General features: G+C 42.3%; 1 protein-coding gene across 1 annotated transcript; it reads right to left on the bottom strand.

The window, feature by feature from the left end:
* Positions 1-58247: 58247 nt before the first annotated feature.
* Positions 58248-143002, bottom strand: LOC143280560 (uncharacterized). The gene is made up of 8 exons (XM_076585253.1): positions 142923-143002; positions 123997-124164; positions 122895-123450; positions 121515-121677; positions 108647-108724; positions 96022-96165; positions 87496-87583; positions 58248-60961 (listed from the first exon to the last, which is right to left on the bottom strand). Exons 2-8 carry the CDS (start codon positions 124058-124060, stop codon positions 60870-60872), a joined length of 1185 nt encoding a protein of 394 aa, XP_076441368.1. The 5' UTR covers positions 124061-124164; positions 142923-143002; the 3' UTR covers positions 58248-60869.
* Between the last annotated feature and the right edge of the window lie 1177 nt (positions 143003-144179).

The raw sequence follows: 144179 nt of genomic DNA, 5'->3' as shown, positions 1-144179 counted from the left end.
TGTCTGACTCAAGTAACGAAGACAGCTTTTTGAGCATGTTCATAACTCATTTTTTTTGCTTTGTAAAAAGTTCCGTTTCTACTAAATTCGATACCAAGATATTTAAAAGAATCGACAACATCCAAACATGCATAACCAAACTTAAAAATAGGCATTAGCTTGTTTGTAGAATTAAATATCATCACTTTAGTTTTCTTTACATTTACCACTAGTTTCCATTTTAAACAATATTTGTGAAAAACACTGAGGGACTGTTATAATCCTTCTTTCGTCTCCGAAAGTAAAATTGTGTCATCTGCATACAATGGTACAAATAATCGCATGTAACTATCTAAGTCTGAAATGTTAACATTCAATTAAAGATCAACAGATAGACTATTATGCTCAGTCAGTTATGACTCTAAATCATTGAGATACAGAGAAAAAAGCAAAGGCGAGAGATTTTCTCCTTGTCGTACACCCTTCCAAATGTTAAAGAAGCAAATCCAAGCAGCTCTCCAAGAAATTCCTGCATCGACTGATGTAGAAGAGGTATGGAGCACCTTTAGAGATGCTGTGAACACAGCAGCAGCTGACACACTCGGCTTTGTACAGAGGAGCCACAAAGACTGGTTTGACGAGAACAACTCTGGAATCTCCAAGCTCCTGAACACACTGCATATACGGCATCATTATCACATTTCCGATAAAGATTGCCAGAGGAATGAAAACCAGTTCTTGCAAACCAAGCAACACCTACAGAAGAGGCTGCGTGAGATGAAAAACACCTGGTGGGAGAGAAAGTCCGAAAAGCTTCAGTCCGCTGCAGATGCTCACGACATGAAGACCTTCCATGATGGTCTCCGAGCTGTGTATGGGCCGAGAGTCACAGGATCAACCCCTGTCCGAGCCTTGGACCAGACCACCCTCCTGACAGACAAGAAAGACATCCCTGCCCGCTGGGGAGAGCACTTCAACACCCTCCTCAACAGGGGCTCGTCCGTATCCGACGAGGTAATTGCAGCACTCCCACAGCTACCAGTCAATGACTCGCTAGCTGCCCCTCCCACCAGGCGAGACCCAGAAGGCCTGAAGCTGACAAACGTCAGAAAAAGCACCAGGAGCGGATGGAATCCAGACTGACCATCTACAAGTATGGAAGGCGAGGTGCTGACAGACAAGCTGACCGCCTGTTCCAGTCTATCTGGGAGAGAGGGGAGGTCCCCCAGGATTTCAAGGATGCTTCAATTGTCCACATTTACAAACGGAAGGGAGACAAAACATCCTGCGATAACCACTGTGGAATCTCTCTCCTCTGCATCGCAAGCAAGATCTTCGCCCGCATCATATTGAACAGACTGGTTGACCATGTCTCCAACACAGTCATCCCTGAAGCACAGTGCGGCTTCCGCTCAGGCAGGGGAACATGTGACATGGTGTTTGCCGTACGCCAGATGCAAGAGAAGTGCCGTGAGCAGAACAAGGGGCTCCACACGGTCTTTGTAGACCTGACTAAGGCCTTCGACACGGTGAACCGCCGTGGTCTGTGGAAGATCCTCCTAAAGTTCGGCTATGCAGAGAGCCTAATCCAGCTGATTGCGTCTTTCCACGATGATATGCAGGCGAGAGTACAGGAAAATACTGACATGTCGGATCTGTTCCCTGTGGTAAATGGAGTGAAGCAGGGCTGCGTCCTGGCACCCACACTGTTTTCCATTCTCTTCTCTGCCATGCTCATTGACGCCTTCCAAGACTGTGACCGGACATCTACATTCAGTTTCGCCACAGATGCAAACTTTTTCAACTTGCGGCATGCCAGGTCCAGGGTGTTTGAGGACTGTTTAGAGAGTTCCCCTTCGCTGATGACGGGGCAAGTGAACACCCAGGGAATGCGTTTTTATGGAAGGTTGTACCCCCTGCGGCGCTTTGGAACCCCCATCAGCCTCGAAGACGAGTCTGTACAAACCCGTAGTCAAGAAAGCCCCTGCTCCCCCCCCCCCCCCCCCCCCCCCCCCCCCCCCCAAATGCATCAGATCATGTAAGGATTTAAGTTGTACTTTTGTACCCGGGCAGCACCGGCTTGATGCAGAAGTGACGCTGGCATGCCAAGGCCAGCCCCGCCCTTTGGGAGATTTAGCAAAAGGTTGGAACAACAAAAAGGATAGGCCCGACCAAAAACAAAATAAGGTGTTGTGCTGCCACCCTTTTTTGTATGGTGAAAAAAGGACGAGTTCGCCAGCAATTCACCCTTGGAGTTTCACCCGGATGCGCGAAAGATCTCGCCTAAAGTGGAAGACAAGGTTCCCTCCGTTAGAGAGGGCGGCTGCAACCCTGAAAGCCTGCTGATCCAGTGCCAGCTACGCTGGACAGGACACGTTGTCCGCATGACAGACAGCAGGATCCGAAGATGCTTTTATATGGCCAACTGAAGGAAGGCCACCGTGAACTTGGGAAGACCCCTGCAAGCGCTTCAAGGACACCTTGAAGACAAACCTCAAAGCCTGTGACATAGACATCGCTTCCTGGGAAACTGATGCCCTTGACCGCTGTCGCTGGAGGATGCTGAGCTCTAGTGGCATAAAGACGTTTGAAAAAAGAGAACGCTGGCCATTAAGGAGAAGCGTGAGCGAAGGAAGCAGGGCTCAACTTCTGGAGACGTTTTCCCTTGCAACACCTGTGGGAAGTGCTGCGCATCCAGAATCGACCTCTTCTCCCATATGAGGACACACACCGACAGATAAGCCTGCCTGCCTACTCATCCGTCGGATCGACGGGAGACTCCATCTAAGTAGTGTATCATGTCATATACTAGTAAATCGAATGTTATCTCCAATATACCTCCCTGAAATAAACCAGTCTGATCTTAGTTTTGGTAACACTGTTTAAATTCTATTTGCGATGCAAGCTGGACTGATTTTAAATGTGACATTCAGTAGTGAGACAGGTCTCCAGTTTTTAAGGTATTCCCTTGGTTTATCTCCCTTGGGTATACAGATTATCAGTCTTCTCTTTGTGTGACTGACATTTCACCTTTAACAAACCCTTCATTTACAGACCGAACCACAAAATTCCCTAGTTGTCTAAAAAAAAAAATTCTTTAAGTTTATTGTCATCCCATCTGTACCGGGGCTTTTGTCATTCTGCATATTTTTTAACACTTCTGATGCTTCTTTTGTTACTAATCCTTCCAGTTTGTCGGATTCAACTTTGCTTAATTTGGGTAAATTTGTTACGTAATTACTAAGCTCTATATTTTGTGATTTTATTTCTTTATATAAATCATTGAAGAATGTCTTCGTTTCCTCTAGCATTTCATCACTTTCAGTTAACACTTTGCCATCATCTGATACTAATTTTAACATTTGTTTGCTAACAAAATGTCTTTTCTCTAATGTACAGAAGTATTTGTTTATTTTCTCCCCCTGAGATGCCCATCTTGCTTTTGATCTTAAGATTATGCCTTCCATTTTTGATTTCCTAATTTCTGTTAGTTAATAATATATATATATATATATATATATATATATATATATATATATATATATATATATATATATAGCGCTATAATACAAGCATAAGCCAGCTCTAAGCGCTTTACAATCCAGTACCTAAAGTGAAACAAGAAAGCATATAAAAAGTAGTAGAAACATAAAACAGAATCATTAATATTATAAAAACACAATGCATAAAACTCACAAAGTAACATACTATCAATACTACAACTGTTACATTCCAACACTCACACTAACACACACGCACACACACACACATGATTAAACGGCTGAGATGACAGCAATTTTCACTTAAGATACATACATGTAAAAAAGAACATAATTGTAATCTGCATGCCATAGATTTTGTAAAATAAAATTTTGGATAGAAAAGGTAAAAAGGGGTAAAAATCGGGTCATTCTCCCTGGTTGTGTCTTACGTTCTGTTATGAGAAGTGTATCAAGTTCAGTAAGGGGTGATTTTCTTTCTAATGCTTGTATTTCCTCTTCTAAGTGTTGCTCAGTTTGTCTTAATTCTCGTGGGTTTTTTTTTCTTCTTTATACTGTATGAAATGGATTTTTCTGTAATTTCCATTAGAAGTGTATCTAAGAACAACTGGTCCGAAATTACAAACTGTATCTGGTCATTGCTTATTTGTTTGAGATTTTCTCTCACATAAGGAAGCACTACATACTGTTGTTTTATTTCTTTAATAGTGTCATTAATCGATTTTTCATATTCATGGTCTTTGAGTAATGATGAATTAAATTTCCAAAGGCTTTTGCTTCTTTCTTCAACTTTGAATACTATTTCTATACATATTAGAGTGATCACTTCGATAACCAAAAAGATTATCTGCATTCTTTACATTAGTGATTAAGGATTCAGAAACTAAAAAGAAGTCAAGACGACTCTGTTGAAATGGGGGGGTTCTTCTCCAACTATATCTTAAAACTTCAGGATTCAGTTCTCTCCATATGTCAGTTAGTTCTAATGTGGATGTCATTTCAAAAACTACATCTCTTGCTTTTACATTATTTATATGCTTGTAGTTATAGTAGTCAAGATTAGGATTCATTACTAGGTTCCAATCACCTGCAATAAGGATATTTGGAATACTCAATTCCTCAATTTTTGCTTGAATTTCTTTGAAAAACTCTGGTTCATCCCTGTTCGGACCATAATTTCCCTCCATGTCCCTAATTATTGTTTTTATTTTAAAGTCAAAATTATTGTTAAATAAAACTGCCACACCCCTTGATCCACTATTGTTAGAGGAAAACACATGATCATAACCACATTCGGTTAAAATCTGACGCTCTAATTTCTTTGTGAAATGGGTACCCTGAAGGAAATACACTGAATATTTCTTTTGTCTTAAATACTGAAAGACATCCCATCTTGACAATTAAGGGAAGATATGGTAAGGCTAGCCATTTATTATTTAGACTTTTTGAAAACAACTGATGTTCCCTACCCTCATTTTACACTTTACTGACATGTCATGTTCATCATCAAGCTCAAAGTGTACAGTGTCATTCAGACAATCAAAACGAATAACATACTGTGCAATATGGATTAGACAAACAAAACATAACAAACTTAAAAAAATAACACTTGTAATGTTGGTGAGCTTCGCTGGGTTCCCAGCGCATGAAAACAATAGAAAAAGGTGAGTGACAAATTACTTCAGCACTATCCTCAAGCATGTGCTCACATAAGTGTGATGATGGTGTCGGCTGTGAGTGTATTGTGGGGTGGGGATGGGGTGGAGGGTGGGGGTGATGTGTGTGTGGGGGGAGATATCATACACTAACTCTACATTACAGTTTAAATGTACAGCATGTGTGCGCGCGTGCACGCATGTGTGTGTGCGCGCATGCGCGCGCGCAGTGTGGGCGCACGCGCTTTTACGCAGACACTCTCCAGAACCCTCAGTTCAAAACTGAACATTCACAATCACAGAAAACAATTCAAAAGTAAGATACTCATCAGTATAACAATATATACACCCCTAATAAAAGAACGAACTATTGGGTTAATGTTTCTCTTGTATCAGTTTTGTTTTGTGCAAACTCTAGTCTTAACAATCCTGGTCAGATTTTTTTACAGGAAAAAGCGAGATTAGGTGTATAGACTGCTGAAGAGTGCCATGGAGCACAGTTCTACAATGTCTGCCTGGACGTCCGCTGGCGGAATCCTGGCCAAAGTGAAAAACGGGGTCATTATCAGACTAACTATACATACCGACCTGGACGAGGCCTTCAAACGCGCAATGTCACCGAATAACATCAGTGAGCAGGAGAAGACTTAAATAGCGAATTCACTGCTGTGAATAGACTGTTTCACTGGTAGGAATGAACTGTTTCACTGTTGTGAATGGACTCTCTCTGTACGGATGGACTGTTTCACCGATATAGATGGATTTTCACTGTTGTGATTGGACTGTTTCACTGTTGTGGGTGGGTTTTCATAGAAGTGGTTGGACAGTTTCACTGATAATGATGAGGGAGGACTGTTTTACTGATGTGCATGGACTCTTTCTCTGTTCTGGATGGACAGTTTCACTGATGTAGATGGATCTACACCCAAAAGTATGGACAGTTTCACATTATGGATGGACTGTTTCATTGATGTGGAAGGACTATTTCACTTGTGATTAGACTGTTTCACTGATAAAAGTGTGGAAGGACTGTTTCACTTATGTGGATGTTTTATTTTACTGATAATGATGTGGAGGGACTGTTTCACTAATGTGGATGTTTTATTTTACTGATAATGATGTGGAGGGACTGTTTCACTAATGTGGATGTTTTATTTTACTGATAATGATGTGGAGGGACTGTTTCATTGATATTTTAATTCTGTAACCAATTATAACCATGGTTGGAATGCAGGATAGTTGCTCATGGACATAACGAGAGATCAAATCACCTCAGTGGGGCAAGTTAACCATGTATGGTCAACATTAATAGATTATAACAAATAGTTAATAATTATGTGTAATAATATAGTAATGATTGCCCTGTGGGTTGGGCACTGATAGAATAGACCCACTGCCCTGCCATGCATGTCGTAAGAGGCGACTAAGGCAGGACCACCTCGCCCGGAGAATAAAGGGGTTTGCGTAGGGTTAACTAACCTACCTGTAAAAAAGACCAGTTACAGAAGCATCGACGACAAAGAACCAAAACATTCACCTGCGCAAGGAAGGGTCTCCGTCCCGGAGAGTTATGACGCGGTGCAGTGAAAGCCGAAAGGAAGCTGCAAGGCTGACTCCCCTTCTGACACCCAGGACAACAACGCGAGTAGCGACATGAAACATCAGGACGATGTATGAAGCAGGAAGAACCATCCAAGTAGCGAGAGGGATGAAAAACTACAAGACTGGAGTGCCAGGATTGAGTGAGACAAGGTGGCTACAGTCAGGACAGATGAGACTTTCATCAGGAGAGCAACTGCTGTATTCAAGACACAGAGGATGAAGCCCCCCACACTGAGGGTGTGGCCCTGATGCTGGCACCGGAGGCACAGGGGGCACTCATCGGCTGGGAACCTGTCAACTCCCGCATCATCACAGCTAAGTTTACCACCAAGAAGAATGACATCAGGCTGAACATCATCCAGTGCTATGCTCCCACCAATGATGCAGAAGAAGAGAAGAAAGATGACTCCTACCAAAAACTACAGACAGTGATAGACAGAAGAGGAGCCAAAGACATAACCATACTGATGGGAGATTTCAACGCCAAGATCGGAAGGGACAACACCGGCTACGAGGACACCATGGGGACACACGGACTGGGACAGATGAATAATAATGGTGAGCGCTTTGCAGACCTGTGCGCCCTGAACCAGCTGGTGATAGGAGGAAGTATCTTCCCACACAAGCGCATCCACAAGGCCACATGGAGATCCCCAAACCACGTCACGGAAAACCAGATCGACCACATCTGCATTAACCGCAAGTTCAGGAGATCATGGCAGGATGTACGAGTGATAAGAGGAGCCGATGTGTCATCAGACCATCACCTTCTTACGACGACAGTGAGACTTCGCCTCAAGAGATTTACCAACGCCAACAACACATGGACAAGGTACAGTGTTGGACTGCTCAGAAACAAGGACACACAAGCAGCATTCCAGATCAGCCTTTCCAACAAGTTCCAGCCACTACAAGAGCTGATAGAAGACGGTGAGATGGACATCGAGACACAGTGGGAACACAGCAAGAAGCTCTGGCACGACACGTGTGAAGAGGTCCTTGTCAAGAGAAGACTCAGCACAAGGAATGGATCTCTGCCGACACCATCCACAAGCTGGAAACAAGGAAAGAGAAGAAAACTTCGCTGAACACAAGCCGAACAAGAGCAACTAGCGCAAAAGCACAGGAAGAGTACACAGCAGCGGACAGAGATGTAAAGAGGAGCATCAAGAAGGACAAGAGGGACTACATCGACGACCTGGCCAGTCAAGCAGAGGCAGCAGCCGGACAGGGGAACCTGAAGGACCTGTACCTGGTGACCAAGAAGCTGACGGGCAAATTCCAGCAGACAGACAAGCCAGTGAAGGATAAGAACGGGAACCCACTGACAACAACCGAGGAACAGCTGCAACAATGGGCAGAACACTTCAGGGAGCTGCTGAACCGCCCCAGCCCTGACGCACCACCAGACATCCCACCCACAGAGACAGAACTGGCCATCAGCTGCGACAAACCCTCAAAGGCAGAGATCAAGAAGGCCATCATGACTCTGAGAAATGGGGAGGCTGCAGGGCCGGAAGAGGTACCAGCAGAAGCCATCAAAGCAGACACGGAAATAGCTGTCAACATGCTATACATCCTCTTCAGCAAGATCTGGGAGAAGGAGGAGGTACCAGCCCAGTGGAAAGAAGGAATCATCATCAGGCTGCCAAAGAAAGGAGACCTCAGGGACTGCAGCAACTACCGAGGGATCATGCTCCTGTCAACACCAGGCAAGGTTCTCAACAGGGTTCTACTGGAAAGGATGAAAGAGGCTGTCGACCCCAAGCTCCGAGACCAGCAGGCAGGCTTCCAGCGGAACAAGTCCTGTGCCGACCAGATCGCAAACCTGCGCATCATCGTGGAGCAGTCGCTGGAGTGGAACTCCCCCCTCTACATCAACTTCATAGATTATGAGAAGGCCTTCGACAGTGTGGACAGAGAGACGCTGTGGAAGCTGCTGAGTCCCAGAGAAGATCATCTCCCTCATCCGGTGCACCTACCAGGACATGAGCTGCAGGACTGCCCATGCAGGCCAGCTGTCCGAAAGTTTCGAGGTGAAGACCGAAGTTCGTCAGGGGTGCCTGCTGTCACCTTTCCTCTTCCTCCTGGTCATCAACTGGATCATGAAGACCACTACAATAGGCAGGAAAAACGGTATATAGTGGACACTCTGGACACAGTTGGACGACCTCGACTTCGCTGACGACCTGGCGCTCCTGTCACACAACCACAGCCAGATGCAGGACAAGACCACTTGTCTGGTGGAGACCATGTCAGCCAGGACAGGGCTCAAGATCAACAAGAAGAAGACCGAGCTGATGAAGATCAACACCACTGCCAACACACCAGTCACAGTCGGTAGAGAGCCCATCATGGAGGTGGAGTCTTTCGTCTACTTGGGAAGCGTGGCTGACCGACAGGGAGGCACGGACCGAGACGTCACAGCCAGAATCAGCAAGGCAAGATCAGCTTTCATCATGCTCAAGAACATCTGGGCATCTGGAGCAATCAGTATGAAAACCAAACTCCGCAATGTGAAGTCAATTCTGCTCTACGGATGCGAGACATGGCGGACAACACAGACGATGCAGCACAAGATTAAGACATTCTTCAACACCTGTCTGAGGCGCATCCACAAAATCCGATGGCAGGAGAAGATCCGAAACGAATATCTGTGGGAGCGAGCGGGATAGGAACCAGTGGCCAAGCAGATACTGCGGAGGAAGTGGGGCTGGATCGGACACACCCTCAGGAAGCCAACGTCCAGCATCACACGCCAAGCCCTGACCTGGAACCTGCAGGGAAAGAGGAAGAGAGGCGGGCCTCGCAACAGCTGGAGGCAAGACACCGAGGCAGAGCTGAAGCAGCAAGGGACCAACTGGACTGGAATGGCCAGAACAGCCCAGAATAGAGTGCGAAGGTGAGGGGTCGTCGATGGCCTATGCTCCACAGGGAGCGATGGGCATAAGTAAGTGAGTAAGTAATATAGTAACGACTGTATTTTGACAGGTAAATATCATTAATTCTGTTGAAAATCAGTCATGAGACGAAAATAAGTGATGGTTGACTTGTGATTATAAGAAGTGCCTGCACTATCAAAATTTAAGAAAAATGAGAATAATATCACAGGTCGAGATTGATTGATTAAGTTTGTTTGGAGGTGGTGGATGGATGGGACTGTAAGAAAATGGAACAATACAGAATGCTACTAATATGATACTGGAACTTCATGCCAGTGCAGTTCAGGCCAGTGCAATTCCAGGTGTGTGACAGCAGTTCATTTGAGCTATTGAATTTTTAATAAAATCATATAAATGATTTTTGTTTGCTTGTTTGTTCCATGTATCATTCATGAATTCCTCTGTGTACAAGCTATGGACTGTAATGCATTTTGAAATGTCTCACACATAAGCACCCGTATTTACGAGCACACACGCCCGCGTGCGCGCACACATACACACACACAGTACGTCAATTTTTTACAAATAAAACTGATACATCAGTGGCACTTAATCACGATATTTTTCTTTGATATGTATTAACTTTTAAAGTCGGTTTATATCAGATACATATACTTATGAAAGTTTCTATTTTTGTGTAGCCGTGCTCCGAGTGGTTCTAATAGGGTACGGCACAAAAGACTTAACTAAATGATTGATTGAATGAAAGGATAGACAAGATCCCACACACAGGCCAAGAACATATAGAGGCCAGTCACAAATGGGTTTTTCTATTGTTTTATTTACAATAGTTATAAACTAAAGGAGAAGACTAAGAAGAAGTAATGAGAAGAACTAAAAGAAGAAGAGAAGATAAAAAGAGAAGACAAAAAGAGAAGAAGACAACTAGGAGAAGACAATGAGAAGAAGACAGTGCCTGGAATGACACAAACAAATGTCATTAGCACAACATGTCAGCACAAGTGAATAATAAAGCACATGTATACATATCACATGGAAAGACTATTCACTTGGGTTTGGGATACGCAACAACATAATGCAAATGTGTGAAGACCAAACGCTGACATCAAATGACATTCCTAATACATTTGAATAGTGCAGTTAAAGTGATTGAAGCGATGCTGACTTGGTGAAAGTACACTGACAGTATAGATTAGATAAAGCTTATACTGTGTCAAAGTGACTCAAATGAATCAGTTTATCTTGTTGCACTATACTGGAGTAAGCCATATAGGAGAGAGCATGATAACTAAATTACAATTAACAGACTGATACATATCAGGTGGTTTTAACCAATAACTGATATTAACCCAACACTATCTTGTAATCACAACAGCAGAATACTACACACATCTTAGAGTACTGAGCACACTGTAGCAGCACAATTGATATCAGCATGTAAAACAATACATGGATAATAAACAAGATAATAGAATCAGTGGCTTTGATATCATACTGGCAAACTGATAGACCAGATAGTAAGTGAAGAACCATCATGGCTTAACCATGATGTGGTGAATGAACTTTATGCACTCACTAGAACAGTCTGGAACAAACTATTAGTGTCCAGAGACGTCACTGACTGTGACGTTAAGAAGAGTCAAATGGAACACTGCTCTAGATCAATCATATCCGAGCTGTGACTAACATGTCAAAGCAATAACTGAACATATTCATATGAACGCAAGTACTGTGTTGAACAATACAATTTACAAATCAACACATTCTACACACTAGTACTTACAGCAATATGTAGTGAGGTGTCAGTCGTTGTGGGGACACACTCGACACAACACACTGCTCGACGCAGCAAGAGAGAGAGAGAGAGCAGGCTCTGGTCAGATGACTGACCAGGTATGAAATGACCACTCATCACTCACTGTGCCAATTTATGCAAGTTTAGCGGACCGCAAAGTCCGTCACGTGTGCTGCAAGCAGATCGTCACTAATCACGGAAAATCCAATGACAACTGTGTTTGTTTAAAGGTGTTCAGTGACAGATTTCTAAATGATTCCTGAACCGATTTACGTCGGATAAGTTGCAAAAGAAAGAGCTCAACACCTACTTTATAATGAGTATAAAATGAAGTGTTGGTTATTTAAGATGAATTTATAATCTTAATTTAAGTCACCTGAACAGGGTCAGTTTTAACGAGCTCGTCGCTGAAAATTACAAACTGCGTTAAATCAGTGTAACGTAGGCAAACATAAATGGAACAGACTTAAAGATGGAATTGCGACGATTCTGCCAGTATATAATACTTGTAGTTTACTGATCTGTCAAAAGAGTTATTAATTAATTACGGTGGAACAGAAACACAAGTTTGCTCTCAGCCAATGAGGTACCGCGACGCGACACTGGTCGAGCCGTCAGCAGGTGGTCTGGTGAGGACAAAATGATGTAAGCAGAGTGACGTCACACATTCTGTGCACGGGTCAGGATGGAAAACTGTCGTCTGCTAATACAGCTTGTGCGTGAGGCAAGCTAATACAGCTTGTGCGTGAGGCAAGCTAATACAGCTTGTGCGTGAGGCAAATATTGGAGCAAGCATAGCACTTGGTCACATTTGAATACACATGTTTGCAGAAAAGCATTTTTAGCTTTCTTGCTTTCCAAATTATGGATCTGAAAGGGGTGTGTGATATCATTTGACACTGATATTAGATTTCACACACACACGCACACACATGTATACTAATGCTTACAAGTTACATGAAACAAAATGTCAATATATCATGTTCTTACGTATCGATGTTTGTGAGTAATGAAGGCTGCTTCTATTGTCAAAAGTGATTAAAAAAACCCCAATTTGTTTCTTTATTTATTCTTTTTTTTTTTCTTCTTCAAATTTTGCACACTTGCATAGTCTCAAAATAAAACTGACAAAGTAAACAAACAATCCCTAATTTTCATGTGGGTTTCTGCAGATTATTGAATACTTACACTCCTTCTATTCCCTGTGTGTCTGAGTGTCTGAGACATCAAGTAAAATATCATGGCCTTGATAAATACACACACACACACACTGTCAGGACTGAGACAGCGCTAAGCGCCAAATGTAGTGCGGTTGTTGCCAAGTTAGGCAGCGAGTGCAAGAGTCTAGATCTGTAAATAGACTTGTATATAACCAATCAGCTGTAGTGTATTTTAACCAATCAGAATGTAAAGTGGATGAACGGTCATCCAATCAGCTGTAGTGTATTTTAACCAATCAGCTGTAGTATATGTTAACCAATCAGAGAGTTCTACGTGGGGGTAGTTAGGAGAGATACCTATGTGTGTGCTCCCTGCGGAAGGCAGGCGTTTTTTTTGCTCCATGTTTTTTGGATGTGACTGAGTGCATGGTGGTACTGTGTGCTAGGGACTTCAGTCCAGAGGTGATGGACTATTCCTTGTTTTCCTTGTGCCTGAAGCACTTGTTAGAAGTGTGCTGAAGGATTGTATTGTTTGTTTTGGGACTGGGGTACTAGCATTGCTATGGGTGAGCTACATCTTGCGTTACTAAGCTTAGTACAACGTTGCTGTGCGGCGAAGAACGGTGTTATTCCTTTGTCACCAGTGACTGTGAAGTACGGGGTGTGAGCCAGTTCCCTTTTGTGTTCGTCGTCCTGGGAAAGCGTGGCCAGCGGGCGTCGGAGGACGTTGGATACGTGAAATTCCCATTGTGCATCTCCGTTCCTGTACATAGCCCCATAACCTTTTCTTCTGGCCTAATATTTTGTTTTACCGTTTAGATCTATCCCACCCCTGTACATTCTCCCTGTGTGAGTGGTCCGACGTGTGGTAGGGGAAGCTGAGTGTAGGTTCTCGGACAGAGGGAGAGCGGAACGTTGGTTATCCACGTGTGGGGGAGCTGCGGTTGCCGGAGGAGGCAGACTTCGGACTTCACCCCGAGGTCGACGAGGCAGGAGCCCGGAACGCTCGCGGTGAAGTGTCCCAGCACGAGCGTGCTCTTCGACGAGAGGAGGGAAAAGGTGGTGGCCGTCAGCGCGACGCGTCGATTTGTTGCTGCTGAAGATGTGGAGGCATTGTTTGTGTAGTGCGTGTGTCAAGTGATAACAGAGACGTGAGATTCCAGCGTGTGTGGTGTTGTGCACAATGAGGAGTTCGTGACGTCAGAGAGTTCTTCGTAAGTACTGTGAACCTCAAGAACTCCAGGGGATGATTCGTACCGATCATAAGAGACCCTAAGAATGTCTTTTGCTCTTGTTGTACTATAACCTTTGCATGCTGGATTGTGAATGTTCTTTGATTGGTGACCTATGTATGTGGTGGTCGAGAGGTTATCGACCAGGCATTGAGATTGTTGCTCGCAGGATTGCGTGGAAAGATTGTGGGTTTAGTGTGGAGTGTGCTGAAGTTACCATTACGTCGGAAGCGAACGAGAAGGCTGAGTGTTGAGTGTGTGATTAAGTGGGCTGTGCACGTGTTGTATTCAGGGAAATAAAAGGTTAAATTGCTATTTAGTGTTATATTATGTCATTTTGTGTCTGTAGCTGGCGAATGTGGTGAAAGTTCTTCGTCACAAGTGTTTATTTTGTTGTTGTGATTGTTGGTGGGAGCCAGCCTTTAATTTTATTATTTAGGCTACTGCCTGCCACTCCAGGTCGTCAGGACCTAACATATGGGGGCTCGTCCAGCATCTAACTGGTAGGGGTAAATAATAAAATTCGTGTTAGGAGTAGGGACAAGCGCTGGAGGTTGGTTGGGTCGTACCCAGAGTTGTAGGGGTACGCAGACTGGAAAAGTAGGCCAAAGCCTACATCCCAGAGACAGTCTTAGGTTTGAGTGTGTTGTGGCGTTTGTAGTGTATGTATTGTTGCCCACGAATGAATGAGTGTGAAAATGATGAGCGAGGGATGCCTTGTGTGATGTTTTCTTTATATCTAAGCTGCAGATAAAAATTATTTTTGTGACTAGTTCTTGGTGAGAAAATCACGGAACATTCTGGTGTGAGATTATTTGTAAATGTAAAGATTTGTGTATATTGGTTTTGGTGATTGTGTTTGCGCACCAAGAAGAACATTTCAGAGACGAGTTACTCAAATTTTCGTGTGTGGGTGAAATATTTTTGTGTGTGTGTGTGTTAGATCGAGTTCAAGTGGACTATACAGGTAGACCTACCCTACACATGAAAGTGTGATGTGAACGTTTTGTGTGACGAATTAGCATTGCAGCTTGCGTCATAGCACTTGATGGTGTAATGCCAATGTAGTGATGATCACCCGTGTGTATAGGGCCTGAGTGTTGATAATAACCCTGCAGGGTACGTGTGCATGAATCCAAAATACCTTTTGCACTGACTGTTTGTTGTTTGATCTATACCTGCTAACATAAGGGTAACGCTGTGAATAGTAGAAAGGTCGATGCTTCAACCAGCGAGTATAACAAAACCGGTTAGATCTAATAGGCTAGCCTCACAGGGGAAGTAAAACGGTTTAACTCTGGTTAGATCTATATGGTTGCTACGGGACAAAGATTGTGTTCGGCGATTTTGTCATTGTTATAAAGCTGGGTGCGATACAGGAGAATGGTGATAGTGGTATTATTAGCCAACTGTATGGGCTATTAGTGCCAGCAGCGTACCCAGTGATTCTGATCAATCTGGTGTTAGTTGATTAATGGGGTATTTGATTTGTGGGCAGATTGATGTGTAGCTGAATTTACGTAATTCGGTAAGGGAACTGAAAGTGACGTTGTGCTTTAGGTTGTGGTCACCAGGGGTAGTAGCTTCTATAAATAGAGCTTGAAGTGGTGGATTGTTTCAGAGGTTGGTTGTGAGTTAGCCTATTATTTATTTATTTATTTTATTTTATATACATACCCAGAGGGTCTGGTGGGTCAGGCGGGTAGTTGGTTGATGACGGAAAGGACTCGAGAGCAGTGGTTGAAGGAGAGTTTGAGGAAGCAGCCAGGTCGGGAACGAGTAGCGACCACAGAAGAAATGGCAGAGTCACACGATCAAAATGCGGTGAAGAAGAGTGTAGAGCAAAAGCCCACAATAGAGTCCAGGAGTATGGAAGTAGGCTCTGAGACAATGTCCCAAGCCAGGAAACAAGTGCTGCAAGAAGAAATGGAACAGGCAGAGTTCAGGAAGGTGAAAGAGAAAGCAGAGATGGAGATAGCGCTCCTTGCTTTACAGGAAGCTAAGAATAGGGTGGCAAGGGAAAAGGAGGAGGCAAGGAAAGAACAGGAGAGGAAAGATGAGCAGTTGGCGTTAGAAAGGGAGAGGGTGGAGTTAGAAAGGGAGAGGAAAGATGAGCAGTTGGCGTTAGAAAGGGAGAAAGTAGAACTTGAAAGAGAACGTCAGAGGAATCAGGAGGACAGAGAAAGGGAAAAGCTGGAGTTGAAAAGAGGCAAATATCAGGCAGAGATGGAAGCCATAGATAGGAAGAATAAAAGAGGGGATAGGAAGGATGTATCAATGTCACCGCTGACTGATGACTGTGACGTGGATGAGTACCTTAGGCATTTTGAGAGTGTAGCTACACTATTCCAGTGGGAGAAGTCTGCGTGGGCATGTGGGTTGGTAGCCGTTCTACGTGGGAAGGCTAGAGAGGCTGTGCTGCAGATGACGCCGGATGAGATGGCAATCTATGAGAAGGTCAAACAGACCTTACTCAAATATTTCAGGCTGGACGCTCATTCGTACCGCAAGAAATTCAGGGACATGAAGGTTAGGGCCGAGGAAAGCGTTACTCAACTGCTGGAGAGGTTGAAGGCATGCTTCCGTCAATGGTGTACGTCAGCCAACAAGGATCTAAATAACGCTACAGACGTCTTGGATCTGTTCCTGCAAGAGAGGATATATGAGCAACTACCAGGAGATGTCTGCCAGTGGGTTATCGAAACAGAACCCGGATGAGCCTCGGAAGTGGCTAATAGAGCCACGGTCATCATGGATGCTAAGGTCGCCACCAAAGGGATTCTTGCCGAAAGGAAAGAGAGATCAGGAGTGAAGGGGAAGGATAATGATACGGATAAGACCAAGGAGACTACCGTAACTGTAGCGGAACAGGAAGTAGGTAGTGAGGATGGGAAAAAGAAAAGTGACGGGAAGGATCGAAAGACATCATATGGCAGGAGTGGAAGAGACCTTGAATGCTACACCTGTGGAAAGAAAGGACACATTGCAAGAGTGTGTCCTGAGAGGGACAAGAAGGGAACGAGGACAGACGCGATGGGGGGAGTAAGAAGGGTGAAAGCAACTGTACCGGAGGTCGAGGAATCCAGTCTGAGAGGACCACCTGTACTCTGCATCCAGTGTGCAAAGAAGCCTTACACGCCAAGATGTACTGTGACCGTCAACGGCACAGCTGTGAAGGCTATCAGGGATACAGGAGCTACGCACACAGTTGTGGCCAGAGATTTGGTTTCACCCGACCAATACACGGGCCAGACCTGTGTGGTGACTTTAGCTGAAAAGGGAGCGAAGCATGTAGTGCAGAGGTAGAGTTCGACTCACCTTTTATCAAGGGTAGAATGGCCGTGCTAGTTTTCTGCGACCCTGGAATTGCAGTTCTTGTGGGAAACTGGGCTGCCAAACATTGGGGCGATGAGCCTATCAAGGTTCCCGTCTACGCGAACCCAGAGTACGTCATGGCTGTGCAGACCCGTGCCCAGGCGAAAATTGAGCAACAGGAAGCCAAACCATTGCCGGTCAGATTGGGCATTGAGGATATGACACAGCAGCAATTAGTGGAAAGCCAACAAGAAGACGCATCACTTGATGCAGCATGGAAAGCAGCGGAACAGGAAGTGGAAGTTCGCGTAGGGGATGGTCATGCGTCGTTTCGAGTTGGCAAGAGAGGAGTGTTGGAAAGAGTCTACCGTTCGAAACACCAGGAGACTACGCAAGTTGTGGTACCCAAGCACTTATGACAACAGATCATGCAGTTGGGACATGATGCGCCTATGGCAGGACACATGGGAGTGAGGAGGACGAAGCAGAGAGTCGCCTGAGACTTTTATTGGCCGGGTATGTGTGGGGACATAGCAAGATACGTCAGGTCATGTCCACAGTGTCAAAAAACTGTGGATAAGGGGCGAATACCACCAGTACCCGTGATGAGAACGCCCATTCCTGAAAACCCGTTCGACAAGGTGGGAGTGGACATTGTGGGACCCATACGCCCAGCATCGTCACGTGGGAATAGATACGTGCTGGTGCAGGTTGACCATACCACCAGGTATCCTGACGCAGTGCCACTCAAGAACATGGACACTGTGACTGTGGCGGAGGAGCTGTGGGGACTGTGGTGTCGCACCGGAGTACCTAAGACGGTGCTTACAGACAAGGGGACCCAGTTCACCAGCAACATGATGGGAGAAGTCCATAGGTTGTTGGGGATCAAAGGAGAGACTACTACACCTTACCATGCTCAATGCAATGGAGTCGTGGAACGATTTAATGGAACACTCAAGAAAATGATCCGGAAGCTGGCCATGGACAAGCCTACTGAGTGGGACCGATGGATTCCAGCTGCGCTCTTTGCGTACCGTGAGACACCGCAAGAGAGCACGGGGTTTGCCCCGTTTGATTTGCTCTATGGCAGGCAGGTGCGAGGACCTCTATCCATTTTGAAAGAAGGATGGACTGAGCCAGGAGAAGAGGAGGAAAACCGTACTGTAGCGGAGTATGTGGTTGACCTCAGGAATCGCATCGCACAGACCTGTGAGATTGCACGACAAGCAGTGAAGAAGGCTGCAGGAACTAACAAGCGGTACTTCGATCGCAAGGCCAGGCAGAGGACTTTCGACCCAGATGACCGAGTGTATGTGCCCCGCCCCACCAAGCATAACAAGCTTGAGCTGACGTGGCAAGGACCATACCGGGTCATTGAGAGGCTAGGGGAGGTGGACTACAAAATCCAAATGCCCCAAGGCACGACAGTGTGGCATGCTAATATGCTCAAGAAGCATGTGCCACGTGAAGAATCCAGACAAGAAGAACCAGCCGTGCAAGCAATTGTACTGGAACCAGACCCAGAAGGGGAGGAGTGCTCGGTGAGGAGTGATGACATACCTCTTATTCCACTGGAGGCAGCGGAGGGTGTCGAGGATGTGGTCATCGAGACTGAGGATCCTGAGTTTGCGGAACAACTTCGCGTGCTTGTGGAGGAGTTTGACGATGTGTTCACCAACTTACCGACGTGCACCACGCTCGAGGAGTGTAGGATCAATCTACGGACAGACGTGCCATTGCGTTGCAAGCCTTACCCAGTGCCGTTCTCACAACGAGAGGTGGTGGAAAAGGAGATAGATGCGATGCTGAAACTGGGGGTGATTGAGCCATCGACTTCTTCATATGCATCACCCATTGTGCTCGTCAAAAAGAAGGATGGCAAGGTCAGGTTCTGTGTCGACTACCGGAAGCTCAATAAGGTAGTGGAGTTTGACACAGAGCCCATTCCTGACATCGACTATCTGTTTGCAAAACTCGGAGACAAGGTGGTACTGAGTAAGATCGACCTGGCGAAAGGGTATTGGCAGATCCCGGTCACGGAGGAGGATCGACCCAAAACGGCGTTTGTGACACATTAAGGGTGCTACCAATGGCGAGTCATGCCGTTTGGATTGTGCACCTCAGGAGCAGTCTTCATGCGCATGATGCGGAGGCTTATCCTTCCTCTCCAGACGCCAGACATCGACAATTTCATTGACGATGTGTTGGTTGCCACAGAAACCAAGGAGGAGCATCTTCAGACGTTGAGGAAATTGTTTCTGCGTCTGAGGGAATGTCATGTCTCGGCAAGACGATCCAAGTGTGAGCTGGGATGCCAGGAGGTGGAGTACCTGGGACATTGCGTTGGGGATGGCAAGATCCAACCCACGCTTGAAAAGATGCAGAAGATCAGGGAGGCGCCCCAACCAGAGATGAAGAAGGAGGTCAGAAGCTTCTTGGGATTGGTAGGCTACTACCGGAAGTTCATTCCCAGATTCGCTGACATAGCTTTGCCCCTCACCAACTTGACGAAGGGCGGAGAACCCAGGAAGGTGAGATGGACGGACGAATGCCAGGAAGCATTTGATGCGCTGAAGGACAAGTTATGCTCTGCGCCAGTGTGTAGGTTACCAGTGGCCAACAAGCCATTTGTCCTACAGACAGATGCGTCGGAAACTGGTGTAGGGGCCATCCTTCTGCAGGTTCATGACGGAGAGATGCATCCAGTGGCGTGTGCAAGCAAGAAGTTACTCCCGGCCGAAAAGAACTACCCCATCATTGAAAAGGAGTGTTTGGCACTGGTATGGGGAGTCAACAAGTTTGCCCGCTACCTGTATGGGACAGAGTTTGTGGTCCAGACAGACCACTCACCACTCCAACACCTGGAGAGAGTCAAGTCGGCAAGTGGGAGAGTGATGCGCTGGGCCTTGCAGCTCCAACCCTTTCAATTCAGGGTTGAAGCGATCCCAGGAAGCCAGAACGCAGTAGCAGACTATCTCAGCCGATATGGGTTGTGATTGTGCTGTTGCAAAGGAGTGCTGATGGATGGATACTATTGTGATTGTAGCTGTCCATTTTGTGGTACCAGTAGAAGGGTTGGTGCCGTAGGAGGGGGGTGAGTTATATCAGTACGTAGTGACAGCGCTGTCTACTTGCTGTACGTCTGGTACGATGTCAAAGGTGTTGATATCGTAGGAGGGGGGTATGTCAGGACTGAGACAGCGCTAAGCGCCAAATGTAGTGTGGTTGTTGCCAAGTTAGGCAGCGAGTGCAAGAGTCTAGATCTGTAAATAGACTTGTATATAACCAATCAGCTGTAGTGTATTTCAACCAATCAGAATGTAAGGTGGATGAACGGTCATCCAATCAGCTGTAGTGTATTTTAACCAATCAGCTGTAGTATATGTTAACCAATCAGAGAGTTCTACGTGGGGGTAGTTAGGAGAGATACCTATGTGTGTGCTCCCTGCGGAAGGCAGGCGTTTTTTTGCTCCATGTTTTTTGGATGTGACTGAGTGCATGGTGGTACTGTATGCTAGGGACTTCAGTCCAGAGGTGATGGACTATTCCTTGTTTTCCTTGTGCCTGAAGCACTTGTTAGAAGTGTGCTGAAGGATTGTATTGTTTGTTTTGGGACTGGGGTACTAGCATTGCTGTGGGTGAGCTACATCTTGCGTTACTAAGCTTAGTACAACGTTGCTGTGCGGCGAAGAACGGTGTTATTCCTTTGTCACCAATGACTGTGAAGTACGGGGTGTGAGCCAGTTCCCTTTTGTGTTCGTCGTCCTGGGAAAGCGTGGCCAGCGGGCGTCGGAGGACGTTGGATACGTGAAATTCCCATTGTGCATCTCCGTTCCTGTACATAGCCCCATAACCTTTTCTTCTGGCTGGATCTGCCTAATCATATTTTGTTTTACCGTTTAGATCTATCCCACCCCTGTACATTCTCCCTGTGTGAGTGGTCCGACGTGTGGTAGGGGAAGCTGAGTGTAGGTTCTCGGACAGAGGGAGAGCGGAACGTTGGTTATCCACGTGTGGGGGAGCTGCGGTTGCCGGAGGAGGCGGACTTTGGACTTCACCCCGAGGTCGACGAGGCAGGAGCCCAGAATGCTCGCGGTGAAGTGTCCCAGCACGAGCGTGCTCTTCGACGAGAGGAGGGAAAAGGTGGTGGCCGTCAGCGCGACGCGTCGATTTGTTGCTGCTGAAGGTGTGGAGGCATTGTTTGTGTAGTGCGTGTGTCAAGTCATAACAGAGACGTGAGATTCCAGCGTGTGTGGTGTAGTGCACAATGAGGAGTTCGTGACGTCAGAGAGTTCTTCGTAAGTACTGTGTTAAATAACTAGGCCTGAACGTGCCTTGAGGTTGTCGGGAACTCCAGGGGATAATTCGTACCGATCATAAGAGACCCTAAGAATGTCTTTTGCTCTTGTTGTACTATAACCTTTGCATGCTGGATTGTGAATGTTCTTTGATTGGTGACCTATGTATGTGGTGGTCGAGAGGTTATCGACCAGGCATTGAGATTGTTGCTCGCAGGATTGCGTGGAAAGATTGTGGGTTTAGTGTGGAGTGTGCTGAAGTTACCATTACGTCGGAAGCGAACGAGAAGGCTGAGTGTTGAGTGTGTGATTAAGTGGGCTGTGCACGTGTTGTATTCAGGGAAATAAAAGGTTAAATTGCTATTTAGTGTTATATTGTGTCATTTTGTGTCTGTAGCTGGCGAATGTGGTGAAAGTTCTTCGTCACAAGTGTTTATTTTGTTGTTGTGATTGTTGGTGGGAGCCAGCCTTTAATATTATTATTTACTGCCTGCCACTCCAGGTCGTCAAGACCTGACACACACACATACACACGCACACACACGCTCACACACACTCACACACACGCGCGCGCGCGCACTAACACACACATGAACACACAAATACCAGTAAATATAACTTACCCACGGTGAGAAATATTAAACTGTCTTATTTATCTTATTTCATTATATTTCTGTAAAATCACTTTGTATTTTTATAACATCTTTATAGTGTTATACTGATGTGCGGATGCCTTTGAAATAGGTAAAATTTGGGAAGGATCACCTTTGCAGCAAGTGTTTGGAAAATGTAAAATCTGAAATGACACTGGCAGTATGGTTGAAACACATATTGTATATATATTTATTATCTGTTAGTCTATTATCTACCTTTATTTATCTATTATTGTTATCATGACTACTATCATAATTATTTACTTCATCCAATGATTTATTATCCTTTTTATTTTAATTGTACGAGGGTCATTCAATAAATAAGGTGAATTTTTCGGTATAAGGACTTCTAATACAGATAGAAGCTTACTTTTTTTAATTTTTTGTTTTTGTTTTACTTCTTTTTCACATGGATTTAATTTGTTTTGCAGATTAAAAAAAACTTTGAGAGTTTTGGCGATTAACAAAGATGGCCGACCAAGAAGCATGCTCCAGGATTGAACAGCTGTCAGTTATCAAGTTTTTGGTTGCTGAAGGGTGCAAACCAGTTGAAATTCACAGGAGAATGTCAACTGTGTATGGTGCCACATGTTTCAGCCGAAAAAATGTCTACAAGTGGGCTAAATTGTTTAAAGAAGGACGGATCAGTGTTGAGGATGAAGACAGGCCTGGAAGGCCTACAGAAGTGAGGTCTCCTGAGGTGATCGAATCAGTCAATGACCTCATTCAGTCTGACAGAAGGGTGACAGTAGATGACATTGCAAGGACTTTGAGCTTATCTGTTGGGACAGCACACAAAATTGTCCATGATGACCTTGGCTACTCGAAGGTCAGCTGCTGGTGGGTGCCAAAGATGCAAGGCCTCACACAGCAGCCCGAACGGTGCAGACCATCAACGAGCTCGGCTGGGAACTGCTCCCTCATCCCCCTTACAGCCCAGACCTTGCCCCTTCAGACTTTCACCTGTTTGGTCCCTTGAAAGCGTTCACGAGAGGCACGAAGTTTGAAAGTGACGATGAAGTCAAAAGTGTTGTGAGCGACTGGCTGAGACATCAGTCCAAAGATTTTTACGCTGAGGGAATACGGAAGCTTGTGCACAGATGGGAAAAGTGTGTGACAGTGCTGGGAGACTACGTTGAAAAAAAAAAGAAAAAAGTAAGCTTCTATCTGTATTAGAAGTCCTTATACCGAAAAATTCACCTTATTTATTGAATGACCCTCGTATCTTGGTTTGTTACAAACCAATATACTTCAAAGATATCTTCTATTATTTCTAAATGTCTTTTCACTTTAAACAATGCCAACATATATCAGAATCAATAGCTGAAAAGTATTCAAACCCTCCTGAATGAAATTGGTTTGATTAGGTTCTGGTTAAACCAATAGTTCTGATGTACATCCCACATTGTTTTAAGAGAAAGTCAAGCGTTGTTTAAAAGATACGTTTTTGCAAGATTAGTATAGACATGTAGATAAAGATACTATGTATAATAATTAGAGGATGTGTAAATCCAATTTTGGTTAAGATGCTTATTTCATGGTGTCACCAAATAACTGTGTGATTGAATTAGTAAAGTTTAGAACAACCAATAATGCATTGCCTATTTATAAACAGCGTTTTGACAATTTACCCAGAAAGGAAAGAATTTGTGAAAAATTGTTCTACAAACGAAATTGCTGATGAATTTCATCATTTGTTTCGGTGCCCCTTTTTGAAAACATCAGACAAAACAAATTGTCTACATGATATAGAACCTACCCAAATTTAATAAAATTTTATTATTATTTTTTTGAGAAAAAAGAAAAGAAAAAAAAGATTACTGTTAAAATTGAAATCTTTTGTCTCGTTCATACGTACTTCTTTTCGATAGAACTTTGTTGATAGGGAAGAACAGTCAAGTGCTATGGGAAATTTGCATGTTCTAACGCTGATTTGTACATGGTTGTTTGCGTTATTACTCGATTACAAAAAAGCTGATTTGCTCTGTATTATTTTGTTTGCTATAGTTAGCTTTCATGTTTCTTTTTGACATCACATCTTATTTATATGGTGTGTGTAAAAGGTTTATGTGTGTACTGTTTCAATGCCCTTAGTGTGCACGTGAAATAAACTTCTTGCCTTGCCTTGCATTGCCTTGCCTTGAAACACAAAACTTTCCTACGAGTTTCCCTGTTTTAATCTGATTTTATGGAAGTAGAAGTTTTCTGTTCTGAACTCGTTTCAAAGCCATGGTTTGAAGTGACTCAAATCAAGCTTACAAGTGTATTTTTCAGGATTTGACTTCCGCTCAGCCAAGAGGACGGACGTGTTGGCCGCTCCGCGAAAATCGTGCATTGTAACGTTGTGAGCAGATAGGCAGCAAGACGGGAGAGAGTGGGTGACAAGGCTTTCATCCAAGTATGCCAGCAACGTTCAGTTATACGTGCCACGTTTTCTGTTTAAAAAGGTCAGGGTTTTTGTGCACAAAAAGAGGGGAAAAGAAAACAGAAAAAGAGAGAGAAGAAAAATTGACATTGGACCGATAAAATGAAAAACGATTAGTTGTTAAAAAAAAAGAAGAAAAAAAAGAGTATGACAACGCCAGTGACCAGTTTCTTCACAACAAAAAGTGGCAAAAGAACAAGAGCGGGAGCAAGGAAATCTCCGGTGAGTAATCCCAGCCCGTCAACCAGCAATACAAAATCAAAACAAAGCCAAAAAAACACACAAAAACAGATTCAAGATATCGAAGACGACGCTGATTCAGACATGGCATTGAATGACACTTTATAAGACATCAAAGACAATATGTCCACCTAAGAGGACACTGAAACACTAAAAAAAAAAATTTAAAAAAAAAGGACATGATTAAAATAACTACATTACTGACTAAAAGACTGGACATTCTTGAGACGCAGGTGTTTGATTTACAAACAAAAAACGATACACTCAATATCGAAGTCAACAAACTAAAGGAGGGGAAGAAAAAAAAGAACTAGAAAGTGAACTGAAGCAAAAAGATAAAGAAAACAAGAGAGGCAAGGCCTTCAAGACTCACTTGTGATACACTATAAAAATTTAAAAAAATCCAAGCTTTTTATGTATTGAGTATAATGCATTTACTGTTATATTTATATCTTTTGTATTCTCTAAACTTGGCACTTTGATCTGATATTCGACGCAACAAAAGATCTGTCATTATTATCATTTTTTGTTCAAACAGGGACTTCTTTTGCTAAGCATGGAAGTTTTGTTTATTGCAAACGTTTTGGTGCAGACAGTAAAATAAGGGAAATTACTCTGTAATTAATGCTTGGGGACTTAGTTTGCTTTAAACTGATCTATCTCATCATAAACATTACATTTTGAAATTATACTAAATACATAAAAAGCTTGGAATTAATAAAAAAAAAAAAGTGCATCACAAGTGAGTCTTGAAGGCCTTGCATCTCGTTTCAAAATGTAATGTTTAAGATGAGAAAGATCAGTTTAAAGCAAATTAAGTCCCCTAGCATTAATTAGACTAATTTCCCTTTTTTACTATCTGCACCAAAACGTTTGCAAAATAAATAAAATTTCCATGCTTAGCAAAAGAAGTTCCTGTTTGAACAAAAAATGATAATAATGACTGCTCTTGTTGTTCGGTCGAATATCAGATCAAAGTGCCAAGTTTAGAGAATACAAAAAATATAAATATAACAGTAAGTGCAGTTTGCATATAATTAGGCTTCATTTTTTATTTTTTTTGTGCCCATCCCAGAGGTGCAATATTGTTTTAATCAAGATGACTAAAAAGAACTGAATTTTTCCTATTTTTATGCCTAATTTGGTGTCAGCTGACAAAATATTTGCAGAGAAAATGTCAATGTTAAAGTTTACCACGGACACACAGACACACACACACACACACACAGACAACCGAACACCGGGTTAAAACATAGACTCACTTTGTTTACACAAGTGAGTCAAAAAATACACAAAGAAGAAACATAAATGATCAAGAACAACACAGCAGAAATTGGAATGTGCATGTGTTTGGACTGAAAGGGCTTAGGGGGTGCACGGGAGGGGTAGTACCTCTAGAGGGGGGGGGCTTGTCAAGCTTTCCGGGAGTGGCTCGTCCTATATTGGTCCCCACCGGCACCCAGCTCTCACCTATGGGTCCTAGAAGCTGCTAGCATGCGGCAGCGCCCAACCCCCGGGCAACGGCTTTGACAGGCTGGCTAAACTTGGTGAGAGTAGCCGACGGGTCTCAAACCCTCGGTGAGTTAGGGCTTGTCTACCCAAGCATGTGAAGACTGGATCCGGCGGACACTGCGGAAGAAACCTTCATGGTTCAATGGAGAGGAAGACGGTTGCAGCAGAGCACTGTGCAGTGCTGAGGGCAGGATGAGGCACATAGGATATCCTGGTCATCCACTGCATCCGTTTCCTTCTCCAGTCGTCTTGCCACTGGATACAGATGGTCTCGGACAAGAGAGTGAGGTTGACGGTGCGCAACTCCTCACTATAAACAAAGTCATCGCGCAAGTCATCAGTCATCCTTCGTCCCATACCATCATTTTCCCCAAGCCCTGTGGCAACAGGCGAGCGAAGAAGCGACAGACTGGCAGAAGAAGGCGAAATCTGTGAGCGAGGCACAGGCTACACCTTCTTTTGGAGTGGTCGCGGACCTGAAGAGAGACGTGAGGCTGGAGTTGGCTTTGCAGTGAAGACGACCCTCGTTGGCAAGCTGGCTGGCCCCCCCAAAGGAGTGAACGATCGCCTGATGACGATGGAAGTCCCTTTATGCAACGGGAAGTAGTTTACCACCATTGTCAGCGCCTACGCGCCCACCATGACCAACCCGGATGAGATCAAGGACAAGTTCTACGAGGACCTGAAAGCTGTCATCACCACTGTTCCCAACGCAGACAAACTCATCATTCTTGGTGACTTTAACGCGAGAGTTGGCTGTGACAGCACCTCCTGGGAAGGCGTGATTGGGAAGCATGGGGTTGGCAACTGTAACAGCAATGGTCAACTACTTCTCCAGACATGTGCCGAGCACGACCTTCTTATCACAAACACCGTCTTCTGCCTCCCTACGGGACGTCATGGATGCATCCTCGCTCTGGGCATTGGCATCTCATCGACTTTGTCATCGTGAGGAAGAGAAACAGGCAGGACGTACGAGTCACGAGGGCCATGTGCGGCGCCGAGTGCTGGACAGACCACCGCCTTATCGTCTCCAAACTCAACATCCGCATCCAGCCCAAGAGACGGCCTCAGGGCATGAAAGCACCCAAACGCCTGAATGTCAACAAGCTGGAGCCAGGCAACATCAAGCAGAGCTTTGCTGACACCCTGGAGGAACCTTCAGTCCACCGTGCTGGACAACCAGAATGCGGAGGCAGCATGGGGCACACTGCATGAGACGGTGAACAACACTGCCATGGAGTGCCTGGGGCCTTCTGCCAGGAAGCACAAAGACTGGTTTGATGAGAACTGGACTGAGATCAAGCAGCTGCTGGAAGACAAACGCCAAGCCTACAGAGCCCACATTGAAGATCCCAAGTCACAGTCAAAGAAAGACATACTGAAGAGTGCATGCAGCACCATCCAGCTGAAGCTGCGGCAATTGCAGGATTCCTGGTTGAGCAACAAAGCTGATGAGATCCAGGGCTTTGCAGACAGGAACGACATGAAGAACTTCTATAACGGCCTGAAAGAAGCCTACGGTCCCACCACCTCCGGATCCGCTCCACTCCTCAGTGCTGATGGTTCTACCCTAATCACTGACAAAGACGGGATCCTTGCGAGATGGGCTGAACACTTTAACAGCGTACTGAACCGCCCTTCCACCATCAATGATGAAGCCATTGACCGACTCCCCCAGGTGCCAGTCAGTGAGTTGTTGGATGCCATTCCAACTTTGGAGGAGACCCAGAAAGCTATCCGTCTGCTATCCAGTGGCAAAGCCCCTGGTTCAGACTCCATTCCAGCTGAGGTCTACAAAAAAGGTAGTATGGCACTGACTGAGAAGCTTCATCAGATGTTCCAGCTCATCTGGCAGCATGAGGCAGTTCCAAAGGACTTCAAAGACGCTTCCATCATACACCTGTACAAGCGCAAAGGAAATCGTCAGGCCTGTGACAACCATCGTGGAATATCCCTGCTGTCCGTCGCAGGCAAGACTCTGGCCAGAGTGCTACTCAACCGTCTCATAGCGCACCTTGAGCAAGGTCTCCTACCAGAGAGCCAGTGTGGCTTCTGGAAAGAACGCGGGACTATCGACATGGTGTTTGCTGCCAGGCAGCTCCAGGAGAAGTGTCAGGAACAGAACGCCAACCTCTACTCCACCTATGTCGATCTGATCAAGGCCTTCGATACTGTTAGCAGAGATGGCCTTTGGAGAATCATGGCGAAGTACGGATGTCCCAGAAAGTTCATCACCATCATACGGCAACTACACGATGGGATGCTGGCCCGAGTCCAAGACAACGGAGAGACATCAGTAGTGATGAAATGCTTTGAAAAAATTATTCTCCGACATCTTCTTTTTTTCACTAAACAGCAGCTTGACTCTCTTCAGTTTGTTTATAAAGCACACAGAAGTACTGACGATGCTATCTTAACTCTCCTTCATAATGCTTTCCTTCATTTGAATAACACGGGATCTTTCGTTCGTATCCTTTTTGTTGACTTCTCTTCTGCTTTTAACACAATACAACCTCATCTCCTTGCCCTCAAACTGCTAGGCATGGATGTTGATCCGAAGCTTACTCTTTGGATAGTAAGTTTTCTTCTCAATAGAACTCAGTCCGTCCGCTTTCATTCTGCCCACTCTTCTCTAAAATGTACTTTTACTGGTGCACCCCAAGGTACAGTGCTGTCCCCTGTTCTTTTTACACTGTACACAAATGACTGCAGAGGCACGGAGGAAACTCCTGTCATAAAATATTCTGATGATTCAGCAATTGAAGATCTGTCCAACTCTGATGCTATTTATTTCAGTGAAATTAAAAAGTTCTGTTCCTGGTGTGAGAAAAACTATCTGGATCTCAACGTATTGAAAACAAAAGAAATGTTAATAGATTTTCGGAAAGACCCCTTGCCTGTAGCTGACCTTGTTATTGATGGTCAAACAGTGGAGAGGGTCAATGAATATAGATATTTAGGGACCATCTTAGACAATAAGCTGACTTTTGACAGAAATGTTGATTCCATTCATAAGAAATGTCAATCTAGAATTTTTTGTTTACAGAAGCTTAGAAATGTTGGTATAAATTCAAATATTCTTCAAAGTTATTATCGATGTTGTATCGAGTCCGTGCTTACAGTTTCATTTATGTGCTGGTATGGAAGTTTGGGAGTGAGGAGTAAGCGTGTTTTGAACGATGTCTTGAGTGTATGCAGTAAAATTGTGGGAGTGAAACAAGCTAGTATGCAAGAGCTGTATGAAAGTCGAGTGGTTAAAAAAAGCAGGCAGATAGCAACTGACGACACCCATATTTTAGCAAAGTATTATGAGCTGTTGCCATCAGGACGACGCTACAGAACTTTTAAGTTGAAATCCAGAGCTCTGAAGACTTTTATTCCACGTTCAATCCACCTTTTAAATTCTTGAGAACTGTGTGTGTGTGTGTGTGAGCGCGCGCGCACTCTCATGTGAGACGTGTAAAAGTCCGTGCATGATAGGCTGTACCTTGTTCTAGTTGTGGTGTGTGTGTGTGTGTGTGTTTACTGAGCTTAAAACGTGACAATTGGTTATAATGAATGTGCAATATGTAGGAAGAATAATGTGCAATATGCAGGATGAATGTACAATGAATATGTCTAATGCTAACGTCCATATTCTAAATATATCTCTGTTTAATAATTACGATGTAATAATTAATTGCAATGTTTTTAAAAGCGAATATGTGAAATGCTTTTATTTCAGAACATGTGTTTATTACTCTTGTTTAATCAAGTTATGCGCGTGTGTGGGGTGGGGTGCGGTGCGGGTATGTGCTGATTATCTGGTTGTGGTTTTCCGCAATTCATCTTTATTCTTATCTTATCTGTCTATTATAATCAATGTGCAGTATAGTAGGCTATGTTTATAATTATATTCAAATAATGTTTCTTAATTCTTTCTGTTTTTACATTAAGAATACTAGTTATTACCTGCAGTGTGTGGATGTATGTATGAAACGATGTATGTGATATTTTTTTTTACATTTGTATCTTCGTAATATTTGTAGGGGCTGTTGTTGGCTTTTACAGTTATGGTCCCCATGTTGTTTACATGTCTATGTTGTGATAATGCACCTGACCAAATTTCTCCAGTTGGAGATAATAAAGTTATTCTTATCTTATCTTATCTTCAGAACCATTTCCTGTCTCCAACGGAGTCACGCAAGGGTGTGTTCTTGCCCCCATTCTGTTCAGTCTCATGTTTTCAGCCATGCTGACAGATGCCTTCAGAGACGCTGACGTAGGCATTGGCATCAGGTACCGCACAGATGGCTCACTCTTCAACCTCAGGAGGCTTCAAGCAAAAACCAAGGTGAGGACAGACAACGTCAACGACTTCCTGTTTGCTGATGACTGCGCTCTCAACACTGCCTCCGAAGCTGACATGCAACACAGCGTCGACAAGTTCTCTGCTGCCTGTGACAATTCTGGCCTCACAATCAGCACAAAGAAGACTGAGGTGATGCACCAGCCAGCTCCAGGAAAGCCTTACGTTGAACCAAACATCTTCATCAACGGGCAACGACTGAACGCGGTGAACAAGTTCACATACCCGGGCTGTACACTCTCTCGCACAGTTGTCAACGACGACGAGGTGAATGCCAGACTCGCCAAAGCCAGCGCTGCCTTCGGCAGACTCCATAAGAACGTTTGGAACAGGAGAGGCATCACCCTGGAGACGAAGCTCAAAGTATACAAGGCCATAGTTCTCACCACACTGCTCTATGGATGTGAATCATGGACGGTCTACAAACGCCACGCCAAAAAGCTGAACCACTTCCACACCACCAGCCTCAGAAAACTTCTCGGCATAAAGTGGCAAGAGAAGATCCCTGACACAGAGGTGCTCACTCGTGCAAACTTGCCCAGCATTTACACCATCCTGATGCAGGTCCAGCTGCGCTGGGCAGGCCATGTAGTTCGCATGCCAGACCACAAGCTCTCCAAGAAACTGCTGTACGGCGAACTCCAACATGGCAAGCGCTCCCATGGAGGCCAAAAGAAGCGCTTCAAAGACACTCTGAAAGCTTCTCTGAAGGCCTTCAACATCAGCCACGACACATGGGAGCTGAATGCAATGGACAGACCAAAGTGGCATTCAGCTGTCCACAAAGGCGCCAAATCCTGTGAGGCCAACAGAATCGCTGCAGCAGAGCAACGCAGACAGGCCAGGAAAAGCAGTGCCAGCAAGTCCCTGACAGCCGCCACCATCCCCTGTGCACACTGCGTCAAACCTTCCGGGCGCGGATTGGCCTGACCAGTTATCTGCGCACCCACAGAGCCCAACCCACCTACCCCCAGGATGACTAGATGGTCCTCGTCGATTCCGACGAACGAACGACACTTCATATAAGTAAAAAGGCCGGAATATAAAAACAATAATAATGTTCGAAACAAAGACCAGACACTCAGTGAATAGCAGATTTATATGAAAAGGTGCTGCTTGTTCCATAAGGGTAGAGGAAAAACAGGTTTATGAAATAATGTTTGAGTGTTCCCTTTCGTATAGGCCTAATTATATGTATAACGTGGCTTGTGCCATCTCCTTGCTCTTTGTTCACTGGTGTGTTGCATGGTATATGTGAACAAGTACTTCATTTTTATTTTGTTGAACAACAGTCTGATTTATAGGGGGTCAATATGGAAGTTTGGGTATTTCGCTCAGTGAGCACAAAAGTATATTCAACCACAAATACACGCACTCACGCGCACGCACATAAACACATCGCATATACTGTTTTTTCTGATTGCTTTTTTTATATGCTTTTCAAACGCATCTTGTTTGAAGAGATTTTGGGGCTGTTGGAGACTGATGGATTTGATAGATATTTTGCGTTGTATGTTATCACTGTTGGTGTGCATGAGGCATGTGTTTGATTGGGCATCAGTGCCGCTTCCCTATATACGTGTTCATGTAAACTTTGGGCCGCGGTTTTGCTCTGGGCTGCTGTGATGTAGGTCAGGTGTGCAAGGTTGTGTGGTTATGACTTGCGTTGGGGAGGTCACTTCAAGTTGTTGTTTTTTTTCCCCCAATGTGCGTTTCGTATGTGTGTGTAAGGTTTGGGGCATAGTCTGGTTCTTTGTTGCTTCGTGGGTTACTATATATATGTGTACATGTATATCTATGTTCTCTATGTACAGATATGTGGTAGACTTGTAGATGCATATGTATACATGCATGTATATGTGTGGGCAAGTATTCTGCTTTTACGCTGCTGAAAATTGTGAAACAATGACCTATTGAAAGGGGCCACTGATAACTCATTTTTTCCCGTGCATTTAGTGCGACAGCTCACTCCACGCAAACACTCACGCAAACGGGTTAGAAGGTTCTTGCGCAAGAAATCACAACACATAGGGCTCCAGGCACAACCTCCAATTTGTTCCCACTTTTTTTTTTAGGGTCCTCCATCCTCTTTTCCCCCCTTTTTGACTCTGTGTGTGTGTGTGTGTGTGTGTGTGTCCATTGTAAACTTTAACATTGCCATTTTCTCTGGAAATACTACCAAACCAAAATTTGGCTTAAACATAGTAGGAAAAAAATCTTCACAGTCATACCAAAGATAGGGACCTTTCGTTGGGTATTTTTCGTTGCTTGCAGAGCGAGAAGTAGATTATATGACGTCATGGGCAGCCGACCACCCTAACTCACTTCTGAGTTTGTACTGTCTTTCTTCGGACAGCTTTTCGGCAGTGTTTGATCATACAATTTTCTTCGCACAGACTGAACCAAACAACAAAAACTATGTCGTCAAAAAGGTCTTTGGAACTCAAGATATCTACAGCATCTAAAAAGAAAGCAACATGGTAAGTTTATTACTATACAAAACAAAAATGAGAAGAAAAGCAGATCACATAATCCATGGAACCTTTCCCTTGAAAAGGAATACATATATAACAAATCATATCGACAGGTGTCAAAAACAATCATTTCCCCTTCACTCAACTTAACAAAGACGTGAAAAAATACGCGTGCTGTTGTGGATAAAATATTGCTTCAAACTGATATTCAGCGAGTCAAGTTTCTCCAACGTCATAGCCAGATCAAGTTCTGTGTTGAATCTTACATTGATCAGTTTGAATACTTAATGGCAGAGATTTGACAAGAAACACATTCAAAGTAAACTTGGAAGCTTAAAGCAAGTAACTTGTGTGATTATAAAACCAAATATCGCTTGTAAACTTGCAAAAATACTCACCGAAATTATTCAAAATACTTTCGTCGGAACAGCGATTTCTACGACGAAATTTTAGCCTTTAGGTGACCTAGAAAATCCGGCAATTGAGACATGCACGCACACGCGGCTCTCGCTAAAAATAACCGGTGAGTCCCGAGGAAAATCTGACGAAAGTGGGCCTGCACACCCTCCCTTTTAACGATTCGTTTCGTTGAGGCTCGTTCTGGAATCCGAAAACGCAACTTACCACTTCCCAGTTCCTGGAACGTAGGCTATGCTTGGTAAGAAGACGGCATAACATTGTTTTTCTTGTTCGCAATTACAAAAAAAGAAATGCAAAGTCTGGGAGAACACATACAGTGACACTAACCACACCATCGACGTGTTTACTGCATATGAATATTCTAAAGTGAATACTGAATTAACTGGAATGACCATGAAAGAAAAATTGAATCGAACGTTTCTTTGTTTTGGTCAGTCTGTTGTCGGACTGATTTGTGCAGTTCTGTGCCCGTAGTACGATTCGACAAAAATTTCAAAATTTATTTTGGTTTTGCGTGGTAAGTGCTTGCATCACATGGAATGGTAAACAGGTTTTTAAATTTCTTTGGAAGAAAAGGTTTAATAATAAAAAGGCCTTTCAAAAAAGTGAAAAGAAAAGTCTTAGATGCTGAATTTGAAATGGGTGGGTTGAATATGATTAACTTTATTGAATTAAAAAAATATATGAATTTACAATGGATAGGGAAACTTTTTGAAGCCAGGGAACAGGACAAATGGTGATACATACCAAAATGGCACTTAAATAAAGTTGCCACTGATAACAATATTTTCTTCATTAACTGTAGAACAAAACACTTACAGTGCATACATGTTATTGATAATGAATTTTGGGAAAATGTAATGTCAGCATACTTAGATTGCAAAGGTAAGTGGGAATCTTCAGATGTAAATTGCAGAAACTTTCATTCACAGCTGTTCTTCAACAACTCCTTAATGAAATATAAAAATAATATATAATTCTTTAAAAATTGGGAAGATAATGGCGTTGAGCAAATAAAAGATATGATCCATGAAAATAAAAAAACGTCTGCTATCATTAGAGGAAACAACAAATTTGACTGGTGAAAATAAAGTTAACATTTTATTTGAATACAATGCATTATTAAATGCAATTCCGAAGAACTAGAAACAGTGGATACAAAATGGAGAAAAGGAGACAGACTGCCAACCTTGTGAAGCAAAACTCTTTAACACAAAGCCAAAACAAATAAAGAAGTTGTTGGATGCAAAAAAGGAGGGCACTGTGCCCATAGCATGCAATTTCTGGCTTAGAAAGGTTGGTGTCAGATTAGACAAATCAGTTTGGTGCAGAGCCATAATTAGTACAAAAGAAACTAGATTAAGAGTTCTCCATTGGAAAATATTACATAATATTTACCCTACAAACATACTTCTTAATAAAAATGAAAGTAACAGAAAGCAACAAATGTTCATATTGTAAGGACACTGTGGATTATATTGAACACTTTTTCTATGATTGTCCAGAGGTAAACAAATTTTGGGGGTTCACTGAGAGAAAAATTCTAACAGAAACTAATGTCCACTTAAAACTGTCAGTGATCGATGTTTTTTTTTTTTTGGTTTTGTTTGTTTGTTTGTTTGTTTTTCCCGGACTTTCTTGGGTCGACCACCGTTTTATTTTGTATATGAATTCATTATAACAATTCAGAGTAGATGGAAAAGAAAGGGGAAAAAAACAAGGAAAGAAAAAAAATGAATACAGTGTACATTAACATCATCATCATAAGTCATTATACTTATAATATATTGTTTTATCAATTTGGTCAAGGTGGACACATTTTCATCATGTGTAACAGTGCAGTTTTATAACATATAATAGACATTATATCTAGCATCAGCATAGAGTTATGGAAACTTTGCTTAGCTAACGTAATGTGGAAAGAACACAACCCACACATGGGATATCTTATGTATGAACACATTTCCTCTAGTTTTCTATACGTGATTATATAAAACACCCATTACACAGTCATGTTAAACATTATTACTGCAGACACATAAGTGCACATGAATACACACATGCATATATTATTTACATACTCGCATACTTATACATTCACGTAATCTGTTCAAGTTTTAAAAAAAAATATATATATATATCATTGAGCCTCCACTATTATTGTGCATTTTGATCTTTCATAATATTTTGTTATGGGTTACTGTTTTCAAGAAGTTTTATATATGGACACCATTTTCTCATAAATACGACGCTTAACATTTCCGTGGAATGCATATATCTTTCTACTTTATAACTAGTTCTTAAGTCATTCAAAAAGTGCTCCATACATGGTTTAATCTTATTTATTCTGCATTTATAAACAAAATATTTTGCAACAAGAATAATATAGTTGAAAGTTTCATCTATTTTTGTAATTTCATCATTTCCAAATAAAACTAATTCTATGTTTTAACTTAACGTTTGAGCAAGTATCACATCTTTCTTTTAGAACGTTCTCTAATTCCTTCCAAAACAATTGAGAGAACTTGCAAAACCATAGATAATGTTGTACTGAATCTATTTCATTTTTACAGAAATTGCACTTGTCACTGTTTGTAATACCCATTTTCTTCAGAATTTTGTTTGTAACTAAAATGTTGTGACAAATTCTAATTTGAAACCACTTCAATTTTATCTCTTTTACTTTTTTTTTTATAATTTGCTTCATGGTGGTTACCCAATTAACGATATCTAATTTTTGCTCCCACTTAACAAAAGAATTTATATTGTAAATAAAGAGTGGTTCAAGAAGTATATCATAATATATTTGCGAGCCTTTCATAGTAGAGGATATTAAGTGTAGTAATTTCGATTGTTCATTAAAGGTTTTATCACTTAGATAAATATTATGTGTAATTAAGTAACTTTTTATCGAATGTATCAATCCCATATACACTAAATAATTTACATTAATATTATATTTTTCTGTAAAGCACGTGTAACTAAGGAAGCACCCATTCTCATCAACAACATCTCTAACCAGATATATATTCTTATTTGTCCAACATTTGTAGTGGATTGTGTCGTTACCAACTCTAAATTTGTCGTTATAAAAGAGGGGCTCTGCAAGTACCTCGTGTGGCTCTTTTAATTCTATTTGTTTCGTAAAATTCGTGTATGCCTGAAAAACATCTTTCCAAAATTGGTTACATTCGATAGTTAGAAACTTTCTTGAACCATACAGATGTAGTGAGTTAATTTCTTGGCATTTTATAAGTAAGATTCTCTTCCACTTTGGTGTTCCTGTGTATAATTTCCTTATCCATGTTATCTTAAGAGTATGTATAAACTTTTTTTTATGTCTGGTATACCTATTCCTCCATTTGCAACATTATGTATCGAGTATTTTCTTTTAGTTTTATCTGGCTTTTTATCCCATACGAATTCATAGCATAGTCTCTGTAATTCTTTTATTTCTTTGTCTGGAGGGTTTGGAAGAAGAATCCATAAGTATATTAGCTTTGAAAGTATGAGGGATTTGAGAATAGCAATTCTACCGAGGGGTGTGCATATACGCTTTGACCAAATCTTGAATAATTTTTTTGCTTCTGTTAATTTATCCCTTGTGTTCACTTCAGTTATTTTTGATAGATCGTTTAAAAACCATATACCTAAAATCTTGATTTTTTTTTTTTTTTTTTTGGGTGGGGGTGGGGGGGGGGGGGGTGTTCCATTTCATATTCTTTTCTGAGAGATATATCCTTTTCGAATTTCTCATACACCCTAACCAAACATTTAGCGTTTTGTCATAATTTAACTTCAGACCTGAAAATTCTTCAAATCTATTTAGTGTTTCGAATAATTTTTCATACGATTCTTTATCTCCCTCTAACGTAAATGTTGTGTCGTCAGCAAACTGACTAATTTTAAATTCGGTGTTCAATATGCTAATGCCTTTAATACCCTCATCTTCCCTTATCTTGCATGCCAGAATTTCAGAGCACAATACAAATCGGTATGGCAAAATCGGGTCTCCCTGGCGGCACCCCCTTTGTACTCTGAAACTCTGGGATACCTTACTATTTACTATGACATATGACTTTACATTTCTATAAAAAGTGCTTACCCATTTACATATATCTTCTCCAAATCCAAAAGCGTTTAAGATCTTGTTCATATATACTCAGTTTACCGAATCAAATGCCTTCTCAAAGTCTATTGAAACTAGTAAGCCTGAAATGTCTTCTTTTTCTAAGTAATGCATGATGTCATATAGTATTCTTAAGTTATCACCAATGTATCTACCTGGAATGAAACCTGTCTGATCTTCATTTATTAACTTAGGCAGGACTGACTTAATTCTACAAGCTCTACATGCTGATCCTATCTTATAAATAACGTTTAACAAGGATATAGGCCTCCAGTTTTTTAAGTATTCCCTTGGTTTATCCCCTTTTGGCAGGCATGTAATTAATCCTTTCTGTGTTGTTGACATTTCTCCACTTATAAATCCTTCATTCAGTGATCTCACAACAAAGTCACTAATGTCCTTCCAAAAAAATTTACAGTCATTCCATCTGTACCTGGACTCATGTCGTTTTGCATTCGTCTAATAGCATCTGTGGCTTCTTGTCTTGCAATTAATCCTTCTAGTTGTTTTGATTCTGTCTCATCAAGTCTGGGTAAGTTGTTTACATAATCACTAATATCTAAATCTTTTACATTCTGTTCTTTGTATAGGTCTTCATAATAATGTCTTGTCGCCTTTAGTATTTCATCTGTTTCTGTCAGTATATTACCTTGATCTGTAAATAACTTTAACATGTGTTTGCTGATAAAGTGACGTTTTTCAAGATTACAAAAATATTTACTTACTTTTTCACCCTGATCTTGCTTTAGATCTTAAAGCTATCCCTTCCATTTTCAATTTCCTTAATTGTATGAGCTCTTCCGTCTTCTCCTGCAATTCTCTAATTATATTATACGACCGAACTTCCTTTTCGAGTCGTTGTATCTCCTTTTCTAACATTTCCTCTTTTTCTATTTGTTGCTTTTTCTTTCTTATTCCAAAAGTTATAGTTTTTGCTCTTATCTCCATTATCAACATATCTAAAAAGAGCTGGCTGCTTATAGTAAACTGAATTTCATCATTCGGGATATTACATACATTTTCTCGTGCGTAAGGTAATACTGCATACTGTTCCTTTATTTTCTCTATTGTTTCTTTCACTAACTTAATATAATCACTGTCTCTAAGTAAAGATGAGTTAAATTTCCAAAAAGGTTTTCTTTTGAGTTCTGTATTAAATACTAAGTCAACTTTGACTAAAAAGTGGTCACTTCTATAACCGTACAAAATATCAGCATCTTTAACATCAGTAACCAGCTTATCTGAGATCAAGAAGAAGTCAAGACGGCTTTGTTGTAAGGGAGTTGGTCTCCTCCAAGTGTATCTTAAGACTTCAGTATTGAGTTCCCTCCATATATCTACTAACTGTAAATCATCTATCATCTTTAAAACTCTTTCTTGTGCTCCCTGATTATTCACATGCTTATAATTGTGGTAGTCTACGTTGGGATTCATTACTAAATTCCAATCCCCTCCCATTATGACGTTAGAAATGTCTTGCTCTTCAACTTTTTTCTGAATTTCTTCCAAAAATATAGGGTCATCTCTGTTAGGGCCATAAAGGTTTACCAATAGAATTTCAATATCAAATATGTTTAAGACCAAAATGATATAATTACCATGAGTATCTGTAATGGGTTTTTTTAATTTTGAACTGAAAGTTGTTATTCAGCAATATAGCTACTCCTCGTGACCTATAATTATTAGAAGAAAAAACACATTCATAACCCCATTCAGCCCTTATTTGTCTCTCCATCTTTTTTTGTAAAGTGTGTATCTTGTAAAAAATAGACTGAATATTGTTTTTGTCTTAAGTATTGTAAAACATCTTTACTTTTTTGAAAAGCACATAGCCCCTGGCAATTTAAGGATGATAGTTTTAGACTATTCATGAGTGAATTGTATATTGGACCACACATATTGCACTATTAATATTTCAAAAACAATGTTTTCCACCTGTACCATTTTTTCTAATCTAAGAAATAAAAAAAGAACAAGAACGATAATGAATTCCTTGTTCTTTACAGACTGAAGCATCAGACACTCAAATATTTGGCGAAAATCAAATGAAATATATGAAGAAGAAAGAAACAAGACAAAATATTTTCCATTCACACAAAAATACACATACATTGGCAAAGAAGAAAAACAAACAAATAAACAAAAACAAACAAACAAAAACAAACAAACAAAAAACAGACACCGGTTTTCCTCTGACCATCCTTGGCGATCAGGGAACACAACATCGCACAACTTTTCATGTTTGATTTCATAAAGCCGTATTTCACGAAACTCCTTCCCATTCTCGTGGAAAGTATTTTTTACAAGATGTGTGTCTCTGTGTGTGTGTGTGTGTGTGTGTAAGTCAACGCGCGTGTGTGTACAAAACTTGTAAAAATCGTGCGAGCGATTTTGTCTTCTCTTTTTCTCTCTCTTTTCAGATTTTTTAACAAAATTAGCAAAACTCAAAACAACTAAGACAATATTCACATAACATTCGTGCCAGTATGTTTTGATTTTTTAACTCACTCGGAGATCCCGAACCATCAAGGGAACCTGGAACACGTGCAACACAACCTTACTCACTTCGCCCGCAGTCACCTTTGTGTACAAGTTCGCGCGAACGTGTGTGTGTGTGTGTGAGTGCGTGTGTGTGTGTGTGTGTGTGTGCGCGTGTATGCGTGCGTGTAGCGGGAACGAAAACATACATAATCAGCTAAGCATGTATCTCAAGAGCATGAGCAAAGGCAGGCCACACCTGCGACCCGAACTGCTCCAAGATTCACAACACCCAAGCACAACCATCACAAATCGAATAGGTCATGCACAGTGATTCACAACACAAAAAGACTGACTCATCGCAAAATGCCAAACACAACCCCACACACAAATCGGACAGGCGAAAAAAGCACGATTTCAGTAACTTCAAAAAACAGTCTCTCAATAAGGAGAGCAAAAGAAAAAAAATAATATTCGCGAGAGACAATAATAGATAATAATAGATAATGTCTGAATACGAAACCGTGTGTATGTATGTGGAGGCGGGGGTGTGCATGTGTGTGCGCGCATGCGTGTGTGTGCGCATGTGTGTGCGTGGGTATGTGTGTGTGTATTGGTGGGAAGATGGGTGAAGTGTTTTGATATGCATTCCGTCCAAGCATGTGAACGAATAAAAAATATGATTGTTTATATATCCATTTTTCACAAACATATTTACAAACACTGTGGCATTAAGTGCTTTGTCAGTTCGGGTCGACAGAAAGGAAAAAAACAAACAAAAAAGAACAAAAACAAAACAACAACAAGTATTTACAAATAACAAATGGATCAATCAATCAAGTCACCAGTGAATTACCCTGCAAAATATGAACCAGATGATTAATGGACAAGCTAACACGCGTACTTTATTCCTCTACTCCCCCCCACACCCTTCTCTTTTCTTCATACCTCTTCCCCACCCCCTTTTATCATTTTTTAAATCTTCCATCCTTCCTTCCTATCCTCTCCCCCTGCTCCATTTTTCATAAAGCAGTGGCATGTTGTTCATCAGTGGGAACTGGGGGGCGGAGGGGGGGGGGAGGGTAGAGAGGAACGAGTAGACACATTCTTTTTGCCATTCGTGACTTCCGTTGGAACAGAATCGACCGTGTGTGTGTGTGTGTGTGTGTTTCAGACTGTCTTCGTATGCGCAAAGGATTATGTCGAGTTATTTACACAAAGCAAAAAAATATGATACTAATAATGTCAATAATAGATAACTAGAAAAAACAACGCACATTTTTAGCACTTGAACCTGTCAAAAAACAATGCACACTTTTAACACGTGAACCAGCCAATCAATCATCAATCAACCGTTCAGTGTGTAAATCGACAGGCTGATACCCATAAAGGCAAAGTAACAAGATGCATGGCATAATTCCAACCATAGGCGTACAGTTTCAAATGTATTTTAATTTCCATACATAATTAGTATGTGGTTGGGGGCGGGGGTGGGGGGAGGGGAGAAAAAAAAAGAAGAAGAAGAAGAAAAAAAAGAGAGACAATATACGTGTTCCATTTGGGAACAACAGCTGTCAAAATTTTAAAAAAAAGAAAAAAGAAAAAAGAAAAGAAATAATACTAAGGATAAGAAATGAAAAAACAAATCATAATAATAAACAACTAAAAAGTATGAATGAACTGCCGTGATCAAAACAGCGGCATACACAATGAAGATTCAAAAAGGGCTTTGATTCATGAATCGTTGAAGAACACAGTTATAACGTTTGCTAACTTTGAACGTCTGAATTTGAAAGTGTGTGTGTGTGTGTGTGTGTGTGCGCGTGTGTGTGTTCGTGTGAGCATGCGCGTGTGTGTGTTGGTGGGCTGATGGGTGAGTAGGTGTTTTGGTTTGCCTTCCGTCCAAGAATGTGTACGGGCGTATGATTGTGTGCATATCCATTTTTCACAAACACATTTTCAAGGTAGTAGATCATGGCATTAAATCCTCTATCAGTTCAAAGTGACCAAAATGGTAATGAAACAATCATTAGTAAATAACAAATAGATCAATCAATCAAGACAACAGTAAATCAACCAGCAAAATATGACCAAGTTGAACACTGGACAAGCTAACACAAGTATTTTATTCCCCCCCCCCCCCCCCCCCCCCATTTTTCATTAGGCAGTGACATGTTGCATGTCAGTGGGAAGGGGGTGAGGGCCGCGGGGAGGGGACAGAGGGGACATTTTTTTGAACAAAACAATTCATAAATTCCGTGGAATAGTATCGACCCCTCTCCCCTGTGTGTGTGTGTGTGTGTGTGTGTGTGCATGCGTGCGTGCGTGTGTGTTGTGTGTGTGTGTGTGTGTGTGCGTGCTCGCGCGCGTGCATGTGTGTTAGGGAGAGAGAGAAGAACAAGATGGATCAGAGCACGTTACTGTAATTAGAACATGTAAATCACAAAACAACCTTTTCAGACATGCTTTACATTAACTGCCAAGAGACAGAATATCAATCAAAAGAAATTATGAAAAAGCGGTGCAATATAATGTAACTGCACATCTGTGAGTTTGGTTGTTTTTTGTTTTGTTTTGTTGTTGTTGTTGTTTTATGTCATAGCTCTGGTAAGTTCATTATCAATGTTCATATCAATGTCAAGCTTCAGAGTCCTACCATTTTTCAGCATTGCTGGAATTTTTCCATTCGACGACCATGCTGCTAGGGTTGCTGAATGTCGACTGGCTTTCTGAAGCAGTCTGTAGTTGGCCTATGTCTTCTCCCACGGACACTCCGCTTTGCTTCAGTTTCCGTCGCTCTGCGAGCACCGAGCTGCGTAGTCTCCTGGAGTGGAGCCTCACAATGATGGGCCGAGGTCTGGGTCCACCCGGCTTGCCGGACCGGTGGGCAATCTCCAGGTCGTCTTTGGTGACTGGTACCCCTATTTCGTTTGTGAATATGCTCATGCAATGAGCGACACAGTCTTCTACAGTCACCACCCCCCCCCCCCCCCCCCCGCCGAGCTTCTGGGACCCCGTACACCCAAACGTTGAACTGGCGACCATGTTGTTCGTTGTCATTTAAGTCTCTTTTTATGTTACTGTTCTCTTTCACACACTGGTCCAGTTTGGTTTTCAGTTCTTTGTTTTCATTTTTCAGCGTCTGTAATTCGGTCGACAGAATGTCTTTTTCATTTCTTAAATCAAATACAGTGGACTCAAGCTGTTCAATGCGGATATCTAACCTCGCAGTTATTTTGTTCACGTCATCTCTGAGTTCTCGGATATCATCATTCAGTGTTAAGTTAATCATTTGGTTTCTAATGTCTTCTAAAGTCTCGTGTATGTCCATCTTGTCAGTTTCACTGTCCGTACTGCCTTGTCTTTGTTTTTTCTTGTCTTGCCTTTGTCTGCTCTGGTTTTGACAAGGACTAACACATGAGTCACTGACAGATGATGTTGCTGTTTTCTTTTTGTGGATTTTCCTGATGTAAACCCGGAGGTAGTGCTCGTCATATCACAATTTCATTACTTGACTGCTGTAAACAATAATTCTTTTAGCATACTCGGCATCCACATTAATTTGATTGTCTCTTAACTATACAGTACAATGACAAGGTTATACCACGAATATACCACATAAAATATGTAGTTCCATGGTATGTATTTAGAGGGACAGCCTGCTTTTATTTCGTCAGTCAGTCAATGGTAGTTATCATTCGCACGGCTTATCGTTCACTTACTGTGCCCCGGTCGCCATCTGGGAGTCTTCATTCTCATAATTCACAACGAAAAACGCCGAGTCCAAAATGTCCTCTGAACACTCAAAACATCTTCGTTGCAAATAAGAAATATATTAAATCACTTTTTTTTAAAAACACGATCAAAAGATATCTGATCGACGCCAGCCCCCGACAGAAAAAAACACAAGTCCGAAAACTTGTTTACAAAAGCACGTCTTCTGCGTAGCTCCCCAAAACACGTCCGCTCGCGACATGAGCTATGATCAGAGTCATCGATGTATATCGATACATTTTTTTTTATCGATGTATTATTTGGTATAAACTGTTCAAATTGCCCCAAAGATTACCATGTGTTCATTAATAAGGTATTGTTAATTGGGAAAATGTGCATTAGCATTAAAAAACAAAAACAAAACAGCAACAACAACAAAAACAGACTGCCTTTTGCTTGCAATCCATATTCGAATGAGAATGCATTTTAGACAATTCAGATTTTAGAGCACATCTGTTGACGCAAAAAAGCAGAGACAATTTACTAGAAAAATATTAAGCACCTATAATATTGATGACGGATAAAGAATAATTACATATTTGATGAAATATTTTACATACTCATGTATTTACTTATTTTTATATTTTGTGTACGTGGTTATCAATACAATGTATTTACGGTTATAATTCGCTAATGTATTCATTTACATATACCACTGAAAGTGCTCTAGTCAGTACGTGGTAGCGGTTACCTTATTCTTTGCTCTCCTTCATTGTGTATATCGACAACATAGTAAATAACGAGTAGGGAGTGAAAGGTGATAGAGAGGGACAAACAAGCACACCAACAGAAAATACACAAGAGCAATTAAAACACAAATGCAAACATTAATTCAATACTAAAGTCATGCATGCATAGATATTGTCCATTAATAGAGAAACAAACAGACAATTGTGAGTGAATGAGAGTATCAAAAGGTAGAGAAACGGGAGAAGGAGAGAAGTTATTTCATACAACTTTTAATACCACTTGCTGCGCTCTTTAAAAAAAAAATCCATGAAGGAAAAAGACGGGGAAAAGAGCGGAAAGAAAGAAATGTTTAACATTGCAACTCACACCAGAACAGTAACAAACCCAGACAGAAATAATCACGTGTTATACTCGCTTAGAATGCAAGCAACAACACACCAGAGCAACAATAAACCCAGACAAGTGTATACAGTCACTGAACATTCTTAGATCGCATGCCGCAAGACACCCTGGGGCAATTGTTGCGCCAGAAGATAGGAAAAAAAACAAACCCCCTCACCCCCTAACCCTCATGAAAATGAGGATTAATGGGGAAAAAATATGTGAAAAGAAAAACAGAAAGAAAAATGATTTAAAAGAGAGAGAGAGAGAGAGGGGAAAAAATTTGGGTTTTTTTCTTTTTTGGCCAATGAAGAAGGCATGCGAGGCCCTTTAAAAAAAAAAAAAGCAAAAAAAAAAAAGCAAGTGCTCCATGACCTGCATGCAACTGAGGCCACAAAAAGAAAAAAGAAAAAAAAGCCACTTTTTATCTAGAAAAACTCGGAATGCAAATAGAAGTTTTCTTTGAGGTGGGGGACGTGCGTGGGGCCATCGGATGGGCCAATCTTTGAACTCAGCATTGGAGTTAGCTCTTCAGCAAGGGTTCCTCAGCCCTTGTTGATGTGATGGCAGATCTGGAGCTGACTGCCAGCATGTTCTCAAAGGACTATGTGGAGAAGGAGGATATCAAGAGGATGAAGAACACCTCAAGAAAAATTGCAGCCAAAGAGAAGTAGTGCAGAAATATGATGTTGTACATCATTGCAGGCAGCAAGAAAGACGGGAAAGAGAGGGAGAAGTGTATGGCGCAGGACAATTTTAACCTATTGTAAATATATTTCTTAGGCATTATAAATCAGTTGTTGTTAAGTACGCACTCAATCTGCGCCTGCCATAGATTTTTTTGTGAGTAACAAACTAACACAAACGTTTGAAAGCTCTTTTCTAAAAAAGACATTTTTCAGTGCACCAGTTTTTTAACCCAATTTTTCTTACACTTCTTGTCAAGCCACAGAGAGGAAATTTGAAACCAACAAGTAATATATACGCTGCTGAACACAACAGAATCATCAAAAATTCTATCAATGCTACCGGACTTGCTGTTATCATAATATTATGTACGAAAGTACCACCTGCCTCATAAAGTAGTCTGGACATACACTGCAATTCAATATTTATGGTACTAAACAACGATAATAATAGATAGTACTTGTATGACGCAAACTCCCTATATAATGGGTTCCAAGTGCCTCACATGAAACAATACACACAATAGTGCATAATGACATACTTCAGCACATGAAAACACTTATCTATACCCATTACAGTGTGACATGTCAACTGAATCTCACCAAACCTTCCACATCCCGAAGAACACGGAGGTGCGCACAGGCATGCTCCGTCGACTCGGCGCCTGATCTCAAGTTGTCCCCCATCGCCTTGGTAACAACACAGTTGGACCAGAGCTGTTGGAGGCTAAGCTAGAGATGAGAGTTGAGAGGCACTGGTGTGCCACCAGTTTGACCGTCTTTATATATATATATATATAATTTTTTTTTTTTTTTTTTAAAGAACGAACTGGGTTTTTTTTGTTTTTGTTCTTTTTATTTTATTTTAAGGCTAGACACTACATTCAAATAACTTTTTTTCACTCCGATTATAACTCTTTTTTTTTGTCTACTAGCTGTATCATCACTTGTGGATCAGAAAAAGTGTTCTTAGATTTCTGTGAATACCCGTTGCTATGGAAACAATCAAAATGGCCGCCAAACAATGTATCAAAGAAATCGGGTTTGTGGTCCTTGTGTGCATGCAGACACTTTTTGTTATGTGGACTTGACACACAATGACATTATCTTCATTTTCACATGAGATTGTGTTGATTCTTCAATTATTGTACTTTTTATAAATTTCTGAAATTTTGGGTATTGCGAAATCCTCAAAATTTACAATGGGTAAAAAGATTGGAACTGCTATGAACTAAAACCCAGAGAATATTTTCATACATACTCGTGTCAAAACTTAAAAAACATGTCATAAAACAAGAGAGGCAAGGCCTTCAAGATTCACTTGATACACTTTAAAAAAAAATCTAATCGTTAAAATGTGTTCTGTATTTGTTATTATAAAGCTTCGGGTTAAAAGAAAAAGAAAAAAGAGGTCCTATCGGCAGATTCAAACCCCGCGCGTTCGGATGAGAAGAAACTGTCTTACCCATTACACTATCGGAGCTTCAGCAAAATATAACACTTAAACATGCTTTTTTAAAGGGTGATAAATCGATTGCGGTATTCGCAGTGAGAACGGTGTTTAAATCATATCATTCTGGTGTATCTTGCGCATTCAAAAAAATCTTTAAAAATTATTTTTAAGTCCGTGGTAAAGGAGACGTGGCTATCGCCGCAATCACACTGCAACATTTAGTCGTTTTCTCTAGATCTAGATAGATAAGGACTTCATTTTTAGAAAAGTCAAGACTGGAAATGTTTACGTTTCCGATCAATTCAAGGGTATTAACTCGCATGGTTTATTATTTTTAACTGTGAATTCCGACTGATTCTGTGGATATTTTTATGGCAGTTTGGGGCATAATCCAGTAAGTGATGAGGCGTTCACAAATTTTTCTCTGAATAAATATTTAACGGTCTCCTTCTCCAACTTTCCATCACATGTTATCGTGTATTGTCCATTGAATATAGGATTGAACGGGCAGGTCAACAACTTGAAACAAAATGGCGTCGTTCGCGAAGAATATTAGCACGCGCTTTGTGTATAAATATGTGTACGCAATTGATTTTTGCCAATCAGGGATCAGCCAATAGATCTATAAAGTCCACTCGTATTGATTTTAGTATTTTCCGAAAAAGACCACTTGGGCGAATGAACATAGTGAAACCCTGTACACTGAGAGTAAAACACACAAGCTTTTTATGTACTGAGTATAATTTCAAAATGTAATGTTTAAGATGAGAAAGATCAGTTTAAAGCAAATTAAGTCCCCTAGCATTAATTACAGATTGATTTCCCTTTTTTACTATCTGCACCAAAACGTTTGCAAAATAAATATAACTTCCATGCTCAGCAAAAGAAGTTCCTGTTTGAACAAAAAATGGCAACAATGACTGCTCTTGTTGTTGTGTCAGAATATCAGATCAAAGTGCCAAGGTTAGAGAATAAAAAATAAATAAATATAACAGTAAATGCAGTTTGCATATAATTTGGCTTCTTTTTTTTGTGTGTGCCCATCCCAGAGGTGCAATATTATTTTAAACAAGATGACTGCAAAGAACTGATTTTTTCCTATTTTTATGCCAAATTTGGTGTCAACTGACAAAGTATTTGCAGAGAAAATGGCAATGTTAAAGTTTACTTCAGACACACACACACACACACACACACACAGACAGACAACCGAACACTGGGTTAAAACATAGACTCACTTTGTTTACACAAGTGAGTCAACAATCATGCAAAGTCTCATGGTTGTAGGTTTACTCATCCAAGGTATGTTGTCAAGGCCAGAAACTTGACGACTTGCGTCAAAATTGAACAAAAAATCATTAATAAACACTTTCGTGATTCAGCAAGCAATCTTTATTGGCAATTTTTTCATTGTTAAAGACATATTTACAATGGAAAAACTTATGCATATGATAGAAGAGATGTTCAAGAATCAAAATCCATCAAAAACCGAAATCGTGAAAAATCATAATTTTGGTCTCTTTTGCACTGCCGTGTTCCCCCTTCATGAACAAATATTGAGAATACAAGACAATGCAACACATAACATCAAGAGTGCACAAGTGCCATGATCACATGGATAACATCAATTACAAAACTTACATAATCATCTACTAATATGTTTTGTAAAGCATCCTGCAGAATTTAAGTCACAAGTGAAAGTGTATGTTTTTGTTTCTAATTGTCTGAATCTTGATGTGTACTACAGCTACTACGTGTTGGACTGCACAAAGAGACCGTCTATTTTTCAGACAGCCAGGAATAGTGCAACAAACATTATTGTCAGGGCAAAGCCAATGTTCCACACTTCTAAAAGCCCTTGCATGCACCAAAGCCAAACAACTATTCAACGCTACGAACAATCTACTAGGTAAAATGAAAAATACTCCTCTCCCTGCATTATCTTCGGTGTGAGGAACTCCCTCCAAAATTTTTGGACTTCACCGGCAAAATATCATGCATTCGTGAGAAGTTTGACTTTTGTGTCTCCTTCACCCGTTAAAGAACGCCTGTACAGTGGTCCTGTCTTACATTGTTTCCAACTGGTTACTATAGATTTTGTGAAAAAAAAGTGTGAGTGCTTGGCCAAAATCCTGTGAGCTTGACCCTGTCCCGTCCTCTTGGTTGGCTTTATTGATGTTCCACTGCCACACACCACTCATGTCATCAGTTCTTCCTTACTGTCTGGTTGTTTCCATGAAAGCTTCAAATCTGCTGTTCTACGTCCACTCACCAACAAACCATCTTTCTATCATAATGGAGTGATGGCCTAGAGGTAACGCGTCCGCCTAGGAAGCGAGAGATTCCGAGCGCGCTGGTTCGAATCACGGCTCGGCCGCCGATATTTTCTTCCCCTCCACTAGACCTTGAGTGGTGGTCTGGACGCTAGTCATTCGGATGAGACGATAAACCGAGGTCCCGTGTGCAGCATGCACTTAGCGCACGTAAAAGAACCCACGGCAACAAAAGGGTTGTTCCTGGCAAAATTCTGTAGAAAAATCCACTTCAATAGGAAAAAAAGAAATCAAACTGCACGCAGGAAAAAAAAAAAAGAAAAAAAAAGGGGGTGGCGCTGTAGTGTAGCATCGCGCTCTCCCTGGGGAGAGCAGCTCGAATTTCACACAGAGAAATCTGTTGTGATAAAAAGAAATACAAATACAAATAACTCAAAAAATTATCGACCTGTCTCAAATCTGTCATTTTTATCAAAATTGCTGGAAAATATTGTATTGTTTCAGCTCTTAACTCATCTGGAACAAAATCATTTACTTAATTCTCACCGGTCAGCTTACATATGTGGTCATATCTGCAAAACGGCCCTTCTTAGAATAGTGAATGATTTGCTGTCTGGGTTTTATGATGATATCTGTTCTCGCTCTTTTAGACTTGTCAGCAGCTTTTGACACTATCGACCACTCTATCCTCTCGAACAGACATAAAACTTTGGTATTCGTGACACTGCACTAGCATGCATCATGTCTTACCTGTCAGATCGTGGACAGAAAGTGTGCGTAAATGGTAGATATTCTAGTGTATCTTCCTTAAGATATGGTGTCCCACAGGGGTTCGTCCTAGGTCCTGTTCTTTTCGTGCTGTATACAGCTCCTGTGTCGGATGTCATCAGTCATCATAGCTGAATTTGATGCACTGGTGACTCAAACATGGAAGTGCATTGCTGACCTTTAGGACTGGATGACTCTCAACAAGCTGCAACTAAATGACGATAAAAATGAATTTATGATAGCCTGCCCAAAGACGTTTTGTCAACATCCTTCCTTTTCTGACTCTGTTCTGATCAACAGCACACCTGTTTCACTTTCTCATTCTGTTCGCAGTCTTGGTGTAATCCTAGACCAGTCTCTTTCCTTCCAACAGAACATTTGGAATATCTGTAAAATTGCCTACTTGAAACTGCATAGAATCATTTCTTTTCTTTCTTTTTTTTTTTTTTGCTGCCCCATCATCTGCACCGTTTCAGTGGCATTACTCCCACGCCGCTCATTTAGATTCCCCCATACACGGCCACACCCGGGTTCGTCCTTCGCAGTTCCAGCGTCGGCAGTCCACAGGGAACCATCGATGTTAGGTCGCCAGGAGGCCACACACTAGAATGACCCTGCACTGCTGCTGAGTCACTTCGGTGGTGTTCAGTGGTGCCTTTTCTGTTTTAACGTACTTAGGACACCACCTACTAAGCCCCCTACTAACGACAATAATGGCTTAGTCGCGGAGCCAGACTGAGTGAGCGTCCCTCCCAGAGTGGAGACCGCCACCACGTCCCTCAAACAACAGCCCCCCATGAATCTGCCGACACTGACGACATTGACAGGACTCACCCCAAGCATGGAAGTGGAGGGGTATCGAAACTGAGGTCACCATGAGAACAGGGCATGAAAGGCCACAGACTTTGAGACTGTTTTGTTTATATTGATGAGAAGGAGGAGGATGACGATGATGATGACGATGTTGCTATGGAGGTCCATTTTGGTTTGGGACTGCGTGACAAGGTTGTACTCTACGCTTCCTGTCATAATGATATCCCGGCGTTAACCAGGCCCGAGAGATACAGGCACTTGCAGTGTTGGTCAGGTAATTAGAGCAACACACCCAAAGACGCATCCTTGAAGTGGATGACACTCGACTGTGTGGTCCCAGTCTCCCCATTTAAGCCCACAGCACACTCAACTCTGGGTAGGAGCCGGCCACGGGCCGAAAAACCCACCTCCGCTGGGATTCGAACCCGCGTCCTCCCAGCCGTCAGTCCGCGACGCTAACCACTTCGCCACGGCGGCTGGTTCATAGAATCATTTCTATCCGCCACTATCTCTCAACTGATGCAACCAAGACGCTTGTAAGCGTTCTGGTTCTCTCAACATTGGATTACTGCAATTCTCTAATGGCCGGCCAACCCAAATATCTCTCAGACTTCAACGGTATCAGTATCGGTATCAGTAGCTCAAGGAGGCGTCACTGCGTTTGGAAAAAATCCATATACGCTACACCACATCTGCCAAGCAGATGCCTGACCAGCAGCGTAACCCAATGCGGTTAGTCAGGCCTTGAGACAAAAAAAAAGAGAAAAAGAAAAACAAGGTAAATGAATACCTAAAAAGAATATATATATATATATAAAGAAAAAAATAAATATAAATAAAATAAAAAGACACGTGATAATAAATAAACAAATAAATGTAAAACATACAGCTCCCCCACACCCCACACGTACGTGCACAGAGCTCTCCTGACACATGTGTACACTTACACATTTGCGCACGCACACACACACACACACACAGGCTGCCACTGATTGGTCACAAGAGGGGTGGGAAAAGATCTCAGATCTCAGTGTTCCGTTTTGAAGAAATTTGCTAAATGTTGGTTTGGAAATGATGCCAATATTCGTTTGATTTGCAAAGCATCATGCTCTACCTTTCATGCTAGACTTACGGCCGCTCCCTCTCTCTACCTTTATTTCTTTGAGGCGATCGATGGTGTGATGGCCTTGTACCTGTTGTTTTTGGTATTCTTTGACTTTTCTGAGGATTTCCTAGTTTCCTAGATGTAGGCCGCTCGTTGTTGTTGCGTTACCAGCAAGTTTGTCAGCTTGCTCTTTTCCCTTAGCACCTGCATATCCCGGGCAGTATGACCATGTAAGTTATTGAATCTGAAAGTTGCGCATTGCCTCATACCACTCTGGGCTTCCCATTCCACTTTCAATTTTCTGTATGAGGTTCATTGAGTCCGTTAGAATCATGGCATGCTGGTTTCCAGGCATATGGATAGACGATAGCCACTGGAGAGCATGTGTCACAGCTTCAACTTCCATTGTTAGGCGGAGGTTGTCACTTTGTATGCAGCATTCTTTTCCCTTATTATTTTTCCATTTTGTTTCGCAGTGAATCCCAAACCGGATTGGTCTTTGGTGACTGAGCTATCTGTGTATATGATGATGTCCTCTTCTTTACTGTTTTCTTCTGTGAGTAACTTCACTTCTGCCTCAGTTTTGCCCTCTGGCCATTCCTGACAATGTCTTCCAAGAGTGGGTGCAATGACTGTGTTGAATAGATGATTGAGGTTTTCGGGGTTTTCCTCCCATTCTTTTGTTTCTTTCAGGTCTTGTAGTCGGCATACTAGCTGGATTGTGTCTTCTGCTTGCCCCATCCATGATCTTCCTCATCCTAGACGGCCGGCTGCATCATGCAGTGGGTTTTGAGGGTTTTCTAATGCTCTGAAGCAGATTTTAACCTGTTTTAACTTGTTTCTGGCCTGCATTGAAAGAAGGTCAAGCAGGTATCGCATGGTTGCCTCAACTGTGTCTTTTGTTGTTCCAAGGATCAGTCTCATAGCTTCATTTTGAACTCTTTCTAATTTTAGGAGGCTGCTTTGAGACGGTGTTGTTAGCCCAAGTCCGTAATCGATCACACTGAGAACGAGTAATTGATACAGCAGGAAGAGGTGGCGTTGTTCAATACCTTTGGTTGCCATTGCCTTTAAGATTGACAGACCCTTTTTGCATTTGAGAACAGTGTTTTCCGTATGTTTTCTGAAGGTCAGCACCCTGTCGAACTGTATTCCTAGTCAGCGTAGGCATTCGGTTTTCTCGATCTGAATTCCGTCGAATGACACGGGTGGTGGTGATTTGCTCGCGGTTTTGTTGTTGAGGGTGCACAGCAACGTTTGGGCTTTCGCTGGATTGATGGATGATCCTGTGTCCTCGCACCACTGAGTGATATTGTTCAGTTGTTTCTGGACGGCTGTATTTTCTTGAGCATCTTTCGAAGTTCTGAAGACCAGGCCATCATCGGCAAGAGTAAGCACCCGAGCTATTCCACTGTTGTTTAAGTCTGCAAGGTCTTTCGTGTAGACGTAGTAGAGGACAGTGAGAGCGGAGACCCTTGTGGCAGTCCCATGGAAAGTTTAGAAGGTGCAGACATCCAGTCTCCGAGGCGTAGGACGATGGTTCTTTCCAGACTTCAAGAAAATCAGAATAACACTGCCAGACTCATTTGCAGAGCTTCTAAATTTGACCATGTTTCTCCTCTCCTTCAGTCTCTCCACTGGTTGCCCGTTTCTGATCAAAGAGACTATAAGCTATCCACACCTTTTCTGCAGTCAATGGATCTGGCCCCAAGTATCTTTCTGAACTCCTCCATATCTATACTCCGTCTCACCAGCTCCGTTTTTCCTCTGATCCTGGACTTCTCAGGATACCTCACGTCAGAAGTAAGACCTATGGACACAGATCGTTTTCTTTTCCATCGCCAAAGACATGGAACACAGCTCCTGATAACCTCTGTCATTTTAATTCCCTTGCATCTTTTCAATCTGGTCTCAAAACTCACCTCTTCCCTCAGCAATAAGTTCATTTGTGGCAGGTACATTTCCTTTGCGTGAGCTGTGCTTGAGTATGTGTGTATACATATGTATATACATACATACATATATACATATGTAGGGGGTTAGGGCGTGCACGGGCGGGGTAGTACCTCTAGAGGGGGGGCTTGTCACGCTCTTCCGGTAGTGGTTCGTCCTCTGTTGGTCCCCACCGGCACCCAGCTCTCATCTATGGGTCCTAGAAGCTGCTAGCATGCGGCAGCGCCCAGCCCCCGGGCAACGGCTTTAACAGGCTGGCTAAACTAGGTGAGGGTAGCCGATGGGTTTCAAACCCACGGTGAGTTAGGGCTTGTCTACCCAAGCATGTGAAGACTGGATCCGGCGGACTCTGCGAAAGAAACCTTCATGGTTCAACGGAGAGGAAGGCGGTTGCAGCAGAGCACTGTGGAGTGCTGATGGCAGGATGAGGCACATAGGACATCCTGGTCATCCACTGCATCCGTTTCTATCTCCAGTCGTCTTGACCTCGTCTTGCCACTGGATACAGAGGGTCTTGGACAAGAGAGTGAGGTCGACGGTGCGCAACTCCTCCTCACTATAAACAAAGTCATCGCGCAAGTCATCAGTCATCCTTCATTCCATACCATCATTTTCCCCAAGCCCTGTGGCGACAGGCGAGCGACGAAGCGACAGGTGTGGGTACACTGGCAGTCGTAGCCGCGGACCTGCACACAGGCGGCTCAGGCCATAGGGTCGTTTTTCACCGACTGGAGCAGTGGTGGAGATCGGCAGCCCCCTGAGCGCCTGAGCAGCCCTCTTCAGGACAGCACTGCTCACCTCCATGGCATGAGGAAGGGGCTAGAAAAGGTGCCCTAAACATTGCCTGCTCCACACCACCCTAGTCAGCATACCGCGGCTGACGGGGACCCTACTCAAGCGGTCGACACACAAAGGAAACAAAGAAGAAAACAAAGAGCACCCCATTGACCATTGCCACATGGAACGTGCGTATGCTTCTGGACAGAGGCGACTCAGCCAGACCACAGAGACGCACAGCACTCATTGCGAGTGAACTAGCCAGGTACAACATTGACATCGCTGCCTTAAGTGAGACCAGACTGGCAGAAGAAGGTGAACTCTGTGAGCGAGGCGCAGGCTACACCTTCTTTTGGAGTGGTCGCGGACCTGAAGAGAGACGTGAGACTGGAGTTGGCTTTGCAGTGAAGACAACCCTCGTTGGCAAGCTGGCTGGCCCCCCGAAAGGAGTGAACGATCGCCTGATGATGATGAAACTCCCTTTATGCAACGGGAAGAAGTTTACCACCATTGTTAGCGCATACGCGCCCAACATGACCAACCCGGATGAGATCAAGGACAAGTTCTACGAGGACCTGAACGCTGTCATCACCACTGTTCCCAACGCAGACAAGCTCATCATTCTTGGTGACTTTAACGCGAGAGTTGGCTGTGACAGCACCTCCTGGGAAGGCGTGATTTGGAAGCATGGGGTTGGCAACTGTAACAGCAATGGTCAACTACTTCTCCAGACATGTGCCGAGCATAACCTTATCACAAACACCGTCTTCTGCCTCCCTACCCGTAACAGGACGTCATGGATGCATCCTCGCTCTGGGCATTGGCATCTCATCGACTTTGTCATCGTCAGGAAGAGGGACAGGCAGGACGTACGAGTCACGAGGGCCATGTGCGGCGCCGAGTGCTGGACAGACCACCGCCTTATCGTCTCCAAACTCAACATCCGCATCCAGCCCAAGAGACGGCCTCAGGGCATGAAAGCACCCAAACGCCTGAATGTCAACAAGCTGGAGCTAGGCAACATCAAGCAGAGCTTTGCTGACACCCTGGAGGAACGCCTTGAGTCCACCGTGCTGGACAACCAGAATGTGGAGGCAGCATGGGGCGCACTGCATGAGACGGTGAACAACACTGCCATGGACTGGTTTGATGAGAACTGCACTGAGATCAAGCAGCTGCTAGAAGACAAACACCAAGCCTACAGAGCCCACATTGAAGATCCCAAGTCACAGTCAAAGAAAGACATACTGAAGAGCGCACGCAGCACCATCCAGCTGAAGCTGCGGCAGATGCAGGATTCCTGGTTGAACAACAAAGCTGATGAGATCCAGGGCTTTGCAGACAGGAACGACATGAAGAACTTCTATAACGGCCTGAAAGAAGTCTACGGTCCCACCACCTCCGGATCTGCTCCACTCCTCAGTGCTGATGGTTCTACCCTAATCACTGACAAGGACGGGATCCTTGAGAGATGGGCTGAACACTTTGACAGCGTACTGAACCGCCCTTCCACCATCAATGATGAAGCCATCGACCGACTCCCCCAGGTGCCAGTCAGTGAGTCGTTGGATGCCATTCCAACTTTGGAGGAGACCCAGAAAGCTATCCGTCTGCTATCCAATGGCAAAGCCACTGCCTCAGACTCCATTCCAGCTGAGATCTACAAAGAAGGTGGTATGGCGCTGACTGAGAAGCTTCATCAGCTTTTCCAGCTCATCTGGCAGCATGAGGCAGTTCCACAGGACTTCAAAGACGCTTCCATCATACACCTGTACAAGCGCAAAGGAAATCGTAAGGCCTGTGACAACCATCGTGGAATATCCCTGCTGTCCGTCGCAGGCAAGACTCTAGCCAGAGTGCTACTCAACCGTCTCATAGCGCACCTTGAGCAAGGTCTCTTACCAGAGAGCCAGTGTGGGTTCCGGAAAGAACGTGGGACTATCGACATGCTGTTTGCTGCCAGGCAGCTCCAGGAGAAGTGTCAGGAACAGAACACCGACCTTTACTCCACCTATGTCAATCTAACCAAGGCCTTCAATACTGTTAGAAGAGATGGCCTTTGGAGAATCATGGCGAAGTACGGATGTCCCAGAAAGTTCATCACCATCATACGGCAACTACACGATGGGATGCTGGCCCGAGTCCAAGACAACGGAGAGACTTCAGAACTATTCCCGGTCTCCAACGGAGTCAAGCAAGGGTGTGTTCTTGCCCCCACCCTGTTCAGTCTCATGTTTTCAGCCATGCTGACATATGCCTTCAGAGACACTGACTTAGGCATTGGCATCAAGCACCGCACAGATAGCTCACTCTTCAACCTCAGGAGGCTTCAAGCAAAAACCAAGGTGAGGACAGACAACGTCAACGACTTCCTGTTTGCTGATGACTGCGCTCTCAACGCTGCCTCTGAAGCTGACATGCAACAGTGTCGACAAGTTCTCTGCTGCCTGTGACAACTTTGGCCTCACAATCAGCACAAAGAAGACTGAGGTGATGCACCAGCCAGCTCCAGGAAAGCCTTACATTGAACCAAACATCTTCATCAACGGGCAACGACTGAATGCAGTGGACAAGTTCACATACCTGGGCAGTACACTCTCTCGCACAGTTGTCATCGACGACGAGGTGTATGCCAGACTCGCCAAAGCCAGCGCTGCCTTTGGCAGACTCCATAAGAACGTTTGGAACAGGAGAGGCATCACCCTGGAGACGAAGCTCAAAGTACACAAGGCCATAGTTCTCACCACACTGCTCTATGGATGTGAATCATGGACGGTCTACAAACGCCACGCCAAAAAGCTGAACCACTTCCACACCACCAGCCTCAGAAAACTTCTCGGCATGAAGTGGCAAGAGAAGATCCCTGACACAGAGGTGCTCACTCATGCAAACTTGCCCAGCATCTACACCATCTTGATGCAGGCCCAGCTGCGCTGTGCAGGCCATGTAGTTCGCATGCCAGACCACCGGCTCCCCAAGAAACTGCTGTACGGCAAACTCCAACATGGCAAGCGCTCCCATGGAAGCCAAAAGAAGCGCTTCAGAGACACTCTGAAAGCTTCTCTGAAGACCTTCAACATCAGCCACGACACATGGGAGCTGAATGCAATGGACAGACCAAAGTGGCATTCAGCTGTCCACAAAGGCGCCAAATCCTGCGAGGCCAACAGAATCGCTGCAGCACAGCAACGCAGACAGGCCAGGAAAAGCAGTGCCAGCAAGTCCCCGACAGCCGCCACCATCCCCTGTCCACACTGCGTCAGAACCTTCCGGGCATGGATTGGCCTGACCAGTCATCTGCACACCCACAGAGCCCAACCCACCCACCCCCAGGATGACTAGATGGTCCTCGTCGATCCCGACAGACGAACCACACACCATACATATGTATGTGTACATAACTACATGTTTGTATATTAATGCGTATTTATGTGTGTGTGTGTGTGTGCACCCACATTTATGTATGTGTGCGTGCGTGCGTGTGTGTGTTTAGTTTTTTAGTCACATTTTGGTGTGTGTTTGTAACATTGATGTAATGTGGTATGTCAACAAAAGTGCTTTTGTAAAGCAACCTGAGCAGATTTCTGGATAGAGGGCTATTAAAGTATCCATTATTATTACACACCAAAACAATACTACAAATTACAGATATGAACAATCACACACACACACACACACACTCAATCACTCACTTAAGACACAAAATATGTCCTAAACATTCACACACACACATGCATGCTCACACACAGAATAAAACACCCACCCACATCCACATATTCACTACAACAGTATGTGATGATTTCAGTAGTGGGTAAAGTGGGGTGAGTAGGAGGAGGAAGACTGAAGACAAACAGATATGCTTCATCACACCCAAAGGCCTGTTTGAACAGGTTGGTTTTCAAATTTGTTTTGAAAGAGGACAGCATTGGTAAGTGTCAGAGATACAAAGAAAGAGAATTCCAGACAGAAGGTGCTTGATGCTGAAAGACCTTTTGGCCAAATATCTTTGAAAAGGGTTTGGGGACTGTAAGGAGTTTTTCAACAGAAGACCTGAGAGAACTGGAAGGGTTGTAAGTATAATGGAATACATCGTATCATGTAGTTTTGACTAACTCCTTTCAAATAAGTCTATTTGAGCAGTTTAAAAAAAACTCCCCTCTTCCAATTTTTCTGGGTACAAAATACTATGTATAATTTTTCATAAAAAAAAACAGTATAATATTTATCATGGCACAACCAAAAAAGGTAGGGCACCACTAATCAATGTTCACAGATATCTTAACATTAAAATCTTCTTTAAGTGTGCAACATTCCAGAACTCTACAAATGAAATGAAATTATGGTGCTTAGAAAACAAAAATAATATAATCTTCTTTTTTAACTCACTCAGTACGGCCAGTCCTCTCTTCTCCTCTACACAGACCCCTCGGATGTCCAGTGGCTGTCTGAATGACCCAACCTTTAGCTTCCGTCATCAGAATTGTGGTATTCTTTGTCAACATTCACCTCTTCAGTATAAGAGCCTTCCGCTTGCAATATTTTGATGATGGTAACTGGCGTGAAACGCTGTTAACGTCGTCTCTTTCGCCGTTCGTATGGAGAGAGTTAAGAATATAGAAATAAGAAAAAGAAAAAGCCAGAAATTGTCATCAAGTGCTACTTTAATTAGTTTAAAGAAATCAATTGTGTTTGGAAATAAATTATCAGTTCGACTGGTGAATGAAGAATTACAGATGATAGTATGACCAAAACAAAAAAGGTATATGGTAAGAATTTACAAATCTTATTATACATAACAAACCAAAAAAGTAAGAAGCATGGCTGTTATACAGTAAGAATTTCACAAATGCAACTCATCCATTTCTGCTCAGTTACAAAAAACAAAACAAAAAACACAAAAACATACATACATACAATTACATCTCTTGAATTTAATTCTGCATATTAACAGTGCATAGCTCTTTCAACTTCAGTACAAAACATCATACATACAATGCATGGAATTCAGACAAAGATAAAGAGGGGAAAATATTCAACTTGAGATTTTTCACTGTCCCTCTTTTTTTCATTTTGTGAATAGTTCAGTAATAGGCACAGGAGAAAGATAGATCCTTATTCAGGTTGTTGTATAAGTTATGTGGGTTGTTGTATAAGTTATGTGCTTTACTAAAAATACAAATGGGTGTCAGATTTCTTGCTTGTAAATGTGATATGCAGATCCTCACTCACATAACAAAGATCACTTTGGCAGTCAAAAGCTGTCTATTGGTTTCAGCATTTCTTTACCAAAATGAACCCATAATTAGATAAAATGTTAAAGGATGCATGCACGCCCAAGAACGTGTCCTCTCACAACACACAACTAAAACTTAGACATGCAAGTGACAGGCGCAATAGCCATGTGGTTGAAGCGTTGGACTTTCAATCTGAGAGTCCTGGCTTTGAATCTCGATAACAGTGCCTGGTGGGTAAAGGGTGGGGATTTTTCCGATCTCCAAGGTCAACATAAGTGCAGTCGTTCTTGTGCCCGAACCCCCTTCGTGTGTATACGCAAACACTAGATCAAAAATGCACCTTAAAGATGCTGTAATCCATGTCAGCGTTTGGTGGGTAATGGAAAGAAGAATATACCCAGCATGCACACCCCCGAAAACGGAGTATGGCTGCCAACATGGCGGGGTAAAAATGGTCATACATGTAAAAGCCTTCTCATGTACATGTGAGTGATCATGAGAGTTCCATCCCACAAATGCAGAAGAAGAAGACATGCAAGTGCATGCACGTGTGTACACAGTCTGAGTTTCACACAACCACATGTAAACAGGGCTTTTTTCCTTTTCTTTTTTTGTCAGTCTGTTTTACCCAACCACAACACACCATTCCTTGGTTCTGATACTTTTCAAAGGCATGATGTTTTCTGATATAACCTTTCTTTGTCACTGCATAAAATAACACCCCAAAAGTCAATTCACCAGTCTTAGAAGCTGTCAATTACTGCTACTGTACTCTTTCATCTACTGAATAAAATCAGTTGGGATTTCTCAGTGCAAACAAAAAGAAAGTTGTCTTGAATTAAAACTCAGGGCTGCTAGATGACTTGGCTTTGTGGTTGATGGCTAGGATGTAATCATCCATGGGCAGCAATTCCATTTGACTGATGGAATCTGAAAACCAGTCCACAACAAAACATGTTTTTGGAATGCATACAACAATGAACAATAATAATATGAATATGGAATGATATGTTTTCTGTTAAACAAGTCTTCCTCTTTGAAAATACAATGTGTCAACCACAAATGTTTATTGCCCTTTCTCTGATCAAAATGTTTTTTTTAAGGAAGTGGAAATACAAGACAATAAATTTCAACACCTAAAAACACTCTATACTTAAGTTTTGTTATGACACATTTATGAATACTTTAATAAGATAAGTACATGTTTGCTCCACTGTTTCTCAACATGCTATATTTACTCCTTGACTGTCAACACTTTCTGAGGTGACCTGCATTCCATATGCCAAGAAAAAATAGCCGTATCAGTCCTGAGTAAACTAAAACTTCTGTAGCTTCTGAATTTTGGGAAATTTATGTGTGAAATTTTTACACCCGAAGCATAAGCTCTAAATGTACATGGAAGTAAAACAAAAGGACTCACTTCGTGATTTGTTGAGAAATTTTGTAATTATTACATGTTTATAATATTTTGAGAACATTTCCAACCACTAGTACTCAACATAGAAACAAACAGATATGGAGCAATAAGCCAATGTCTCTTCTTCTTCAGAATTTTCTGAATTCTTGATATAATTTCTTCTGAATCATTGTACACAAGCTTTCTTCATTGCTGTTCGCATCATTCATAACTTCCTGAAACATTTGAAAGATTGTGATTCTAAGACTGTTGTGGCATAGCCACTTTGAAGAAGACCAGTTTCAATTCTTGGGAGAAAAATCAAATTTGCAAGAACTGTATGCTTCAATGAGATTAAAATGGGAAGAAAATAAATTTCATGAACCTTCCCTGAGCCTATCAACATCATTCAGTGGTTCTCCACCTTTAAAATTAGGCACAAACGTTCGATGAAATACCTCCAGTAATCAAACAGAGATAGGCATCACTGAAGACTCCAAATGCTCTATTCATTTAAGACAAGGCAGTCAAGGGGTCAACAGTACAAATAAGCTTCAAAAGAGCACTTGAGAAGGAAAGGAAGTATGCTGCAGTTTCATCCCTTCATAAGAAAATGATAAAGACCCACTGGATCCAAAGGTATCTTATGCCCCATCATCTGGTTGATATCGATGAGATACTTCCAGATCTGTCAGCACAGGGTTAAACTATAATTTGAGTTACCTCTGTATTTATGAATTTTCACATTTTTGTCTGCTTGTCATTGTTAATACTTAATGAGATGAGTTTTCTTGAGAATTCTGTAGCAACATTTCATTGTAACATGTAGATCTGTGCTACAAACAAGACTTCTGCAGAAGTATTGTGCATGTTCATGATCCTCAGATGTGCAATTTGTAGTTGATGGATGCTCTCTACTGCAGCAACCTCAGGCACCATGAAAGACATGGCAGCACCTTCCAGAGCATCAATGATGCCTGTGCCATTTTAGTTAACCATCACAATCCTAAAGCTATCAATGACTTTGTTGGGCACATGTCTGGTCCATCCATAAAACACATGATCACCTCGGTGTACCATGTGGTGGAAAGTATGTTGTACATTTGAAATGGCATTCCAGTCTACAGAAGATCAGTTTCTGTCCAACACAGAAAACAAGCAACATCTCATGTATGCAACTGGGGCTACTTCAAAGAACGGGGCTGATTCTGATTTGCAGATCATCAATACATGCACCAAAAACATAACAACATTGGTCAGAGAAGACACAGACCTGCTGGTTTTGTTAGTTTATCATTCTCAAATTGATTCAAATGACACCATCTTCTATTCAGACAAGCAAGAGAAATTGTTACAGACAATGGTTCTGTGTGTGTGTGTGTGTGTGTGTGCGTGTGCGTGTGTTGTGTGTACTGAATGTTTGTCATTGTTTGATCTGTCTGTCATTGTTTATTTATTTATAGTCTGTTCATCCAAGATCCTCAGCCCCAAGATGGTGGGTGGCAGTGGAATCATAAGACCAGGATTTTTGTGGATTATTTGATAGAAACTAATGCGTGGATTTTAGGCTTTGTCATTAGGGGACTTCACTCTCCCTTTGTGGTGACCCAAAGTTGTTTCACTATGTGAATGGTCCTGTTCCATCATCCTGATTGTCCTGATCGTCATTGGTGGACGTGATTCCCCAAGATCTACACCCCTGGGACAGTTGACTTACCTGGCCAACTGGAACTGTATGGTACCAACTTCCCCCTGCTCTAAGTTGAGTATTGTGGAAAAAAAAAAAATAATAATAATATTCAAGGGTGTAACGGATGGGGAAATAGTTTTTGTGCATGTGTGTTTTTTTCTGAGGAAAAGGAAAGTGAAAGACAAACATAAGAACTTTCACACCAGTCATTCACACACATGCACAACTCTGATTCTAAGAGATGAATGACAAAAGATAAATTTATGTAAATAAAAAGCTAGAGACAGTGAAGACCAGAGAGAGGGAGGAGATGGGAAGCTATTTTTGAAAGAGTTAGATTTTAAGACCAGACAAAGAGTTGAGTGTAGAGATTTGACAAAGCAAAAGAGGGAACTCATTCGAAGTGTGAGGTCCAGAGATAGAGAGCCTGATTTGCCCAAAATGTCTTTCAAGTCCTGAAGAGGACCTTGTAGACCTGCCCGTACTTTCTGATTGTATGATCTGCCTATGCACAGTAACAGAATGGTCTGCCTGTTCAATGGATTTGTGTCAAACATTAACTTCATATAACAGCAGTGCAAGCCCAAATGCATATATATCCTTTTGCACTGTTTCTCTGACATCTGGTTTCTAATCAGCTTTCTTCTACTATCCTCTACAATAATTAGTTGTAGAATGCTTCATGGTTCCAAGCAAGATGTTAACAAGGTGATTTTTACAGTACTGAGTAGAATGTAACTGTTGATAATATAATAATGCTAAAATGCGTACCTCACACTACATGTATTAATGTACATTTTCGGTATGGTGAAATCAAATCTTTTCCCTGTACATTTCAATTCTATTCATTTGATTTCTTTTGCTTTTTCTTCCCCTTTGATCATGGTTTTATTTTGTTGCTCTCCCGCACTAACAATTTCACAATCAGTAATATCAAATACTTGATATTAAGTGATTAGAAATAAAGTGGATATTGTCTTGGCTGCTTCTCCAAGTAAATTGTCACTATTTGAATAGTTCTCACCACATATCAATCCTATTTTTTTCAGTCATTAGATCAACTACCTTTTCACTAGCTTTTGGGTTGTTTATAATGATCATAATCAATGTTTGGGTTTAATACTGAATTCAGTCTCCTGTCTGTACTTGAGTGATGTGCTCTTATATATAGTCTTCAATCTAATCTTCAAGTCAAATCAAATTATAGTGCTTAGAACCTCGCCAACCACTGAGGCCATCTCAAGGCTACTGCCATGTTAACACCAACTTCAAGTCAAGGGAAAAAAACAACAACAACAAAAAACAGTAAAAACTACTCACACCTTTAAGCTTTCCACTCAAAGTAAATGAAATGAAATGAAATTATGGTGCTTAGAGCCTCGCCGACCACTAAGGCCATCTCAAGGCTATCGCCGCGTCAATAACTACTACAAGGATAAAAAAAAAAAACCCAATTAAAACGAGTCACCACTTCAAACTTTCCACTCCAAAGTTAAAAAAAACTTCCATAGTTTAAAACCTTCAAATCTGGTTAAAAATGTTCACTTCTTTTAAGAAGTCCATCAGTGCCCACGGAGGGACATCATGAAACAAAGTCTTCAAAGAAACCGCCGTGTAATGTCTGCGTCTAACGTCATGCAGATCCCAACAGTCAAGGAGTACGTGTTTCACGGTGAGAGGCTCCTCCCCCTTCAACAAGTAAGAATGAGTAAAAAAAAAGTGTGCCCCGTACGCAGTCTGCACAGCACAGACTCCTCCTTTCTGTTCTTCACCCCCGAAGGGAGGGTCTCTTTTAGGTCCGGACGGATCTGGAAGAGCTTGTTGTCCGTCTGGGTGTTCCACTCCTCTTGCCAAAGATCCTTAACGTAAGTGTTCACCTTCCGCTTCATGTCTGTATAGGGTACAAAGGATCTGGATAATTCTTTCTTTACAGCGTTCCTGGCCAGCAGGTCCGCCCTTTCGTTACCACGAATGCCAACATGTCCGGGAACCCAGGCCAACACTACCTCGTATCCTTTCTTCGTTGCGAGAGTAAAATCTTCATAAAATTCCAGCAGTTTGGGATGAGTGATATTCCTGCAGGCGATCGCCTCCAGGGCTGACAAGGAGTCGGAAAAGATCATGAATCTCTTTTGTTTCGAAGAGAGAACCATTTTTACCGCCAGAACCAGTGCGGTCAGTTCCGCAGTGTACACCGAGCTGTCAGACAGGATGTGTTCCGTTGAGGGCCGGTCAGGAAAGGCGGGACAGAACGCAGATGCAGCGACTCCGTCCTCTGACTTGGAACCGTCAGTGAAGATGCTTTGAAAAGTGGGGAATTTGTGGCACAGTTCCGAAAAGTAAGTTCTGTAGGCCAGAGAACTGGTGGTGTCTTTTCGGTATGAGGCCAGATCGAATCGGACCTCGGGTGTTGTAAAGGTCCACGGAGGGCTGTCAGGGAACTTAGAGAAATCTGAGATGCCACTGACATCCAGATCGGCCTTTTCTAAGTGCGGCTGAATGCGCAGTCCGAGAGGAGGTATGCAGTTTGGGTTGTCTGTAAATTTCTTATCGAAAGGGTTGTTGAATACAGCGTCGTAAGCAGGTTTTGTAGGTTCAGAAAACAATTTCAAATAATAATTCAGGGTCAGCTTCAGTCTGCGGTTGGAGAGAGGCGGTTCCCCTGCCTCTGCATACAGGCTGTGCACAGGGGTGGTGTGGAAAGCACCTAAGCTGAGACGGAGCCCTTGGTGGTGTACAGGGTCCAACAGTTTCAGGTAGGACGGTCTGGCCGAGCCGTATACTACACTTCCATAATCCAGTTTGGACCGGACCAGGGCTCTTTAGAGGTGCAAGAGAGTTCTCTTATCAGCACCCCAGTTAGTGTGTGCCACAACTCGGATGATGTTCAGGGCTTTTTGGCAAGATACTTTCAGCTGTTTAATATGGCTGAGGAAGTTCAGCTTCTGATCAAAGACAACCCCTAAAAATCTGGCTTCCTTGACCGCCGGGATGGTGGATTTTCCCAGACGGATTTCAGGGTCCGGATAGAACTGGCGAAAATTATGAAAATGGATGCATTCAGTTTTGGAGGACGAAAATGTGAAGCCATTCTCCTCTGCCCAACACTGGATTTTGTTGACGCAGAGCTGAAGTCGTCGCTGGATGCTGGCGTACGTGCTGCCAGTTGCATATAAGGCAAAATCGTCCACGAACAGCGAGCTGTCCGATCCCCTCTGAACGGATTGAACGATGTCATTAATTTTTATGCTGAAAAGAGCCGGCGACAGGATGCTCCCTTGCGGGACACCCAGCTCCTGCTCGTGAATGTCGGACAGGGTGGTGCCGAGTCTCACCTGGAATTGTCTGTCTTGTAAAAAATTGTGGATGAACTGAGGCAGGTGTCCTCGGAAGCCGAGCTTGTGCAAGTCCAAGAGAATTCCAAATTTCCACGTGGTATCGTAAGCTTTCTCCAAGTCAAAAAATATGGCCACCACATGTTGTTTGTTCACGAAGGCATTTCTTACAGTGGTTTCCAGACGAACCAGATGGTCAACGGTAGAGCCATGCTTGCGGAAACCACACTGTTCTTTCGCCAGAAGGCCGTCGGTCTCTAGTTTCCACATCAGTCTATCGTTGACCATCTTCTCCATCAGTTTGCAGATGCAGCTGGTCAGTGCAATTGGGCGGTAGTTGGAGGGGTTCGAGGGGTCTTTTCCCGGTTTCGGCAGCGGGATTACGAGGGCTTTCCGCCAGGAGGGTGGAAAAAAGCCTGTGACCCAGATGTGGTTATAAACTTTAAGCAGGGTGCCAGACAGGTTTGGGGAAGGTGCTTTAAGACTTTATAATGGACCTCGTCCATTCCTGGACAGGAATCCGTACAGGTCTGAAGGGCAGATTTAAGTTCATTCATTGTGAAAGGAAGGTTGTAATTCTCTGTGTTGTCGGAAAAGAAGTTACATGGTGTTTTTTCTGACAGGTTTTTGGTTTTAAGAAACCGAGCAGATTTGTTAGCAGATCTCGAGTTCTGTTCAATTGTGGAGGCAAGCAAATTGGCAACTGCTTTCTTCTCTGTGACCAGAGCGTCTGAAAGTTTCAGATGATGAAAGGTCGGGCATACGTTTTTGCCCTTAATTCTTTTTAAAACCCTCCACACTTTCTTCTTGGGTGTGTTGGAGGTTAAGGAAGAGCAGAAATCTCTCCATGACTTCCTCTGGCTCTTTTTAAAAACATACCTGGCTTTCGTCCTCAGCTGTTGATGGGTTCGAACTCTATCGGTCTCCGAAAGACGCGTCGCTGCGCTCTCTTCCGAGACTTACAGGCCTCCCGACATTCCGCGTTGAACCAGGGCGTTCTAGGGACCTGAGGCTTGGAGGTAGACGATGGGACTGCTGCTTTGGCGCAATCTAAAACGATCCGAGTCAGAGTGTCAGCAGGGTCCTTGCTATTCAATACCGTTTCTTCCTGCAGCTCCGCTCTTATCTTCTTGGTAAAAAACTCCAGTCTGCTTTGTCATAGTTCAGGCGGTCAGGCAGAGAGTCACCTTCTCCATCTGTGGGGCGGAGGACAACAGGAAAGTGGTGACACCCGTGCAGATCGTCGTGCACTTTCCACTCGTAGTCCAGGACCAACGATGGATCGCAGACCGACAGATCTAAACACGAGAGCTTTCCAGAGGGCAGATGAAGGTAAGTGGGAGACTTGTCGTTAAGACAGCACAAGTCCATGTCGGAAAGAAGGTTTTCCAAGAGAAGACCTCGGGCTGATGTCATCTCACTTCCCCAGAGCGGGGAGTGTCCATTGAAGTCGCCCAACAGTAAAAACGGACGTGGGAGCTGGTCGACCAGGTTCATGAGGTCCTGCCTCAGAACATGGACGGAAGGAGGAAGGTAGAGAGAGCAGACAGTGATGGTTTTCTCAAGTGTGACTCTCACTGCCACCGCCTGTAAAGGGGGTGCTTAAAAGAACTGTACTGTATAAAAGGGACTTGTGAATAAAAAGAGTGACACCTCCCGTCAATCCCTCTTGCTTCGGTTGAGCGGGTTTAAAAACGGAGTTAAAACCAGAGAGAGATAAAACCTTGCCATCTCTTTGCAGAGTCTCCTGCAGCGCCAGCACTGAAGGTTTCAAAGCACGACAAAGCAGCTGGAGTTCCTGAAAATTGGCGTAGAAACCCCGGATGTTCCAGTGGATCACTGCCATTAAAAAGGTTAAAAAAAATAAAGCAGCAGCCTATTCCATCGCTACCCCCTGCTCCTCTGCTTGCGGTGGCTTGAGGTCGGCCAGGATTAAGTATTTATTTTTACAAATTACTTTTTCGGATTCCGACTGAGTCGGAATATCCACCACCTCGGCCCCTCCCGATCCCGCCGAGGCCGCAACCCTCCCCTCCTTGAGTTTTGGAGGTACGGGGGGTTTCCGGCCACTTCCGCCAGCCCGAGGGCCAGGCAGACGAGAGGCGGGGCGAGGGGTTCCGGGGGGTGGGGTGGGGCGGGAGGCGGACAACGTGCCTCCGCCCGAGGTTTTCCGCTCCTGCCCAGCAGCCCCTGAGGACTGCCGCACAGGATGGGAAGGGGTGGACACGGCGCCTCCACCCAAGGCCAACGGTTCCGACGAGGTGGGTAAGTCGTCCGTCTGCGTCCCTGTGGACGTCGTCTGGACCGCGACGTCCACCGTCCTGGGTCTGACGACAGAGGCGTACGATGCCTTAGGCAACGCGGCCTCCACCTGTTTCTTTGCCTCAAAGAAGGATATCTTTTTTTCTGTCTTGACCTTCTGGATTTGTTTTTCTTTTTTTCCAAGCGGGGCAGTCTTTCGATGAGGACGGGTGGCCACCTCCGCAGTTCGCACACCGGGCTGCACTGACGCAATCGCCCTGGTGCGCCGCCTTCAAACAGGTGCCACACGCCTCTTCCTCCTTACATCGGTCTCTCACGTGTCCCAATTTCTGGCATTTAAAACATCTCAGAGGGGACGGCACATACAGGCTTACACTAACTATCAGGTATCCGACCCGAATGTCCTTGGGGACATCCGGGCAGCAGGTGAGGAAGAAAGTGTTGGTCGGGACTCTGTCCGACCCCTTCCTCACCGTCACCCTGTACACGTCGGTCACTCCCTGAGAGGACAGCTCGCTCTTGATTTCAGCCTCAGACACACCTTTCAACTCCGGGCATCTGATGACCCCCTTTGAGCAGTTGAGACCTTTGTGAGGGGAAACCTTCACCGCCCTATCCACGAAAGTGGTCGCCTTGAGAAGGAGCTGTGTCTGCCTTTTGGACTCTGTCTGAACTAAAAATGCTCCGCTCCTCAGCCTCTTGATGGATTTCAGCGATCCTGCCAGACACTGAAAGCCCTTCTGGATAGCGAAGGGGCTGAGAGCCGACAACGGCTTGTCGTCATCAGCGCCCTCCATCACAAGCCACGATGGCCAAAATCCAGAGGTCTCAACGACCTCCGAATCGGAGTCTGAGTTGTCCGTTCCCTGCCGCCGTCTTTTTCCAGAGTTAGGGGTGTGTGATTTTTTGGAAGTCATGTTGAAAAAAATGTAAATTCATCCCTCCCTTACCCACCCACCATGGGGTCCAACTTAGGGGCCAGGGTCAAGGGAACACCAGCTTGACCCCTTCCAGGTTTCGGGAGGGATATACGACCAACAGTCTAGCTCCAACATGTTCGCCCCCGATCATGCCCAGCTCCCGGGGACAGAGAACCGAGCACTACGGGGGTTATCTTCGCTAGCCACTAAACTGCCAGTCTTGACCCAGCCCCACGAAGGGGTAGCCGATTGACACACACGGGCCAATGTGTGCCGCCTGTCTTAGGAGAGGTCCGAGCCAAAGGGATGTGTTGAGAGCAGCATGCTCTCTCAATCCCCAGGATCTCATTCCCCTCCATCACAGGTCGCGCCGCACGGCAAACACGGCGGGCCTGAAGAAGGCCGCAGAGAAAAAAGAATGTGGAAAAGAAGGCTTGATGGGGAGCTGAGGACAGAAAAGAGGCGGTAAAAAGAAGAATAGAGAACAGCGAAAGGGACAGTGGGTCACGTTTAGTTTGGGCCTCACTCACGACCTGTTTGGCAGGCAAAGCCCTATCAGGGGCATCAGTACAAAACCACCACTTATTCAGCCCTAACAGCTACGATGGCTATGTAGGCTGTCAATTAAGACCTGGGACCAGAGCACCAAACCCCAAGAAGCACTGATGTTCCCGCCGACATAGCTCGCTCGATCACTGGCCACTAAGCCTCCCGACCACGACAAGGTAGTGACCCTCCCGGGACCACTCAAAGTTTAACCTTCGCCGGACGGTGCTATTGACTATACACGGAAGATGGTGTGGGTCCGTGTGGACCCATGTCCCTCAAAGAGGGAAAATCATGTCCACCCTTCCACAGACGGTGTGGGTCCATGTGGACCCATGGCCGTCATAGAAGGAAATTTTGTGTTCATCCCTCCGAAGACGGTGTGGGTCCAGGTGGACCCATGTCTATAAAGAGGGTTATTTTAATCCGATTTTGGCGAAGTTCTCATAATACTGCTCCATCCTGCAACAATGGCGGACAGTGGCGCTTATGCTTCCATCACAGCAGAATTTGTGTGTTAGTATGTGTGTGTTTGTGTGTGTGTGTGTAAACTGTATGTGTGTGTGTTGCATGTCTGTGTGTGTGACACTAAGGAATGTTCCCTGAAATGCAGACTATATTTCTACGGCAATTAGGCTTCAAGCAGCAAGAAAAAAGCAACATAAACATACAAGCAAGATCAAAACATCAAGAACACCAAGCAGTAGTAAGAAACACAAAATAAAAAAAAAAGAACTCAACAAGCAAGAATCATGTTAGGTCATGACATTGTGTAAGAGCCAAATACCATATCTTTACTGCATTTGGTATAGCTGAAGAACATGTATGCATTTTAGAATTCTCATGATCTGACAAGTTCAGCGTTTTTACTTTGAGCACGCACAGGAAGGGCAAAGAATTTGCATGTGGTCGGGACAAACATGCTGACTGCATTTCTCGCACCTCTGTCTCACTTTTCGATCAGCCTTCCATGAGCAGAAAAAGCAGCGTGCTTTCTTGCGCTGTGTGGGGGCAGCTTCACTTGATGTTCTAGGATCAGAACTGGCTTGCCTCTTGTGCAGTGTGCTGGCAGCTTCACCTGATCTTAGTGTCTCAGACTTGTCTTGCCTGACCGTTTTTGCTCTTGGCATTTTGTGCCCTTCTGACTCAAGCTCAATCCTCTTGATTGAACGTTTTCATCAGATCATGATGCATGTTTGTGTGCATGAGACGGCGCTTCATGTGTGGCAACATCAGGCTTTTACTGATGCATTGGATGAATGCACTCCGTGCATCCTTCTTTGCAAGAGAATCATCTTCAAATTTGATTGGACACAGCGTGCAGCCACTGTAGCAAGCAAGATCAATGATGTTGGCAAACATGACAAATGGAAATTCTTTTTGAGGTATAAGCATGGGCAAGCTTATCCAGAGAGTCTACGGCCCCCTTTGTCTCACTGTAAAAAAGAACAATCTCAGGCTTCTGCTTAGGGGCCCCTGGCTTCACCATCCCTTCGTCATGCATTGAGCTGAGGAGAATGGTGTTCTTCCTTCTCTTCCCCTGGTAATTAACAAGGGTGACAGTCTTATTGTAAGCAAACTCGCTGCCATGAAGTGGGAGGTTTCTGTTGCTTTTGAAAGGGTAGGGTAGAAACCTTTTGTTGGATCTGACTGTCCCTACGACTGTCAGGCCATTGTTTTGACAGCCCTCGGCCAAAGCCAAATCTGTGAAATAATTATCACATGTAATATTTCTTCCACTCTTGAAGAATGGAGTTGCCAGCTGAAGGGCAATGCTCCTTCCAAGACTCACCTGTCTGTCCTGGCCGAGGGGCCGGCAAAGGTATGGAATTCCCAAGAGAGGGAAATTATTGGCTGAGTCAGCAACCCAGAACGCCTTTATGCCATAGCGATCGAACTTGGTGGGTAGGTATTGGATGAAATTGCACCTGCCTCTAAAAGGCACAAGCTGCTCATCCACAGTTAGAAGGGGCCCAGCAATGTAATAGGTACTAAGGTTTTTGTTGAATTCGTCCCAAACGTCTCTGAAAGGGGCAAATGAATCTTTTGCTCTTCTGTTTGATCTTGTGGATTTGTCATCAAATCTCAGACAACTCATGAGGATTTTGAATCTGTCCCTACTCATGGCTGCTCTTACAAGACTGACCCCGTATTCCTGATCCCAAATTTCGCTGATGAAAAGCATGTTCTGCTTTTTGACCCCCCCAAAAAGCAACACGCCCAATCAAGGCCTCAATCTCAACATCGTCACAATCTTGCCATTTTTCCTGGTACTGATTTTGTCCATACGAATTTGTGAAACGGACAGTGTCTTTAATGATTTTGTCTGAAAAAAACAGTTTGTATGTACCATACGGATCATGCACATTTTGGGTTCCAGGGACCTGACTAGGGGGACGCTTGAAAATGTTCTTAGACGGCGTCTTTCTTTTTCCGGTCACTGGAACTTTGCTCCATCTTGTTCCGTCCTTTGCTGTATATGTGCTGGAATCTGGTGGCACTTCTTGCTCCTCACCTGACTGAGAAAAGAATTCTTCATCTTTTTCGAAATCTGGTTCATCATCACTAGGGGACTCCGCATCAGGCTCAGGTGGAAGAAATTCTTCGTCACTAGTCATCGCCACTTTCTTGTTTGTGGTCCTTGGAACTGGCAATCCGTGTTCTTTGCTCATCTGGGGTAACCAAAAAAAGAAGAGATAGGTACAATATAGTCAGATATGATTCCATAAATTTGCAGTTATGTTTTACACACACACACACACACACACACACTGTCATCGAAAAAAACCCGGGCAACATTGTAAGCATTCGCAATTAAAAATGACAAGCAACAAAAATGCAGACACATGTAAGCACTTGTAAACAATTAACCCATAAACACTAGAGCACCAAAACAGAGAGAAAGCACATACGTTAATCCCCCTATCCACTCCTCTATCGGCACCTGTGAACGCATGAACTACTGCGTGAGTACACCTCTGTGATTGTATTCTTCAAGCCTTTTTACGTTATTGATTAGTTTTGGCTAGCTTTGAGATGCAACTTGAACTGAGACAGAAACAGATACAAACCATAGATACAAGCCATTTCTGCACTCCCCAAACCCCTGACCCATCAACCTTATTTCCCCTAATAAATATCAAGTGGTTTAAATTCTAACTCAAAATGTTGATATACTCACCAAAATTACGGTCTTCCTCTGCGTCAGCGCAGGTGAAAAGGGCTTCAAAAATGTTGGGTCTGTCCATGACGGTATCAGAGTGACTGTCCAGCCTCCATGAGAGATACTCATAGCAAGGAGAGAACGTGGGAAAAACCCTCCGCTTCCTCAGAACTTGTTACTCTCAGTTTATCTTTCCAAGTTCGAGAAGTGCCAGTATCGGTTTCAGTTTCTCTCTCCAGCATGCAAAGAGGGGGTCCTACAGACCTCCCCATTGTCGCCCTTTGTAGCCAAGGGTTACAATTTTCCTTCTTTGCGAGCCATGGGTCCACACGGACCCACATCGTTTGTGGAAGGGAAAACACAGTTTTCTTTCTTTCCGAGCCATGGGTCCACACGGACCCATGCCGTCTGTGGAGGGGTAAACACAGTTTTCCCTCTTTGCGAGCCATGGGTCCACACGGACCCACACCGTTTGCGGAAGGGTAAACATAGTTTTCTTTCTTTGCGAGCCATGGGTCCACACGGACCCACACCATCATCAGTGACTAGTTAAAATGTCACCTTTAATTACTTTTTGAATTTTTGACCCATATTTTCGAAATTTTAGGACAAGGAGGGGATTTGTGTGTTTGGAGCATATCTAAAATTTCATTGAAAAACATCTATAAATATACGAGATATCAGCATTTAAAGACAATTCTCGGTCCATATGGACCCACACCGTCCGGAGAAGGTTAAAGAAGTCCATCGGCGTCCATGGAGGGACATCACGAAACAGTCTTCCGAGAGACCGCCGTGTAATGTCTGTGTCTAATGTCATGCAGATCCCAACAGTCAAGGAGCATGTGTTTCACGGTGAGAGGCTCATCACAGGGAATACATTGAGGGGCCTCCTCTCCCTTCAACAAGTAAGGAGTACAAAAAGGTGTGACCTGCGCGCAGTCTGCACAGCACAGACTCCCCCTTTCTATTCTTCACCACCGATGGGAGCGTCTGTTTTAGGTCTGGACAGATTTGGAACAGCTTGTCTGTCTGGGTGTTCCACTCCTCTTGCCAAAGATCCTCAATGCAAGTGTTCACCTTTTGCTTCATGTCTCTGTATGGCAGGAAGGATTTCGATAATTCTTCCTTTACAGAATTCTTGGCCAGCTGGTCTGCCCTTTCATTACCATGAATGCCAACATGGCCAGGAACCCAGGCCAACACAAAATCATATCCTTTCTTTGTTATGAGAGTAAAAGCATAGTAGAATTCCAGCAGTTTGGGATGAGTTAGATTCCTGCAGGCAATTGCCTCCAGGGCTGACAAGGAGTCGGAAAAGATCATGAAGTTCTTTTGTTTTGAAAAGAGAACCATTTTTACTGCCAGAACCAGTGCAGTCAGTTCTGCAGTGTACACTGAGCTGTCAGATAAGATGTGTTCCTTTGAGGGCTGGCCAGGAAAGGCGGGACAGAACACAGATGCAGCGCCTTTGTCCTCCAGCTTGGAACCATCAGTGAAGATTTTTCGAAAAGTGGGGAATCTGTGGCAGAGTTCCAGAAAATAAGTTCTGTAGGCCAGTGAACTGGTGGAGTCTTTACGGTACGAGGCCAGATCGAATTGGACCTCAGGTGTTGAGGTCCATGGTGGGCTGTCAGGGAACTTAGAGAAATCTGAGATGCCACCAACATCCAGATTGGCATTTTCTATGTGTAGCTGAATGCGGAGTCCAAGAGGAGGGATGAAGTTTGGGTTGTCTGCAAATTTCTTGTTGAAGGGGTTGTTGAAGACACTATTGTAAACAGGGTTTTTGGGTTCAGAAAACAGTTTTAAGTAGTAATTCAGGGTCAGCTTCAATCTGCGGTTGGAGAGCGGCGGTACCCCGCCTCTGCATACAAGCTGTGAACAGGGATGGTGCGGAACGCACCTAAGCTTAGACAGAGCCCTTGATGGATTTCAGGGTCCAGACAGAATTGACAAAAGTTGTGAAAATGGAAACACTGAGTTTTAGTGGACGAAAAGGTGAAACCGTTCTCCTCTGCCCGACGCTGAATTTTGTCTATGCAGAGCTGGAGCTGTTGCTGGATGCTGGCATATGTGCTGCCAGTTGCGTACAGGGCAAAATCTTCCACAAACAGCAAGCTGTCTGATCCCTTCTGAACCAACTGGACGATGTCGTTTATCTTGATGTTGAAGAGAGCTGGCGACAGAAAGCTCCTTTGCGGAACCACCAGCTCCTGCTTGTGAATGTCGGACAGGGTGGTGCCGACCCTCACCTTAAATTGTTTGTCTTGCAAGAAACTGTGGATAAACTGGGGCAGGTGTCATCGGAAGCCAAACTTGTGCAGATCTGAGAGGATTCCAGATTTCCAGGTGGTATTGTAGGCTTTCTCTAAATCAAAAAAATATGGCCACCACATGCTGTTCGTTGATGAAAGCGTTCCTGGCTGTGGTTTCCAGACAGACCAAATGGTCAACGATAGATCAATGCTTGGCGAAACTGCACTATTCTTTCGCCAGAAGGCCTTGAGAGCTTGAGATGGTGAAAACCTTGGCAGACGTTTTTGCCTTTGATTTTTTTTAAAAACATCCACACTTTCTTCTTTGGTGTGTTGGAGTTTAACTCACTCCATGCCAAGAGTTTTTGCCCTTGCCAATCCCTGAAAACCCAGGGTTTGTATAGGATGGGGAAAAAATTGTAAAAAAAAACAAATAAACACCCAGACAATTGATATTTAGTATATGTATGCAAGGAATGTTGTTCCATATGTGTGCAAAAAATCAAAGTATTTACTCACCATCTTGATGCTGATCGCGGTATCCATATTTTGTGTATTTTTTAGCATTTTTGCACCCATCAGAAAGGTACACCAACATGTTCCACATCACATTCTAACACTATTTGAGGAACTGAAGACCTAGTGCATGCAATGAAGTATGAACAGGTGGTGAAGAAAGTTGAAATTCACACATACAAAAAAAAAAATTGTCTCTACATAATGAAAATCAAAGAACAAAGAAAAAAACTCAACCGGCTGGGTGTTGACTGGCCAGTCAGCTGAGAAACCTGGTATGCCAGTGAAGGGATGTGCAAGAGGGAAAAAGGAAAAATTGTCAGTCCAATCACTGGTGAAAACACTTGCAAAATCGTCCGTTTCCTCAGTGGTTTCGTCGTCTGTGTCTGTCTCATCTGCTGGCACATATTCCTCACTTTCCTCTCCATTGTAAACACTCTCTTCAGCGGCCGAATCTATTTCTAGTTTATTGGAATCTGGTTCAAATTCACTGTCCGAAGAATCAACATGATCTCCTTCGACATCACAGCCTTCAGTTTGGATCATTTCCAAAGCATCTTCGACGCTGAGTAACATTTCACCTCTCCGACCGTGTCGAACACTTCGCCGTGACGCCATCTTGTCAAACAACTTGCAAAGCTGACAGGGGGCACGCTTTGTTATCAACTGCGGTTGAGCTTATCGCGACACACACGCAGCGTGTGTGAATGAAAAGCTGACCAGAGGTGACGTAAGATATCACATCTGCTTTTGATTTTCGCATTCGACGCGTCACTCCGACAGCACGACTTTTTAAAATCCAAGTCCGCATATGCGGACATTGGCATCCAATGCTTTCTCCGACGATGTCCGCATATGCGGACAATGGCAGCGAGTGAGTTAAGGAAGAGCAAAAATCTCTCCATGATTTTTGCTTGCTATTTTTAAAAACATATCTGGCTTTTGCCCTCAGCTGCTGATGGGTTAAAACACTGTCGGTCTCTGGTCTCCGAAAGACGCACTGTTGTGCTCTCTTCTGACTTTTGGGCATCCCGACATTCAGCATTGAACCAGGGCATTCTTGGCACCTGTGGCTTGGAGGTAGACAATGGGATTGCTGCTTTGGCGCATTCTAAAATCATCCGTGTCAGAGTGTCAACAGGATCCTTGCTTTGCCAGACAGATCGTCGTGTACTTTCTACTCGTAGTCCAGGACCAATGATGGATCCAGACCGACAGATGCAGACATGAGAGCTTCCCAGAATACAGATTAAGGTAAGTGGATGATCTGTCTTTTAGATAACACTGGTCCATATCAGAGTGGGTAGTGGCCGTTGAAGTAGCCCAACAACAAAAACAGTCATGGAAGCTGGTTGACAAGGTTCATGAGATCCTGCCTCAGAACATGGACAGAAGGAGGAAGATAGAGTGAACAGACAGTGATGGTTTTATGTAAAAATAGAGCAACGCTTCCCGTCAATCCCTCTTGCTTAGGCTGAGTGGGTTTAAAAATTGAGTTAAAATCTGAAAGTTAAAATGTTGCCATCTCTTTGCAGAGTTTCTTGCAGCGCCAGCACTGTAGATTTAAAAGAATGACAAAACAACTGGAGTTCCTGAAGGTTAGCATAAAAACCACAGATATTCCACAGAATGATTGCCATTAAAAAAGTTAAAATTGTAGCAGCAACCTAGTCCACTGCTATCTCATGCTCCTCAACTTGTGATGGTCCAAGGTCAGACAAAACAGCAAATCTGCTTCTTGTGTTAACTTCAGCCTTGTCTGATTCTGGCCGAGCCAGAATATCCACCACCTCAGCCATCCAAGGCCCTGCCGAGACTGCAAACTTTCCCTCCTTTGGTTTTGTTGGTTGGGATGCGGTGCGTGTGTGTGTGTGTGTGAGGGGGTATGGGGGTTTCTGGGCATTCCCACCAGCCAGAGGGGCCAGCTGATGAGAGGCGGAACAAGGGAGGGGGGATGAGGGGGGGTGGGGGTGGAAGGTGGACACCATACCTCCGCCCAAGGCCATCCCCCCCCCTGCCCAGCTGCCCCTGAGGACCGCCGTGCATGATGGGAAGGGGTGGATACAGCGCCTCCACCCAAAGCCGACAATTTTACTAATGCAGGTGCGTCTGTTTGCATCCCTGTAGATGCCATCTGGACCACAACGTTCACCATCTTGGGTCTGATGACAGCCGCGTATGACGGTCCTGCCTTCAGCAAAGTAACCTCCACTATCTTACGGGCTTCGAAAAAGAGAATTTTCTTCTCCGTCTTCACCTTCTGTATCTCCTCTTTTTTCCAGGTGGGGCAGTCTTCAGATGAAGATGGGTGGCTGCCTCCGCAGCTGATCGCCTTTGAATAGGTGCCACATGCCTCTTCCTCCTTGCAGCTGTCTCACACATGGCTGAAGTACTGGCACTTGAAGCAATGGAGAGGGGATGGCACGTATAAGAACACATTCACCTGCAGGTAGCCAACTCTTATTTTCTTTGGAATGTTTGGACAGCAGAAGGTGAGGAAAAAGATGTTGATCGGACTCTGTCCGACCCCTTGCATACCATCTGAGTGAGTAGGGCTACGCCTGACAGGCAGCATAGTCCTAGCTCTCATTTTTTTTGTCAGATGTGTTGGAATGTGATTGTGTGTTGACGTTAAAGTTGTGTATGTGCTTTATGATGGAGTGGAGTATACAATGGTGCTTGTTTTGTGCGATTCTGCCACCAGAACTTCAAGTTATTCGGACATATTTTCTGTGTAACCTGGCAAGTATTCTTGCTTGTCAGAGCACGCCATTTCTTCACCATCCCCTTTCGCACGCGCAGCCCGCTCCGCGTGTTCCTGAAGCTGACCTCAGGCCCTCGCTTGATGTTCATTCTCCTGGTGTGTCTTACACACTGGACCAGCTCCTGTCCGTGCCTCCTGCAGAACTTGTACCTTCTGTCATCGACGCCATCAGAGGTGTGGGTATAGGTTGTCACCTCCCCTGTGTTCGCACTCATCGTGCAGGACGTCGCAAACAGAGGAAGATAGCTGTTGTGTGTGGTACTGGACGAGTAATTTCCACTGACCATACTGTTAAATGTTGTTCGCACTCATCGTGCAGGATGTCGCAAACAGAGGAAGATAGCTGTTGTGTGTGGTACTGGACGAGTAATTTCCACTGACCATACTGTTAAATGTATCAACTTTAATAACCTTATTCGTGTACCTCTGTCCTGCTTTCCCTCCCACCGCTCAGCTCAAATTTCTCTAGGTCTGTTCAACGCCCAGTCAGTTGGTCCTCACCTCAAACGCTCAGCGATCAACGAACATCTGCTTTTGATCAGCCTTGACGTCCTGTGTATCACAGAAACTTGGCTTCGCAGTACTGGGGATGAAGCTAAGTGTCGAGATCTCGCTCCCCCTGGCTCCCCACTACCACCTCCTTCCCTCGTGTTACAACAACTTGCGAGGGAGGAATCGCCTTCGTTGTGTCAGACAGGCTGCTCCTACACACAACGTACACAACTGCCTTCCCCTTCAACCATGCCTCCTTTGAAGTGGCCCAGCTTTCACTGTCGCTGCCACATTCCCACCTCAATGTGTTCTGCCTCTACCGCCCGCCACCAAACAAGAAAAATAAACTTTCTGATACGATGTTCATAGAACAGTTTCCGGACTTCTTAGAATACGCTAACAGTTTACCAGGCTCCCTACTTATTGTCGGTGACTTTAATTTTCATTTTGATTCACCCACACAGTCTTATACCTCTAAATTACTTGAAATTGTCACTTTGTTCGATCTTAACCAGTCTGTAACCGAGCCTACACACAATCGTGGTCACATCATCGATTGGGTGTTGCACAGAAATGAGGACTGCCTCCTGAAGTCTGCCACCGTCAATCACACCCTGTCTTCTGACCATCACAGTGTGACGTGTCATCTGAACCTCACCAAACCTCCCACGCCATGTGTGTATAGGAAGGTGCGCACACTGACCTCAATTGACTTAAGACTTATTTAAAGCTGACTCGCTGAATGATATCCCTTTTGAGCCAACTGCTGACCAGCTATCCACTGTCCTACGCGCTGTACTCAACAGGCACGCCCCGTCGACTCAGCGCCTGATCTCCAATCGTCCCCCATCACCTTGGCACAGTTTCAGTTTCAGTTTCAGTAGCTCAAGGAGGCGTCACTGCGTTCGGACAAAACCATATACGCTACACCACATCTGCCAAGCCAAGCAGATGCCTGACCAGCAGCGTAACCCAACGCGCTTAGTCAGGCCTTGAGGAAAAAAAAAACCAAAAAAAAACCCCAAAAAAACAAACAAACGGGGGAATAAATAATAGATAAGCTTGCATAAATAAATAAATAAATAAATAATAATTATAATATAGAAAAAGGTAGTAGTAATAATATTAGTAATACTAATAAAACCTTGGCACAACACCATGGGACCAGAGCCATTGGAGGCCAAGCGGGAGAGAAGGAGAGCTGAGAGGCACTGGCGTGCCACTAGTTTGACCGTCAATTGGGACATTTTTCAGACAGCCAGGAATAGTTAACAAACATTGTTGACAGGGCAAAGTCAAAGTTCTACTCTTATAAATTCCTTGCATGCATCACAGCCAAACAGCTTTTCAATGCTACGAACAATCTACTAGGTAAAATGAAAAACACTCCTCTCCCTACAACATTTTTGGTGCAGGAACTCCCTCAAAAGTTTTCCGACTTCTTCACCAGCAAAATATGCATTCGTGAGATGCTTGACTCTGTTGTGTCTCCTTCACCTGTTAAAGAACGCGTTTACAGTGGTCCTGTTTTACATTGTTTCCAACCGGTTACTGAAGATTTTGTGAAGAAAGTGCGTCTGAGCGCTTGTCCGAAATCCTGTGAGCTTGACCCTGTCCCGTCTTCTTTGTTGGTTGAATGTATTGATGTTCTACTGCCACATATTACTCATGTCATCAATTCTTGCTTACTGTCTGGTTGTTTCCCTGAAAGCTTCAGATCTGCTGTTGTACGTCCACTCATCAAGAAACCATCTTTGGATCATAATTGTTTGAAAAATTATCGACCTGTCTCTAATCTGTCATTTTTTTTATCAAAACTGCTAGAAAAGATCATATTGTCTCTGCTCTTACCTCATCTGGAACAAAATAGTTTACTTAATTCCCACCAGTCTGCTTATAGACGTGGACATAGTTGCGAAACGGTCCTCCTTGGAATAGTGAACGATTTGCTTTCGGGATTTGATGAGGATAAGATATCTGTTCTCGCTCTCTTAGATTTGTCAGCAGCTTTTGACACTATCGACCACTCTATCCTCTTGAAAACACTTAAAACTTCCTTTGGTATTCGTGACACTGCACTAGCATGGATCACGTCTTACCTGTCAGACTGTACACAGAAAGTGTGTGTAAATGGTAGATACTCTAGAGTATCTGCCTTAAAATATGGTGTCCCACAGGGGTCCGTCTTAGATCCTAGATCCTGTTCTTTTCATGCTGTATGCGGCTCCTGTGTCAGATGTCATCAGTCATCATGTGATGTCGCATGAGAGCTTTGCTGATGACACACAACTTTATCAGTCGGCTTCCATAGCTGAATTTGATGCACTGGTGACTCAAACACAGGAGTGCATTGCTGGCCTAAAGGACTGGGTGACTCTCAACAAGCTGCAACTAAATGATGATAAGACTGAATTTAGGATAACCTGTCCAAAGAAGTTTCATCAACATCCTTCCTTTCCTGACTCTGTTCTGATCAATAGCACACCTGTTTCACTTTCTCCTTCTGTTCACAGAATGGTGTAATCCAAGACCAGTCTCTTTGTACAAGGAAACAAGGAAACGCTGCTGCAAGGAGAGACAGTAGCAGAGATTTTAATGTTACAATGCCCTTCAGACACGGAGGTGAGAAAGAACAAGACATACTTGTGAACTCACCACCAGAAATTTGCATGATCATTTGAATAACAAACACTGATGCAAACACATGCTTTCAATCACACAAAAATTTGTTCATACATGCTCACGCTCATATGCCACACACACACACACGCACAGAGAGAGAGAGAGAGAGAGAGAGAGAGAGAGAGAGAGTGTTTTCCATTTAGCACCGTATGAAAGTGTGTGTGAGTGTACATTTGCATTTGTGCATGTGTGTATGAGGAAAAGACAGAAAGAGAGAGAGATGGAGAGAAAGCATATGTGTGTGTGTGTGTGTGTGTGTGTGTGTGTAGGTTTTTAATTCAGTATGAAAGTACACTATCATGTGTGATGTGTGAGTGAGAGTCAGAGAGACAGGTGTGTGTGTGTGTGTGTGTGTGTGTGTGTAAAATTCAGCTCTGTGTGAGTGTTTGTGTGCACATGTGTGAAGTGTATTGCTGCCCCATCAGCTGACTAATTTCAGAAAGCCTTGACATCAAATGCTGCAAAATTTCTGTTGTAATTGCTATTAAGTTACTATTATCATAATTATGTAAAGTGATGAATGTTTGCAGTGGTTCATGGTTTTTGCTGAATGAACCCAGAGCGTCCGCCTAACGGACTCATGGCCCTGGGACAGAGATCGTACACATACATGTGTATGTGTGTGTGTGTGCATGTGGGTGTGTGTATAGAATAGAATAGAATATGTCTATCCAAGTGTACTGGGGTCACAAGGAATATATGGGGAGGGGGGGGGGGTAGTACATAACAAGGTGCAAACATAAATCGAAAATCATACATAAAGACAGATACAGTAGAAATTAGGACACATATAAGTGCATATCAATATAAAAGCAAGATAGTCTCAGCATCCTTGGAAGGCTCATTCCTGCTTTTGTGTGTGTGTGTGTTCTCTCTCTCTCTCGCTTTTTTTTTTTTTTTTTCTCCTTTTTGGTTGTTGTTTCTTTTTGTTCCTTCCATCATCATTTTTCTCCTTTCTGTTGTCTTTTCTTTCTCTTTCTTTTTTCTTCTTCTTCTCTCATCTCTTTATTCTGTCTTTTCTCTTTCTCTCTCTCTCTCTCTTTCTTCCCCCTGTAATCTGTCTTCTTACCATTGTCATGCTCAAACATTTTCAAGGCCATGCAGCATATAAAATCACATACATGGTAGTTTCATGCACAATGTCTGAAAGAGGCGAGGTAGACACGATCTCATTCTCTCTCTCTCTCTCCCTTTCTCGAGACATTAGTTTTACGGACCTTCTTTAAATGTACACATTTAAATTGACCACTTGAGTTTTTTTGTGGATCCGTACAAGTGCTCGGGTATCTTGGCTGACATAAATCACATCTTACATAATTTGAGCTCGGTTTCAAAGATAAGATACAGATTCTTACACTTACCATATTTGAATTTAGAAATGGACAGTTTTGCTATCAACAGAGTCGTGTTGATTTTTTTCTCTTTTCATGATCTGGGATATCCATTTTTGTTGTACCAAACAACGCTACTTTTTCATTCACAGGGATCAGCATATTGTAACAGGAGAGAATGAACTGTTTCACATGTTTCCAAAAGTCGGATAGTTTCGGGCAAGAGTAAAAGGTGAGTTCAATGTAATCAGTTTCTCGACACCAGTTGCATGTGTTTGTGTTTGACACCCCCATTTTTGCAAGCAGAATATTCGTTGGGTAAATGTTATGGCTAAATTTGAAAAGGAGTATTCTCAGACAGTATTCATTTGTGCATTCATAAGCTAGGTTGAAATAGTCTTTGATACTGATGTCTAGTTTGCGCTTCCAAAATTGTGTTGCACATATTTCATGGTTTTGTTTGAAGGCAGTGTTTTCAGATTTGTTTGTTAGATAACGTAGTGAGGTATCCCTCTGCTGTTGCAATGTCTTTGGGGGTATCCTGTTTGTGGGCATCGTTGGATAGATGCTGTTTCCATTGTTGTGGTATTGCATTTATGATGGCATTGTATTCGAAAAGAAGGCCCGGGTCAGTGCCCAGTTTGCGTTCTATTTCTTCCTATGTCATTACATTTCCATGCTGCCAAAGATCCTGCATGAGAAGAATGCCTTTTCTGCTCCATTTGGGAAAGTGTAACACATTACCTTTGTATTTTACATTTTTGTTGTTCCATAGTGGTTCCGTTTTTATATTTTCTATCGGTCTGTCTTTGTTATGAACAGCTACTGCTTTTATTACCTCTCTTCAGAAGAATGACTTAACATTTTCCAGCTTTTTAATGTCTTTAGGTAAAATATTACAGCTAAAACTGCAATAACTGTCCTTGAAAGGTGACATATTTTGTCTTGCAAGAATGCTCCAATGCGCTTTTGTCTCTCTGAGGAGTCTAGCTGCCCATTTGACCAGGAACATTTGTTGCTGGTGTTCGATGTTGATCATATTCAAGCCACCATCTTCTTTGTCAAGGCTGAGGACGCCTCTTTTTTATTTTTTCAAAAGCTTTTTTATTATTAAACTTTTTTTCCCACAAAAACCTGTACATAAGTGTGTTAATGGTGCTGAGGACTTTGACTGGTAAAGCCAATACCTGCAGGACGTGTGAGAACTGTGACAACAAAAACGTCTTTGCCAAGATAACCTTACTGTATAGTGATGGGTTTCTTCGTTCCCATCGTTTAATCACCATAGTTATTTTTTCGATTTTAGATTTCCAGTTTTCTTCCAGTTCCGAAATTTCTTTGTCTGTTGAGAAATATATCCCCAGAATTTCAGCCTGTCAGGTCTCATGGGAATGCTATTTATGTCACCTGTTTCATGCTTTCTTGACCCCAGCCACATGCCCTCTGATTTACTTTTATTTAATTTCAGACCTGAGTATTCTTCAAACTGTGATACAATGTCTGTATCTATCTGAATGTCTTGTTCATATTTTAGAGTTAATGTTGTATCATCTGCAAACTGTTTTATTTTAGAGGTGTTGCTTTTGTTGCACATACCTCCTAATGGGCGTCAATTCAATTCCTTGAATCTCTTTATCGTTTCTAATTCTAATCGCCAGTATTTCTACTGCTAGTACGAAAAGAAGGGGACTTAGTGGGCATCCCTGTCTGATTCTTCGTTCTGTTGGAAACCAATCAGATAGCCATCCACCACTGTGAACACAACATTGTGTGTTTTTCATTACAGTAGAAACAACATTCTTAAATATTGGGCCAAAGTTGAAAATATCTAGTGCTTCGATGATACAATCTTTTGATATTGTGTCAAAGGCTTTAGAGAAATCTAGAGCACCTGTTTGATTCGTTGTACTGAGGTGCTTAGTTAGGTCATCAAAGAATCTCAAGTGAACTGCTATATTTCTTCCATTTATGAAACCTACTTGGTCTTCATTTACAACTGTTCTGATGACATTTTGGAGTCTCGTGGCAAGCGCTTTCATGACTATCTTATAGTCTGTATTTGTGAGAGTAACAGGTCTATAATTTGTGAGGTTATTTTTGTCCAGGTCCTTGCCTTTATGGATTAATGTAACAATTCCTTTCTTATGTGTGTGTGTATATGTACGTATGTAGGTATATGTGTGTGTACATATGAGTAAATGTTTAAAAATTATATATTTATGTGTATGTATATGTGTGTATATGTATGTATGTGTGTATATATATATATGTATATGTGTATATATATATATGTATGTGTGTATGTATATGTATATATATATGTGTGTGTGTGTGTATGTATATGTATGTATGTATGTGTGTGTGTATATATATGTATATATATGTATGTATGTTTATATATATGTGTATATATATATGTATGTATATATATATATATATGTGTGTGTATATGTATATGTGTATATATATATATATAGATGTATGTATGTAGGTATGTATGTATTTGTGTATGTATATATATGTATGCATGTGTGTGTATGTGTATGTATGTGTATGTATGTGTGTGTGTGTGTGTATATATGTATGTATGTATGTGTACGTGTGTGTGCACATGGTGTGTGTGTGTGTGTGTGTGTGTGTGTGTGGGTAGATGTGCAATGCGGTTTGGCTGTCTGAAATGGAGAAGCACGTAAACTTCAGTAATCTGTATATTTGTATATAGCTATTTCCATTTAGTGCCATTTAATTTTTAATTTATCTTTATCTTTTTATTTTCTATTCATTTTATTTGTTTGTCATTTTATTTGTTTGTTGTTTTCTTCTTATGTTGGACATGTGCTGCTGCCAAAAAGAAAATCTCTGTACCAAAGTATAGACAATAAAGTTTGTGTATTGTGTATTGTATTGTATTGTCATTGTGAAAGGTAATTCTCCTTTCTTGATGGCTTCTGTAATACAGAGAAGGAATGGCATTTTTAGTTTGTCCCAGAACGTTTTATAAAATGCTGGTGTGAGGCCGTCACTACCAGGCACAGAGTCTTTGTTTAAGTTTGTGAGTGCTACTGTTAGCTCGTCCAGAGTTATTACTTTGTCACAGATGTCTTTTTCTTCTTCTGTAAGCACTTCCTAATCCTTGTTGCTCAGGAAATGGCCTCTTATGTTTCTACCTTTATCAATATAAAACTCACACACACACGCACACATTCGAACAGAAGCCGCATATTACATGTAGATGGGGCTGATGACTAGATCTTCAGGTAGATGGTTGTTGATTGCACAATTCTATTTATCATACTGGATTTGTTCGAGAGAGAGGGCATTGACTGCTTGGGGGGAAAAGCTATTGGCGAAGTGATTGGTTTTTGTCCTTATACTTCTGTACCGTCCACCAGAGGGGAGCATCTTGAAAATCCCAAAAGCTGGATGTGATTCGTCCTGTCTGATTGATTTTGCTTTTCTGAGTAGCCGCTTATATGTCTTCTAGAGAAGGTAGATCAGCCCCGGTAATCTTGGTGGCAGTTTTTACGACTGAGCACGAGCATGTGTGTGAGCCATCTGCTTTTCACAGAGGTATCAACACATCAAGGATGGATCATAATCAGCATTTTGACATCTTAGATGTCAAAATGCTGATCATGATCCATCCATCTGTGGGGCTTGACTCTGATCGCCCATTGGAAACCTGTTACTTCGAAATAGGAAACCAGTGCTCTGACAAGTCACTCTCTCTTCTCAAGCCTTCTTCAAAACAGGGTCTACAAATGAAGAACACTGGCCGACACTTTCAAGAGAGCACTGAGGGTTTTTTACAAATTTTTTTTTAATATATATCTTTGCAGGTCTTCATGGGCAACTGACATTGTCACAGAATGGCCCAACGTTGTTGTTTTTGGTGGCTTTTTTTTCTTTTTTGCTCGCTTCCTTATATGCGCGAATGTGTTTGCCATGCATACATGCTTGAGTGAACAGTACAAATTGCATTCAAGATAACTCTACTAATTATTGTCTATCAAAAACTATTTAAAATGGAAATTAGATTGTGACACACAATGGCCAACTGAAACAGTAAACATGGAACCACTCCACTGTGAGCATGAAAAAACACTTACCCAAGACCCAGACAGGCTTGACACTATTCTTCTCATCATGAGCACTGTCTCCAATGTAAAAATCAGCTCGGTGTATGGAGTCTGTCACCTGCCACATCAAGAATATTTTCCCTGTTGCTTAATTTCTATATGCAAGGTGGTCTGTATGCATTTAAATGCATATGTGTGTGTGTAAGTGACTGTACAGTACTTACAGATTTAATAATTTGGTTGTTTTTCCAGCTTAAATATTGATCATTCTGTGCCTATTATTTCAATAAATAATATTATATTACATAAATAAATAAATATTATATCAATAAATAATATTATATTACAAACATAGCTGCAGATATAATTCATATGATGCTCTCGAGAACTCTTTTCATTGAAAGTATATAACAATTACATAAACGATGTATCAGGCTAAGACACTTTACAACAAGAAAGGCAAGGCCTTCAAGACTCACTTGTGATACCAGACCTGTTTACCTTATATTTGTGTTTGGTGTAATCTTGTCAAAAAATTGTGCACTCCTCCTCAAAATAGTGCACCAAGCAAATGTATCCAAAACTGTGATTCAGTAACTTCCACAATGTAACTGATTCATTTATCTATTGCAGATTTCACATCATTATTATCACTATTAGTACCTTTGATTTCAGTTTAGCCAAGCTGACCATCCAGGGCCAATTCAAGATTATGGTCTTTTCTGAACCTCCACTGTAAACAGCAACATGCAGAGTTAAAAGGAAACCCAACATTTGCACTGTGAGTCACTGTCAGGAACTGATATATCCAAGTAAGATTCTATTAGTTGGGGTCAACAGTTACTGTTTTTCACTTGCCCGGTTGGGCAACTCTGTTGAAAAATCACTTGCCAGGATAGCCACACCAGGATGGTTATGTACTAAGAGAGAGAACACTGAACACTTTAATGCCAATAGCTTTACAGCCCTAATGACATGGGGGTTCATAATACAAATAACAACATGCATCAATAGTAATAATATTGATGAAAACCAAAGCCAAAACGAAATCAATCAACCTGTGCAACAAAGTGCAGTTCGACCATCCATTCAAAGTAATGGCATGTAGTGAGAAATAAAAAAAACAAAACATATATAAATGTATAACATAAACATTTTCCATATGAGAATGACAACACAGATTTCAATTTTCACAATGAGCAACACCTGATACTATTTTATTGTACTAAGAGAGAGAGAGAGAGAGAGAGAGAGAGAATGTGTGTGTGTGTGTGTGTGTGTGTGTGTGTGTGTGTGTGTCACTGTATGAGTGAATGTATTTCAGGAGTTCACATGCCAGGGTGTGTAGGGTGTGGGGGAGTCAAATCAAATCAAATTATAGTACTTAGAGCCTCACCAACCACTGAGGCCAGGGTGGGGGAGTGAAAGAGGATGGTGAAAAGAAACAAAAAAAAAACCAACAAAAAAAGAAGAAAAAAAAGAAAGAGGATGGTGAAGGGTCAGTCCCAGACAGGGAATGTGGTGCAGACAGCTGTTTTATCTACACCGAGGTTGCTTAGCAATCGGGCTTTCCAAAATGCCCTTTGATATGTGTGACTGTCAGTCCCCTCCACAAAACTGGACTAAAAAAATAATAAATAAAACATTTTTTTAAAAAGACAAAAAAATTAAAACAAAGGTATATTTAGTTTGAAATATTACACAAAAAACCCATGTGACAGTCATAAACCCATTCCAACTGACATGTTTTTAATTCATTCAAAGGCAAGCACAGGTAAAAAAAAAAAAAAAAGTCTATTCAACCATTTAAATGCAATCGCATATCAATTTTTGGTTCCGCTTTTCTTTGTTACTTCTGTACATGTAAACGTCCCAACAAAATATACATGTAAGCAAACTTAAAATTATTTCCACATAAATCATGCGGATTCATCGCGGGAAAGCTTAAATCGGTTTGACAAACACCCTTCAATCATGTGTTTGAATACAGATTCAGAGAATGTGGTGTTTCCAACAGTGTGTGAAATGTACATATGTTACATAGAAATCTCTTATGTGTTCATTCACACCCAATATATTGTTTGAAAATAAACTGTATATTAATTTTGTTGTTCTTATGGTTTGTTTCTGACACATGGCAAGATGTGGTGATATTTGGATGCTGGCGCAAGATTTCAAAACAAGTCAACTCATGTTGTTCGATAAGACTGCTTTCAGTTGAAGACTTGTTGCATCAAATGTTCCAAACAACAAAGTTCAAAGTAGAAAATCACCCCCTTTAACCCCTTCTCTGCTAGTATGTTTTGCTATAGCCTATGCTGAGAAAATTTTCAGAAAAACAAGAAAAACACGCCAATGATTTCAATTTGCTTATATTTAAAAAAGTACTGAAGATAAGTGCATAAAAGTATACATCAAATGAAAGGAAAATGAACCAAGATTTTGTTTTTAATACTCACATGTTCAAATAATGAGTTAATCTGACACAAAAATTCCATAAAATGCAAACAAACAAAAAATTGGGACTGTCATTCCATCATGTATGTGCTACAACATCAACCAGGTTATCAACCAGTCTTTCTTGTGACTGTTATGATCAACCACACACACTGTCAAAGGTTGTGCAACAGTGTCCAGATCCATAAGTCTCCAACATAGTCCACACAAATCACCCAGCATCTATCGCCAGTAAAAATGCTGTGTGTGGTACTTGCGGAAACAGTCTTCAAGACACAGTGTGGTTTGCTGGGGCAGTCTGGGCAGTAGAACCTCACATTCTTTCTTTGCCCTTTCTTCCAGCAGACTCTGCACCTCCTTTGTAGCCGGGTCTTCTGTGGGGTATGTGGGACGACATCAATGAAGTGTCGTCCCCACAGACGAACAGCGTGGTCATCTTTAGCAGTGTCTGGGTCTTGGTCACCGAAGATCATGGCACTAATTACATCCTTCTGAAGTCCAGGAATGTATTGCTGTTGCCTGCTTTTTTGTTGAGGATGTGTGCATTCAGCATGGCAATTTGTAGAAAATGTACACAGATATTCGTACCACTTCAGGGTTTTCCTTGTGGCATCGTAGGGCTGCAGTTGTTGGTAATGATGGTCCATGGAACCCATGTTTTTGTTGTAATCCAGAATTGCAGGAGGCTTATTTACTGCCCTTTGGTCTTGCTGCTGCTGGTCTTCAGCTGCAGGTTTGTGGCAAGTTGTCAACTCCAGATGGTCCAGGATGAACATCATGATCATCACCATGCTGCATACCTGAAACATTGCATAAAAGACTAAGTTTGTTGGGGTTTTTTTTGTTTGTTTGTTGTTTTTTTATTTTACATATAAAAAGGTTATGAAATGGTACCATTTTATTTCTGATTGTTTTCATAAGCTGAAATACAAACACACACATGTACCCCCCCCCTCCCAAACACACACACACTGAAACTGGTTCATGGTATGTCACACCCCCTTCATTCTCTTTTTCATACAAAACAAAATGACAACACACACACGCACACACTTCTACAAGTGTTACATTTACAAAGTAATTTAGGCATATAATTCTGTATATCATTCTCTGATTTCAGTTTTGTAAACATATACTTGTTTGTTTGTTGTTTTTTTTATTTTACATATAAAAAGGTTATGAAATGGTACCATTTTATTTCTGATTGTTTTCATAAGCTGAAATACAAACACACACATGTACCCCCCCCCCTCCCAAACACACACACACTGAAACTGGTTCATGGTATGTCACACCCCCTTCATTCTCTTTTTCATACAAAACAAAATGACAACACACACACGCACACACTTCTACAAGTGTTGCATTTACAAAGTAATTTAGGCATATAATTCTGTATATCATTCTCTGATTTCAGTTTTGTAAACATCTCCTCCTCCCCCCACGCCCCCCCCAACCCCCCCCCCCCCCAAAACGGCCCCTCCCCCACTCTCACACACACAACAACAACAACAAACCTCGGGAACGAATTCGCAGAAAGCTCTAGGCGAGCGACACACAATGTCATCAACAATGAGCCAGCCAGCAAACCACGCCCCCTCGTGCAGCGTTAGTCACACACAGTACACATGTGACTCTCTCTCTCACACACAGACACTGATCAGTGACTGACGAAGCTACTTACCACAGCTAACACATTCAAAACACACACAATGCAGTTATATTCATTGTTACAACAAACAGAAAGCAAATACTAAACTGACAAACCTCATAAACACCCACCTGCATCTTGAATGAGCTGAGCTTGTCTATTCATTTTCGTTAAGCAATATTGCCCACCTTCCACCCCCCTGCATGTCAAAATCAGCGTCTTCGGCATCAACTTCATGCAGTTCTATCTCATTCAGTCCATAATCTTCATCTCTACTATTTGCATTGTGAAGGATTTTTTTGAATACTCCAGCAAGTGTTGGGGTTTGTCTGCATTCAGCCATGGCTTTGCAAACACAACTTGAGCTTCATACAAACTTGCAAAACTTTTGCCATAAATATGAAAATGAGGTGAATATTTTTAGCTAATGGAACTCAGGAGATAAAGAGCTCTCAGGGGAGCTAATTTAATGGTCAGCAGACTGTTTTTTTCTGCAGTGTGGGACTCAAAACACAGAACGTTGTAACATGACGTACAGCGCAGGTCAATGCAGTGCGGGACTCAAAACACAGAACGTTGCAACATGACGTACGGCACACATCAATGCAGCATTGGTGAGCGACATTTCATGACATACGCCGTATGTCAACAGTGCAGTCAAGAGGTTAATAACCTTGATTCTGGCTTATGCTGTCTGGTGAAGTTTTATCACGAAATGATGCAGTTTGTCAGTTCATGTGACAGACGAAGTATGGAATGAAAAAAATCGTTGTATCCAAAACACGTCAATCCCTTACGTGCTTATCGTTTTGCAGACTTTGATCAGAACAGCCATGTTTTACATCATAGAAGTTCTGAAAAACCCAAGTATGCATTAATTGTGAATTAAAAAAAAAAATCAAATCTGAAGCATTTCATGTTTAGAAGTGCTTGAGATGAAGTCAAGTGTTACGTTCGGACACAGGACACATGTTCTTCCCTTCTGCTTTACGCAGATAATAAAGTTTCTTATTCTCAGTTGTTGTTATTTTGTTGTTTTTTTTTCTCATAGTTTTACTTTTATTACATTTTGTTTTTCTGTAATCCTACAGATTTGTTCACTGTGAGGATAAAGCTAATCAGTTTTCTGTTGACTGATCAAATAAAAAGATGCAAAAAATCTGGTGTTTTTATCACAATTCTTCAGATAAAGAGGATAATTTTTGTCATGTGATATAGATCATACTATTCCCATTTCATGATAAAATGAACAGTAGTACTTTAAACAGCTAAACATTCGAGAGAATCAATGTGCAAATGGAGTGCCTGCAATGTTTCTGAAAAAATAAAACCATCCAGAGTGGGGAAGTTAGTTTAGGTATTTTGGGTTCCATGTTACATATGTCATAAGGTTTTATGACATAAATTTGTTTTATGACATAAATCTGCGCAGACTTTGTTTGATTTCATTGCATGGGCTAAGAATTGCATGATAAATTCATTATTAGCATTCTCATAAATCCAGTAATTCAATCATCTATATTGGGAAAGTTAGTTTGGGTAACTTGGATTCAATGTTACACATATTACAACAAAGTTTTTTTTATAATCATTAATAAAATATATGATTTATCATCATTATTATCATCATCATTATTCCTATCCCATGCTAGATTGACATCTGCTGCGCCAGGGTTCATGAGTCACATTTGCAAATACCAGTTCATTTCCAACTAAAAATATGCACTTCATACCAATCTATTCACATCAAGACATGATGTTGGTCAATTTTGCCATCATCTGCCTTCCATACTTTCCAAATCAATTGTTTGGACAGTGCTCAGACAATGTTCATTCAAATAAACCTGGTTAACACATATTTAATTATTTATATTCTACACGTTGATAAGCAGAGCATGAAGTATTTCCAAGTTGTGCATTGCATAAAATGTCAACAAAATTGTACTTACGAACTATATGATCCTGTGCTGCCTTCGTAAATTCACCTTTGCGGTCGGTATAATATGGGTTTCATTCTTTATGAAATGTCATGACTGGTAAGAAACTGGAAAATATTCATAAAAGCAAGTTTGCGTCTTCTACCAATTCAATATAAAATAAATAAAATTCTAAATGTTTGTTTCCTTTTGACCCCAAAGAGTTCTCTTACTTTCTGTACGGTATCTTACTAGCTTTCCGTACAGTATCTGTTGTCTGCTGCAGTTTCCTGCTCACAGATCAGCATCAGTACGGCAGTAGTCAGTCACATGTACTGTACTGCGCTAAATGCTTTCCCCTCGTGACCCATATACCGCGCTTGCGTAACCTTAGCATGCGCTTGCCTTGCGACTCTTTGTAAGGCGCTCTTACGCGGGCAGAAGCAATAAAACCACAAGAATCTTGACATTAACAATCAAAATCTAATTATGTTCCTGCCCTGCGACAGTGGTAAACTTTATATCAGAGTGATCAGTATGATTTAATCTATCTTATCGTAAAAAGAACGGTTTAGTTGCTCACGTTTAGAACTTTTGCAAATTTTTTATCTAAATTTCCTATCCTCATACTAGCAGGGAGAAGCATTTCTGCATATATATATATATATATATATATATATATATATAGGAGGTGCTGTCTGGAGGAGGGCAGCAAGAGAAAGTGAGTGAAAGGGGAGCATGAGTGAGAGGGGTGAAAAAATGAGAAGGGAATTGCAGGTCATGTTTGTGGTGACATCGTTTAAGTTATGACTCTACAAAATGGCTGTTTCCCTTTTGATTGACCCATGCGAGAGAGAGAGAGAGAGTGAAAGGTGAGAGGGTGAGAGACAGAGAGAAAGAGAGTGAAACAGACAGCTACAGAGAGAGAGAGATCACGGTCAAAGTACAGGAGGGGAGGGAGGGTGGTGAGGGGATAGCACGGCAGTGATTTTGACAGCTCTGCCAGTGGAAGTGGAAGGGTGAGGTGGAACCGGGAGAAAGAGTGGGGATGGGGTTGGGGGGTCGGGGGGCGAGGGGAATGGTCACAGCCATCCATGTAGGTCACCCTCCTAGGCAAGGGAATTTAGATTAAATTTGCATTAGGTCCAAATGTGTGCAACAAAACCGTTCTTTTTACGACAAAATAGAATAAATCATATTGACCACACTGATGTAAAGTTTACCACTGTAGGGGAGCAGGAACATAATCAGATTTTGATTTTTAATGTCAAGATTTGTGTGGTTTTATTGCTTCTGCCCGTGAGAGAGTGCCTTACAAAGAGTTGCAAGGCGAGAGGATGGTTGGGAGATTACGCAAGTGCGGAGTGTGGCTCGCCAAAACGCGTTTAGCACGGTACAGTACATGTGACTGACTGCTGCTGCGCTGATGCTGACCAATACCTCTGTGAATAGGACACTACCGCAGATAACAGATACCATACAGAAAGTGAGTTCTTTTGGGTCAAAAGGAAATAAAACATTTTAAGTTTCATGTATAAATCGATGAGAACGTAAATTTGCTTTTATGAATGTTTTCCAGTTCATGACATTTCATAAAGAATGAAATTAGTATCATACCAACTGCCAAGGTGAATTTACGGCAGCATGGGATCAGTTAGTTCTTAAGTACAATTTTGTTGACATTTTACACAATGCACAAGAAATACTTCACGCTCTGCTTATTAATGTGTGGGTTTCTTTGGATGAAAATTGTCAGAGCACTATCCAGACAATTAATTTAGTAAGTATGGAAGGCAGATGATGGCAAATCAACCAGCATCATGTCTTGATGTGAAAAGAACAGTATGATATACATGTTTTTCTTATGGCATAATTATGTAACATGGAACCCAAAACATCTAAACTTCCCCACCCTAGATGATTTTATTTTTTATCAAAAACACTATATTATTTTCACAATAATTCTCTCCAACGTCTGACTGTTTTGACTTCGTTCTGGCAGCTGCAAAGGGGTACAGCGTTTTCGGACTCCAGAACCAGCATCAACAAAATAAACTGTTAAAGATTCAGAAATACAGTTTAATTCGGGAGACATACAACCTATCACTGGTATGAGTGTGAAGATTTTTTCCTACTATGTTTAGCTTTAAGCCAAATTTGGTATTGGCAGACACAGCATTTCCAGAGAAAATGGCAATGTTAAAGTTTACCACGGATACACAGACACACACAGACAACCAAACACCTGGTTACAACATAGACTCACTTTGTTCACACAAGTGAGTCAAAAATTACTCAATTAAATGCTTATTATTAATCTAAATGACTGAAAAACCGGACACTAATGGAACGCAGACATAAGACTTATCACACATTAACATGGAAAGCCACTAGATCAATGAATAAGTAAGAAAAGTACATTAAGTTAGTCTATAGAAGACCAAAACCCAGAAAATCTGCCCATTCTAACATGTCAAGTCAGTTACCAAAGTGCCAGTCTCTGAACAACAGATGTAATTACGAATTTCTTACCTTTGCACCACACAACTGCAGCAACCTTATTAGCTGGGCTCGTGGTGGAGTACAGATATTAGAAACAAATATGAAACCAACAGGCTCAAAGATCCGACACCGGTAAGCTCCTGGTTCCTCTGCTTCCCTTGCCAGACGTGCTTCCTGTTGTACATATTGTCAATCAAACACACATTGTAATCAACAAAATAACTCAGGAACCTACTTTATTCAGAAGGCATAGCCTCACCAAAAGAAAAAACAAACAAAAACCCCCCAAAAAACCAAAAAAACTTTCATTTATTTACCAAGCATACTTTCATCTAGCGAGTCATAATATATTTGGCCCTGAATCTAATTTGGTGTCTTAATTTTTGAGACAAGCATGGTGAAAAATCAAACTTTATATTTTAGTCTTTCTTTTTATACAGATTGTTTATTTACCATATGCACTGAACACAAAATACAATTCTAATGTGAGCAAACATGATGTCTACAAATGCTTTTCTTCAACACAATTTTTTTTTTTCATTTTATACTCTATTAGTAACTTTCACACAGACATGTTTCAACTATTTAATGACAATCTAAATCAAAAAGTCTACAAAACCATTTCAAGAAAGACAACCAATAAAAGTATTTGAAATATAAAAGTAAAATCTTATTCATGAATTTAGCAACATGCAGATTAAGTTAAGCCTCTCCACTGCTCAACACCTGCGACAGCAAACCCACAGAATAAGCAGCAGTCAAGTTCTCTCTGCCTGCTTAGTGTCAAATTCCAGTCTGTCAGTGGAAAAGGGGCATAGGTTGAAAGCCTCTTCAACAGCATCAAACCTGACATCCGTAAAGGAGCAGAGGTTGAAAACCTCTTCAACAGCATGAAACCCGACATCGTCTTTGGGACAGAAACCTGGCTCCGTCCAGATATTAAGGACTTAGAATTTCTGCCTTCCCTGTACAGGGCTTTTCGCAAGGACAGAGGAGGTGGCAGAGACCTTATGGCCACAAGAGAGGAGCTGCAGTGCACTTTGGTCTAGAGCTAGGGTGAAGGTGCTGACACATGGCAACAGATTGCTCTATATGCTGCGAGTATTGCCCCGACATCAGCGATAAGGCACGTCTCAACAATTTTGAAATAAGCTTAAAGAGGGCAGCTGCTATTGAGAATGCCCAGATTCTGGTTGCTGGCTATCTCAGTTTACCTGGTTTTGACTGGATTTCTGACCCAGAGACAGTTACCATTAACGCCTAGGCTGCCTATATGACGAGATAACTTGTCAGCGCAAGCATGTACGCTTCGCTGCCACAATGATGAGATAACTTGTCACTGAAATAATCTTACTTTTTCCTGGTTTGCATTGAGTTCATTGACAAAAATACTGGAAGCTTTAGCTTGGGGAATCTTTCTATATTCTATTCATAGCTTGAAACCACATTACGGCTTGAGGCAGTCCTTTATTTGAACGATTTGGCTGGGTTACTGCCGCAGTGCTTGCCTGGCTCCTCTCCTCGCTCACTCCACAAAATGTCAGACACTGTGCTCAAGACTGCTTTCTTCAGCTGATGCTCAGTAAGAATTGAAGTGTAAATTCGAAGGAGAAGACAGTGATGAAACTTTTATCGGACGATTTGATAGAAAATAAAGGAAGCAATGAAGAGACCAGCCAAGATAATACTATCAGTGAGTGATGCCGGCTATACGGATGTAGCAGACGACAGAAAGTGACTGAATTATTAGCAGGACACAGTGTGAGCGATTTTCTTGGCACTCAGCCAATGGCGTCTGATGAGAACTGGATAAAGTGACAGTGAGAGGGATGAAGAGGAGGGGGGATGGAGACTGAGGGTGCGTGGTATTACATCCATGTTATCACTTGGAGTAGTCACAATGCATTGTGTATCTCTCTTTTTGTATTGTGGTTGCTCTAGTATAATTTGTGTGTGCAGGTATTATGCATTTGTCCAGAAAATATATTTTAGTGCAAATTACCTAATGTTTGTAATGAACAAGTTGAAAATGTGACAAAAAACAAAACACTGATTTCAAAACAACAGCATTTCACTGAAAATATATATAATCGGAAAAAAATCAGGTGTTTTTTATTTTTTATTCATTTACCTTTCAGAAAATATATACTTTTTTTGGTCTTTCTCCAATAACAAAGAGCACAGAAGTTTTTGAAAAATTTTACCCGTTTTGGGGGGAAAAAAAACCTGGCAAATAGATTTCACTTAAATCTTATTTCCCTGACAGTGAAAGGGTTAAACCAAAGTCAGTGCCCTGGACACCACCAGTCTTTCCTTGATCTGCTGGATGACCTTGGTCTTGAACAGATGGTCCATGAAACTACTCGAGGGCAGAACACACTAGACCTCATCCTAACAAACAGACCAGATTTGATCCCTTGCTTGGAAATGGCCCCCCGCCGGTCTGACCATGCGATAGTCTACTGCAAGTTCCTTAATCGTGTGACCATGAAAACAACCCATAAAAGACAGATCCCCTCATACAACAAGGCTAACTGTGATTGACTGAAAGAAGAAACCCACAGCCTTCAACATGATATTGATACCATGGATGACAGAACCCACCTGGAGAAGATGTGGCAGCTTTTCAAGATCTTGCTGCATGCAAGTATGGAACACAAGACAAAAGGCTTCATGCCCCTGATTTACACCTGAACTGTGGCGTCTCTGTAGGAAAAGAGACCACAGAAAAAAAATGAAGAAACAAGGGACATTAAGACCCAGAATGCAAGAAACCCAGCCCTGCACACTAAAAGCACACTAACTTCTCCAGGTAATAAAACACCAGAGAAGACACCAGGTCCAGTATCAAGGACAAGTAAAGGCCCTGGAGAGAGAGATCCAAAAGAAACTCCGGCTTGCTTACTGGAATTACGTAGGGAGCCTCTTCTCGCAACAGAACATGGAAGAAGACACACGACCCTGTACCGAATGCTTCTAGACCCACATTAACTCTTGCCTCCCTACTTTTCTTTGACCATTATTTCCCCTTGTTCCCAGATCCCTATGATGCACATGTTCCCTTCATTCCTGGATTTAGAGAAGAGAAAAAGTACAAAACAGGGTACTTATTTCGGAGACTTACGGCAATGTGGCTCATTACAGTACACTAGGGTTGTCATATAAATATACTGTTGTGTATAGAACTGATGTGTGAAGTTGTCTGTGACCCTGTTGATACATTAAGATGATATCTCTGGTGACACTCAGGTGTAAAACAGGTGTTTGGGGTTAAACACAATGCACACAAGTATGTACCACATGCAGGACAGTATTTTGCTTGCAGAGTATGCACATCATGCAGGTATTCACTGAGTAATGCTTCACATGTATCTCAGTGCCACACTACTGGTCATTTCCATAAAAAACCCCAGTCATGTTGACAACTGTCATTGTTATTGTCCTTACCATATGAGTGATTTGAAGTTTGTTTAAGAGAATATATGCATTTCAATACAGCACTGAGCCAGATTTAGAACATTATTTACATAGTTCTTGAACATAAACTATTCACAAACAAAACTTTCTCTTTATATACATGTCTGTGTCACACTCACTGTCATTATATCATGTGTCACACAAAGGTGACACATGTGTGATATACCTTGAACTAGTTGAAGCAGTCATGCTAGTTACTGTGCAAATACACACAATTTTCACACTTGCACTTTTTTAAACTTGTCATCACCTGCTCTGTTTGTATTTCTGTAGCTGCAGTTAATTGAAATATCTACATTCAGCTGAAACAGATCGAAATTATCATCTGATAAAGTGTGGTAAACCTCATCAGAAAACTGGTCAGAATCGGAATGTTCTACACATTCCATTTTCTCTGCATGTGTGTCTACATAGCACATCAGCAAGAATGTAGCAGCAGCCATTTTCCCATGGCCCAGGGAGAAAAGAGGGGGATGTCTGGCATTCATTTCACTCAAAAACACTGCCCTGATAGTGACCCTGTCAAGGATAGATGACGTGCATTGATGACGTGACTCGCGTGAAGTTCAAAGCGCTTACCGCGAGAACCAATTTTCCATGCCTTAGGAAGGAAAGGTGGAATTATCAGCTGCAAGGTTTTCTGGGCTCCAGGAATGAAGAGTAAGATTCCTGTAAACCAGAAAACCAGGCTGCAGAGCAGTTCCTCAATAAGTGCACAATGCAGGGCAGCAGGGATGATAGCCAAATCATGGATTACATCATCACTGAAACTGATGTGCACAAGCTCCTTGCTGGACTCAATGTAAGCAAGACCACTGGCCGAGATGGCATGCCACTAAGGGTCCTCAGGGAATGCACCCTGGAAGTGGCCCCCATCCTGACACGGATCTACCAGCTATCCCTTGACTCAGGCCAGGTCCCAGATAACTGGAGAGTGGCAATTGTCAAGCCCATCTGCAAGAAAGGTGAACCCTACAATCCAGCAAACTACAGCCCAGTATCTCTGACCAGTGTACCCTGCAAGCTGCTAGAACACATCATATGAGCCAGCTCATGACTGAACTGGAAGAGAACTATATCAATACATATTCTGGGAAGGAACAACATGGATTTTGTCAACACAGCTCCTGCGAGACTCAGCTTCTTGAGAGTTTCTGGATGAGCTTACTGCCAACTCTGAGAGGATAGCCAAAATGGTATCATGGTGATGGACTTTGCCAAAGCATTTGACACACTCAATCACTATGGCATCAGAAATGCCACCATTTCCCGCCTGCCTCTTTGCAGATGATACAGTCCTTTACAGACCAATCACTGCCCTCAGTAACCATGACACCCTGCAAGCCGACCTCTAGAGACAAGAGGCCTGGGAGGAAGAAAGGGAGATGCATTTCCATCCTGAAAAGTGCAGTGTCCTGATGTGCACCACAAGATAGGACAGCAGCTCTCATCAGAACCACCTGCATGGTCACCAAATAGAACCTGTGACATCCACCAAATATCTAGGCATCACACTCCAGTCAAATCTCCGCTTCACCAAACATATTGACAGTATAGTAAGCAAAAAGGACACTTGGCTTTTCTGCAAAGAAACCTGGGGAAGTGACAAATAAAATCAAGACAGTACAAGTCTTCAATGCAACCTACCCTTAAATATGCAAACACTGCATGGGACCCCACTGCACAGAAAGAATTAAAAGTACAATGAAGGGCAGTGCAGTTTTTCCTCAATAGATATAAGAGGGCATCCAGTGCCACTGAGCTACTGCAAGCACTGCAGCAGGAAACCCCTGAATGCTGTAGGAGGAGTGCCAAATTGTCACTGAACGGGTTAAAGTTAGCTTACCAACAAGATCAAGTTCCAATCTGAGCACTTGGCTGATTTCAATGTTCAAGACCATTCAAAACATTAATGGTATATTCATATTCCACAAAAATCTAATAACAAGATTAATAAATTTTGGCCATAGAGCTAGCCATAATTACAACACATGGAGGAATGTAGTTATGCTAAGGTACTCTGTAGTTTACCTGATGCACAAAATGCTACATTACTGTGGTGCACTAAAGCATATCTCAAGTTTAAAAATTAGCAGTTCATGGGTTAAGGTCTTGTGTGAAATTAAGCAGCGAAACTCTGTTCTCAGTCATCCAAAAGTGCACCTGTACTTTCAGTGTGACTAAGAATGCCATTGTTTGAGTACAATATATGCGAGCATACAGTCACCAGCTCTGCCTTCTTGGTCGCTCGACAAGATGGCATCTTCCTTAACTTCAGCAAGTACTGACGCTCGAAACCGATTACAAACTTGGCATGTTTCCCTTCAGGAAGTGATAGAAGCTGTCACAACTGCCGGTTCCAGTGTTGATGATGATGATGATGAATCTTAAGACACTAATGAGTGGTCCCTCGATGGTATTAGCAAGGATGAAAGTGGCAAAAGTGTTGGCAGTGAGATACATAGTCTCAGAGACAGTGACTCAGCAGTAGACAAACCTGTTGGTCATGTTGCTTAAGCCAAGACTTGAATGAGGAACAGTTTCTGGAGTTTCTTATGCAAGACTGGCACCAAGACTTCTATTCTATTTTTTTTCCTATTTTCAGTACTTTATGCTAACAGCCAGTAAAGCATATGCTTGTGAGTGAGTGTGTATGTATACATTATAAGTTTGTATGTGTCCAAGAAAAATGGACATTGATTCTATAGTGGATATGCACTATGCATATATATTTGCCCATTCCATTGCAACAATTAGGAAGTGTCTATGGAACTAAAAAAGAGCACATTTGTCAAATTTCTATTATAAGATAAAAACTCACTAGCTTTATGTCAGTTGTGATTATTTTCAAAATATGACAAATCAGTCGATAATAAAGTGAGTGCTTTGAAATTTTGCCATGTGTTAGTCCATTCTATAATTTATATTACCACAAAATTTCACAGCTGTATGTGCTTGCATTCTTATTTAGATTTTTTCTTGTAACCTAGATACAAACAGCCAGTACAGAGAATATAATTAAAGAAGTCACTGGGCAGTACAGAATGAGTTAACTCACTCCACGCCAAGAGTTTTTCCCCTTGCAAATCCCAAAAAACCCAGGGTTTGTATAGGATGGGAAAAAAAATTCTCAAAAAAACAAATAAATACCCAGACAATTGAAATTTAGTATGTGTATTCAGTGAATGTTGTTACATATTTGTGCAAAAAATTAAATTATTTACTCACCATCTTGTTGTTGATCATGGTATCCATTTTTTGTGTATTTTGTAGCATTTTTGCACCCGTCAGAAAGGTATACCAAGTGTCCTTGAACAGCTTACAAATGTTCCACATCACATCCTAACACTATTTGAGGAAATGAAGACCTAGTACATGCAATGAAGTATGAACAGATGGTGGAGAAAGTTGAAATTCACGCACACACAAAAATTATTGTCTCTACATAAAAAAAGGAGTTCACTGTACACAAAAACCTGATGTATTATCACTGACAATAGTCTTGTCTGGAGTGAAAAAGCTCATGGCAGATGATGTTGAGTCCTGGGCACAGCTTCACACACAGTGGAACTCCACATTCTGGACACCAGTTGGCAGTTTGGTGTCTTGGTGTGTTGTGGCGCTTGAACAGGTCTTCACAGACCTTGCACTTGCAGTAGCTGGTCACTCATATCCACTCCAGCCATGTTGGTGATGTAGTCTTGTACTGCTGGCTTCTGTCTTTCAGGATGGTGTCGTGTTGTCACACTGACCATGGTAGTTGGCAGCATGACTGTTGTCAGCATGTGAACTGGCTTTTTGTCCTGCCACTTCAGCACAGCAACATGACCTGCAACCATACACACACACAAATGATCATGCAGGTCTGACTCTTTCTTCTTATTGTTGTTTAAATTATTTGTTTGCTTATTCCCTTGTTTATTCTAAATATTTAAGTGAATGGAAGCATAAATGTGGTAAGTTTGTTTTACATGTAGTCAAAGAAAACCACCTTAGATTTTTTTTTTTTTTACAATATTACAAACAATAATGACAGTATCATCAGTATTAGTACTATTACTGTCATTTCTATAGCACCTTGTTCTACAAATAAACTCCATGTTATTGTAAAACAGAAAATAAGTAAACATATGCATGCAATCACACACACACACACACATACACACACAGAGTTGTACATCTGAGCATGTGACACTGTTTTCTTTCTCTCTCTCACACACACACACACACACACACACGCACATATATATATATAATACATACACACTCACCATTTTCAGCCCAGTCACTGGTAAAAACACCAGCAAAGTCATCCGTTTCCTCAGTGATTTCGTTGTCAGTGTCGGTCAGCTGGCACATGTTCAGGACTCGCTTTCCTCTGCACTGTAAACACCCTCTTCAGCGGCTGAATCTATTTCTAGTTCATCAGGATATGGTTCAAAATCACTGTCTGACGAATCAACATTATCTCCTTCAACATCGGAGCCTTCAGTTTCGATCATTCCAAAGTAGCTTCAACGCTGTGTTGCGTTTGAGCTCTCCTACCGTGTCGAACACTTCGACGCGACGCCATCTTGTCAAACAACTTGCAGAGCTGACTGAGGGTATGCTTCGTTGTCGTCTGCTAACGAGCGTGTCACTTCACACACGCAGTGTGTGTGAATGAAAAGTTGGCCGGAGATAACTTAAGAATCAGTTCTGCTTTTGATTTTCGTATCCGACACGTCACTCCAACTTAAGAATCAGTTCTGCTTTTGATTTTCGTATCCGACATGTCACTCCAACAGCGCGACTTTTCAAAATCAAAATCCGCATATGCGGACATCGGCATCCAACGCTTTGTCCGACGACATCCGCATATGCGGACAATGGCAGCGAGTGAGTTAACCTGTAGAGTGCCTATAAGGCGTCAGCTGACATCCTACAAAAAGTGTTGCCATAGTGCCTATAGGACATCCACTGACGTCCTACATGTTTTTTTTGTTATTTTCCTTCATTGGAGTCTGGTTCAATTCACATAAACAGACTTTGAACAGTTAGTTTGATATGTCTGGATAAGAAAAAACACCATCTAAATGAACATTTTCCAAGTAGTAGACCCCTTTCTACTCGATAATAATTTGCTAACTGACTGATACGAGCATGGAAAAGAGGGTTGCATCATGTGCAAAAAAAAAGGCATGGAAAACTGTGTCCAGGAAAGCAAACATTCACAATCAGCAGATTTACATAATTCCAAGAGCTCTACTTGTGATTATGAACAGCTTTTGTGATGGAAAAGGATCTCTCTTGTCCAATGATTGGTTTGAAAATGAAGGTGACTGAAAACGACAGTGATGAAACTGACAGCCCATTTGATGGTAATTCAGACTGTCCATCAAATCAGACAGCGTTTTTAAGCAAGTGGCTATGACTGACAGAATTGTGCAGCGAGTGTTGGATGAAGGGGAGGAGGAGGAGAGGAGTGATTAAGATGATAGGTCGAATGCCAGCCAGAGGTTATCAAGGGGGCGTGGCTTTTGGGAAGAGTGTGCTTACATTTCAATGCAGATCGACAACCACCAATGCTCCACGATTTTCACGAAACACAGGGTTGAACCTGCACTGGATGTGAAACACGTGCTTTTTGTTTTTAATGCTTTTTTTTCGCTAATCAGATGGATGACTTGTTTGAAGAGGTGGCAAGCCAGATGCACAGCAGACTCTTTAATCGGCCTGCGTGCAACTTGAAAGTAGTGAATGTCATCAAAGAACTTCACCCTCTCACTTGCAAAGGCTCTTAGCTGTCAAAAAGCTTGCCAGCTCGGTTTCTGAGACTGTGATTGACACTTTGCGTTGACTATACCCACCGTTGTCATTGTTGGTACAGTGATTTACTTGCATGTCTGCACGAGCTGTGATTTGGTTTTATAAACTTAAAGCCTGTTTTAATTTCTTCTACAGGTATAATCTGACAATAGGCATGCTATCTCTAGCTGTATTTTGTTTCTTTTCTTTATGGATTTCATTATGTTGAGGTGGAAATAAGACTTTTCTGTTGCACAAAAATTACTATCTTGACTTTACATGCCTGAAAAGTTATCTACAATCAACCCAATTGGGAAAAAAAAAAGCCCAGAAGCAGAATCTACACTCATTTTCCTTCACAAAAATGTTTACTTTCTTTCTGTATCGCCCATAGCTGTTGTGCTAGAATTTTTTGTGATTTATTACCCCGAATCCTCAAAATTCCCTGGCAAGGGGAGAGCACTTTTTTTTTTTATATACAAAATTCTCTGGCACTGAACTGGTTACCTCTTTCATTCCAGCAGCACGGTTTTCCGGTTTGCTAGAATCATACCCTTCATTTCTGGAGGCTGGTAAACCGTGCAGCAGAGAATTCCTCCTTTCCTTCCTGCCGCCCGGAAAATCGGTTCTCACGGTAAGCATTTTGAACTTCGCACGAGTCGCGTCATCAGCGCACATCATCTATCCTTGACCGGGGCACCTGTGGGGCAGTGTTTATGAATGGAATGAATGCCAGACACCCCCCTCTCCCTCCCTGGGCCGTGGGAAAGTGGCCACTGCTTCATTCCTGCCAGTGTGCAACTGCAGACGTGGCATTTCTGAGTGAACACACGAACACGGAAGATGGAAGGTGTAGAAAATTCGGATTCAGGCCAGTTTTCTGATGATGAATTTTACAATGCTTTACCAGATGATGATTTCGATCTGTTGCAACTAAATGAAGAGGAGACAGCACAGTTAGCTGCTGCAATAGAAGCACAAATCATGGGTGACGAAAGTGGAGAGGAGCTGGATGATGAAAACCTGCCTTTGTTTTACACGCGGCCATGGCTTGAGTGGGTGAGCGGTAATTACGTTGCATCCGACCCTAGCACCAGAACATCATTCAATCAGCAATCAGGACCTGTTTGCGTGCTGGATACATCGATGACGGCACTGGACTACTTTCAGCTGTTTTATTCCAATGAAGTGTTTCATTCTATAGTCAACTTCATGAACAACAATGCCACAAAGAAATGGACTGAGGAACCAGAAAAAAACAAAGGTGAGCGGAAACCCATTACACTGGAAGAAATCAAGGTATATTACGGACTGCTGATTATGAAAGACATTATGTGACTTGACAGAGACACACACTACTGGAGCACAAGTGCAAAAAACTTTCTTCTCCGTACTCCGTTTGGCAGTGTGATGAGTCGTGACCGATTCTTTCAGATTCGGAGATACGTGTATTTTGTGGATCATACCTCACCTGTTCATCAAAGTGACAAACTCCACAAACTTCATTTCATTCTGGACAAAGTCAGGGACAGTTTCAGAAATGAGTTTGTTCCTTACAAAAATGTGACAGTCGATGAAACGATGGTGCCATTCAAGGGCCATTAAGGCTTCAAACAATACATGAGGGACAAATCTGTGAAGTTTGGTATCAAGCTGTGGGTACTTGCTGACGCCAAGACAGCATACTGCTACAATATGGAGGTGTACACAGGTAAAAAGGACAGCAAGTGAACAAACTGATCGGGCTCAGTGCTCGTGTTGTGACTGGTCTGACCAAACCAATTCATGACTTTGGCCATGTTGTCTTCACAGACAATTTTTACACCTCACCTGTGCTGGCAAAGTACCTGTTGGGCAAAGGGACCTGTGCGGCACAATGCGACCCAACCGTCTTGGCTGCCCAAGTGATCTGGTCAAGACCAAGGCAGAAATACGTCAGATTCCCCGTGGCACTTCTGAATGGCGACAGTGTGGTGACATGATAGCAACATCATGGAAAGACAACAGAATGGTGTACTACCTTTCCACAGCACACCCACCTCATGACAACTCAGGTGCCACTGCCAGACAACGCCAGAAAGATGGGACCGTCGCAGAGTTTCCTTGCCCCCCAGCAGTGGCTGCCTACGCCATCAACATGAATGGTGTGGACAGACTGGACCAGAACACCCGTCAAAACAAGTCAAAGAAGTCCATGAAGTGGTATCGACGGGTTGAAACAAAGCTGATGGAGACAGCAATATACAACGCTTTTGTCATTGAGCGGGAGGTGACAGACCACAGACCTCAGGGACAAAGCAAGCGAGACCTGCTCTCCTTCAAGCTGGACCTGGTACAGCAACTGATCGGCAATTATTTTGTCAAAAAATCCCATCCTGGCTGACCCAGAATGGAAACCAGTGTAGCAGACCCCCGTCTTGACCGCACAGATCACTGGCCTGTTCGCCGAGAAGGTGACAACCATACCTGTGTGGTGTGCACAACACAACACATCAAGTACAACCACACACACCCTGGTGTCAGCTATTCCAACAACCCATTCAAAAAATGCAAGAAAACAATCAAATGTGAAAAGTATGGTGTGTATTTATGCAGCAACCAGTGCGACTGCTTCAAAGTGTACCACACGCGTGTCACCTTTGTGTGACATGTGACATGGTGATTGTGACAATGACACATGTATATAGAGAACGTTTTGTTTGTGAATAGTGTATGTGCATAGAACTGTGTAAATAATGCTCTGATTCTGGCTCATTAGCTGCTTGTGTAGTGAAAGACATTCTCTTCTAGACAGCAAACAAACTTCAAATCATCGAAGTGGTAGGGATAACTGCAGTGACAATTGTGACAGTTTTCTGTGGACATGACCAGCAGTGTGGCACTGGGATACATGTGAGGCATACTCGGTGAGTACCTGCATGATGTGAACACTGTGCAAGCAAAACACTGTCCTGCGTGTGATACGTACTTGCATGCATTGTGTTTTACCCTAAACTCACCTGTTTTACACCTGAGTGTCACCAGAGATGTCACCGTATAGAGTCAACATGGTCACAGACACCTTCTCACATCAATTCTGTACACAACAGTATATGACAATCTTAGTATACTGTTACGAACAGCGTTGCTGTAAGTCTCCGAAATAAGTACCCTGCTTCAAACTTTCTTTCTCTTCTCTAAATCCAGGAATGAAGGGTAAACATGCGTAAAAGGAATCTAGGAACAAGGGGAAGTAATACTTCATAGAAAACTAGGAATGAAAGAGTTAATGACAAGCCTAAAGCATTTTATCACTTTCCCTCCAGCATACTGATGATTTCTGAATTACAAATATTGCATGACTGTGCTCTTCAAGGCAGTCAGGAAATTAATTCTGGCTAAGTCTCCTTACCTTGCTTTTTGGAAAGTCCTCAACCATTTCATAGCCTTCTTCACATGTCCATGACCCATCTTCCATGGAGCGTTCCACCTTCAAATGCCATTAAGTATAAATTATGAATATACAAAAGAATTTCAGACTGATGTACAGATACTGCCATTTTTAACAGTCTTCAGATTTCCATGCACAGTTCAAACTGTGTATCACAAGTGAGTCAATGAATGATACAAAAATAAAAACTCCATTCAGTGACACTATTGTACATGAGACACTTTCTTTCTAATCTTGTTAAATTCATTTTAGTTTTTCCAGGTTACTTCATAGCCTGCCAACCAGTGGATGTCTGCTAACTTTTAGCAATGAGGTAAAAATGCACTGCACTAACGCACCTATAAGGAATTAAAAAAAGAAAAAAAGAAAAAGAAAAAAAAGAAAGATGATCAAATAGTACAGGGTGGCAGAGGAAGGGTAGAAAAAGTGTATACATGTATGTCTCTATGTTGCGTGTGTGTGTGTGCATGCGTGCGTGCGTGTGTGCATGTGTGTGTGTGTGCGTGCATGCATGCATGTGCAAGGATGTGTGTGTACTGTATCATTAATCAATATATATATATATATGTAGATAGGTCAAAAGTACAATAAAAAAACTAATCACCGCTTCAATCTTTTCACTCAAAAAGTTTAAAATCATCCAGAGTTTAAAAAATTAAAATCTGATTAAAAATATTAATTTCTTTCAAGAAGTCCATTTGGGTCCACGGAGGGACATCACAGAACAAAGTCTTTACAGAATCTATATCTCATCATTCTGCCATGTAATATCTCTGTCTAATGTCATGCAGATCCCAGCAGTCAATGAACACATGTTTCGGTGAGACACTCAAAGGGAATACATCCTTCCCTTTTAACAAGTGAGATTGACTAAGAAAAGTGTGCCCTGTGTGCAGTCTGCACAAGACCAGGGAATTTAAGATTAAAATTTGCGTTTGGTCCAAATGTGAGCAACAAAACCATTCTTTTTATGATAAAATAGAAGAAGAAAAAAAATACTGATCACGCTAATATAAAGTTTACCACTGTAAGGGAGCGGGAACATAATTATATTTTGATTTCAAATGATTATCATTCACACTTCCGGCCATGAGAGAGCGCCTTACGGAGAGTTAGAAGGCGAGAGCATGTGAGGGAGGTTATTTAAGTGCTGAATGCAGCTCACCACAAAGCATTTAGCGAGGTACAGCTGTATATACGCAACTGCCTGCTGCCGCACTGATGCTGACTTAACCTCTATGAGCAGGACACTGTGGCAGTAACAGATACTGTGCAGAAAGTAAGAGAGCTCTCTTGGGTCAAAAGGAAACTAAATTTTCAATTTCATGTGTCTTATACTCAATTGGCAGAAGATGCAAATTTGCTTTTATAAATGTTTTCCAGTTTCTTACCAGTCATGACATTTCATAAAGAATGAAGTCAGTGGACAAGAGAATGCAAATGGCTTGAGTACAAATGAGGCAAAGTGAAGTGTATCAAATAGTCCTGAAGAGCAAAGACAGCCTGGAAGACGAAAATATCATTCCTGATGACCTTTCTGAAGCCCTCAGACACTTTGGCAGTGCCTTAAACACGAACAGCTGTTAGTGCAAAAGAAGTCCAAGGCAAAGGTTGGACAGTGTGAAGATTCAGATGGCTGATCGACAAGGTTGCTTCTGCACCTTAAATGTTTGCTGGAAATATTACAGTAATTTTCTGTCACTGGGCACAACCTGGACACAAAATCAGTGCACATCTACCTGCAGCAGATGAAGTTCTTCAGTTGATCCACCATGATATTTATGAGTTCCACTGGCTCTACTGCGCCACATTTGCAAATACCAGTTCATTTCCAAAGAAAAACATGTATATCATAGTTCTTTTTGCATCAAAACATGATGTTGGTCGATTTTGCCATCATCTGCATTCCATACTTTCTAATTTAATTGTCTGGACACTGCTCAGACAATGTTAATCCAAAGAAACCTGGTTAACATATATTTATATTCTACACATTAATAAGCAGAAAATGAAGTATTTCTCATGCACTGCATAAAATGTCCAAAAAAATCTACTCAAGGACTAAATGATCCCGTGCTGTTTTCGGAAATTCACTTTTGTTGTTGGTATAATAATGATTTTTTCCTTTATGAAATGTCATGACTGGTAAGAAACTGGAAAACATTCATGAAAGCAAATTTGCAATCTTCTACCAATTTAGTATAGAATAAATGAAATTGAAAACGTTTGTTTCCTTTTAACAACAATAACAATAATAATGGATACTAATATTGCACACTATCCAGAAATCTGATCTCGGTGCTTTACAAAACACTTTTGTTTACATAACACATTACATCAATGCTACATACACACACCAAAATGTTACTAAAAAAATAAACACACATACACACACACACAATGCATACATATATTTTAACATACATAAGTACATAGCAGCTACCCTCAACAAATATGCACACATAGGCACACACAAACACAAACATACATAAACAGATGCATGTGCACACGAAGCTTGTTCCATGTCTTTGGCGATCGTAAAAAAAACAACAAGAGGCAAGGCCTTCAAGACTCACTTGTGATACACTAAAAATAAAAATAAAAAAAATCCAAGCTTTTTATGTATTGAGTATAATTTCAAAATGTCATTTAAGATGAGAAAGATCAGTTTAAAGCAAATTAAGTCCCTCAGCATTAATTACAGAGTAATTTCCCTTTTCTACTATCTGCACCAAAACGTTTGCAAAATAAATGAAACTTTCATGTTTAGCAAAAGAAGTTCCTGTTTGAACAAAAAATGATAATAATGACTGCTCTTGTTGTTGGGTCAGAATATCAGATCAAAGTGCCAAGTTTAGAGAATACAAAAAATATAAATATAACTGTAAATGCAGTTTGCATATAATTAGGCTTCATTTTTGACTCACCTGTGTAAACAAAGTGAGTCTATGTTTTAACCCGGTGTTCAGTTGTCTGTGTGTTTGTGTGTGTGTCTGTGTGTCCGTGGTAAACTTTAACATTGACATTTTCTCTGCAAATACTTTGTCAGTTGACACCAAATTTGGCATAAAAATAGGAAAAATTCAGTTCTTTCCAGTCATCTTGTTTAAAACAATATTGCACCTCTGGGATGGGCACAAAAAAAAAGAAAGAAGCCTAATTATATGCAAACTGCATTTACTGTAATATCCCTAGCAAACGCCCAGTATGTAGCAAACGCCCACCACCCACTTTCTGCTAAAATTCGTGCAGAAAGGTAACTACCTGGCAAACGCCCACCCCTTGCCCCCCTCATTCGCCCCCCCCCACCCCCCTCACCCATCCCATCAATTCGATGTCCGACTTCCAGCCCCTCTTCTCCCATGCTGAACCTAGCCTTTTTAAATACGCATGCACACACTTGCGTCAAATCTGTTTTTAGTGACGTTTTGATGATTATAACGTTTGATTGTGAAGATAGGGGAGTCATTGAGCGTAAAAAAGAACATGCCGAAAAACAACTCTTACACGGTATTTTTCAAATTGAAAGCACTTAGATATCTTGACAATGAAGCAGCTGGCAACGTTTCAGAATGTGCTAGAGAATTTTCTGTGGACAGAAAAAGAATAAGAGAGTGGAGAGAAAACAGGCATATTCTACAGCAACAGTACGGAAAGGAGAAAGGCAAAAGAAAGTTATCTCATGGACCGCCAGTTAGGTCTGAAGAGCTTGACCAAGCCGTTTTCTAGTTCTTGGAGGAGGAACGAGCTGAAGGGCGTGTGGTGAGAAACAAGGATTTACAGCGAAAGGCAATAGAGCTGGCAGGTGCTTTCAACGTGCAGGGCTTTGCAGCATCACACATGTGGCTCAAGCGCTGGAAACAGCGACACACGGTGACAACTCGACGAGGAACCACTGCCAGCCAAAAGATTCCTGCTGACTTCCAAGATCAACTTCTTCAGTTCCGTCGAAATATTCTCCGACTTCGTCATCGCCATGGCTACCCTCTGTCGCACGTCATGAACATGGACCAGACGATGGTGCGGTTTGATATGCTGCCATCCCACACCAACAGCCTGAAAGGAGTAAAGCAAGTGCGTGTCAAAAGCACCAAGGCGGAAAAACGAGGCTTCACAGTGGCACTCCTAGCAGCAGCAGATGGTACAAAGTTTCCAGCTTTTGTCATATTGCGGGAGAGAGAAGGGCGCATTCCACCTTGCGTCCATCTCCAGTTGAGAGTGCCTGACAATGTGCAGTTGAGTGCCACTGCAAATGGATGGATGACAAGACACACCATTCTCACCTGGATTCATCGTGTTCTTGGACCATCAGATGAGCGTCGCCTCCTTGTTCTGGACTGCTACAACGCTCACAGGATGCCAGAGGTCAGAGGAGCGTTTGATGCACAACAGGTGGACACGGTCTTTGTGCCTGAAGGCTGCACCCCTTTGGCCCAACCAGTCGATGTCGGTCTCAGCAAACCTTTCAAAGATGGCATCAGGGACTGCTGGGTTAAGTGGATGAGACAACCAAGACCCCCCACAGCTGCTGGCAACCTCAGACAGCCTACAAGGCAAGACGTCCTCAACTGGGTCAGCACTGCGTGGGAGAACATCCGGCCCGACACGATCGTGAAGGCCTTTCTCAGGTGCGCCATTTCAAATGCCTTGGATGGTTCTCAAGACGACGAAACACTTGAGTGGTTTCCAGATGAAATTGGCGCTTTCCTCCCTCACGACGAAGACAACGGTGAGGTTCCTGAAGACGCTTCGAGTGGGGATGAAAGTGAAGACAATGATGTTGATTTTCAGGGACTTAACTGAACGCTTTGTTCACCCGACTTCCAGACAAGAGATTGTGTGTTCATGTGTCTGAAAATTGGGAGAATCGTTTTGACTGGGTTTTCTCCTTATTCATAGTACAGACAGTTGATTTTTTGTTTCACGAGAAAAAAAGTTTCCGTTTAGTTGTCACAGTGTATAATTCCTGCAAATCAAACTGTTCTCATATTTGACTGAGACAATGTGCTTCATGTTGACATACCTAGCAATGTAACTAAACATATTCAAAAAGACAGACCATGCATTAACTGTTGGGAAATGGTAGAAATGGAAGGGAAAGTGGAACAGAAAAGAATAATATTATTATGTTAACATTTGCTTTGGACTTAGATTTTGAAGGACTTAACCGAACGTCTTGTTTGCCAGACTTCCAGACAGATATGTTTGTGTCTGAGAACTGGAAAAATATTTTACGATTTTTTTCTCTTTTATCATACAGACAGTTAATTTTTAGTTTCACAAGGATTGTTTATTGTTTATTTTTCATAATGTATAATTCCTTCAAAAATCGTTCTCATATTTTATGAGACAATGCGCTTTATGTTGATATACCTTAATGTAGAGCTACCTAAACATATTCAAAAAGACACAACTGTGTATTGTTGGGTATTGGAAAACAGAAAACGCGAAACAGAAAAAAAAACAAAAAGTCAACTTATTCTTATGACAAAAGTTGCATTTGATTTAGATTTGAATGGAAAACATACGCACCCCCCTCCCCCGCGCGCACTCCCCCTCTCTCTCTCTCTCTCCGTCAAACCTCTCTCTTTATTGCCACAGTGTTGCTGTCTCTGTACATCATATTTACCAAATTTGCGCGCGCGCGTGTGTGTGTGTGTGTGTGTGTGTGTGTATGTGTGTGTGTTTTTTTTTCGTTCATATTTCTTTTTTTTGCTCGGGCTTCAGCCTCACATGTTTAATATTCTTACAAAAACGCCCGACACAACGACAGAAATCGGGAAAATAAAAAGAAATTCGCACTGCCGAGGACACAAGAAAATTGCAATGTAGAATGGCAACATTTGCGTACATCAGCATAAAACAACTAGAAGGACAGTCGCTCACCTTTTCCTTTTAACTAAAGTTATAATTATTTTTTGTGTAATGGCTGTCTACCTAGCAAACGCCCACCCCCCCATTTTGCCCCAAAACTCTGTGGAGGGGGGGTGGGCGTTTGCTAGGGATATTACGGTACTGTTATATTTATATTTTTTGTATTCTCTAAACTTGGCACTTTGACCTCTTACTCTGACACAACAACAAGAGGAGTCATTTTTATCATTTTTTGTTCAAACAGGAACTTCTTTTGCTAAGCATGGAATTTTTATTTATTTTGCAAACGTTTTGGTGCAGATAGTAAAAAAGGGAAATTACTCTGTAATTAATGCTAGGGGACTTAATTTATCACAAGTGAGTCTTGAAGGCCTTGCCTCTCTTGTTTATTTTTTTGTGCCCATCCCAGAGGTGCAATATTGTTTTAAACAAGATGACTGGAAAGAACTGAATTTTTCCTATTTTTATGCCTAATTTGGTGTCAACTGACAAAGTATTTGCAGAGAAAATGTCAATGTTAAAGTTTACCATGGGCACACAGACACACACACACACACAGACAACCGAACACCGGGTTAAAACATAGACTCACTTTGTTTACACAAGTGAGTCAAAAAACTGTGTCCATAGGTCTTACTTCTGATGTGATGTATCCTGAGAAGTCCAGGATCAAGGAAGAATGGAGCTGGCAAGACAGAGTATAGATATGGAGGAGTTCAGAAAGACACTTGGGGTCATATATGTTGACTGCAAAAAAAGGTCAGAGTGGTAGCTTTTCGTCTATTTGATCAGAAACGAGCAACCAGCGGAAAGACTGAAGGAGAGGAGAAACATGGTCAAATTTAGCTCTGCAAATGAGTCTGGCAGTGTTATTCTGAATTTGTTAAGTCTGTCTAACAGATATTTGGAAAGGCTGGCCAAAAGAGAATTGCAGTAATCCAATCTTGAGAGAACCAGAGCGCATACAAGTGTATTGGTTTCATCAGTTCAGAGATAGTGGTGGATAGAACTGATTCTATGCAGTTCCAAATAGGCAACTTTACAGATATTCCAAATGTGCTGTTAGAAGGAAAGGACTGGTCTAGGATTACACCAAGACTGTGAAAAGAAGGAGAAAGCGAAACAGATGTGCTACTGATCAGAACAGAATCAGGAAAGGAAAGATGTTGATGAAACTTCTTTGGACAGGCTATCATAAATTCAGTCTAATTGTCATTTAGTTGCACTTAGTTATTGAGAGTCATCTAGTCCTTTAGGTCAGCAATGCACTCCAGTGTTTGAGTCACCAGTGCATCAAATTCAGCTATGGAAGCCGACTGATAAAGTCGAATGTCATCAGCAAAGCAAAGCAATAGCTGAATGGTTAAGCGTTGGGACTTTCAATCTGAGGATCCAGGGTTCGAACATCAGTGACGGTACCTAGTGGAGATTTTTCCAATCTCCCAGGTCAACATATGTGCAGACCTGCTAGTGCCTAAACCCCCTTCAGTGTATACACATGCAGAAGACCAAATACGCATATTAAAGATCCTGTAATCCATGTCAGTGTTCAGTGGGTTATGGAAACAAGAACATATCCAGCATGCACACCCCCGAAACAGAGTATGGCTGCCAACATGGTGGGGTAAATAAACAAAACGGTCATACACGTAAAATGTTACATGTTTGTCCGAATGTGTATGTGTGTGTGCCTAAAATCTGATTGAATGACACAGGAAACAAATGATGAGTGCCCAGTGGCGGCTTGTTGTGCAAATGACCTCATGTTTGTAAAGCATTTAGAGCTTGGTCTCCGACTGAGGGTAGGTGCTCTAGAAGTATCCACATCAATCAATCAATGAATCAATCAGCAAAGCTCTCATGCAACATCACATGATGACACAGGAGCCGCATACAGCATGAAAAGAACAGGACCTAGGACGGACCCCTGTGGGACACCATATCTTAAGGCAAATACACTAGAATATCTACCATTTACACACACTTTCTGTGCAAGATCTGTGCAGTGTCACAAATATCAAAAAAAGTTTAAAGTCTCTTCAAGAGGATAGAGTGGTTGATAGTGTCAAAAGCTGCTAACAAGTCTAAAAGAGCGAGAACAGATATCCTATCTTCATTAAACCCAGAAAGCAAATCATTCAGTGATTCACTATTCTAAGATGGGTTGTTTTGCAATTAAGACCACATCTATAAGCTGACTGGTGAGAATTAAGTAAACGATTTTGTTCCAGATGAGTGAAGAGTTGAGGCAATACAATTTTCCAGCAATTCTGATAAAAATGACAGACTTGAGACAGGTCAATGCCCCTCCGCTTCCGTGCTTTGGGCGAGTCTTGTCAATCTCTTCAGTGTCAGCAGATTCATGGGGTGCTGTTGTTTGAGGGACGTGGTGGCAGTCTCCACTCTGGGGGGACGCTCAGTCAGTCTGGCTCCGCGACTAAGCCATTATTGTCATTAGTAGGGGGCTTAGTAGGTGGTGTCCTAAGTATGTTAAATCAGAACAGGCACCACTGAACATCACTGAAGTGACTCATGGGCAGTGCAGGGTCTCCTCTGGTGTGTGGTCTCCTGGCGACCTAACATCGGTCGTTCCCTGCAGACTGCCGAATCTGGAACTGTGACGGACAAACCCAGGTGTGGCCGTGTATGGGGGAATCTAAATGAGCGGCGTGGGAGTAATGCCACTGAAACGGTGCAGATGATGGGGCAGGGGAAAAAAAAAAAAAAAAAAGGAAAAAGAATAGAATAGAATAGAATAGAATATGTCTTTATTACCAAGTGTACTGGGGTCACAATGAATATTGGGGGGGATAGTACATAACAATGTACGAACATAAATCGAAAATCATACACAAACACAGATACAGTTGAAATTAGGATACATATCCATACAAAAACTTGTGCATTCTCACACATGCACGCACACATGCACACACACACACACAATCTCTCTCTCTCTCTCTCTCTCTCTCTCTCTCTCTCTCTCTCACACACATGTTTGAACAGAAGCCACATATTACATGTGGATGGGGCTGATGACTAGAGATCTTCAGGTAGCTGGTTGTTGATTGCACAATTCAATTTATCATACTGGATTTGTTCGAGAGACAGGGTACTGACTGCTTTGGGGAAAAAGCTATTGGTGAAGTGATTGGTTTTCGTCCTTATACTTCTGTACCGTCGACCAGAAGGGAGCATCTCGAAAATCCCAAAAGCTGGATGTGATTCGTACTGGCTGATTGATTTTGATTTTTTGAGTAGCCACTTACAATATATATTGTCTAGAGAAGGTAGATCAGCCCTAGTAATCTTGGTGGCAGTTTTTACAATTCTGTTATGGGCTGCAAATTCTGCCTTGGAAATGTTTCCATACCAAACAGTAATAGTGAAGGTTAGCACACTTTCAATGACTGCTCGGTAGAAATCAACCATGATTTCTTTTTAATTCCGAACTTTTTGAGGCGCCGGAGAAAGAACAGGTGCTGTTGTTCTTTCTTAACAATTTTTTCCGTATTTTTCTCCCATTTCAAATTGTTGGATATGATCAGTCCAAGAAATTTAAATTCGCTGATGATCTCTACTTGCATGTCTTTAATGACAAGTGGTATGGGGTCAGATCTAGTTTTCCTGAAATCTAAAATTAATTCTTTTGTTTTTGATATGTTGAGTTCTAAGTTGTTTTGATCACACCAGCTGACAAGTTCCAGTCCTTCTTCCCTATATTTTGACTCATCACTGTCCACAATCAGCCTTTCTAGAGTAGTATCGTCTGCAAACTTGACCATGGTGTTACATTCATTTTCAACTGCACAGTCATGTGTAAATAGTGAGTACAACAGTGGGGATAGAACACATCCCTGTGGGATGGCCCAGAACCCAGGCTAAAATGATGTCATACACTCTGCTTGTTACAAGTGTAAAAGTTTCTTAATTATCAGGAAGTTTCGGATGTGCCAGATTCCTGCAGGTGATCGAAATCACAGAAAAAATAATAAATCAAATCAAATTATGGTGCTTAAAGCCTCACCAACCACTAAGGCCATCTCAAGGCTATCACCACGTTAGCATCTACTTCAAATCAAAGGTAAAAAGTACAGTAAAAACTAATCACTCCTTCAATCTTTTCACTCAAAAAGTTTTTTTTTTAAACTTCCAGCATTAAAAGTATTCAAATCTGATTTTTTTTAAATGTTCACTTCTTTCAACAAGTTGATTTGTATCCACAGAGGAACATCACAGAACAAAGTCTTCAGAGAATCTGCCGTGTAATGTCTGCATCTAATGTCATACAGATCCCACCAATCAATGACCATGTGTTTCACAGTGAGAGGCTCGTCACAGGGAATACATCGGAGGCCTTCTCCCATTTTAACAAGAATAAGTAAGAAAAGTGTGCCCTGTGTGCAATCTGCACAGCACAGACTTCCCCTTACGATTCTTCACAACAGATGGATCTCTTTTCGGTCAGGATGAATTTGGAACAGCCTTTTGTTCATCTGGGTGTTCCACTCCACTTGCCAAAGATCTTGAAGTAAGTGTTCACTTTCTGCATCATGTCTGTGTATGGTACGCAGGATTTTGATAATATTTCTTTTATGGCGTTCTTGGCCAGCTGGTCTGCCATTTCATTACCTTGAATGCCAACATGGCCCAGAACCCAGGCCAAAACATCATACCCTTTGCTTGTGTAAAAATGAAAAAAAATTCAAGCAGTTTTGGATGTGTCAGATTCCTGCAAGCAATCACCTCCTGGGTTGACAAGTCAAAAAAAAAAAAAAAAAAAAATCATTTAACGCTTGTGTTTTGCTCGAAGAACCATTTTTAATGCCAGAACCAGTGCGGTCAGTTCCACAGTATAAACTGAGCTGTCAGTCAGAATGTGTTTTGTTGAGGACTGGTCAGGAAAGGCAGAATTAAATGCAGAATTAAATGTAGACGCAGCGACAACTTCTTCCGAATTCAAACCATCAGTAAAGATTTTCAGAAATGTGGGAAATTTGTGGCAGACCAGGGCTCTGTAAAGGTGAAATAAAGTTATCCTATCAGTGCCCCTGTCCGTGTGTGCTAAAACTAGGAGGATGTTCAGAACTTTTTGGCAGGTTTTCAACTGTTTAATGTGACAGGAAATTTAGCTTCTCGTCAAAAATGATCCCCAGAAATTTGGCTCCCCTAACTGCCCAGGAGGAGGATTTTCCCAGATGGATTTCAGGATCCACAAAGAATTGTTGAAAGTTGTGAAAATGATACATTGAGCTTTGGTAGGAGTAAAGGTGAAACCGTTCTCCTCTGCCCAATGCTGAATTTTATCTCTGCAGAGCTGGAGCCATTGCTGGCTGCTGGCTAAGTACTACCAGTTTGGTATACAGCAAAATCATCCACAAAGAGCTATCTCATCCCTTCTGGACCGACTGGAAGATGTCAATTTTAATGCTGAAGAGAGAAGGTGACAGAATGCTCCCTTGTGGAACACCCAGCTCCTGCTCTTGTATGTTGGAAAGAGTGGTGCCGCCCTCACCTGGACCTGTTGGTTTTGTAATAAACTGTAGACAAATGGGGGGAAGTGTCCTTCAAAGCTGAGGTTGTAAAGATCAGAGAAAATGCCAAATTTCCAGGTGGTATCATAAGCTTTTTCCAAATAAAAAACAAATATGGTCACAACATGCTGCTTGTTCATGGAAGCGTTTCTGTCTGTGGTTTCCAGACAGACTAGATAGTCAATGGTAGACTGAAGCTTGCAGAAACCACACTCTTCTTTCGCCAATAAGCCATTGGTCTCTAGTTTCCACATCTGTCTACCATTGACAATCTTTTCCATTAGTTTACATATGCAGCTGGTCAGTGCAATTTGGCAGTAATTTGAAGGGTTAGATAGGTCTTTTCCTGGTTTTGGTACAGGGATGATGAGAGCTCTCCGCCAAGAGGGTGGGAAAAAGCCTGTGGACTAGATATGATTATAGACATTTAGTAGAGCTTCCAAACAGATTTCAGGAAGATGTTTAAAAAATTTATAATGTATCTCATCCAATCCAGGATAAGAATCAGTAGTGGTTTGAAGAACAGGTTTAACTCATTCAGTGTAACAGAAGGTCATAATTATCAGTATTGTCAGATGAAAAGCTGCAGGGCGTTTTTTTCTTTGAGGCTTTTAGTTATGAGGAACAGGGCTGATTTATAGGCTGATGAAGAGTTTGATTCTGGACCAACAATGGATTGCACACCAACAGATCCACAAAAGTGAACTGTAGATGTAGCCAAGTGCTCAGCTGGCTACTAACCGTAGTTCAACTCACAGCACAAGCTGAAAGCTGAGCTATAACAGATGCCTTTTTCGCAACTAACCGCCGGTCTCCAACGGCTCGTGCAGAATATGTGACACCATTCCAGGCTTGAATGCAAATCCCCTTTTAGACAAAAGCCCCAACCATGCGTGTGAATGACTGGTGCGAAAGCGCTTTGATTTGTCTCTGCACAAGATTCAGCGCTAAATAAATACCATTAATATTATTATTTGATGTTTCTGTAGACTGAAAACTACTGAGAAGTGATTAATGTCTTGATGTGGAAGCGTCTCTACATTCATTCCTGCTCTGCATTTTGAAAATGTCTGAGTGATGCCAATCACACTGTCACTGTCTCCTTGTCTTGTTCCAAGGAGTATTGGGGTTGTGGTTGCTAATGGGCTGAGAAGACTTTCTCCTGTCAAAAAAGGCAAAGAGAGTGGTAGGAAAGAGGAAATTTCTAGCACAGAATTTCCAGAAGGTGGGGATGCTATATATACTGAAAGACACCCAGCATCCCCACCGAGGGCTGTAAAAACATAAACATTGAGGGAAAAAAAAGAACCAAACAAAAACCAAACAAAAAAAAAACCCCAAAGGGAAACTCCACAGTACAAGTAGGTTCAAGACCATGGTTGCACTTAACTGTTTTCTCCATCAGATAAGAAACCACTCACCCATTCTTTACTGATGAGCCAACATCCTCTGGCAAGTCCATTCAAAACATTAAGCGTACGCCTGGCCTCTCCACATACAACATGCGTGGTGTGTTTGGACACCTTGTCTTCGATCCTGAACACCCCCAGTCGTTTGACAGCACCAATCACAAAGTCCTGTTCTCTGCCAGAACAAAAACATAGACATTTACATTTATTTAGACCATAAGGTGCAGTTGTGGTCACTATGCAGAAGGAATCAAAAACAACGGTACGGCGGATAGTGAAATGTATACCAACATCCACATGAGACAGGCAGTTCGTGTGTTTGAACAAAACATACTACATGCAGGTAAAGCGGATGAATCTTGGTACTTCAGCTATTGATCTCTGATCTAAGGAATGGACACTGACTGCAGCCAAAAATGCATTGACGTCAAATGCAATGAAAATTTATATTCAGTGACAAATGCGTGTGGCGCTAATTGCCTTTCGCTGTGTGTGTGTGTGTATGTGTGTGTGTGTGTGTGTGTGTCTGTGTGTGTGTGTGTGTCTGTGTGTGTGTCTGTGTGTGTGTGTGTTAAATTTTGCAGTCGGCAAATACCACATTCTGTGGGCCTGAATCACAGAAAACTTCGGTCGAATCATACAAGGCAGGTCTGCGAAAATTCATCCAGTGTAAAAAACAAACAAACAAGGGACACAATCCAAACACTTGGTATCGTCTGCTCTTCATTTAAAGTGCTGCTGCCGAGTCGGCAGCCTCAAAGATCAACTGATAACATAAGAACTTGTCAGGAAAATCATGTGCATCCTTGGGATGTACAGTTCTGAAAACTGGGGGTCCTTTTCAGATTTTTGTGCGTAAAGGACGCGCTATAGTGCGTTATGGGAAACACTGATATGTGAGGTGAGTTTGTTGTTTGTTTTTTGCTGTTTTTCTCCCAACCATCAAGGGAAAATATGGCATCCCTCAAAACAAAAAGAACATAAAAATCAGCATGTTCATTGCTGCAATTCAAGTCGAGGTACACGAAGAATAAGAAGATGTGTTAGAAGACACTGCAAACCAGACAAACCTATCTTTAAAAATCATACTGTGATTTCAAAAATTTTTTTTTCAAAAGCTGCCCATCAAATTTGAAGCTTTTATCTTTATCGTGTCAGTACAAAGGAACATGAGCCTGGAAACAAAAATCCTTTAGCAACTTTATTACGTATAGAATGCAGGAAAAATAATTGTGTGCAATACTATAAATCATATTTGTTAAAATGTTTTCAAAGCAGTCTTCTTAAAAACCATTTTCTTTCAAGTTTGGCATCCCTCCAGGAAGCAATCTTGTGAGCAACAGAGATGAAAAACAGATAAAACATAAAATTTGAAACAATCAGCTTACTTACTCACGATGAAGGCTGGTCATCACCAAGGATGGCACGCCAGCCAAGTGGAACTTCAGCAGACACATCTTCTTCACATCTCTCTCCACATCCTGACTGCTTTGATCTCTGCTCAGTGACACTTGTTTGCCTTGGCACTGGGGTTTCGCCACTTTAAATTCTGCCAGACTGTTTCTTGATGGCCCAAGTTTGCTTTGTGAAGTTCTGGAGATGCCATTGAAAACCATCGACAATGATGATCCAAGAATGCTGGAGGTGGAACATAGAGAGGAGACACTCTCATTTCCCTTGTTCTTCACCAAAGTCTTCCTCCTGTTTCCCACACCCTTTTTCCTGCCCTTTGAAGAGGACTTGGATGATAACTGTTCAACAGCATCACTCGGTATTAAGGATATTCTCTTGCATTGATTTTCTTTTATCTGTGAGGATCCACGCCCTCTTTTTGGTGCAGGAAGAGAGCTAGGGAAAATTGCATCTACAAGACAAGATTTCCGCTTCCGCCCCCTCTTTTCATGCACAGCATTCTCTGATGCTGGTCTGGACAAGTCTGGATTGTCTGCTGAACATAGAGAAAGAATGGGTAAATCCTGACTTGGGTTTAATAGTTTCTTTTTCCTAGTTATTGATTTTAAAAAGACTACATCAGAGCCTGCACTTTCTGAAGTACGAATCTGACTTTTCTCTTGTGGCATTACATTTCCAATGCTGTCTCCACTGTTGCCTCTTGCTCTCCAACCTCTACTTTGACCACTTGATTTATCTATTTCTTGTGCATGGATTATTTTGAGAACATTCTGACCCATGCTGGTATGTTTATGCACTGCAGTATGGTATTGAACACAGCTATTGACTTGTGTTTTCTGTGAGAGATATTTGCCTGACTGTGGAGAGCTGTGACCAGTCTGAGGCAAACAGTGTGGCAGTCTCTTTTCAGTCACCTTTCTTTTTTGCCTGACTTGTGTTTGGTGTGGATCTTGACTGGACATGCTAGCTTGTGGGTAATTTTTTGGTATGTGTTTTTCTCTTGACTCTAAACCTGCAGAATCTGAGTCCCTTACAGCATCAGTTAGAGGTTCTATCTCTGGTACAGAAGTCTCTTCAGTACCTTGTGCACGCTGCAGATTTCCATGGGTTTTGTTGTGATCAGAGCTTTCTGCATTCCTTAACATCTTTGGGAGACTCCTTGATGAACAGTTCTTGCTGATACAACCTGATGACCGTGAACTTCTTTGACTCAGAACAGGTGTTTTGTCAGTTTCAGGGCTTTGGTTTTCTGAAACAAAGTTAACAGCAGTTTCTAGCTTCACATTGTGTATTTTTTATACTTGATCATGTGCACTAATATGCATGTGTATGTATGCATGAGCATTTTCATGCTGTCCTGGGCTATGATGTTTGTGTGCATGCAGTCATGCCTAAGAGAGTAATTGTACCATATAAACAGAAGAACCGAAAAGTGGCATAACTGATCCATAAGACAATCATGACTGACCCTGCCTCAGCCTTATCTGTCTGCCAACCTGAGCATACCTCAAACTGCAAGAAAACCACTAGTTGTTAAAAAAAAAAAAAGCAAAAAAAAAAAAGCAAGCACCTATGCAGGCCTGAATGGTGTCCAGTCATCACCAAACTGTGTACTTAATAAAAGGAAAGCATGCCAAGTTTAGCTGTGCATTTTATCAGTTTAATGCAAGAATGTTTTAAGCTCACATCTTGGAAAATGGGAATATCAATGAGCACGAGATGAGCATCAGATGTCCCTGATCCTTCCATGTTCAGTCTGCTGACTTGTGACAGCAAAATCTGGCTCTGACACAGTTTCAACACCTATCTTCTTCATCACTATTGCTGCTATTTTTATAAAAAGAGCCATTAGAGTCCATTGGCAGAAGTGTCAAGATTAAACAGATGACAAATCTCTTTGCTTGACAAAAGGCACTTTTGGGACATTTCCATATCACAGTTTGACCCAACTGCGTGCTAAAAATGTTCAGTTTCTGAATCAAAAGCAATAATAGCAAGTTAACTACTTTACTGCAGCCAAAAGTGTATACACTTAAAGCCAACTTGAGTTTTGCACCATATAGTTAGTTATACTCTCAATACGAGTTGATACATATCTCAGATGTGCACAACACTGACAAAATATGACTGCACACAAATTTCATCATGGATGTGATAAATGGTAATGCTTTTGAAAATGGAAACAGTGTCAATCTGAATAATGGTAAAAGTGCTATGGTGCTGCATTCAGTGATAAGATTCTAAAATTTTGAAATTTACCAAACCTAGCACAGGAGGGGGCTAGGGAGGATGAGACTGCACTTGATGCCTCTAGCATGGGCAAGAGAGCAAAGCCCCTTTTAAACAGAACACCTTTTGAAAAAGAATTGCATTAAAAAGTATGCCTAAATGATAGGGTAAAGGCGCAAGGTCAAAAATCTGTGACGCAGCAGGCAAAAACCTAGCTAAAGTCACAACCAGCTCTTCCTCTTTTTCTTTTGCTGCCCCATCATCTGCACTGTTTCAGTGGCATTACTCCCACATCGTTCATTCTGAGTCCCCTCTTACATGGCCACACCCAAGTTCATCTGTCACAGTTCTAGTGTCGGCAGTCCACAGGGGACTATCGAAGTTAGGTCACCAGAAGACCACACACCACAGGAGACCCTGTACTTTGGTGGTGTTCAATGGTGCCTGTTCTGATTTAACATACTTAGGACACCACCTACTAAGCCCCCAACTGAATACAACAATGGCTTAGTCGCGGAGCCAGACTGACTGAGCATCCCTCCCAGAGTGGAAACTCTAACACATCCCTCCATCAACAGCCCCTTATGAATTTGCTGACACTGAAGATACTGACAGGACTTATCCCAAGCACATAAGTGGATGGGTATCAAAACTGGGGTCACCATGACAGCAGGGCATGAAAGGCCATAGACTCTGGCTTTTTTTTTTTTGGGGGGGGGGGGGGGGGGGGAGGGTTATACTGATGACAAAGAAGGAGGAGGTGGAGGACTATGATGATGAAGATGCTGCTAAGGAGGTCCATTTTGGTTTGGGACCATGTGACAAGGCTGTACTCTATGCTTCCTGTTACAATAATATCCCAGCATCAACCAGGCCCGAGAGATACAGACACTTGCAGTGTTGGTCAGGTAATTAGATCATCACACCAAAAAACACATCTGTGAAGTGGATGATACTTGACTATGTGGTCCCAGTCTCCCCATTAATGACCATAGCACACTCAACTCTGCATAGGAGTCTTTTACAGGCCAAAAAACCCACCTCCCCTGGGATTCGAACCCATGTTCAAGATAATTCTTGTTCTAAAGTTACAAGCAGGCTAATATATGTTTTTTTCATGAGGCAATTTTTCCATTTGTTCTTTTCGGCCACAACAAATGTCAAAAGATTATAGAAAAAACTATGACTGACAGATCAATTTGGTTTTTTGAAAGTTAATCTGTGATTTTTAACTTTCTGAAAGTACATAAATGTCAGAAGTGACAAATTCGGTCTTAAACCGGGTTTTTGCATGCAGCATCACATGTGGTTTAAAAGGCATTAGAAAGGCTCTCACGCAATCAAAAATAGAAAATTTCATCTAAAAATGTTTTAAAGGTGCATGGTGAATCACAGATTTGGTTATATCAAAAGCATAGAGATAATGAGTTATGGGCATGTGCATGTGACTGTCCCATTCCTTCAACTCATGACTACGAACATACACACACATGCAACACACACAGAGTTACAGAAAGGGCGGAAAGCTGGAGTGATGTTGTGCAAAACATAAGTACAGTCATGCGAGAATGAATTTAAGATTTAAGACAACCGCATTGGAGAAATACACAGGCATCTAAACAAGAGACCCAGTTAGCTCAGCAGACTCCACTGCTGGACTATACACACTGTCAAAACCCAGACCATACCAAGGAAGAAGAAAGAAGACTGCACAAGATTCAGCGAGCGTCTCTCATGGCGAGCGGTCACGATTTTTGCACACTCTTCGCTCATATATATCATATATATTCAAGATGGTGCTGACCAATGGCGACACAGGGATAGCTGTCCCATTTATTTTGTGTTAAATTCTGTTTATGTGTGTTACGGAACCAGCTGCGATCTTACAATATGATTGTGACACGCTGCTGCACGTTAGGGAACAAGTAGATGTGTCCAGTGAGGTCTCACTTCAACTCACTCCATCATGATTTACAATTGTTAACAATGAACACCAACCGCTCAACACACAAGACTCAGTCTGTGAGGAAACATGAAAAGCGAGGTGGGGCCTTTTCAAGGTTATGCCAATGAAATTTTCGCCCACCTCTACCCAGTATGTTCCTGTCTAATGTTAGATCTCTACCCAACAAAACTGATGAACTCACAGGCAACATTCAGATGAGGAGAGACTACAAAGAGTGCTCTGTGTTTTGTTTCACTAAAACATGGCTTAACCCGGACATCCCTGACAGCGCCGTTCAACCACCAGGCTTCACTGTACACCGAGCTGACTGCACTGCTGACTCAGAAAAGCAAAGGGGCGACAGTGTGTGTTTCTTCATGAACACACGCTGGTGCTCCAGTGTCAAAGTGCTATCGCAAGCCTGCTTCCCTGACATGGAGTTCCTAACCATCCGGTGCCAACCCTTCTACCTCCAATGCGAAATTTCCTCAGTGACGCTGATCGTGGTGTACATCCATCCCACAGCGAACCTCACCGCTGCACTTTATCTGCTAGCAGACGAAATTAGCAAGTGCGATAACAGTTGGCCCAACTCCACCATCATCATTGCTGGTGATTTCAACAGAGCCAGCCTCAAGAATTCTATGCCGAAGCTGTACCAGCAAGTGGACTGTCCAAAACGTGGTGACAAGACCCTTGACCACTGCTACACCTCCATCAAGAAGGTGTACTACTCGATCCGCTGCACACCTTTGGGACAATCCGATCACAGCATGATATATCTGGTGCCAGTCTACAAACAAAAACTGAAAGCTGAAAAACCAGTCATGAAAACTGTTAAACAATTGTCGGACCCTGCCTTAGAGACCTTGCAAGACTGTTTCGAATGTAGAGATTGGAATGTTTATAAAGACTCTGCCGGGGACTTAAATGAATATACCGACACAGTGTGTGATTATATTTCTTTCTGTGAAAGTGTGCATTCCATCAAAAATTATAAAAATATTTTCAAACAACAAAATTTGGTGTAACGGGGCTGTTAGGCAAAAACTAAAGGAAAAAGAGAGAGCTTTTCGTGAAACTGATGATAGAATAGTCCACAATACAGCAAAAAGAAGTGTTGAAAAATGCATTAAGAAGGCAAAGTTTTTAAATAGGAAAAAAATTAGAAGAAAACCTGTCCGCAAACAACTATAGGAATGTATGGAACGGACTGCAGAATATCACTGATTATAAAATGACCCACCAGACAGTCAACAGCACTGACAGAACTCTTCCAGACAAACTCAACACATTCTACTCCAGATTCAACAAACCACTGCCTACTTCTGATGTGACTGCACCCAAAATCACCCCCACTCCCCCTTTCATAGTCCAAGAGAATGAAGTCAGATGCCACTTCAGTCATCTGAAAATGAGAAAAGCTGCTGACCCTGACACACATCTCACCAGGCCTTTTGGAGAAGTGTGCAGTCCAAATATCTAGTGTCTTCACTGACATATTTAACATATCCCTTCAGTCTTGTGTGGTGCCACACTGCTTTAAGAAATCAACAATCATTCCTGTTCCAAAAAAAGCACAGCCTAGTTGTCTTAATGATTATTGTCCCGTAGCCTCAACATCAGTTGTAATGAAAACATTTGATTCTACAATTCCTAAAAACCTGCATTCCTCCATCTTTTGATCCCTTTCAGTTCACCTATAAAGCTAACAGATCAGTTGAAGATGCCATTGGCATAGGTCTCTACCACATCCTCAGACATCTCGAAAATCCTAACAGCTATGCCAGGATCCTTTTCATTGACTACAGCTCCGCGTTTCACACAGTAGTACCATCAAAACTATATTCTAAACTGAAAGACCTCTCGCTGCCAGAATCAATTTGTACATGGATCCTAAATTTTCTAAGATGCATACTGCAAGTTGTTAAAGTTGGTGACCTCACCTCTTCCACATGCATTCTCAACACAGGGATGTGTTCTATCCCCACTGTTGTACTCACTATTCACACATGACTATGGAACTGAAAATGAATGTAACACCATGATCAAGTTTGCCGACGATACTACTCTAGAAGGGCTGATTACGAACAGTGATGAGTCAAAATATAGGGAAGTACTGGAACTTGTCAGCTGGTGTGATCAAAACAACTTAGAACTTGAACGTATCAAAAACAAAAGAACTGATTTTAGATTTTAGGAAGACCAGATCTGACCCCTTACCACTTGTCATTAAAGACAAGCAAGTAGAGATCATCAGCGAATTTAAATTTCTTGGACTGATCATTTCCAACAATTTGAAATGGCGAGAAAAATACGGAAAAAACTGTAAAGAAAGCACAACAGCACCTGTACTTTCTTTGGTGCCTCAAAAAGTTTGGAATTAAAAAAGAAATCATGGTTGATTTCTACCGAGCAGTCAAGTGTGCTAACCTTCGCTATTACTGTTTGGTATGGAAACATTTCCAAGGCAGAAGTTCCAGCCCTCAACAGAATCGTAAAAACTACCACCAAGATTACCGGGGTTGATCTACCTTCTCTAGAAGACACATATCATAAGCGGCTACTCAGAAAAGCAAAATCAATCAGCCAAGACGAATCACATCCAGCTTTTGGGATTTTCGAGATGCTCCAATCTGGTCAACGGTACAGAAGTATAAGGACAAAAACCAATCACTTCGCCAATAGCTTTTCCCCCAAAGCAGTCAAACAAATCCAGTATGACTGAATAGAATTTTGCAATCAACAACCATATACCTGAAGATCTAGTCATCAGCCCCATCCACATGTTATATGCAGCTTCTGTTCAAATGCATGTGTGTGTGTGTGTGTGTGTGTGTGTGTCTGTGTGTGTGCGTGCGCACGTGTGCGGGCATGTATGTGTGTGTGTGTGTGTGTGTGTGTGTGTGTGTGTGTGTGCAGTACATGCATGTGTGAGTATACACAAGTTTTTATATTGATATGCACTTGTACGTATCCTAATTTCTACTATATCTGTGTTTGTGTATGATTTTCGATGTTATATATACTATCCCCTCAATATTCCTTGTGACCCTGGTACACTTGGTAATAAAGACATACTCTATCAAGTTTACACCAGCTGAGTTGTTTTTCTCGACTTAGCCATCTGTTCATACACCAAATCAGTACAGCGAGCAGGTGCTGTTACAGTCTGAATCTTTCACCTGTTGTTTTCTTCCTGTACTCGACTAGTTAATCCCATCTTTTGTCAAATGTAGTTAATCCGGTCTTTCTCAGAGCAAAAGACATTCCAGACAATGTTGAAAACCATCCCTCCATCCTGGAGATGTCTGGCAGGTGAGAGAACATCCGGACAGGGTATAGTGGTCAGCGCTCAGCAAATAAACGGCCTGTGATAGATTTACCCTGCTACACAGAAGGCAAGGAAACAGCTGCTCATTAAAGGTGTGAGAGTGAGAGGGGTTATGCTACAACTAGTGTACACAAATCCATTTATTCTTAAGAATAGCTCCGGACAAGAAAAACCCACAACCAAAGTTTGGATGGACAATGTACCCACTTCAGTTGTTGATACAGAAATAGAACACTCACTTGTGAAAATAGGATGTGAACAACGCTGGTCCATCAAGGCAGAGAGGTCAAGAGACTCAGACAATAAACTGACCAATTTCTTGACAGGGAGATTTATATTTATTACAGTCTCTGGTGTTCCTTTGGAAAAGACTTTGAAAGTGAACATTTTTACCACTAACATTTATCACACAGAGAGCAACCCAAGGCCACCAGTAACTTGCTCAAGGTGTTCCGAGTCAAACCACCATGCTTCACAGTGCAATAAAGACATCTGTAGATTATGCTAGGGCACACAAGCAGGGATACTGCTTGCCAGTTTTTTGTTGCAGTGACCCCCTCAGAGGACACAGAGGAGACGAGTGGGGACGAGGAGGCAGCTGCAGCGGGACAGAGGGAGCGACCAGACGAAGGACAGTCACCCAGAGGTCATCCTGGGGAACATCAGGCCACACTACTCACTCCTGCTACAGAACCCCCCTCAGAGACTCCAAAGCAGCCACATTCAAAGGATGGACCCAGTCCCAGGGAAGTACAGGGGAAAGGGAAACACGCAAAAGGGGATCTTGGGTGAAGCAGCCACCAGGTGCCCGCACAGTCCAACGTTGAGGAGGGCGGTGAACACAGCTGAGACTGTGTACACTGAGGACTGTCCTTTCGGTGACTATACGGCAATGATTCAAGGACTGAGAGAATAAAAATCATTTTGGGCGATTGTTTTATTATTTCATAATTGCAATTTGTATGGATAATTTAAGTATTTGTTCTCTGAATGCGAGAGGTTTGAAAAAAAAAAAATCCTAAAGAAACATATTATTCCACTATCTCAGAAAAAACAAAAAATGACACTGCATGTTTACAAGTACATACAACAGACAATGATGCACTGATATGGGAAAAACAATGGGGTGGTAAAATATTCTATAACGAAGGTACAAACAGAAGTCAAGGGGAAATCATTATGATATCCAAAAATTTCAGTTGCAATGTGAACATAGAATTAGCATTAGACAGAATTTTAGTAGTTTCTGTTCAGAATGAAAACAATGACTTTTAACTGGCAAATGTTTACACTCCGCATTAGCGTGAGAGATAAGTTACAATTCTTTAAAATGTTGCAAGACACATTGTATTTTGTGATCAAAATATCACTGTCACCCGACTTGGTCAGGTCAGGGGCATAGCCCTTGCTACTGGTACCATGTAACCCAGTACTACCTGCCACATGTGAAGTCTCCCAACGATGGACCAGGCGGAGGAGGAAACCTTTCCCAATGGCTGTTTAAGGCGGAAGAGGATGACCAAAGGGCAGCGGGAGCTCTTATACTTGGCTGGAAGTCCTCCCAGGAGACTAACCTCCGAAGAAAAAAACCTGCACCTGCCAAGGCCGTCCTACATGTGGCAGTATCTGCAAGGGACTGCACAACTCCTCCTCACTAAAAAAAAGTCACCTGTGCTCGTCAGGCAACCAGGCTAATGTCGGAACGACAAGCTAGCCCTTCAACACCCAGCTTTCCCAAGCCCTGCAGCAATGGAGAAGTGGTAATGGGGACAGGCAGAGGATGCTGCTGGCAGTTCCTAGTCACAAATCTGCACGCAGGTGGCTGTGGGGTGATGGTCGTCTGCCGTAGACTGGGGCAGATGCGGTGCCCATATCCTCCCAGTGTCAGAGCAGCCCTTTTTAGGGACGCACTGCTCTCCCCACATGAAGAAGGGGAGATAAAAGGATCCCTAAACAAAGCCTGCTTCACCTAGTACCTAGTAGGAAACCGCACCTACTTGGACATCCAACACTAGCGGTTGAAAACAACAGAAGAAAAGAACCAGTAGCGGTTGAAAACAACAGAAGAAAAGAACCAGGAGTCATGCCCTGACTCTGGGTGCCTGGAATGTTCGCACCCTCTTAGACAGAGACGACAGACCAGAAAGACGCACAGCACCCATTGCTAGAATGCTTGATCGCTACCAGGTGGACATAGCAGCCCTGAGTGAAACCAGGTTTGCCGGTGAAACCCAGCTGGAGGAAGTTGGAGGGGGCTACACCTTCTACTGCATTGGGAAGCCAGATGGCACACCAAGAACCTCAGGCGTGGGCTTTGCCATACGAACCAAACTTGCACGACAGCTTGACAGCCTTCCACATGGGAAAAACGATAGGCTGATAACCCTGTGTCTGAAGCTGTCCAAGGATCGCTTCGCCACAGTCATCAGCTGCTATGCCCCGACGATGACAAACCCTGATGACATCAAAGAAGCTTTCTACGAGGAGCTCAGCTACACCATTTCAGCGGTAGACAGAAAGGACAGACTGATCATCCTTGGGGATTCAATGCTTGCGTCGGCATGGACTTCTCCTCATGGCCAAAAGTCCTAGGACAGCACGGCACTGGCAAGTGCAACTCCAACGGACTGTTTTTGCTCTCGTTCTGCGCGCAGCATGGACTGACCATCACCAACACCCTCTTCCAACAAGCGGACAAGTACAAGAATACATGGATGCACCCCCGCTCCAAGCAATGGCACATGCTGGACTATGTGATTGTCCGGCAGAGGGACAGAGGTGACGTTTCCATTACACGCTGCTTGAGAGGAGCAGTCTGTTGGTCGGACCATCACCTGGTACACAGCAAGATGAACATCAGACTTGCACGCAAGCTCCAACCAGCCAGACAGAAACCCCCTAGGAAACTGAACATCCACCGCCTCCCTATCACCAAGGATGTGCCTCAGCAGCAAATCCAAGCAGCTCTCCAAGAAATTCCTGCATCGACTGATGTAGACAAGGTATGGAGCAGCTTTTGAGATGCTGTGTACACAGTAGCAGCTGACACACTCGGCTTTGAACAGAGGAGCCACAAAGACTGGTTTGACGAGAACGACTCTGGAATCTCCAAGCTCCTGAACACACTGCATATACGGCATCAGGATCACATTTCCAATAAAGACTGCCAGAGGAAGGAGAACCAGTTCTAGCAAACCAAGCAACTCGTACGGAAGAGGCTGCGTGAGATGAAGAACACCTGGTGGGAGAGAAAGTCCGAAGAGCTTCAGTCCGCTGCTGATGCTCACGACATGAAGACCTTTCATGATGGTCTCTGAGCTGTGTATGGGCCAAGAGTCACAGGATCAGCCCCTGTCTGAGCCTTGGACCAGACCACCCTCCTGACAGACAAGAAAGACATCCTTGCCCGCTGGGCAGAGCACTTCAACACCCTCCTCAACAGGGACTCATCCATATCTAACGAGGTAATTGCAGCCCTCCCACAGCTACCAGTCAATGACTCGCTAGCTAGCCCTCCCACCAAGGCCGAGACCCGGAAGGCCCTGAAGCTGACAACGTCAGGAAAAGCACCAGGAGTGGATGGAATCCAGGCTGACATCTACAAGTATGGAGCGAGGTGCTGACAGACAAGCTGACTGCCCTCTTCCAGTCTATCTGTTAGAGAGGGGAGGTCCCCCTGGATTTCAAGGATGCTTCAATTGTCCACATCTACAAACGGAAGGGAGACAAAACATCCTGCGATAACCACCGTGGAATCTCTCTCCTCTGCATCGCCAGCAAGATCTTCGCCCGCATCATACTGAACAGACTGGTTGACCATGTCATGTCTCCAACACAGTCATCCCTGAAGTACAGTGCGGCTTCCACTCAGGCAGGGGAACATGTGACATGGTGTTTGCCGTACGCCAGATGCAAGAGAAGTGCCGTGAGCAGAACAAGGAGCTCCACATGGTCTTTGTAGACCTGACTAAGGCCTTCGACACGGTGAACCGCCGTGGACTGTGGAAGATCCTCCTAAAGTTTGGTAGCCCAGAGAGCCTAATCCAGCTGATTGTGTCATTCCATGATGGCATGCAGGCGAGAGTACAGGAAAACACTGACATGTCAGATCCATTCCCTTTGGTAAATGGAGTGAAGCAGGGCTGCGTCCTGGCACCCACACTGTTCTCCATTCTCTTCTCTGCCATGCTGATTGACGCCTTCCAAGACTGTGACTGGGGCATCTACATTCAGTTTCACAGAGATGGCAAACCTTTAAACTTGTGGCAACTCCATGCCAGGTCCAGGGTGTTTGAGGCACTGTTGAGAGAGCTCCTCTTTGCTGATGACTGCGCTTGCTGCACACATCCATGAGGACATGCAGTTCATTATGGACAGGTTCTCAACCTCCTGCAGGTGCTTTGGACTCACCATCAGCCTCAGCAAGACCAAGTCCATGTACCAACCAGCTAGCTCACAGAACGCCAGTGCCTCCCCCCCACCTGCAATCAAGATCAGTGACACAGAGATCAAGTCAGTCGACAAGTTTTGCTACCTGGGCAGCACCCTACACAGCAACAGAGCCCTTGATGCAGAAGTGACGCTGCGCATCGCCAAGGCCAGCTCCACCTTTGGCAGACTCAACAACAGGCTGTGAAACAACAAAGGCATCAGGCTCAGCACCAAAATCAAAACCTACAGAGCTGTTGTGCTGACCACCTTGTTGTACTGCTGTGAAACATGGACGACATATCGCCGTCACATTCAACAACTTGAACAGTTTCACCAGAGATGCCTACGAAAGAACCTCGGCATAAAGTGGCAAGACAGGGTCTCCAACCTCCAGGTCCAAGAGAGGAGCGGCCTGCCCAGCATCGAAAGCCTGCTGATCCAGTGCCAGCTATGCTGGACAGGACACATTGTCCGCATGACAGACAGCAGGATCCCAAAGATGCTTTTGTATGGCCAGCTGAAGGAAGGCCACCGTGAACTTGGAAGACCCTGCAAGTGCTTGAAGGACACCTTGAAGACTAACCTCAAAGCCTGTGACATAGGCATCACTTCCTGGGAAACTGACGCCCTTGACCACTCTCGCTGGAGGATGCTGTGCTCCAGTGGCATAAAGATGTTTGAAAACAAGAGAACGCTGGCCATTATGGAGAAGCGTGAGCGAAGGAAGCAGGGCTCAACTTGTGGAGACGTTTTCCCTTGCAACACCTGTGGGAAGTGCTGCACACCCAGAATCGGCCTCTTCTCCCATATGAGGACACACACCGACCAATAAGCCTGCCTGCCTACTCATCCGTTGGACCGATAGGAGACTCCACCATCACTGTCATGCTCTGCGGTGACACTGCCAGACAAACGCTGCCGCTTTAGCGAAAACTGTCATCTGCTTAACATTGTGGAGAGCGAGCCAGAGTTAAATCCCTTCTTGTTTACCCCATCCAGGCCAATCCAAAGATGTTTTGACAGTCATTGCCTAATCCCTGTATAATGGGGAAGGTTTGACGTGAATGCTCTGACAGGATGGGTTTTATTTATTTCTCGCTCTAGCAAGCAAGGGATGACAGGTCAGAAAAGGTGAGGAGCTAATTGCTGTCCCAGGTATAGAGGTCTGTGTTGGTCATTCCTGTTCAGAGCGAGGCTTGGAGGGTCTGTTCGTTGGGTGAGCGATTGTAGGCACTAATTAGACACTTGATTTGCAGACTCCAGCAGAGAGTGGTCATGTCTCACATTAGGTGGTTGTTGAACCACACCTAGGTTTGTTTGAGGCCGACAATTACTAGGCTTGTTTGAAGCTGAAGAAGCTGCTTAGATATTGAAGTGGTGTAACAGAAGCATTAACTTTCAATTTTTCAACTGCAGGATTGAACAGATCTATTATAGGAGTGGGGAGAGAAGTAAGAGGTGATAAATTTGTGTTATGTTTGATAACAGAAAGTTAGCCGTGTAAGGCTGATGCAAGTGTTTATGGTCAGTTCAGAAAGTCAGAAAGTTAGTATGGGTGTGTGTACACTGAAAGGCAAAGAGCAGTTATTCTGTGTTCTTCATGTGAATCTTCTACACATTCTGTAACTGGTCTTACTGGGGGAAGTTCACTGCTATGCAGAGAGTACCATGTAAAATCCTGGTAGGCTGAACTCTTTGATTCAAACAATTCCAAAAGGCAACAGTGACTAACTGATTTGTGAGTGGGTGCAGCGCTGTAATGCTGTGCTGTTTCATGGGTGCATCACTGTCAGTGCAGTTATTTTGTGATACATGATTATTCCTTGTTGTCAAGTGATTTGCTTTAAAAATGTGTACACACTGGGAAATGATGTGCAATGATATTTTTGACTGTGGGTCAGTTTTCTATGTGCTTGACATGTGCAGATCTATTTCAGTACTGGTTGTGTACTGTGTACAAGAGGGTAATCTTAATACAATGTCTCAATGTGCACGTTAACACTGTGTAAGTTGGTAAACAACGTGCTAGTTAACACTTTGGCCGCCGTTGTCGCCTTTTGGCACCACTAGGGAGCCCACCAATGTCGCCAAAAAGTAACCAGATCAGGGTAGATCGTTCACAAACCTACCACTCTTATTTTGGGGAGGTTTGAAAGGCCATATTTTGTGTATGTGACAAGGCAAATCCCCTTCTATCGATTGACGCCATCTTTTCAGTCCTTCTGCAAGTTTCTGAGTGAATTTATTATAGTTTTATCCACAACTTCGATCTTCTCATTTTCCAAAATGGTTGCATCGACAAGCAGACAATGCCACTTCACAACTGAGCAAGTTAACAAGCAACTGAGACTGCAGCCAGGCCAGCAAAATGAAGATTCGGGCGAAGAATTGCCGTATGATGATGAAGTTTCATTGTCTGAGGGGGAGAGTGATAGTGATGGAGACTGGGCATCTTGCCAAGTACCAAGTCGCAAGCGTACAACATCGGCAGCTGTGAGTGACCGTGATAGTGAAGGGGAAGAGTGTGTTGCTCAAGTCACAGTGTCTGTGTCACGTTGGAGACCAACAATACAGTGTGGCCGTGGGTCAAGCTCGACAACACGCCAACGACCAGGAGGGAGGGGGCGTGGTAGAACAGCTGTGCCAAGCCCTGATTTGTTTCAGTGGGTGTGTTGTACCACATGGATGATCCCTACTCCAGAATGGCTTCCAAATTTGGTAAGAGGGACTACATTGAGTGCACATGAAAAGTGGGTTTGCATCATATACAAAAGGGCGTTGGAAACTGTGGTCTCAGTCAACAGATTAACACAACTTTGCAAGCTGCGTTGATGGTTATGTGTGGTAATAATAATGAGAGATGTATCTATCTTGTCTGATGTTTGGTTTGAATTTGAGGGTGATGACAACGACAGTGACAAAACTGACAGCAATATCCAATGCTTTGTCCAGTCGATCTATCCAATCAGACAATTTTCAGCAGGTGAGAATGACTCAGTTTTTGGTGCAGAACATATCATCACAGAACAGGCGGGATTCAGACCAGGAAGCAGCACAACAGAACAAATATTCAACCTCAAGATACTGTGCGAGATGTACCTACAACACCAGCAAGACCTCTACCATATCTTTGTTGATTTTAAGAAGGCCTTTGACAGGGTATGGGACGAACCTTGTGGGCAACCATCACGCTGTACAACATAAATGCCAACTTGATCATGGTTATACAAGGTATGTATGGAAAGGCCAGCAGTGCAGTCTACTTCAATGGCAGCATTGGAGACTGGTTCAGAATAATTGTTGGAGTTAGTCAAGACTGTTTACTATCCTCCACTCTCTTCAACATCTTCCTGGAGAGGATTATGACTGACCCACGTGAACACCATGACAGCAATATCACGCTCAGCTCAGACTAATGTGCCCTTGTAAGCCCACTTTGAGAGAAATCGTGGGATTTTGAGAAATTGTGGTTGTTTCACTCCCATGTTTTCTCGCAATTGAGAGAAACGTGGGAGGGGAACGACTACGATTTCTCACAATCTCATGCAAGAAAAACTGTGGGACTGCAAGAAATCGAGGGCTTACAGACCTCCTTGTTTCCATATTTATATATGCCTGCGAAACATGGACCTTGACAAAAAGTAAAGAGTGGTAACTCTCCCTGGACCTTGATAGCTGAACTAGAGAAATAAGATACAAGCCACAGAGATAAGATGCTTCTGGAAGATCCTTGGCATCACATAAAGGGACAACATCACAAACGATGAAGTGCATAGAAGAGTCAAGCAAGCAAGTGGGCCACATGATGATCTACTAACCACTGTAAAGCAAAGGAAATCGAAGTGGTATAGCCATGTCTCGAGTTCATCAGGACTGGCCAAGACCTTTCTATCGTTCACAGTGATCATCTAGCAGGAACTAGACAAAAGCCAATAATCCATGATTTTCATGAAACCCAGGGTTGACAGACAATGGATGGGAAATCACAAATTCTTTTTTTTTTTTTTTTTTCACGCTTTTTGTCACTGATTACTTGACCGGCTAATTTGTAGAGTGGACAAACTGAATGCACTGGAAACACTTATTGCCTCAATTGCAACCAAGAGGGAGTAATTATCATCAAACAGTTTCCTCTTCTAAAGGGAGGGCGCTCTTTGGTGTAAAGAAAAAGCTTGACTGCTCGTTGAGAACATTACTGACTGTCTCTTGATCCTCTTCTAAAGGGGGTACACTCTTTGGTGTAAAGAAAAAACTTGACTGCTTGTTGAGAACATGTTTGACTGTATCTTGATAGAATCCTTGTTTGTCATTGTTGGGACAGTTATTCACTTTCAAGTTTACAAACGTTCTTATTTTGATCATGAACATATTACTGCTTTTATTTTCTTCTGCAGGTATAGATTGCCAATAAGCATGTTATTTCCAATTTTATTGACTCACTTGTGTAAACAAAGTGAGTCTATGTTTTAACTCGGTGTTCGATTGTCTGTGTGTGTGTGTGTGTGTGTGTGTCCGTGGTAAACTTTAACATTGACATTTTCTCTGCAAATACTTTGTCAGTTGACACCAAATTAGGCATAAAAATAGGAAAAATTCAGTTCTTTCCAGTCATCTTGTTTAAAACAATATTGCACCTCTGGGATGGGCACACACACAAAAAAAAAAAAAAAGCCTAATTATATGCAAACTGCATTGACTGTTATATTTATATTTTTTGTATTCTCTAAACTTGGCACTTTGATCTGATATTCTGACACAACAACAAGAGCAGTCATTATTATCATTTTTTGTTCAAACAGGAACTTCTTTTGCTAAGCATGGAAGTTTTATTTATTTTTAAAACGTTTTGGTGCAGATAGTAAAAAAAGGGAAATTACTCTGTAATTAATGCTAGGGGACTTAATTTGCTTTAAACTGATCTTTCTCATCTTAAACATTACATTTTGAAATTATACTCAATACATAAAAAGCTTGCGTGTTTTACTCTCAGTGAACAGGGCTTTCACTATGTTCATTCGCCCAAGTAGTCTTTTTCAGAAAATACTAAAATCAATACAACGAGTGGACTTTACAGATCTGTTGGCTGAGCCCTGAAGGTCATGGGCAAAAATAAACTGCATACACATATTTATACACATTCAAAGCGCCTGCTCATATTCTTCGCGAACGCGAACGACGCCATTTTGTTTCAAGTTGTTGACCTGCCCATTCAATCCTATATTCAATGGACAATACACGATAACATGTGATGGAAAGTTGGAGAAGGAGACCGTTAAATATTTATTCAGAGAAAGATTTGTAAACACCTCATCACTTACTGGATTATGCCCCAAACTGCCATAAAAATATCCACAGAATCAGTCGGAATTCACAGTTAAAAATTACAAACCATGCAAGTTAATACCCTTGAACTGATGCCCTCAAACTGCTAGGCATGGATGTTGATCCGAAGCTTACTCTTTGGATAGTAAGTTTTCTTCTGAATAGAACTCAGTCCGTCCGCTTTCATTCTGCCCTCTCTTCTCTAAAATCTACTTCTACTGGTGCACCCCAAGGTACAGTGCTGTCCCCTGTTCTTTTTACACTGTACACAAATGACTGCAGAGGCACAGAGGAAACTCCTGTCATAAAATATTCTGATGATTCAGCAACTGAAGATCTGTCCAACTCTGATGCTATTTATTTCAGTGAAATTAAAAAGTTCTGTTCTTGGTGTGAGAAAAACTATCTGGATCTCAACATATTGAAAACAAAAGAAATGTTAATAGATTTTCGTAAAGACCCCTTGCCTGTAGCTAACCTTGTTATTGATGGCCAAACAGTGGAGAGGGTCAATGAATATAGATATTTAGGGACCATCTTAGACAATAAGCTGACTTTTGACAGAAATGTTGATTCCATTCATAAGAAATGTCAATCTAGAATTTTTTGTTTACAGAAGCTTAGCAATGCTGGTATAAATTCAAATATTCTTCAAAGTTATTACTGATGTTGTATTGAGTCCGTGCTCACAGTTTCATTTATGTGCTGGTATGGAAGTTTGGGAGTGAGGAGTAAGCGTGTTTTGAACGATGTCATGAGTGTATGCAGTAAAATTGTGGGAGTGAAACAAGCTAGTATGCAAGAGCTGTATGAAAGTCGAGTGGTTAAAAAAAAAGCAGGCAGATAGCAACTTATGACACCCATATTTTAGCAAAGTATTATGAGCTATTGCCATCAGGACAATGCTACAGAACTTTTAAGCTGAAATCCAGAGCTCTGAAGACTTTTATTCCACATTCAATCCACCTTTTAAATTCTTGATAACTCGTGTGTGTTGTGTTGTGTTGTGTTGTGTTGTGTTGTGTTGTGTGTGTGTGTGTGTGTGTGTGTGTGTGTGTGTGTGTGTGTGTGTTTACTGAGCTTAAAAACGTGACAATTGGTTATAATGAATGTGCAATATGTAGGAGGAATAATGTGCAACATGCAGGATGAATGTACAATGGAATATGTCTAATGCTCACGTCCATATTCCAAATATATTTCTGTTAATAATTACAGTGTAATAATTAATTACAATGTTTTTAAAAGCGAATATGTGAAATGCTTTTATTTGAGAACATATGTTTATCACTCTTGTTTAATCAAGTAATCCGCGTGTGTGTGGTGGGTGGGGGGGGGGGGTGGGGGTGCGGGTGGGTGCTGATTATCTGGTTGCGGTTTTCTGCAATTTATCTTTATTCTTATCTGTCTATTATAATCAATGTGCAGGATAGTAGGCTATGTTTATAATTATATTCAAATAATGTTTCTTAATTCTTTCTGTTTTTACATTAAGAATACTAGTTATTACCTGCAGTGTGTGGATGTATGTATGAAACGGTGTATGTGATATTTTTTACATTTGTATCTTTGTAATATTCGTAAAAGCTGTTGTTGACTTTTACAGTTATGGTCCCCATGCTGTTTACTTGTCTATGTTGTGATAATGCACCTGACCAAATTTCTCCAGTTGGAGATAATAAAGTTATTCTTATCTTATCTTATCTTAAATTTCCAGTCTTGACTTTTCTGAAAATGATGTCCTTTTCACTTCTTACGACGTTTAGAAGTACTTGTACTTGGCTCTACATGTTATTAGTTTAACAAAATACTAAATTTTCATATCAACTTTAAAACTATAAAACTAGAATGAACATAAAAGAGAAACTGAATCGACCGTATCATACTACATTCCCGGCGGGTGTAACTAAACTTGTACATCTATCTAGATCTAGTGAAAACGGCTAAATGTTGCAGTGAGATTGCAGCGATAGCCATTAAAAAGAATTTTTTATTGCCATTAAAGATTTTTTTAATGCCCAAGATACACCAGAATAATATGATTTAAACAGCGTTCTCACTGCGAATATCGCAATTGATTTATCGCCCTTTGAAAAAGTATGTTCAAATGTTAAATTTTAGAACGTCAGTTAAGGAGCCACGATAGTGTAATGGATTAGGCAGTTTCTTCTCACCTGAACACGCGAGGTTCGTATCTGGTTAGGACTTTTTTTTCTTTTTTTTTTTAACGCGAAGCTTTATAATAACAAATACAGAACACATTTTAACGATTAGATTTTTTTTTAAATTTTAAGTGTATCACAAGTGAGTCTTGAAGGCCTTGCCTCTCTTGTTTTGTTTGTTTCTGTTTTTGATGTCACTCTGTGGAGGTGGAAATAGACTTTCTTAAGCACAAAGATTACAACAGACTTTCTTTAAGCACAAAGATTACAACAATCACTTTCAAATGCTTGAATAGCTATCTACAATCAAAATAAATGGGGAAAAATATCAGATTCTGTATCTCTATACTTTTTTCCATTAGAATTATATAAAAAAAGAAAAAGAAAAAAAAAAGAAAAAGAAAAAAAAAAGCCCGAGTCCTCAAGCGGTGAGCACTTTCTTACTAATTTCCCTGGCACTGAACCGGTTAATGATCTTCCAAAATGATAGGCATACAAATTACACAATGTTCAACAAACCATCAAAATCTGGAAATAGACAAATGCTGTAACTGATAGGAAATGTGTGAGGAAAAACCACTTACTGAACAGAGTCCTCTGTAAGGGCGGCAAGTCCAGGTTCAAGCTCGTGTTTACAGGGGACCCACCTGGTTCACCAAGTTTCTTGGCTAGAAACAGCATCAACAAGGACACTTATAAGTTTTTACTGATCTTTTTACAACATGAAATATGAAATAACCAATGAATAACACAAGCACACATTTGTGGAACAAGCTCCCTGATAACCTCCATCATCCTGATTCCCTTGCATCTTTTAAATCTCGTCTCAAAACTCACCTTTTCCCTCAGCAGTAAGTTCAATTGTGGCAGGTCCACTTCCTTTGTGTTAGCTATGCTTGACTATGTGTGTATACATATATGTATGTGTACATAACTACATGCTTGTATATGAATGTGTATTTTGTGTGTGTGTGCATGCGCACAGACGCACAAGTGTTTATGTATGTTTGTACATGCCTGTGTGTGCGTATGTGTTGAGGGTAGCTGTTTGGTACACATGTATGTTCAAATGTATGTATGCATAGTGTGTGTGTGTGTGTGTGTGTGTGTGTGTGTGTGTGTGTGTGTGTGTGTGTGTGTGTGTGTGTGTGTGTGAATGAGAGAGAGAGAGAGTGTGTGTGTCTGTTTGTGTGTGTTTAGTCACAAATTTGGTGTTAACATTGATGTAATGTGTTATGTTAACAAAAGTGTTTTTGTAAAGCACCTAGAGCAGATTTCTGGTTAGTGTGCTATACAAGTATCCATTATTATTATTATTATCATTATTATTATTATTACAAACTACATGGGTACAATGGTTAGTCAACCTGGTGACAGACACCTCAAAGATCAATGTACATGCTTTGTGTTTAAAAACCACCGTGGCCATTTAAAAATTCAATCATAAAAAAGAGGCAAAGCCATCATCAGTTCATGGCTCATGTGTGTTTTCTGCTTGGCCTCAACAAAACTGACAATGCCAGAGCTCACCACCAGAAACAAGTGCTTGTGGAACCAAGAGTTGCTTGCTAGAAACAACAGTTCTTTGTAAAGCAGGAACATGACAGAATGGTTAAGACACTCTTCTGCCAACACAGAGTCCATCAGGGTCTGGGTTCGAATCCCACCCTCTCCATTTTTCCCAAGTTTGACTGGAAAATCAAACTGAGCATCTGGTCATTTGGAAAAGAAGATCTTCTTCTTCCTTGTTCGCCTCCCATTAGATGAGCAGCCCGGTGTCCTCGATGAAGGCTGCCGTCCGTCGCAGGTCCTCCAGGGTGCTGTACAGCTTGGCTTCCACT

This window comes from Babylonia areolata, chromosome 3 (assembly GCF_041734735.1).
Source record: "Babylonia areolata isolate BAREFJ2019XMU chromosome 3, ASM4173473v1, whole genome shotgun sequence".
Taxonomy (NCBI): domain Eukaryota; kingdom Metazoa; phylum Mollusca; class Gastropoda; order Neogastropoda; family Buccinidae; genus Babylonia; species Babylonia areolata.
This window is presented reverse-complemented; position numbering and strand designations above follow the sequence as displayed.

Bases quoted from the DNA above. Each gene is read 5' to 3' on its own strand.
- LOC143280560 (XM_076585253.1), bottom strand. From the start codon at position 124,060: ATGTTAAGGAATGCAGAAAGCTCTGATCACAACAAAACCCATGGAAAT. The intron at 96,166-108,646 runs GTAAGGAGACTT...TATGTACAACAG, and splicing joins AGGACTTTCCAAAAAGCAAG to GAAGCACGTCTGGCAAGGGA. The intron at 60,962-87,495 runs GTAAGTGTTTTT...ACTGGTTTTCAG, and splicing joins CAAGCCTGTCTGGGTCTTGG to ATTCCATCAGTCAAATGGAA.